Genomic DNA, 130,516 nt, shown 5'->3' with positions numbered 1-130,516 from the left:
GAAAAATACAAAATATCTCTACAAACAATGGCGCGTTGCTGGGAACATACAATGTTGAGACCCTCTATACTAGCATTAAACATACATTGGGGGCTAAATCAATAAACTATTTGGGAGACAATAAACATTTGTATACATTTTTGCTAAAGTTATTGGACTTCAGATTGGCTGAGAATCACTTTAGGTCACTTTAGAATCACACACAGTCTTACTGTGCTTGGTCTGTCTTCTCCCACCTCTCCCCTCCCCCGTTGCACCTCTCCAGTTGCAAGAAGCCATAAGTGGAAGACGTGACAAAATCTACATATTTACTTATGCATACGTTTATTTGGTGTGCATACGTACGAAAATTTATATTTTATGCAAATAAAACAAACATACATCCAACTTTTACATGAGCTCCATATAGCTCTCTTACCTGCAGTTCAAGTTGTAACATACATGTTTTAGGAGCGTTTGATAAGGGTCATAACCCATATTGCATTACTTCTTTTAATCTGGGTACACACAGACAAGCTTGATATGAAATCAGTGGTATTTGAAAATCTTCTATCATTAGAGTGTCATACAACGCTAGCATGTTCATATGTAGGCAAGTTGGAAGTGTGAGAGGCAAAGAGTGACCAAGCCAATCTAAATTTTACAAACAACACAGTAGGTGTGAAATTCCAGGAAAGATTGTTGTGTCAGAAATACCTGTTTGTGGAACAAGGTTCATACACCTAATGTGTTTGTTTATGTTGCAATAAAGCAAGACAAGTTTTAAATAAGGAATGCAGCTTTAACAGCCGGCAGATTTTGTCCTTATATGTGTGACTTGATCACATTGCAAGCAAAAAGGTAAAGCTGAGTACACACTAATGTAATCTCTACTTCAGATACAATGTCTGTAACAATTTCGCCAATGATTGAAAGATGCTGATTCATGCATACACTCCTGCACAATTTACCTTCAGATCTGTCATCTTCATCTCTCATAACCATCTGCTGTAAAGACATTGTTCCATTGTTATAAAAGCAATTGAGAAGATGCAGTGTGTATTAGTAAGATAAAACATGATTGTGGGATCATACACACTTTTGCAATACCTGACGAAATGGTCGTGAGTCGTGTGGTCTGCACAATAATTGCATATTTGTGTAGCCAACTTTAGTCTTTATTATAATATAATGTATTTAAAAGAGAAACTATAGAAACTCCCCATATAAACATGGCAGGATGTACTGAAGATGAAAGAGTCCCACTACAAGTGGAAGACACAACTGGCTCTCAGCTTTAATTCCTCCCAATTGTGTCCCCGTTCCTCTCTCCTTCCATATTGTCTCTTCAGTATGATGCATACAGTGTCGGACTGGGGCATGAAGGGCCCACCAGGGGACTGCAACGCTAGGGGCTCAACAGAGTGGGTGTGGCCAGCCATCATAGAGGCGAGACCAGACACTAGAGGGGGAGTGGTCAGCCCACGAAGGACAGCTAGCACCATAGTGTAGTATATAAAGAATGCAGTGTGTATATAAAGAGTACACAGTCTTGACCTGCCCCTTAGATTGGGCAGAACAGTCACCAAAAATCGGGATTCTCCCACTAGAATCAGAACATTTGACAGACTGTCCTACCTGTTCTTGTCATTTTCACCACCTGTGGCTGCTGGTTTCTTTAGTTGCGGCTTGTCTGGATCATGGAATGTCGGGGGCCCTATTTGGAAAAAAAAATGGGTACATTTAGAAAATGCCAACCAACCCCGGAGTTAAATCCTCCAGCCCCAACATTAAAGTAATAGTATACCTATTTAATAAATAAACCTATTTCCCTCCCTCAAAACAGCCCTAGCAATAGATTAATAGCATTTACGTATAACAAATATACCTATTTCCCGCAACTGTCACTGCCATTAAATAATTCATATTCACTTTTCATAAATAGACCTCATGCTCCACAAACTCAGCCCCACATTCAATTAATAGCCCCCAAACCACCCCATCGTAAATTAATAGTCCCCACTATAAAATTAAATTACCCCACAAACAAAATAGCACCCATTAGTTAGCCACCACCTACCACACACACACATTACATTGCCACAAGCCCGCTGTGCCATCACACACACACATTACTGTGCCCCTTCATCACCATGCTGTGCCTCCTTATGATCACACTGCGCCCTCCATGCTGCTTTTGCCCCCCTCCCCTTTATCTGGCCTCCCTTTATCACAATGTGCCATGCTGCTTTTCCTCCCCTACTTCTCCTGGCCCCCCTTCATCGCCCTGTGCCATGCTGATTTAGCCCCCCTTCACACTCTGCCATGCTGCTTTGGCTCTCCTTCACACTCTGCCATGCTGCTATGGCCCCCCCCCTTCACACTCTGCCATGCTGCTATGGCCCCCCCTTCACACTCTGCCATGCTGCTTTGGCCCCCCTTCACATTCTGCCATGCTATCTTTGCTCCCTCTTCACACTCTGCCATGCTATCTTTGCTCCTATGCTATGCTGCCTATGCTGTCTTTGTTCCCCCTTTTGCTTCCGTTCCTTTACTTACCTTATCTATCGGCTTCTTTCTCTTTTCTTCTCTTCTTCTGTTTTCTTTCTTCTTGTGACTCCTCTTCGCACTGCTCTTCACTGCATGTCAGGCGTGATGATGTCACACCCGACATTTAGTGCAGACGGAGCAGGGAGGAGGGGCGCCAGCACCGTGATCACGTGGGTTTTATTTTGTTTTTTCTAGAGTGTCCCCGGCGGGCCAGTCCGACCATGGATGCATAGATATCATAGAAACAGCATTGTCTTCCAAAAGTGTCAAATATTATAACAACATGTACACTGTATATTAGAACAGCTGTGTATATGGGTTTCATGATGATTTGTATCTAAATGTTTGCTGATGTTTGTGTGAAACAATGAAAAATTGCAACTTTTCATAACAAATGTTAAATTAGACCTCTAGACAAAAAATAAATATCCCCCTAGGAAGTCCCTTAGCTTACAGTCGCTGCTGGAAATGCTGCATTTGTTCTTTGTTTTTGTTTTTTACCCAAAATATAATTTTGCAAGACAAAGTAATGGTACTTGGGCTGTTTCATACTAGTTAATGATTTATCATTCAACATGATTACATTTTTCACAAGCTCAATGCAAAGCAGGATGTTCCCCATGAACCAATCTAAGATCAGGGAAAGGTGCAAGGGGGAGGATTATTACATCTTCATTGGCCTCAGACAATTCCTTAATCACTGTGTCAGATTGTGTTTCATACACCTCCTCCATATAGGTGTGAACAGCAAATTTCATTAGGGTGTGCACCCAGGGAAACCAAGTGAGGGATACTCTGCGTGCCAACTCACTGCCAGAGACCAGTTCATATTATGCCAAACCATAATGCCCCCAGTTCATATTATGTCCCCCAGTTCATATTATCCCACACAGTGTGCCCCCATTGCATATTATTCCAAACAATAGTGCCCCCAGATTATATTATGCCAAACACTGCCCCTAGATCTTATTATGCAAAATAGAAGTGCACCCAATTCATATTATGCTAAACAGAAGTACCCCCAATTCATATACAAGATTGCACCTAGTAGTGCCCCCAATTCATATGCTGCACAGAAGTGTTTTCTAGTTCATTTTATGCCACACAGTAGCGCTACACACACACACACACACACACACACATTATCATTAAACATATATATTACTAAAACATATGTAGGCAGCACTATTTTCCTATGTGAGACTCACCTCTGGGGGTATATTTATCAAGCTGTGGGTTTGAAAAAGTGGAGATGCTGCCTATCGCAACCAATCAGATTCTAGCTATCATTTATTTAGTACATTCTACAAAATGACAGCTAGAATCTGATTGGTTGCTATAGGCAACATCTCCACTTCTTCAAACCCACAGTTTAGTAAATATACCCCCTGGAGTCAGCACACAGAGTCCAGGCGTCTTCATTTCCGCAAAGGAATATGGGAGGAGCTGCTGTGTCTCGACATATGCAGCAGCTCTGTTTCAACCATCTTCGGGCATCTCAGAGAAGCAACTACAGCATGGAAATCGGGCTGTGCATTAGGCTGTGCCTGGGCACACCCAGCACGCCCTGTTTGCATGCCTCCAGTAGAACCTTTTGAAACATACAGTCCATATAATCTTTTTTTCCTCAGTTTCTGAATCTGTTTCTGGATTTTGGGAGTTTTTACCTCCGGCAAAAAAAGGTCGGGAGAAAAAGGGTCTCTAAACCATTGGGTAAGACACCTGGGGGTAAATGTATGAATGTCCGATTTCTGCAAGTTGCCGGAAATCGGCGACTTTGCAGTGAAAATTTAAAGGGGCAATGGCTTGTAAAGGCAAACTTGCCTTTATAAGCCATTGCCGCTTTAAATTTTACCTGCAAAGTCGCTGATTTCCGGCAACTTGCAGAAATCGGACATTCATACATTTACCCCCTGGTATTTTTATAGACAGAGGGCAGAAAAGTCCAGCCAGCCTTTATCTTTCAGCACAGGAGCTGGCATATCTCCACCTTCAGTGAATTGGATTCCCCATAGTTGCACAGCCATTGTGCAAAAGCCTGAGGCTTATAAGTCACAGTAAAGACTTTAGCCCTGGCAATGTTACTGGCTAGAATGAGAGAGGGTCAAAAATTGCAAGAACATAATATATAAATATGGTCATGATCACTCCCAAATATGATTTTTCCATGGTTCCAGCAATTACTGTGTGAGTAAACAAGGGGTTAATGTATGTTGATGTATTCTACAGACACCTGCTTTGTGTCGGCTATCTTGGGTGTTTATTCAGAGATGCTTGAGTGTCACAGATGGCCAGTCAATTATGGCTTATGGCCCAGCCATAGATGATTAAAAGATTGGTAAATTCCTTTGGCTGGAAATGACCATATGAGTGCAGTTATATTACCTGTAGGTGAAGTACATCTGAACAATAGTTTTCATAATCTATATTTGAGAAGACCTCTGTACAAATTTGTAAGCAGTGGAATCACCCACATAACATGTCCCATTGGAAAATATCAGCCCCATAAGGAATATCCAATGAATCTATCTGACTCTATCTATCTATTTCACATGCATGTGTGCAGACAGTCATACATGGGATGTAGTCATTCTGGCGATGGAGAACACTGCGGGTTCCCCTACTATAGTGCCACCAGTCCTGGCTGGCAAAGCTTAGCGCTGGTTCTAGTAAAATCACCACACTTTTTGTGGCTTTTTTAAAATGTATTTATTTACTGAATTGTGCAGGCGGGTCCAACGGCAGCACTAGAGTTCATTTGGTTGGGGGGATGTTAATGTTTGTGTGTTTTTTTTACATATTAACTATTGTGTGCCGGACTCACTGGTTGGAATTTCCCTTTGAATTTCAACATGTCAACAATTTACAGAATGAATGTCAACATGTTGACTGAATGAATCTGACTACAGTCTAACTGTTGACAGATGCACAGTCACCATATAGTCACCCAACCTGTCAAACTTGTTTAATAAACTTATCATCATCTATGTTTTGGAAGAAAGTTAAAATATCTATATAGCTTACTACTTAATGTGTTTTTGAACAAAAGAGTTATAAATAACAGTTATAAAATAGATTAGGATGCCAGCACACCTTCTGCCTTGACATCAAGACAGGAGATATGCTGACATGCTAATTGTTGTGATGTCAGGAAATGGTTTAAAATGTGCTAAAATGATTTTAGAAACTGTCATTTCTCATGGCTTAGTGTTCCTACTGATGAATTGTCCACCCCTTCTGGCCTTCCCCAGGCTGAAGATAATGTGAATATACAATGACCATTTCTATTTTTATACTTGTAATATTTTAAGAAAAGTGTTTTGCATTTGTGTTTTTTGCATGTCAATTTGTTATCACAATTTGTTTTCAATAAGCATTGTGACTCTTTGTCATATTAAAACAGAAATCCCACATAGAATATTTATTTTCTTTAAATAGTGAGTTAAATAGCTTTTAAGAAGGTTTCTGATTTTTTAACTGTTCTGTAATGGTCCAGAGACTGAATAGTCCAGTGGCAAGAAGGAAAGCAGGCCACAAGAAGATTATATAATAAAGAATGGTCAACAGTAGCCGGGTTCGGTACACACTAAAGCAGTAATGCAAAGAGTTTAGGCAGAGGTGTAGTTGAGGACAATCCAAGGTCAGTTCAGGGATAGTAGATGACTGCAGGCAGAATGCAGCAACAAGAACAGGAACTAGATTATTGACATGAGCACAGTAATCTGGTATGGAAGACAGGAACAGGTCAGGCTTTTATAGGAAGTCAAGGGGAGGAGCTAGAACATTAGGAGATCAGTGAAACTGAGCTAGCACGCAGAATAAAGACAAGGAGCTATCCAGCAGCCAGAATAGCTCAGTCAACAGAGCAGCAGTCCACAGAAGCAGAAGACCTGGGTTTGAATCCTGACAGTACTGCTATAAATCACCTCCTTTTCAAAATCTCTTCAGAGGAAAAATAAATATGGCTGCCAGACATAGTCAGTCTGCTACTCAGAAACAGGCTTTTAAGACACTCAACATGTTATATGATGGCACAGTGGGAAAGGATTTTACAGTGAAAACAAAAAGCCTCTCTGCTCACTATACGTCATGTGCCAGTGACTGTGGTTAGCATTACACTGTGTAAAGTTTACAGAATTGTAAATTAGTAATAGTTGTCTGAAGAACCAATCCAAGGAAAAAAGGTAATTACCAAGCTACTTCTTATAGCCTGCCCTAGTGATTTATATTAGAAAACACACCTCATTTTCTCATGGGTATGCTACTTTAAACTCATTTAATAATATGCTGTCTTTGTGTTCTTAAAGAAATCATATGTTAGATAGGCTTGGTTCTATAATGTTACTTTTATGCTGATAGTTGTTTTTGGTTTACAGTTACTATGATTAAATTAGGTTGTGATTCCAGTTTGAGACTAGTCAGGGAGTAATTAAAGACTTCCTAAGAGTGTCAGCTCTTGAACTAAGTCTTACTGGTGGCAGAACTGGAAGTTTAATAGTAAATGTGAGATATAATTTGGATCGATTGGAGTAATTTTTTAGACAGACCAGCAGTATTTGTTTTGTTTAACCCTTTCGCACACCCATGTTGTGCATGCTCAGGTGGATTTGGTTGTGACAAATTGCAATAGAGCGCATCCTGCCTGAGTGGGAGACCAACATATTTCTCATTTTTCTTTTTTAGAAAACCAGCATCCCATTGCATTGATTCATCAGATAAAAGCCCTTGGCAATAAAAGCATCACATGGACTCTGTAGCCACTCCGGACCTATTTGGATAGTCTTCAGATCCTGGGCCTACAGTCTCATCACATTTAAATATATTGTATGTAGAAATGTATAATAAGATATATAGCAACCAATTTTGAGTCTCATGGTTCTGAATATAGTATACTATTAGCCCCCTTGATGATCTAAATTAATGATTGTATCCTCTTGATGACCTGAATTAATAATAGTGCTCCTTGATGATCATAATTAGTAAAAGTGTCCCTTGATCTAAATTCATTAAAGTGCCCTATTGGTGATCTAAATTAAAAAAAAGTGTCCACTTGATGATCATAATTAATAATAGTGCCCCCTTTGAGGGTAATTAATAATAGTGCCTGATTGATAAGTGTAGTTAAGTGCATCTTTGATTATTGTATTTAATAAATGTGCCCCTTTGATGATTGTAATTAATAATAGTGCCCCCTTGATGACTAACTTTAGGGCTTCTTCTTATTCATTCTTTTCTTTTATGTTCTTGCACTGTATGCAGAGGGTCCTGGTTCCCTTAATTCTCGTGGACGTGACATACTAACACTGCAACACTAAGGGAGCCAGTAGCCTCTGCATACATTTGCATTCGGGACCAGGTACCGTCAGGGCTGTTAAGGCAGCTGTAGTTTCTACATTTAACAGTCCCACGGCATCTGTTCTTAGACGGAACTGCCGCAGGACCCACCACTATTCTGGGGACCCTCATGAGACGGGGCTCCTGGACATCTCCTTAATACAGGTTTTTAATTGTTTTTATATTATTGTCTCAACTAGCAGTACACTAAAGAAAATTAAAGTTGGGAAACAAACTAAGCATAAATATGTATACAACTACTAATGATAAAAGGGAATGCATCAAACTTCCATCTACTGCATTCTGCAGACTCTGTAACAAAGAATCCATAAGCAGGAAAGACAGAATCAAGCCTCATATCAGTGAAGAGGTTGTGTTGAAGTAGATGGTTTAATCATTGTTAAGGAATGTGTAGACATCCAACATACTGATTAGTCCCTTCACAGAACCACAGCATGCTACACTGGTCTATTTAATCATGTAACAAAAATGTAAATCCAGCGCTGACAATGCGAGACAAAATATGGGTACATCCTGCTTGCATAAATCCCTATGGATATATATATAATTTCCCTTGCGAGGATACTGGTTTGCTCTACCAGCCGACTGGTCTGTCTGTTCTTCAGCAGTATGTGTCGCCCCTGGCCTTCCCGTTAACTTGATGTGGGCTAAATAAATCACCTAGGGGAAAATAGTGGGTGCAAGGAACACTATGTTTTTTATATATATATATATATATATATATATATATATATATATCACAGCACACAATATATTAGCAAATATGTGACAATACCAGAGGGTTTACGATACTGCAAAGTACACACTCCTATACCTCACCATCATCTTTGTCTCAGTCACTACGATGTGCAATCTTAGTCGATCAGCCACGGTCTTCACCCCTCTAACCACATGGTAGGGACTGAGCTCAGTGCCTCCTGCTTTTGGCAGGTCCACAATGGAAGCACCGTCCATGGAGGTATAATGTCTATACAGGCACTATCCCAATCAGTCTGACAGGTGCAGTGACTCCTAGTCAGCTCTGCCCTGAAGAGAGACACCGCTTTCCACCGACTGTGTCTTTATAAACCCCTTTTACTTTGTCACTCAGCAGGGACTGCCCATGGACCTCCCCACTCCTTAGCTCATTTGCACACACCAGCACTACGCAGGATGCAACTCATTGGGATGCCTGCTACCTGCTGTGATACTGACAACCAGGAGATACCAGACACAAATGTCTTCTGAATAAACAATGTTTTTACTGTTCACATCAGAGATAAACAGCACAACTTTCTGTCAGGATGACACCTGGCGACCTAACTCTGACTAGACAATGGCCACTATCTGGCATCTGTTGCATTACACACATGCACAATACAGTGTTTTTTCCTCCACTCAAGCACTTCAAACCAATCACAGAGGCAACAAATGAATGACACCTCTGTGGTGCACCTTTGTGTGTGTGCTGTAAGTCCGGACCCCGCAGGTTAAGTGTTTAAACACTTAACCTGTTGGGTCCAGACATTGCCACTTTAAATTACCATTGATGTAAGTCGTACTGACGTCAAAATGAATGCCTGAGAGTCCTGTGTGTTTGTAATGACAGCCTGTCAGCATGTCGTTTCCATCGGAGATCTGGAGCTTTGGTGTTCAGGTAAGTCTCATTATATTGTATTCGTTTTTGTCACATTTCAGGGTTTTTTTGTAGGAATAAAGCCTGTTGGAATTTTCATCATGGTAAATAAGTACTCAACCCATGTGATCAGGTTTTAGATGTGATGATTTAGGCTATGTTGCTGCTAATTATCAACTTACCTTTGAATCTATGCAATGTGATAATGCTTATAAAAAATGCAGAGTATTTTTATGTGCCCAGATAGCTTGCGCTGCAGACTGTCAGACTGAGCCAGACAAACAAATGTGTAACATTACTGTAGAAGGCAAATGGGTACAGGCTCTGCTAGATTCTGGTACTATGGATTCTCTTGTTGAAACTGAGTTGGTGAACCCCTTAAAACATCCAGGGAAAACAATTGGAATAACCTGGTGATTCTCGGCCAATGTCAGGCAGAAGATATATACCTTATGATAAATCACCTACGACTATTTATTTTCCCCCATTAGAAATCTATATAATTCGTGGCTTAGACACTATGATACATTTATTCAATTTATTATTTAAAATTTATACGAATACACTATGTGACAACATTTGTTATGCTTACCTTGATAGTTTTATTTCTATTCTCATATGTTAACAAGAATAATATCACAATGAAGGTACTATTTTTTGATTCCACATCGATTTATGTTGGGATCTTAGTGGTTTTTAACTAATTTTGGACTATATAGTTTGTAGGATGGATTTTGTAAATTTTTGAGACTCTACCCAATTTTTCATTTGTTGAATAAACATCTGTGTGAACTGACTAATACCAGCAAATGATTCCTTCAGACTACCATTCTTTAATAATTTCACTCATGAATTTCACACACACACCAATTATTTGTTTGGAATTTTTTTAATCACATGGTTTATCTATTTTTATTCACGTTTATTAATTATCATTTTCAACATACATATCCTTACTAAACTCTTACATATACACCATATGTGAAATATTCTTATTCAATATGTCAATATCTATGCACTGTAAATATCACATGAATTATGTAAGATGGTGTGGAATGTTATAGCACAATTATGTATTCTAGTTTCATACTCACCTGAGATCTGATTGATTTCTCCGCCTCCTTCACTCTCACCTCAATATGGCGGCCCGATTCACGGAACACAATATATGATTTATAATTAATTTAGTTACAACAAGTAATTAAAAATAAGATAATCAAAAATTGATTAAAAATAATAATAAAAGCAAAAATGTAAATTAATAAATAATAAAACATAAAAAATCAAAGCAGAAATAAACTAAAATATAAAAAATAAACAAATAATAAATAAATATCATGAATAGATAAATAACTAAAATTAGCAATATGTATGATATTAAATAATCAAAACATATATAAATAATCAATGAGATAATACTTTTGAATAAATTATATTAAAAACATGTTTAATATGGATGCAGATAACATTTTCTATATGTATTCTTAGTAGATACAATTGATACCAATAACTCAGTTGATACCATACAAGAGAGAATCGGTAAGACAAAATAGTTACTTTCACCTCATGGGGCTATAATTTATAGTATATTTAGCTGTGCATTATAGAACATGTTATAGGATTACTGCTATAATCCTAGTTTATGCGCTATTGAAAATATCATCTAAATATAACCAACATGATAAATCTCCTTGTGTATAACGTGTGATTGGCTGAGCTATGTAGCAGTCGAATCTAAGGACGCTGATTGGCCTCTTGATATATAAAACCAACACCCCAACTATAGCCGAGTAATTTCTCATGACTAAGCCGTCATAGGCGAAACGTACGTCAAACCAGATGTCACGTCATGTGACGTCAGGCCCGAAGTGTAGGGACTGTTCGCGGCAATTAGCCGCTAGTTAGCGTTTTGCTACTAATTTAGAACTTTTATATGTAGCAATGTCTATCTAGTTATATTCTAGATATGAGTGAATGTTGTAGGCAACTTAGTGTGTGTGTCTGATGCTAACTTGGCAGGCAATCTGCAGGACAGTATTCATCCAATACATAGGAAGATGAGATGAAAAAGCACACTAATAATATAGCCATCCAATGTGAACCACTCATGGATCATACAACTAACTAATATACAGCCAATAAGATTTAAATAGCTAATTGGGAATATCTCTTTGATAGTAATGGGGAATACTTAGGAATAAATGGCCCATGTTTACACCTACTAGTGCAACAAAGTTGCTGCTAACAACCTATAAGACCAATTAGTGAAATTAGGTTGCTATTAACAATTTATTTTGTCATAGACCGAACTATGTGGACATAAATATGAATAATATCAATATTAGGCACGGTACCTAATATATAACATGTATATTTGATCTATATATAAGAATACCTATGTAGGACCATAGAATAAAGAATAAATCAGGAATTGATAATTCCAAAATATTCTAATCGGTCCAAATTTTGTGAGTTCTAATATCTGGGGCCAGGGCCGGTGCTAGGGTTCTCAGCGCCCTAGTGGAAAAAACTTGACACAATAAGCCTATGAATTATGCATTTGTAAAGGCAATGGACGGCCCTAACATGTCCCTTCATCAGACATATGTTCCTTCATCACACCACTGCGACCCCCCCACTGCACCCCCCTCTGCATCACACCACTGCACCCCCTCTGCTTCACTTGCAAACTATGGTGTAGAAATTGTACCCCATAGAGTGCAAGTCAAATATAGAGCATGAGGTGCCAATCAAATAGTCGTTTTCTCCACCATAGTTTGAAAATCAAATATAGAGCATGAGGTGGCAAATAGTCATTTTTATACGGTAGAAAAATGACTATTTGGCACCTCATGCTCTATATTTGACTCGCAAAGTATGGGGGAGAAAATGACTATTTTATTGGCACCTTACGCTCTATTTTTGACTTGCAGCAAGTCAAATAGTGCAAAATAATAGTACTTTTTCTCCCAAATATCTTGCAAATGAAATATAGAATATGACGTGGCAATAGTGATTTTTTTTTTTTTTTTTATAAACGTTTTATTTTTGCAAGGTCATGAGAACAGCATAGGACAAATGACAAAGTGCATATTGATAACATAAGTATACAGGAGGAAACAATATCAGCCATCAGCATGAAACATAAGAGGATACTAAGTCAACCAGTCTAACAATTTTAGTAATGACAGATGACCTAAGGTTTTATAGAAAGAGGAAGAAAGAGAGAGAATACATAGAGGAGAAAAGGAAAGAGAAATGAAAGAGGAGAGAAGGGAAGGAGTGAGTGACTAGATCCATTGTTAGTTGGAAAAAGATCCAAGAAGAATGAGGTTTTAAAGCGGAGTTAAATAAAGGGTGGGCATGCCTGGAAGAAGGATAACCATGGGTCCCAAACCCTGGAGAAGGCTCCGGAGGAGTTTCGGATAATACTGGTCATGTATTCCATCCGTTCAATCTGCCAAATTCTGTTGATTATGGACTGCATGGAAGGAGGGGATTGCGAACGCCAGTCTGCCGCTATTTGGCAGGTAGCTGCCGAAACAATATGTCTAATCAATTTGTTCTCATGTCGGGATGCCGAGGAAGCCCCCATAGGGAGAAGAAAATTTTTTGGCTCCAGGGGAATATCCACCAGGAGAATTGAATTAATCAGGCCTCTTATCTGGATCCAGAAGCCTGTCAATTTTGGGCACGACCACCATATGTGGAGAAATGTGCCTTCATGGGAGCACCCTCGCCAGCACCGATCAGATGAATCAGGATGGATTTTGCAAAGACGCGAGGGCATATAGTACCACCGATAAAGCATCTTATAAACATTCTCTTTAATTCTTACGCAGATGGAACTAGAGGCGGCGTTCTCGTAAATTTCAGACCATTCCTCATCCAGTAGCTCTTCTCCAAGGTCCCGTTCCCAGGTTAGTTCATGGGGGGGTCTAAGAGAAGAAGAAGGGGAAGCAAGTTTGTGGTAAAGCATTGATATCAGACCTTTGGTTGAAGATTGGCGTAGACAGAGGGCTTCGAAGGTGGAGAGAGGTCGGGCTACCAGGGGATCTTTAGCAACACTATGGAAATGGCGAAGTTGCAAGAACTGATAAAAGTGCTTTGAGGGAATGTGGATCTGTGATTGAATTTCAGAAAACTGAGGAAAAGTTACTGAGGTGGATAAATGATTGAGGTAGATGACTCCCCGCGAATACCATGGCTGTAATGAGTTATGATGTAGTCCGGGAGGAAATTCCGGAGAGTTGAATAGCGGAACGGCAATAGTGATTTTTATACCATAGAAAAATGACTATTTGTCACGTCATACTCTATATTTCATTTGCAAGGTATTTGGGAGAGAAATTACTATTATTTACCACCTCATGCTGTATCTTTGATTTAAAAACTATGGTGGATACAATGATTATTTTATTGGCACCTCATGCTCTATATTTGACTTGCAGCAAGTTAAATATAGAGCATGAGGTGGCAATAAAATAATTATTTCATCCACCATAGTTTTTAAATCAAAGATACAGCATGGGTAGCCCTTATAGAAAAAAAATAATTATAAAAAATAATAAAAAAACATAAAATAAAAATGGAGATACTCCCTTTTTCTTATTCCTCAAGGCTGGTCAGCAAGTGCAGGAGACCTCTTCAATGGCTGCCCACTGCTCCTCAGCTTCTCACATCAAAGGAGGAGGGTGGAGCACAGCTGTGCATGCTGGGAGGGGAGGGAGGCGTCAGTAAATAACTTTAATCACACTGTCTGTCAGTGACAGACAGTGTGAAACTATTACTGGGAAGGTCACATGATCACTGACATCAGTGATCATGTGACTGCATCGGGAAGCGCTTGCGCATCCATTAATAGAAAGAAGAGGAGGCCACTACAAAAGCTGACTAGATTTTCTTATCTAGTCAGCGGTGTGGGACATAAGTGCAGCGGCGGAGGAGCGCCTGCTGCTGGTTTTTAGTGACCGCCGCCGTCCTCTTCTAAGAAGAGGGCGGCGGCGGCCACTACAAAAGAGCAGCAGGCGCTCCTCCGCCGCTGCACTTATGTCCCACACCGCTGACTAGATAAGAAAATCTAGTCAGCGGCGCCCTGCAGGTCCCGGCGCCCTAGGCAACTGCCTAAGGTTGCCTAATGGGAGCGCCCTGCCTGTCTGGGGCATATACGAATTATTATCAGTCCTACCACACGGTCCATTCTATTATTTGAATCACTTTTCTTTCACCTTATGTCACACTTTGATTTTATATATTTGCCTATTCTTCTCTGGTTGAAAATAATATTTTAATATTATTCAATACATTTTTGTTTTAATATTTTGTGGAAACCCTTTGAGACCTGGAGTGATTTCAACTCTTGTTTCTTCTTCTCTTTGTAAGAAAGATAGTGAAACATTTTGCTTGTGCTTGTTTTTCATTCTAAATCAGCAGGTGAACCAGGAAGAAGATTTTTTGCTTCAAGGGATATAGATATTTAAACAGGTTTAACAAGAAAAAAGTCTGCTCTTTTTTTAAAAAAACAAAACAAAACAAAACTTTTTTAGTTAGGATATTGATTTATTTATATTCACTTTACCTTTCCTTTTGAAACAGTAAAACTTACTAAAAACCATGGACAACAGCAGTGGTAATGTTAAGTGTCAACTACATACAGTCTCAGGGAACACCTCTGAAATGAATTAAAAATAGGTAGTTACCAAACAATCAACTAATATTACATGAACTGTCCATAAATATAACACATACAGTTGGAACATTAGTGTCAGTGGGATCTGATTGAATGTACCAGCACAAGCTCCACTGACAGTAAGTGGAAGCAGAGAAAGATCATAACCTTTCTCATACTAAAACAGGAGCAAGTAAACTGTAGTGTCATTGGGTCTTCTACAGTATAATACTAAACAAAATTTGAAAAGAAAGTCTATAGGGAAAATGTTGTGGCTCCCTCTTCATTCGTGTGTGTAGCTGAGTCATTGTTCAGTAAAGAAAACATTATGGGCCTGATTCATATTTAGATGTCTGTCCGTTTGCTTAGTATTACGCCAATAAACACCACTGCATGTAATTAATGTCCGCACACAACTGACAGTTGCGACTCCCTACGTCTTGAAAGGTAGAATGGGGTAGTGAAGGGGCAGACTAACGTAGGCCATGTACAGTAATGGCGTTGCGACACGGATGTGGCCAATTCAAGTCCTATGTTTCTCGTAGGTGCGCGTGTTTTCACCGTGTCTTTTGCACCCATTACAGGGCAGGTGTAAATGCTGACTAATAGTGATGGCTGACACGGCATAATCTTTGATTTAAAAATTACACATATGTAGCTATCACAGAACAACTATATGCAACTAAGGTAGACTATTGTGAGGGTATAAAATAATTGATAGTTATTAAGATGTACAAATATATGTGAAATGCCTTAAAAACTATACAGGACTACGCTTTGAAGAAAAAAAACAAATGCTTCCTATGGAACAGACAGTAGCAGGATGCCAGACTGAAGGAAACAGCTGGCAGGAAAAGCATGTAATGCTGAACAGAGGATGTGGCCTTATATGTATATTTGCTGAGCTACAGAGATTTCCTTATATGTCATTGTCGTTAACCAGTTAATGCTGGTCACTATGTATAAATAAAGGGTCAGCTTGCATAGACTCCCAGAGCTGATTTTGAAACTGCAACACCTTATTTGTGTTTAATTTCTCCACTTTGCTGTCGACGGCAAAATACCACATAGGTAATCAGGTTATCAGAGATTGATAGTAGGGGCACCAAGCCTTGGTACCCCGACACTATAAAATGCATTGTATGTACAGTACGCTTTGAAATTATCTTATTATACTGTGAAGAGTTGTTATTTTATGATCAAATAAAATCTTTATGCGTTCTGATGTGATCTTTTATTGTACATACGCATGTGCATATACTGCAGTCTGTTCTGTGTGTCTACATACAGAAAGTACTTTTTAGGCAGAGCGTCCTTTCAGATTTAAATTGAAACAAATCTTGAGATCCACTTGCATTAGAATATGGCTCGAACTACGCTCAAGTTGCATGCTATTTTTTAAAAGCACAACTTATGTACAAGTTGCGTTCGGACATGAATCAGACCCTTTGTCTGCATGTATTTTAAATGACTTCACAGCTTCTCAGTAATAACTCTCAGAATTTACGTAGTTTGTGAAAATCCACTTTTTTCATAAATCCGGTATTTGAATACTGCTAGTTCATTAATTAAACAAGATTTCATTCTGCAGGCAACTATTCATTATAATTCAGAACATAATCACTAATTTGTCAAAAAAGGCGGTCTCAAACACACCGTGCACTTGTCATTCAAATCTTTCTAAAGGTAAGGTTTTACACCCTCTTGTGGCCATACAACATATAAATTGTAAAAGCACAGAAGAGCTTTACCTCCATCTTATGTTCAATCAACAAATTCTGAAACTGCGTCATGGACAGTGAAACTGGCTTCCCCGATCACCACTATTCCGACAACTGGGATTTCTACTTAAAAAAAACCCAATTAAAGAAGAAGACGAATGAAATAGAAGCAGACTTACCTGAAAGACGACGAGGGAGATGTCCGATGGCAGTGCAGAGTGACAGGCGGCAATTCTGACTGGAGACCTGTCCGGCACTGCAGTGTGACGTGGGCGCGACTTACTTCAATGGTAATTTAAAGCGGCAATGTCCAGACCCTGCAGACTAACTGCTTAAACACTTATCCTGCGGGGTCCGGACATTGCGATGATGCAAAAATAACCTTTATTGACCTCAGTCACTGTGCATCTTATAGGAGCCACAACATTGATCTGCATCGTAATTTCCTCCCAATTTCTATATTTGGATGGTGCAGATAGCTGACAACTGGTGAAGCCTCTCCACCACCAGCTTTACAAGTGTTTTTACCTCTTGCTGTGTAAAATTGGGCTGCCTCCGCTTAGTTCCTGCAGCGGAGGAGCCAGGGGAGCAACTTGAGGAGACAGCTTAGTACTGAGTGCTGAGATTGCTAGTCGTAAGTTATTGAGAAATGATCTAACAGTTATATCTATCCCATTAAATAACATAGCTTCCAAGCAAATTCATTGGTCGAAGTCCAACACCTGCTAGGTAATAGTCATGTATGTGATTAACTATGTGTTACCTGCCAGGTCGGATCCATATAAAAGTGATGTAGAGGTATGTTTAATTGGGCACTGCTGGTCCATGTTTGGAATAGGATATTTCACTTTGCAAGCTAACATTATCTGGATGTCTCTATGTATGTTTGAGACAGAGATAACATTTCCAAATAAAGTAATGGGTCATATTTTTTTCAATAGAACGCTGACGCATCCACCGTCATGTCCGCCACCACGAGGAGGCGGCCCAGGATGTGAAGGGGAAGGAGGGCACAAGTGTAGCTAACTCACTGTTACTATTTAGCAGTCACCAAGACCAACAGGCAGAGGAGCCACAGGTGCTTGTTGAAGAAAGTAAGTAATGTAGTACACTTTTACAATTTTGTTTTGCCAGCATAAAAGTGTGGGCATCTAAAACAGTTTTTGACATAAAAGTTATATACCCTTCCCCTGGTCAGTTTACAATTTCAGAAGGCATCCTAAGTACCCAATCTTGAACCTGCTCCCCCCACTTCTTGTCTTGTGTGGAGCTGGATGGGACAGCAGGGACTGGCAGAAAAATTGTAGCCTTGGGGTGAAACTCAGCAACCTATTAGGAACATTTCAAATGACAAAAAATGCAGGTAGCCCCTTTGACCCAGGCCAAACTCCCAACACACCCAATATCTATACATATATACATACATGTGCCTTCAAAAATTATATACTTCTGGATACTAGTGTTCAGCATGACATAAACATTTGGACTGATTGTCACTAAACATTCCACTTGTGAACTCTACTGAGCTTGCAAAATGTGTGAACAAAGTACACCCAATAGAGCTAGCATATAACTATATATAAGTAGTAAGAGTGCATGTTCACAAAATTTTATTTCCTTTTTTACAGCTGATGAAGAACTGATGACGCCTCACATAAAAAATAAAAATATAAATCAAGTTCCTTAATATTAAAACATCACACTATACGGTTATGAGTTTCAAATAACTTGAATAAATGTGTTTAAGAAGCAGCTTATCACAGACTGTCACAACCACAGTTCAGGCGAATCTTTGGGGTTGCCTAGCTTAGCACCACCTACAGGGAGGTACGAAGTTTAACAACACGGGAGGTGTTCACCAGTGCCCCCCCAAGGGAATATGAGCTTAGCTGCTCCCGTGCCGCAGGTTGCGGCCCTCGAAATAGGTGCCAGGCAAAACCTAGTGGATAAGTAAAGACCAAGTAACTGCAACAGAAAAGTAACACAATTAGCAGGAACAGAAGTGGTGTCCGGGTATACTGACAGCCAGAGGCCTGAGGTCCGGATAAGCTGGCAGTACCAGTCAGGACTGGTAGAGAAGTATGGAGCGACAGTTGTGAACTAGTGAGTCCCGAAGGTGCTTACGAACACTGTAGTAAATGCTGGAGAATGAAACGAACCAGGACAGGTGTATAATAATTTCCAGGTAGCTGAGCGGTGAGGAGCTGGATCTGCTTGTAGTATGGAGAGCAGTAGTACTTAATAATTCTGTACAAAATTTAGAAGCTCTGCTTTAAGCTGAACAATACCTGCTTCGGCCAAATCAACAACAGTTCTCTGAACCTCTGTCGGTATCTCACTCCGACCCTGCTTCATTTGATTAAACTGCTGTGGTTCAAAGTAGATTAAAACCTGAAAGAGCCTTTTGTGATTTGAAAACCTTCTATCAATACTCTCTACTGCTCAATCAAGTACAACATAGTGGGCCTGACTCATTGAAGCAAAAAAAAAATGAGTAACTTTACACCTTGGCAGAACCATGTTGCATTGGAGGGGGAGTTCAATTTAAAATATGATGGCAGATTTATACTGGGGGTAGGGCATGTCCTATAACAAGGTTCAATTTCATGGTAAAATTAAAGCTACTAAGTATTTGTGTGCTATTTGAAAAAAACTGCCAGTATTTAACTTATGTGCAAAATAATAAACTAATATGCACCCCTTGCATTGTGACATGGTTTTGTCCAGGAGAAAACTTACTCAATATTTTGACTTACTTTCCATAATGAATCAGGCCCAGTAGGTCTGAATTTCAAAACCTTTTAGAGAGTCTTCAATAGGCTTATCTTGAGATAACTCACCAGGCATCCTTTTTTTCATTGGTCTCCTTATTTCTGGTAGACTTTTTTGGATTTCTGCAGTTAAAGAATGCTCTTCAAGAGAACTATTAACTAATTAATTTACTAATTCAATGACTTTTGAAAATGAAGGTCTAAGCTTCTGAAGCAGACCCTTGGCAATGTCAACCATTTGCTATGCCTGTAACATATCCAGTCCACCTGTCTGCAGATAATCTGAAACTGGATTTGCAATTTCAAACATCTGCATGTACATAAATGACACAAGTAGTGTTTCGTATCTTGTCCAGGCATGAAGTAAATACTTTGCCTCACTATTGATTTTACTGTTAAACTGTGGAGACAGTAAAATATTCTCCAAGCAATAAAGCAAGGTGCTGTACAGTTCATTAGATTTGTTAGAAGATTAAATAAAAAATGATATTTAATGCCCTTGGTTTTCTCCACCAGCGTGTGTCACCAATTTTCTTTAGCTAGGAAAGTTTTTCCTGCACTACATGCTGGTTGGAGTTCTGCCCACACAGATGATCTTTTGTAAGACTCCGAAAAAAACCATGTTGTTTTCTCTAAAAACCCAAATAATGACTTTACTAGAGTAACTCCAAGTGTGCACAGAATTAGAGGACTCATTTTTCAGGTAGGACTATACTCCACTGTAGTGCCCACTCATGTTAGCAGCACCATCAACAGAGCAACCAATGATGTGACTTATGCTCAGAGAGAAGCACAACTAGGGAAGCAACTGGGGAAGCTCTATTTTCAGTTCTGAAGGAACAACTTCAAATGTTCTAACATCAACAAGATTGAAGATTCTTTCACAAACCATTCTGTCTTTCGTATACCTTAAAATGATGCTACATTGTTCCACAACACCAATATCCTGTGTACTGTCCATTTCTAGCTTATTTTCGAGATTGCTGCAAAAGGATCTGCAGAATCTTGAAATGAATTGTACACCTCTGTCGGAGATGATCTCAGTGGGCCAACCGTGGATCAGAAAAATATTCTTAATGAAAAGAGTGGCTAGATCAACAGCAGATGGCAATTTCTTGAGAGGGAGGATGGTTGGTTGATCGTTTCTCCAAATGTGCCCATTTGGAGAAACCAAATGGCTTCAATACTATTTGACTATTGTGGAGGTGTAACGAATCACCCTACGAGTTGAGTTATCAGAACCTGTTGTTGACGAGAGCTTCACCTATAGCAAACCCCTTTCCCATAGAACCGGATATGTTCGCCAGTACTCGGTTGTCCCCAGGACTTCTTCTCGAGTAGTGATAACTCAACTCCGGTAATTAGGCACCACAGAGGACTTGACAGTGGGATGCTGAGCAGAGATACTCCTGGACCAGATAAAGCAGGAACACTGAGTAGTAACAGGATGCAGTACCAACCTCCAACAGTATTACAGATTAGCAGTGTGGAGTAGAGGATGTGTACTACCAGCTGAGGCCTGTGTGAGATGGAGCTAGAGAGCAGCACAGAGTCAGGGAAAATGCAGGAGCAAGATGGAGCAGTAATCTGTACTGTGAAACACTGCAGACAGACACAGGTGAGTCTGATTTAGCGAATAGCTGGCACCACAATCCTGCGGCAGGGAGGAGATCTCTCAAACAAAAAGGCAGAGTCAGAATCCAGGCAGAGGTCAGGACCACGAGCAAACAAGCAAGGTCAGTATTCAGGCAGAGGTCAAGGTCACAAGCAAACAAGTAAGGACGGTATCCAGGCAGAGATCACAACGGGTATCAATCAGGAAACTGACAAATCACAGAACCAGCAGCACTGAGAAGCAAGCATGTGAACGCTATAACCGGCAAAGGCAGAGTGAAGCTGACAGGTATTTAAACCAGTAGTAGCCAATCAGGGCAGGTGTCAGATAGAGCTGCAGGTGAGAGGGGTTCAGGTGATCATACACAGTGTCACAGGCACTAGGAGTTGCTACCCGAGTTTCACCAGATGGTACTCTGCTGGAGAAGCGGCATATGGCACGCACCTCAAAGCAGGCAGGTGAATGATTGGAGCGACACAACAGCAGGAGAGTAGAGATAGTCTGAGGCAATCAACGACTTGGAGTTGTAAACTGGAAACTGGAGATAATGTAGACACGAGGAGTGAACGTGGATCGGTGATGATAGGTAGAGGAGGAGTCAGTGGTCTGCGTACAGCAAGTTGTACCACTGCTCTGATGGGAAGAATAGGATTGGTGCAGGTAGGTAGCAGGGTAGTCGGTGGTCTGCGTGCAGCAAGTTGTACCACCGCTATGGTGAGGGAACGGATCCAGGTGTAGGTAGGTAATAGGAAAGTCAGTGGTCTGCGAGTAGCAAGTTGTACCACCGCTGTGATAGGAGGACTTGTCCAGGTGCGGGTAGGTAGCAGGGAAGTCAGTGGTCTGCGTGCAGCAAGTTGTACCACTGCTGTGGAGGGAGTGAGGACTTGTCCAGGTGCAGGAGAGTGAAGTTGAAAGGCAAACTGTGGCTGTATGGGAACAGCGCGAGCAGAGCAATGTCTTTGAAGGCACAATGAATAGTCTGTATATATAGCTGGTGCCTTGCAGTGGGGAGAAGCTGATCACAGCAGTTTATGCACAATGACGCCAAGTAGTAGCGTGAGTAGGTAACGAGCTTGAGTGACAGCTAGTCCTAACTGGAGCAATGCGGAAACACAGTCTATATGGGTACCTGTACCCTGCGCAATAAACAACAATGGATGCAACTGGTATGTGAGTAGAATAGATAATAGTCAATAGTTAGTAACGCATACCCAGTTGTGTAGATCCGGAATCAGCTGGGAGATGAAGCGTTGTAGCGGTATGGGAACCGCCGCTGAGTTGAGCAGGGAAGCAGCGTGGAAGCTGTGACACGATCAGCAGGGTGTCAGCGTTGGAACGGTCAGAGAACCGCTGCTGAGTGGAGCCAGGAGCAGCGTGGAAGCTGTGACACGATCAGCGGGATGATAGTGTTGTAGCGGTGTGGGAACCGCTGCTGAGTTGAACAAGGGAGCAGCGTGGAAGCTGTAGTAAGAACAATCTGCACACAGTTTGGAAACTGTATAACGAGTAAAGCTGGAAGCAGTTTGGGATCTGCACACACCTATAGAAGTTCACTGGGAATGAGACTTCAAGATCAGGCCCCTACCTAGGGTTGCAGGTGCCTCAAATAGGGTGAGGTGATTGATCTGTCAATCACCTCCATGGACAGGTGAAGCTACTAGCGAGACCTGCGCATGCGCAGATGGCAGGATAGCGAGCGGCCACGATTCCACACAGGTGTACGGAGAAAAGATGGAGGACCTCGCACCAGAGTAGAGGCACTCACGGTCCGGTGAGTGACACACAGGCTGAAAACAACACTGCAGAAGCCAAACAGAAAACAGCAGTTACCTGCTGTTCCTAACACAATGTAAATATTACATTCACAACGCACTACCTTAGTGGCTTCATCATGAATCCTTAATCCAGGGGGCATTTAAACAGTTTATCTGATCTCTACACCAGCTTTTCTGCAATTATGCTTCAAGTGTACTAAGAGCTCTGCTAAAAACAAGTTTGTTCTTTTACAAATGAATATATTTAGGGTGTGGTGTCACACCAAGCATGAATCACATTCTCACATAATTTCATAGACATTCGCTCACAAAAGTCAGAATAAACATATAAAATGTACACATGGTGAAAAGAATCTAGTGAGCACCTGTGGCTCGACTCAGAGTGTGCCACAATTTTGCAGGTCAAATGTAAATGTAAAGCCACAAAACTGTGGCCTAACTTATGTATTTTGATTTGCATATTAAAATAAGAGCAACATAAAATAGCATGCAAGTATGCGGTGAACCAAGATATTTCTTTATGCTGGTACAGAAAATTGTAAGCTTGCGAGCAGGGCCTTCTCACCTCTGTGTGTTTTACCCAGTTTGCTTATTAGTTTACTGTTTGTCCCAGCTATGGAATATGTTGGCGCTATATAAATAAATGATGATGATTATGAAGGATAAATAATACCCCCCTCCTCCCCTCCCCCAAGTGTAACTAGCACCAGTGCTTACAGCCTGGCCCGGTTACCACTAATGCATAAACCACATGCGCTCACCTCCACAAAAACGCTATCCAGCACCAGGTTATATCAGGCTGGTCACACTATAATGGAAGCCCGCAGCTTGGGGTCAATGCATTTTGTGGACTTGATCCACTTGGTACAGGGCAGGCAGATTGTTTCCAATGATCAACAAATTGTTTATTCAAATCATTATTTATATTTCACCAGTAGCCATTACAAACCATGGCTTAATATTTTCCTAAAGAGGAAATGTACAGATTAAGTTAGACATACCGGGCCTGATTCATTAAGGAAAGTTAAGCAAAAAATTGAGTAAGTTTTCTTACTCAAGTTTTCTGGACAAAACCATGTTACAATGCAAGGGGTGCATATTAGTTTATTATTGTGCACATAAGTAAAATACTGTCTGTTTTTTCATGTAACACCCAAATACTTGATAGCTTATTTGTACACTGAAATTTAAAGTTGATCTAGGACATTCCCTACTCCAGATATAAATCTGCCATCACATATTAAATTTACCTTCCTCTTCAATGCAACATGGTTTTGCCTTACTTACTTTTGCTTAACTTTCCTTAATGAGGCCCACCATGACTAAGCAAAAGAGATTATGAAGAATTTCATAGAGAGAAGAGAGACTTTCCCCATATTTTGCTATAGAAAGCACACAATTATGCTCACTCTTTAAAAAGGAATTTGCATTTGCCCCCTAAAAACAAACATTTCCCCATCTCTAGTGTTAGGGTTAAAATATTCTTCTGGCATTATTTATGAAGGATCAGTTTTGTAAAATCTGCGATTTTCTGCAATTTTTTCCATGGGATGTAAAACAACAATTTTATTAAAGACAAAACCCGACAATTTGGTCTCCATCATCAGCACGTATCTTTACTCCATAGCTTGGGTAGCCGCAAATTTGACTTTCTTCTTAGAGCAGGGGTAGGGAACCTGTGGCTCTCCAGGTGTTGTGAAACTACAAATCCCAGCATGCCTTGCCACTTCTCTGCTGGTTATCTACTGGCAAAGCATGCTGGGACTTGTAGTTTCACAACACCTGGAGAGCCGCAGGTTGCCTACCCCTGTTCTTAGAGGCATATGTGGATGTGCATCCTAATCTGAATAGCCGCATCTTCAGATGTGCCACACTATATGTGCTCTAAATAAGTTGCTCTTGCATGCCCCGATCCACCTCCCCAGGCGTAGGAGCGCAAGTACTGTAAAACAAAACAGATTTTGTCACCTTACAGGTGGACTTATTCCAAATCAGGCCCCAAGTGCTTTTTCACAGCAGTATCTGCTGACTTGCATCTATTCCAGGGCTTTGTATATCATACAGGCTAACTAGGCGCATACATCGTACAGCACAGGATAATAGCAACTAATAAAAGGTTTTGTGAGGATTTTATTTAATTGTCCTTTTAGTTTCCTTGTTATGCTCCTTTGTCTTTTCCAGTTGCCTATTTTTTCCCAGTAAAACTAAGCCGAGGTGCTGGATGGAGTGTACAGTTAGTAATTTAGGGAGTATTAATTTTGATATTCCAAAATACATTTCTATGTCCATCCAAAAGGTGAAAATCATAAGGTTTTGCAAAGATTAAATCAGAAAGTGAGATAACATCATGGGGTAAATGTATGAAGCTCCGGGTTCTTTAACACCCACGAGTTCGGCGTTTTCAGCGCTTAAATTTAAAGCGGCGCTGCCTTGTAAAGGGAAAGCGCCGCTTTAAATTTAAGCGCTGAAGACTCCGAACTCGCGGGTGTTGAAGAACCCGGAGCTTCATACATTTACCCCCATGTCTTATTTGGATTAAATACAGTCATGGCCAAAAGTTTTGAGAATGACACAAGTATTGGTTTTCACAAACTTTGCTGCTTCAGTGTTTTTGGACCTTTTTGTCAGATGTTGCTATGGTTTACTGAAGTAAAATTACAAGCATTTCATACGTGTCAAAGGCTTTTATTGACAATTACATTAAGTTTATGCAAAGAATCAATATTTGCAGTGTTAACCCTTCTTTTTGAAGACCTTTGCAATTCGCCCTGGCATGCTGTCAATCAACTTCTGGGCCACATACTGACTGATGGCCGCCCATTCTTGCCTAATCAATGCTTGGAGTTTGCCAGAATTTGTGGGTTTTTGTTTGTCCACCCACCTCTGGACGATTAATCACAAGTTCTCAATGGGATTAAGGTCTGCGGAGTTTCCTGGCCATGGACCCAAAATTTTCATGTTTTTATCCCCGAGCCACTTAGTTATCACTTTTGCCTTATGGCAAGGTGCTCCATCATGCTGGAAAAGGCATTGTTCGCCACCAAACTGTTCTTGGATAGTTGGTAGAAGTTGCTCTTGAATGTTTTGGTACCATTCTTTATTCATGGCTATGTTCTTAGGCAAAATTGTGAGTGAGCCCACTCCCTTGGCTGTGAAGCAACCCCACACATGAATGGTTTCAGGATGCTTTACTGTTGGCATGACATATGACTGATGGTAGCACTCAACTTTCCTTCTCCGGACAAGCATTTTTCCAGATGCACCAAACAATCTGAAAGGGGATTAATCAGAGAAAATGACTTTACCCCAGTCCTCAGCAATCCAATGCCTGTACCTTTTGCAGAATATCAGTCTGTCCCTGATGTTTTTCCTAGAGAGAAGTGACTTCTTTGCTAGCCTTCTTGACACTAGGCCATCCTCCAAAAGTCTTCGCCTCACTGTGCATGCAGATGCACTCACACTTCCATTCCTGAGCAAGCTCTGCACTGGTGGTGCCCAGATCCCGCAGCTGAATCAACTTTAGGAGACAGTCCTGGTGCTTGCTGGATGATCTTAGTTGCCCTGAAGCCTTCTTCACAACTATTGAGCCTCTCTCCTTGAAGTTCTTGATGATCCGATAAATGGTTGATTTAGGTGCAATCTTACTAGTAGCAATATCATTGCCTGTGAAGCCCGTTTTTGTCCAAAGCAATGATAACTGCACGTTTTCTTGCAGATAACCATGGTTAACAGAGGAAGAACAGCACCACCCTCCTTTTTTTAACTTAGTCTGTTATTCTAACTCAATCAGCATGACAGAGTAATCTCCAGCCTTGTCCTTGTCAACACTTTCACCTGGGTTAATGAGAGAATCACTGACCTGATGTCAGCTGGTCCTTTTGTGGCAGGGCTGAAATGCAGTGGAAATGTTGTATTTGGGATAAAGTGCATTGTCATGGAAAAGAGGGACTTTGAAACTAATTGCAATTCATCTGATCATTCTTCATGACATTCTGGAGTATATGCAAATTGCCATCATAAAAACTTAGGCAGCAATCTTTGTGAAAAATAATATTTGTGTCATTCTCAAAAGTTTTGGCCATGACTGTACACTGTTTTATCATTTATATTAGTGTAACTAGAAAAAATAGGTATTGTTTCTGTTGTATAGTAGTCTTGTAAAAAGAATAATAAAAAAAAAAACCCTCATTATACAACCTATGACTCTCTGCTGTGGTCAACTGTTGCTAACTGCTCCAGGACTTTGCCCGGGCTGCTCCCCAGCTGTGGAACAATCCTCCACGTTTCATCAGTGTAGCATCTACTCTCAAAGACTTCAAGCGTGCCCTTAAGACTCATTTCTTTATTTAAGTCTACCAGTCCTCCTCCTAACTCCCTTGTCCCGGCTCTCTCCCCCAGTTAGTACCACCCTATTTGTGTCTCCCCCTTTCCTTTAGGATGGAAGCTCTCAGGAGCAGGGCCCTCTTTCCTTGTGTGCTCCTTCTACTATTCCATCTCCCCCTGTAACTCTTGGCCTGCTTCCCTAGCTGTTTTTCTTAAGCTTCGGCCTACTTCTCGCTGATTTCTACCATCACTTTCACGCATTGTCCCAGAAATAATTTGATTTGCTTTACCATGTTACCTGTGTGTGTCTTTTATGTTCTTTCTGTATGATGTTGTGTCTTGAGTCAATGTTTTCTGTATATGTCATGTACGGTGCTTTGTGGTGCCTTATAAAGATAATAATAATAACTTCTAGGGGGTGGAACCAGGTTTTAAAGATTTGTACCTGGATTTCTTTTTTTCCATGCAAATGTCTCTATTTTTCAATACTGACCAGCTGCTCAATACGGTACAATTCCTTTTCTATAGTGTATAATTTCAACTATGATCAGACCATGTCAGTTGGAGAATTCTCTGCATTATATTATACACAACACTCTGCATTCTCCCACATCAACGTGTCAATGCACTTTGTGACTTGAAGGTCAATCAGGTCCTTTTAGACCTGCTGGCAGCAAATCGTAATGAGTATTGGTATAGTCTGACCTCAGTCTGCATTTAATCAGGATCTATCAAATGTTGCTTGACAACGCCTGATCTCCCCATTTACATGGGCATCATCAGACCATTCGGCTCAAGCGCCAACCAGCTGGCATCTCTATACAGTATGGTTTTAAATGGGTTTGAATTATGGCTGTCATTTTAGTTATATAATAAAGATATGTTTTTGTGCATACCCTTAGCTTAGTATAAGTTTACATTCCCAGCACAACCTCTACAGCATCGTAATGATAATAAGTAGGTGAGAGGTTATCCTCTGTATTCCTGAGCTGGCATCCTGCCGCGGTGCATGCTGGGAGGCGAGCAGAGGGGGCGGGGCCTGGCTGTGATTGACATGTTGTTGTGCTCGCAGACCGGTTTGGCCCGGTAAAGAGCTGTTGGAGTTCGCAATGTGGCCCCTAAAATATTGGGTCCAGGGACCCCAATGGGGAAGGGACCGAAGGTAACACGTTTATGTATATAGTGTGAGTGACTGAATGGTGCATGAGGTGCCTGTATAATGTGTTATATAATGACTGCATGGTTGTGGGGGTTTTATTATCTGCATATGAACGTGCTGCAAGTAAAACCTTTCTACAAATGTGTGGAGAGACGTGTGTCACTTGTCATGTCTCCTGACAGCTGTTATTGCAGCCTTATAAGTGTTTATTTAAAGAAACTGGATGTTATTTGTAGCAGTATGTCTGGATGGATGTTTTTTATTGTATGGAAACTTTGGTGTCATAATTAGTCTTTGTATATGTAATATATTTCTATATTTGTTATGCCATGTACCGCCCATTGTGTAGAGGACTGTGTAGAATGTGTGCATTCAGGTGTATTGAGCATTGGATATGATGTAAGGGGCATATGGCTGTTTGTGCCTGCTTTGAACAGTGTAGGTGCACATTTTGGAATATCTGGTTTATTTGCATAGTGTCAGCATGTGTCTCTTTAACATCCTGTATGTAAGTGTGTTACGTTTTTTGTTTTCTGTATTTATGCTTGTTATAGACTTGTTTCTCATTTTCTGTATTTTAGTGTTTGACCATTGATTGTTTTAATGCTGCTTAGCTTTCATATTTTCTGGAGTTAATATACATTTGCTTCTAGCTTGTTTTTTTAATCTTGGTACAATGTATGTAATTGAATCTGACAGTTTTATGTGTGCATGTCCACTTGTGCTATGATTTGGCCCTTCTTTATTAAATACGTTTAACCATCAAAATGTAAGCAAAAGCGCTAGTTAACTGCATATGAAATGCTTTTTTGTTTGACATGTGTCTACTAGTGAGTATAACCCGTATTGTGGTGTTTAAGCCTCTTGTAGCTTGTATTTCCTGTATGTAATGTTTCTTTGTGGTGGTTTTAATATCGTAGATTTATGTAACTGTATTAAGATTTCTGTGTGAAAAATGGGTGTATCTCTATGTAATTTATCTGTGCAAGCGTTTACTTTTGTGTTCAGATTTTTAAAAACGTTTATTGCATGCATTTATGTATTGTTTACACTTATGTAATGATTAACTTGCATTATCATTTCTCTCTACCTTAAAGTCACTCTTGGGATGATGGTTATTGTTAGTTATCATCCAGAAGGGGGAGATTGTGAGCCTCCCATAAAACACCAGGTAAGAAGCAGTTGTTTGCTCTGAGATGTTATGTTCTGCTGGCTTTCCCTTGTGTAGATTGCCAGTTCTTCCCTGTTATCAGTGCACTGTAATGGCAGTCACGCCTGCCCCAGGGTGGAAGCAGATAAGGGAGAGGTGGGGTGTGCAGTTTTTAGGAGCTAAGTGTGTAATTTGTATTTAATGTTGCTTTTTCTCTCTGTCACCCCTTTCTTTTTCTTATTTTATCATTACTTTTCCTTCTAGATCCACCCCCCCTATAACTAATGGCAGGGATGGCAGTGGAGGAAGCCAACACCTCCCTGAGTGGGATCACTCCGCTGCAACAAATTATGGCCTCAGGAACTGGAGCTCTTCTCACCTCACTGTTTGGTATGAGACATTACTGTTACCTGGGGAATGGTGCAGTTGGGAGATGTGATTGTTCAGTATATACAAGCTGCTACATGAGTCATAAGATGACCCAGTGGGAGGCACTAGATCTGAATTAGGCAGTAAATAACAAAGTAAAGCACTTAAAAAGTACTCTACCTATTATATAGTAACATAATAAAGCATTTTATGTGTAGAAATGTATCCAAAGCTATGTTTTAAATAGTTTCAATTAATGACAATATTCACAGTCCATGCAGTGCTGTAAAAATGTGTGAACAAAGTTTTGAACAAGATTTATACAAAATATAAAAGTTACATACCATGGTTTAAATGTGGGTACTGTAAACCATGCATATTTGTTATTAAGTGTTAGTCGTAAACCATGACATTCAAATAGCATCCTTTATTAATTGTAGCACTAGAGACATAATATACCAGTTGGAATGTCCCTGCGGTCTCTTTATGTTAAGTTTATCGTAAATTTGTAAGGCGCCACAGTGCTGAGTCTTGCACCCCGGGCTAACGTTTGCCAGCCAGTCCCTGTTTGACTGATGTAATATTTGGATCGTCCATCTGCATTATCACACTCCAACACAGCTGCGCAGAGTTCCAGGTCATAAATTTGATATGGATGCTCCTAGTTCATTGCCAAGTCACACCTGAAATTGGCATTGAGAAAGACCTAATATTCATATAGCCGCATGGTTTCATACAGCTGAGCTGGTTTGAAGGTGCATCAAGTTGAGCGCTAAATGGCTTCTCTGTATATTTTGGGGAAACCTATTCATATTGCCTCTTAACTTTGTATTTTGGCATTTGATAGTAGTGACTATTTGGTCTCTGAGTGCATATATTAGCGGATTCAATCAGGCGTGGGCTGGCACAGTTCAGCCCGGGGGTCGCACAGGCGGCCGCATCACGTGACAGGCGATGCGGCTACGTCATTGATAACGAGGCAGCATCGCCTGTGATGCAGCCGCCAGTGCGCTGACTCAGCCGCGTCGCTTGCTTTGATGCGGCCGCAGGGAATATGAAAAAAAAACATGCATCAGCGGGGGTGGGGGAGGGGGCGGCCCGAACAGGGGACAGACTGAGCGGCCCGGGGGACCGATGCCCCCCGGCCAGCCCGCCCCTGGATTCAGTTGTCTGCAATGTTCTGAGGAACATCGCGGCCATGCTTTATTACAGTTACTATGGTAAAAGGTAACACAGATTTTTGCTTGCACCTTTCTGGGGCGCGAGCAGAAATCAGCTGTATTTCTGTCAGAAAATATTCTCGCAAAGTGTCTTGCAGCCATTCCCAAGGCACCTCGCACCGATATTTTCTGAATTCCTTCTGCCCCTATAATTATCTATAATATCCGTGTTATTGTATATTGTCCAGAATTAAAAATTTTATACATCTATATGAATGTTTTATTGCATCTGTTGCATTCATGGCATATCTTGTAATATATAAATATTATTTACTAAATACATTTCTATAAAATAGTACACTTGCACTTACTGTATGTCAAGTACAGGTGGGAAAAGGTAGAGTTCCTTTCTGTTACCTGTCTATCCATACTTGTTTCTCATACATTCTCTCATCCTGCAGTGACACCTCTAGATGTTGTGAAGATAAGGCTTCAGTCACAGAAGAAACCATTCTCCAGTGGTAATGTTCTGCTTGCTGTCACCTCACTCCAGTCCTACTAAAGCACCCCCCTCCCCCTGCTGCATTACCTAACTTGAGATATATAAAGTTGAAATAATAATTCTCATAGCAACTTTTAGCCATCATACACTTACATGAAAGTGCTTGGGCTTATGCATTCTACTCACAAAGCTATCATCACACTGCTTGTATGTTGGCACTTATATATGTATGTACTTATCGGATACTAATCGCATACATATTGTGTTCTGATTCCCTATTTTGTTCCTCTTGTGTTGCAGTAATGTCTGTAAAGTCTCTTCCCTGGGCACCCCCCTTGCGCCACCCCAAATGTGAGTACTGAAAACTTGCCCTTCGCTTTGGCTAATATATAAAGTCTTACACACAGACAATAAGATGTTTTGAAACTGCTTTTGGGACATGTCAATTACCCAAGAGAGTGTAATCTGCTTCAATCTTTTCCCATACTGCATGTTCACTTCCAAAATAGATCTAAAAAAAGTCATATGTTCCCATCAATGTATAGACCCTATCATCATAACGGACAGAGATTTTTACCTTTCATCGGTTTAATCGAAGGGTCAGTGTTGCCCCCCATAATTCGCTGACTAAATCAGCATTTGTAAACAGGTGTTTTGAATGGCGCATGTGGCCCCTTTTGAGCTGTTCTATATGACATGATAATTATCCCTCATAACATTATTTTGCTGGACTTGTAGTAGATATTACAAGGTTTTGTGAGCTTTGCATTTATAATTGAGGTTGAAGTGTAGCAAACTGCATTCATTTAAATTCCAAACAGTCATGCAAAATCTAAAACATTAGTACGGGCGATTAACTACAGTGTTGCCCATAATGGGAATTTATTAATTTTTTTTTAATGCCAATTGTGAATGTATAGGGGAAAAAGTAGGGCTTGTTAACCTTGAAAGAAATGCCGAATTTCTTCTAGCAGACTGTACATGGTCCTCATTAAGTTCTAAGTGTTACCCGCTTGCTACATCCCTCTGTGTCATTGGTGTTTGATGTGCTTTCAGTAAACAGTCTGGCCACAAATGCTGGGCCTGCATCTTCCCTCTGTCATCAATGTCTGCACAGCGTGATGGTGTGTAGCTTTACCCATGAATGTGCTGGCCACTTTGCCCTTCCCTTCTACGCTAAAATTGCAGAAAACCTCCTGCCCTTGTGCTATCTTTATTACTTTCCTAACAGTGCTCCTCTTTTATTACTTCCTCTCTTCCCCTAGTCCCCACCTCAGCCTCTTAGTTCCTTCTCTTTAAAACACCCCCAGGGCGCTGTTTCCTGTACTGTAATGGGCTGATGGATCATCTTTACGTGTGTCAACATGCTGCGGCTTGCAGTACCTGGTATCGCTCCCCCACCCACCTCCATGGAACACTGGTGAGTAATTAAATCAGTCAGGCCTGTAGACCTGGTGAAGACAGGAGTAGTGGAGCATAAGGGAGAGGTGATGGAGAACTTCACTGATTATACACACCATAAACTATTACTGCTTCTCCTGCAGGATGCTTTTGTGAAGATCACACGTCATGAGGGATTAACATCGCTTTGGAGTGGCCTCCCCCCTACATTGTGAGTAGTTGGGAAGGATTGGGCATGAGCATTTTAGGTGAACAATATAATAAATAGTCTTTTGGTCCTCTTTGTAACAGAATCTGGTCTGTTACCTAACAACTTCTTTAATTAGTGTAAATTGTATTTGTTGTATTTGTAATAAAGAAAAATGTGTTTGCGCCTGAAAAGCAGTTGTTTGTTAACCTCTTTCTAATGTTTGGTAGTTGGCTTCTTTTTAAATGTCTACTTTGCAAATTTAGCATCTGTGTACAATTGTTTGCTGTACACCATCTGAGAGGTTATCTAACACATTTACTGCAGCATCAATGGATGCCATTGAGATGTCAACAAGTTCAACAGTCTCAGACTGGTAAAAAAAAAAAAAATTGTCTGATAACTAAAACATTTCTTTATTTGGCCATGGACATGTAGAGGTGGCGGCGATCAATAAGCAACATTTTAATTTTTTTTTATATTCTTTTGAGGAAGAGATATAAGAGAGAACTAGACTGTATAGTTGACTCTTATCAAAATTGCATCATTTTCATTTCAAATTGTCTTAACTGAGGCAGGATAGGGGCTTCGGTTGGGTGGTCCAGCACTGCCAAGACCTCCTAATCTCAGAGTATGGTAGCAGTCGTCTCACCCCCTGTCACTTTTATTGATCCACATAGTTTATCTATTGAAAATGAGAGCAGTTTATTGATAGTACAATAATTAATGAACGTTTTAATGTGTAAATGTTTATGTACACATAAATACTGATTATTGGTAACTTAATGTATAGTAAAGGATTGGTGTTCCCTAGTGAATTGAGTCTGCCATAATATGCAATCTTTGCATGCAACACACCCTCTTCACTCATTTATTTTTTTTCTTGTTTGTGTCTAATATTCTGATAATTGGGCGATCTGCCTTTCTGTCCTCCTTACATACTATCTACTAATTTCTTATGGTGTATCTTGGAGATGCTCCCTCCCTAGGTGATGTATCTATATCTCCTCCTACAGGGTGATGGCTGTACCTGCAACCATTATATATTTCACATGTTATGATCAGCTGAGGGATTTTCTGTGTTATGGTCTGGGATACAGTGGCAGTCATATCCCTCTCATTGCTGGAGCACTTGCTCGACGTAAGTTTATTTTTGAAACATGTTCTCTTTTTTGTGTGTTTTATTTTGCCTATATATTTTTTTTTTTCCCTTTAAATTCTCTGTACTTTTTTCTTTTCTCAGTGGGTGCAGTTACAGTCATCAGTCCTCTGGAGTTGATCCGTACTAAATTGCAGTCACGCCAGCTCTCGTACATGGAGTTAGGAGCCTGTCTGCGTTCTGCTGTTTTTCATGATGGATGGTTATCTCTCTGGAAGGGATGGGGACCTACAGTGCTGAGAGACGTCCCGTTTTCAGGTACTGTAACCCATATTGCATGTTGTCTTATAATATCACATGGATTACTATGCTTTTTGGGGGGGAGGGGAAGACTAATTACATAAACCTAAATTGCAGTAATTGGTGGTGGGTTGGTGTGTGCAGTCCCATTGTGTTAAGTTATCCTTCAGACAGATAAGTTCTTGTCCTAATTAGGATAAAGCTAAATTTGTGGGGTATTCCAGATCATGCCTTTTCTTCAAGTAAGTGTTCCTACATTTACATATTTCAGTGCCTCTTGTTACTTGCACATATACCTCTTCTGTGCATCTAGAATTTTACCTATTACCCATTTAATCTGTTCCCTCTTACCCCCTCAACCTTTTATTCCACACAACTCCTTTCCCTTAAAACATTGTCCTGCTACTCTATAATCCCCGTCTCCCTCATATGTCATCCCATTACTCTACACATTCTATTGCCTCTAAAACTTATTGCTCTACTTGACCTCCGTCCCGAGTACGCTGTCCTTACTCCATATGACCCCTCTCCCATAATATGTCCTTCTGTTTCTTGTCTCTTTAGCTTTGTACTGGTTTAATTATGAGCTTGTGAAGATGAAGCTTAGTAAATCCTGGGGGACTTCAGAGTCCCAGTTTCTGATCAGCTTTACATCAGGAGCCATGTCTGGTGCTGTAAGTGCAGATTTGTTTGGCTGTGTGATGTCCTTTGTTCTGTGTCTGTCTCCTGTAACTCCTAGATGTTTCCCAAATCTTCATAATGTCATTTCTCTCTTTTCATTTAATCTCTCTCACCTGATACACACTGTATAACTCTGGTTATTTGTATGATGTAGCTATTCCGATGACTGTAAACTATCTCTCCATCTGCCTGCTGCCATTTCACAATGCACACGGACATACTTTTCTTTTGTTACGTTGTGCTTGTATCTTCCTGTGTCATTTTTTTTCTGCTCTAAACATCAAACTATCTTTGCCATACGAGCATGTACTTTTGTGTTTTATATTCTTAGGTGGCTGCCATTCTCACTCTACCATTTGATGTAGTGAAAACGCATAGACAGATTGAACTTGGAGACTTGGAAATAGGTGAGAAGAGCTAGTTGTGGGAACTTGAGGACTTCATGTCGAAATTCACACCAACACTTTTATCTTGTGTATCGCCCCTGTCACTTTGTAATTGTTATATGTTGTTTTTATTAGGTGATCATTTGATCATGCTGTGTGTTTTGTCTTTATTGACTGTTCCACATTACATTATCTATAATTTTGACCCAGTCAAAAAAGGCATGTGAAAAAAACAAAACATTACAAATTAAATCACTGTGTTGTAATGTTCATTCCATCACAGTCATAAAGTCGTTTTTAAAACTGACAGACACGTGTGATTCAGAACTGTAAGTTTGTGCTGCTCTCATCTAGGTTCAGCAAAACATCAAAGATCTACTACTTGGGTGGCTATGCGGAGGATCCAAGCAGAATCTGGAACTCGTGGTCTCTTTGCAGGTGAAAGGCTTTTTGCCACCTCCTGTCAATCAACCTACTTATCCTCCTCTTCCACATTAATCAAACATTTATTCTCCTTTTATATTTGGCAGGATTCATGCCACGAGTCATCAAGGTTGCTCCAGCCTGTGCCATTATGATCAGCTCTTATGAGTTTGGGAAAAAATTCTTCCAACAGCGGAACCAAGAAAAACTTCAGAATATGTGAAATGCAAGATTTAGAAAAGCAGGACCAAATTCTAGCTCTCAGGTTCTGACATTAAAGTCTGGGATGTAGAGCAGGGTGCAAAAGTTCATGGGGGAACCTATTTTTTTGGCAACAGAATCCTCAGGTTGATTTTTGGGCAACAGTCTGGATCCTCTAAACAGCAATACCAGTGGACCCAGATTTAGAGAACTGGGGTGCTTGGCTCAACTTTTAAGCACTTAATCTAGAAAATGTGAAAACTGACAACCAACGTGCAGTAGGCAAGTAATACAAAGGCACAAGTAATATCTGACCAACAGTGTTAGAGCATATCCACCGTAGAAGCTTTATGTTTGAGAAATGGTGAGTATACATCACTTGTATATGTTCTATTCAGGGAGTAGTGCAGTTTCAAACTTGTTTACAGAGAGCTAAGTGGCACTATGATTAATATATGGAACATTGTGCTTGCTTTTCCATAGAGCCAACTGCTCATTTTTCCTTTTAAATTTGATCTAAAATATAAATGAAACAAAGAAAACACATTTTAGGCAGTCTCTATTGTTATAGTCTGCACTATTGCTGTTCATACAAAGGCTTAGTCAGTGACCTACAGCTAGCTGCCTACTGCACTAATAACAGGCCATAATATACTTAATTAAATGTTCGTTTTCTATGTGCACAACATTTGAATAATACTTTACTTGGCAATGGGAGTATCCTTGTCTAATCTACCATGAAGGCCTTTTAAATTATTTTTTATTAGATACTTTCCTCTTAAAATGTCTTGTGGTCTAGGATATGTTTTTGAACCATCTAGTGTAATCTAGAGTAGTTGGACTTCTAAAAAATAAGTCAACAAGTACAAAACCAAAGATCCGAACGTACTACATACTCCAACAATCAATGCATTCGATCAGTACTGTTCTTATTGTGTAGCCATGGTGATTCAAAAATGTATTCTTATGTTAAAAACATGGGTGAAATTTGGTGCTCACAAACCACGGGAGCTAAATTTGTTGCTGGATCACTCAGAAAACCCAAGACCACCACAATATGGGAAGTTGAGTTGGATGACATTTGACCAAGCCTGGAAAAGGTAGAGGATGTTCTAGTGAACATGGAGGACCAGACACTGACATATTGACTTGTTCTAGAACCAGGAAACTGGAAGGGGCATATAATTAGTAGTCTGTAAAGAGGTGAATCAAAGCAGAGACACCGGACTCTCATTTTAGAAGATGGCTTAAAAGTAGAGACTGAAACACTGGACTTCCAATTTAATAGCTCTATTTGAAACCCTTCTAAATCTAAGCTTGTTTCCCAGGCACCTCCCCATAAGTCTGAACTACCGAGGTAACCTTATACGGTTGCGGAATAACAAGTATGTTCAGATATCCTAGAAGTGCCTATCCTGTTTTTGGTAGCAACTTTTCCTCATCTCTTGCTGACCCTGGCTGAAGGTAGCAAAATGAGGTAATGGACAGGGGCTAAGCTCATACTCTCCATCTCCTCACATCTTTAATAGATATACTTTGAGTTGTTTTTGTTTGTTTGTTTACCCTGTCCCCTGAAACACACCCCCTTCCTTTTTTAGTACTGTACTGGTGCAGTCAAATGTGGATACAATTATATAATTTTCTATTTCTTTATATTATTTAAAGGTGCAGTCTATTTTAGATTCCACTTGTAGTCTTCCTTTCACAGAGCCATAAAAAAATTAAAACTTTAGTTATCATAGATAAATACTATGTTCTTGCCTCTCCAAAGCCAGGGATATTTTTGAGTGTCATCCTTTGCAGACTGGTTGGTGATGGCATTAAGTAAAGGGCAATTTTCACAATCTAGCTAATTCTAAATATTAACTATAACCAACAAACAGGAGCCACTATTAGGCCTGAAAATAAATAACCTGAGTTGTTGGTATTGGTCTGCTCACTTATATGTTTAATAAATAAATCTGCATGTATTGCACTGGTCATTGCTCTTGTGAATAATTTGGCACAAGATGGACCTGAGAATTCCTGACTTATAAAGGGAAAGGCACTGCCATAAATGGGCAGTGAGTCTGGAATTTAGTGAACATGTACCAGTGGTCCTAAATAGATTGCACCTTTAAAATGGGGTGACTTAACCCTTTCACTGCCAATATTGCTGGCATATTTGTCAAAGAAAGGTCTAAACTGCAGAGCAGTTGTTACATGAGAAAGTACTTCACTGTGGCAGTTCCTGAATGCTGCCGTGGAAGGGGGTTCAAGCAGGAGGTAGTATTACCAATGTGTTGCTATCAGACAGCACTTTAAAAAAAAAAAAAAAAAAGGCATTTTATTGAATAGGGGAAGCATGAGTTAGTCTACCCACTGTCTACAATCTGTGTGGACTGGACCAATAGCCTATCGGTTCACAAGAAATAATGACTTCCTAATAAAATGATTGCCTCAATTCAATGTAGGTGATGGGTACCCCACAACATAACCACTTTCCTAATACTTCTAGGGTCTATTTTCTGTTGAGCAGGGATTTTTATGCAATGCTGTAACTAAGTTAGAAATTGCTCCTTTCTGATAAAGTACTAGTAAATCTAGTCCTATGTTGGAATAACTGATCTTGTCTTGCTTTTTAGTAGTTTGAAGAAGTAATTGTACTTTGCCGTGTTCACATGTGAACACATACCATACCACTCCAAATAAACCAAAGGAAGTGCAAGTAAAAAATCTTCATCCACTTGCTGGTAAAAAGCTATAATTAAATACATTTAAATATGTAACTAGTTATGGTAAGATGGGTACTGCACTGGCTTTATTTAGGAGCAAAGTATATTTTAGATGTACAGTCTTTCATCTTGATTAAGTCCAGATCACAGTTGTACATGACCTCTTCTTAGCTGGCACATTAACATGTAAACCTTCTGTTCCACAGGAGTGAGACACAAAGTTGTGTTGGTGTATAGTAATGTTATACACTGATATTAAAATGGGATTTAATGCATGACACACACGTACGTTTGACTTGTTATTCTGGGTGTGAGATACCAGTGGTCGAATGAGACTTTGAGTGCAGCAGACCTTATGATATACCTTGCAGTAGTGTGTACAGAAGCTTGAGTTGGTAATACAAGTGAATGCTGATTTACAGATTGTTCCTTATATTCTCTCAAATGCCTAAAACTGGTGTCACACTGGCTTTTTACAACACTGTATTTTTCTAGCCATAAAAGACTAATATTAGAAGCACTAAATGCAATGTATAAAAGCCTGGGAAAATGATTACTATGATGCACAGAAAGATCTACAGTTGTTAAAGTGTTGCATGCAGTGTTTTAGCAGCTGAAGCACTTCTCTTGTGACCAGTAAACGATGTTTCCCATTCACTATTGCCACAGAAGCTTTAGAATGTGTTTATGGCTGGAAAACTGTGTCAGTTTAAAATTCCCTTTTGGTGGTGGCCCTAGGGATTTGTCAAATGGAGTGGATTATATGATAATGGACAATATGGAAAACATTGTATTTGATACCATTTAACAACACTTTAAAGTACTAGTTTTCTAAACTTGTTTCAAAATAATGTGTACAGTTGAGAAACACCTCCACTACTTCTACACTGTGCGACCATATATGCAGAAAGTACATTGAATTCTGCAAGGCTTTTTTTGTTGTTTTTTTGTTTGGCAAGTGCTTTAAATGCTTAAAAACTCCTGCCTGCAGCTTTTCACAGGAAACCATGTAAACAAGACTCCTATCAACGAAAGAATAGTTTGTTTGAGCTGAAATTTTCCAGCATGGAAACTGCATTTCAAAATGAAGAACGCACAGCACCAAAATTGCTTATTTAGGTGCCTTTCAATGCTGCATATCTTCAGCCAGAATATGAAGAAACTGCTGTTAAGTGGGGAATTCTCATCTGTGCATGTAAAAATTGCACCTTGCACTTCTGTGAAAATATATGAATTGAAATTCTTCATACAGAATTGTATTCGAGAGACAAGCATGTCCTGTGTTTTTTCTGAGAATGTACCTTCAGGCCCACCACCCCAGTCAATGTACTGACCCAACAAACACAGTTTATCAGTTTAATGGACAGAGTTGCACAGCATCCTCTGGAAAAGGCAGTTTGCATGACAACCAGAGTTTAGTACCAGTAGTACGATGCACAACATAGGATGTATTTATTTCTAGACAAAGGAGCCAACTTCTGCCCTCATAGGGTTCATGAGTTGAAGATCTCCAGCATAAGGGGGGCATATTGGGTCAAACCCAGTTTAGAACGCCAATGTTCTGTAAAGGGCTTAGAATTTCAACAAGATACAACTTTTATTATTTATAAGAGTAGATGTCGTTGTTGAGATAGAGTTCTTTCTTTCATCATGTTGTCTTGAATGTTATGATGTACCAAGAACTGGTTACCCTAGAATCTACTCCTCTTCTGTTGGTGGGTGGCTTAGGGGTATGTTCTCCTCCTTTTGTGAATTATGTAATTCAGGTTCATTTTCAGACAATGGTATAATAAGGTTGGGAGGTCCTAGCTGAGGCCATGTCTATTCATTGTAACATATAATGGTATATCGAGTTTGACAGGGCTTAACATCTTGTTGCCGAGATGTAACGCATTGGTGAAGATAAACAGGAAGGACTCAGCTGGGGCTTGTAGCAGGACTTGTCTCGCTGCTATTACTGACAAGGCATTCATTGGATTTTAGGCTTGGCAGAGATTTACAGCTGGGGATAGATGCCAAAGATCCACACAGGCCCAACATGGATGGGGTGGGGTCCTTACCTGAGGGAGAAAGGGATATGTAAAACAAGTCAATTTTTTCTAATTCTTAGCAGCCTTCACTAAATGCCCACTTACCCTATTACTAAAGGCTATGTCTGGCCAGAGTCCATATTGTACAGATTTTGGGACAACCACAGTTGTGCTAATTGGGGGAGGGGTGTGAAGGCTCTGGTATTTTGAGCTTGGGTGGAGAGCTTTAAGGGCTCATTCACACCGAGCAGTTGGTTAATGTGCTATTCAGTCACTGACATCTGAAAACAACTGGATGGTGTCTTATCGGCTTGTTCCCACTGTTGCTATGCAAACTTTTAATACCCCATTACTGCAGCAACCAGTACAATAGCTTGGGGTGGTAAAAACACATAAGAAACAAGATAAATGCATTATTTTTACCCAATTTCGTAACGTACATGAATAGGCTCTAAAGAATATCAAAGTGTTTACTTTTATGTGGAGTTCATGAACAAGGGATAAAATACAAAGTTCTGCTTCCGGTGAGTCAGTCCCTTTAAAATTTCAAAAGCAATCACATGCTAGGCTGGGCCTATTTCAAACAAACAGCAGAGGATGGTGCACTTTGCCTGAGCATTGACAACCTCGCTGTCTGTTTGAATCAGAAAAGAAGTCTTGAGAGGTTGGTCTATTGGAATCGTTGTGGGGTCAACACTACACCGAAGGGAAGTAGAAAGTACCTGCTGTATTTTTTCCTAATGAAACTGGGCTTTGATAGAATTTTTTTACTCCATAAATAAAATCTTGCAAACATTTTTTACTTTAATGTTCCTTCTCTACGGAATGCATTGTTGACAGTGTTTTATGTTTTACCCCAAATCTCTGCATCATTAATAATCACATTCCGACAACCATTATCCATGCCCTATATTCAGTAAAGTCCCCACTAATGCAAGTATTAAAGCCTCCTACTGTCCCACTGCCCAAACTGAATATTGTTCAATCGGAGATCTAACTAAAGACTTATTGCTTTCTTCTCATGCATGTATTATATAATATCACAGCCTTTGCTCCTGAAGTTGAATATTAAGCACAGAAAAAAACAGTAATCAAATGTCAGGATTACTTTACAAATTTGTACTAATGAGGTACTGTTGTCTGCCCTTCATAGGCCCATTTCCCAATATATCCACATTCCTCTAAAGAAAACATACATTCTCACCTGACTTTCACATAAAAAGTCCTGCCAGCAAAGACTGAATCATTGTTTTCTATGTTCATTTTAAAGTAATTTAAAACTGTGGTAAAGCTAATGGCACACGCTGACTTTTTAGACACAAGTCATTTACGTCTGTACTCTACCGTTTAAGGTGTACCCATTGCCTAAACGCTTCCAGTTTGGAGGCTGATCCAGAATGCAGCTGTGATCTCAAAGATGCAGTGTCTCAGTAAGATCAAGGGTTCCTTGGGCATTGATGATAATCTTGCATCATAATTGCTACCTCTGATGTGTACAGGCCATGGACACAATTTCTAAATTGTAAAGCTACTTTATTTTAGTTTTTTGTGTACAAAATCTACTGCATAACCCTTGGTCTACATTGCTACTTTCTGTGAAAAAGTTGAAGTAGTTTTATATAGTAGTAACGGTTTCTTTTAATGGGATTGTCAGCTACCCAGGGAACTTTGCAGTTATTTGAAGAATCTGTTTTGCACAGTGGATGATGGTGCTGAAGGACACAAACCATAACCATAAACTTTTTTTTGGGGGGGGGGGGGGGGGGGCTGAATTTGACTCTCCCTGATTCTACCTCTCCTGTTCAAGACACCAGACGGGGCCTTGATGATATAACTTGCAGCATTAGACTATATCAGATGGGACCTACAGCATCACGACCCCACTGCGCAATGATGCAATCGAGTCATTGCGCAGCAGGGCCTTGGTGACTGAAATTGAATCGTCACCACCTCAGCACTTTCCCCTTTCGAGGGGAAGTCACAAAAGTAGGTAAGTGTGACTCAAACTGTCTACAGCCATCATCAAGAGGACTGAAATACTTGGCTGTGAGCAAAAAAAGAATAAAAAAGTTGCCACACAACTTTTTTTTTTTTTTTTTTTTTCCTTTTAAATAAACATGCCAGGTACAGGCATGGGAAACAAAGCTTAATTTCTCTTTCATCCATCTCGGGGACACTGCTTAACCATGGGGGTTGAGTAGGGAGGGAAGGAGTCTAACACCTAAAGAGTTAACTTTTTTCCTGCTGACAGCATATCCCCCCCACCAATTCCCCACATACCTCAGTTTGAATTGGGTTCCCTAGGAGAAGGGCTGCGCATCAGAAGAGCTCCACATTGAACACTGTTCACTGTTAATAGTTTTTTTTCTTTTCAGAGTTTGTTTTTTTGTTGACCCTGGCTTATGTCTGTATTAATCTCCCTGTGCCGAAGCGTATTGTTGCCCATTCTACCCGTTCGGTTGGGGCGTCTTGGGCGGCACGGAATGGAGCCACGGTGGACCAGCTCTGCAGGGCAGCCACCTGGTCCTCTGTCCATACCTTTACGAAATTCTACAAATTTAATGTATTTGCATCTGGGGACGCCTCCTTTGGCCGTAGTGTTCTACGTGCCAGGAGATCAGAGCGGTCCCACCCATCAGAGGGGCTGCTTTAGCAAGTCCCCATGGTTAAGCAGTGTCCCCCAGATGGATGAAAGAGAAAACAGGATTTATACTTACGATAAATCTCTTTCTCGGAGTCCATCTGGGGGACACTACGGTCCCCCCCTTTTTTTGGTCGTTTTTCTTTTCTCTCCACTCCCCCCTCTGTTGAGTGGTGTATCTTGGTTGATTGGCCTCTCGTCCTAGGGCTTTGGTAATCAAACTGAGGTATGTGGGGAATTGGTGGGGGGGATATGCTGTCAGCAGGAAAAAAGTTAACTCTTTAGGTGTTAGACTCCTTCCCTCCCTACTCAACCCCCATGGTTAAGCAGTGTCCCCCAGATGGACTCAGAGAAAGAGATTTATCGTAAGTATAAATCCTGTTTTCTCTTTCATCCAATCTGGGGCAAACTGCTACCATGTGGTTGTATGAGGGGAGCGTGGAGTTGGCACTAATCAACTTGTTAATTGTAACTTGCTGACAGGGCCCTCTCTGTCACCCCCTGTAGCTCCCCAGTGCAGTTTAAGTGCCCAAAAGAGTTCTGCTCACTTTCTTTAGCTGGAGAAATATTCTTTATTTCAGTTATTTTCCCTTATTTTTATTTATTAGTTGAATACTTAACATAGATTTAGTAGAGGTGCTGCTGGAACACAAGTGTGCTTCTTACAGCGTTTGCTGTGCAATGACTGTCACAGAATGAGAGCCGGCTGACAGCGCTCCTTTCATCAACAGAGGGCTTAGTAAGCCGCCATCATACTAAGCTTATTCTGAGGCCCGGCGCTGCCTTTTCAGGTATAGAGTCCTATGGCGGCTGCCATCTTGAAAAATGGATGGTAACAAGTCCCTCTTCAGAAAGTGGGGGGACCCCTCGCCTTGCACTGCATTATGGTTTCTTCCATTGGTGGTAAGGCATGGTCTGGAAAGACTTAAGAAACTTCCCACTACTTCACAGATGGTGCTTTGCTGACGGACTCGCCTGCCTGCCAGTAATTACCTAGGAAGGCCAAGTACCAGTTTGTTTTAATATACTTCTGCATTAAATTGACAAGAGTATATTGCATTGGCTCATACATGTAGCAGCATGTAACATTGAATACTACGAACATTATACACTGGGTTATAATTTCTCAATATGTATGTGTGTGTGTGTGTATATATATATATATATATATATTACATACACACACACACAAACACACATACTGTATGGACAAAAGTATTCGGCGCTTGACCATTACACCAACAGAGACTGTAAGAACATTGTATTTCAATACATATACTTTAATATGGAATTGGTCCCCCTTTTGCAGCGATAACAGCTTTCACTCTTCTTGGAAGGCTTTCCACAAGATGTTGGGAGTGTTTCTGTGGGAATTTGTGCCCATTCATTATTTAGCATTCATAAGGTCAGGCACTGATGCTGGACGAGAAGGCCTGGCTCACAATCTTCGTTCCAGTTCATCCCAACGGTGTTCGATGGGGTTGAGGTCAGGGCTCTGTGCGGGCCAGTCAAGTTCTTCCACATCAAACTCATCTAACCATGTCTTTGCAGTCCTTGCTTTGTGCACTGGGGCTCAGTCATGTTGAAATAGAAAAGGACCTTCCCCAAACTTTTGCCACAAAGTTGGAAGCATAGCATTGTCCAAAATGACTTCGTATGCTGAAGCATTAAGATTGCCCTTCACTGGAGATAATGAGCATAGCCCAAACCTTGAAAAACAGCCGCATACCATTATCCCTCAACCAAACTTCACAGTTGGCATAATGCAGTCAGGCAGGTAATGTTCTCCCGGCATCCACCAAAGCCAGACTTGCATATCTGACTGCCAAACAGAAGTGTGATTCGTCATTTCACAGGACACGTTTCCACTGCGCCACAGTCCAGTGTTGGTGTGCTTTATACCACTCCATCCGACGCTTGGCTTTGGTCTCGTTGATGTGAAACTTGCATGCAGCTGCTCTGCCATGGAAACCGATTCCATTAAGCTTCCGCCGCACAGTTTTTGTGCGTACATTAATGCCAGTGGCAGTTCCGAACGCTTCAGCTATGGAATCAGCAGAGCGTTGGTGACTTTTACGCACCATGCGCATTAGCAGTCGTTGACCTCATTCTGTGATTTTATGTGGTCTTCCGCTTTGTGGCTCAGTTGCTGTTGTTCCTAAACGCTTCCACTTTCTAATAATATCACTTGACAGTTGATCGTGCAATATCCAACAGGGATGAAATTTCACAAACAGTCTTATTGCATTGGTGGCATCCTATCACAGTACCACGCTTGAAGTCACTGAGCTCTTCAGAACAACCCATTTTTTTTCACAAATGTTTGCAAATGGAAAGTGCATGGCTAAGTGTTTAATTTTATACACCTCTGGCAATGGGTCTGATTGAAATGCCTCAATTCAATAATTAACAGGTGTAGCCAAATACTTTTGTACATATAGTGTATATATTCTCTTATTAATATAGCATTGTAATTGTTCTGATATACTACTGTTGCTTTTTCTGAGACCAGTTATTATTCCTTGTTCACAATTCAGTGTCTTGTGTGACTGGTACTATTCTGCATTATACTGTACTGTGCTTCTACAGAAAATGTCTGATAAAGGGAAAGCACCCAAAGCAAAATACTTTACTTACTCTAAATGCAAGATTAAATTACCAAGCGAACAACAGGACCCGGGGGGGGGGGGGGCTCTGTGTGGAGTGCGAAGCAGGTCCCCAGACTGCCCAGGGCCATGTTAGTACTCTGCCACTAGTGGAGGAGCCAGTGTGGGCAATGTGTTTGGCACAGTCGATGGAGATACTGGTTCAACTTCTCGGCCGTCTGGCAGAGATTGCAGCGCTTGCTTCGGGTGCTCCCCCTACCTCCATGAGTGTCGCACCCCCAGCAGCGATCTGCCAGCTGTGACAGAGTGCAGATTTGGGTCCAGCTTGACCTTCATCCTCTCTCGCTCCCTAAAGCACTCCTTTAGACAAACTTGCCTGGACCACATCTTTGGTCAGAAGCATAGCTAAACTGAACAGGTTTTTGTATTTGAAGGGACCCTCACTGTCCAGAAACAAGGCTACCCATGCTCTTTCAGGCTCTGATTTGAAGGGATCCTCTGAAGAGGAGAGTGAACTTATTGATGAGACAGACTCGCCACAGATCTGGATGACTATTCCAGGAACCAGGGCATTTAGGATCTAGTCTTGGCAGTAAGACAGGCCTTAGACCTCTTGAGCATAGAAGAACCCAGAGTAGTGGACCAACGTCTTTTTAAAAGAATTAAAAGACGCGTGGTCTGCTTCCCTCCTAGAGAATTGAAGGACATTGCGGAGCCTTCCTGGAAACAGATGGACCGCAGCGTTGTAGTATTCACTGTCCTCTATCCTTTACAGGTGGATGATATCGCTTGTTAGGAGCAGGTGCCAAAAGTAGATACACCTGAGGCGAGACTGGCGAGCCACACCACTCTTGTAGTACCAGGTACTGCCACCCTCTAGGACAGCACTGACCGCAAAGTGGAGGCATTTTTAAAATCTATGTGGCAGCAGGAGCCTCCCTCAGACTGATGCTGTCATCACGAGGCGGGACAAACTAGGAGGGCTTCCAGTAATACTGGTGGCTCCCGACTGGCCATGCCAGGTCTGGTAGGCATACATTCTACTTATAGAAGTGGGTCAGAACATTTGGCTACCCCTTCGCAACGACTGCCATCTTCAGGTCCCCTTTCGTCATCAGGACATGCCTCTGCTGGCTTTATTGGCGTGGCTGCTGAAGCCAGCCTCTGGCAGTCTAAGGGCTTTTGCCCCAGGGTTGTGAACACCCTGTTGTGGGCTCGAAAACTGGTTTCAGCTCATATCTATCACAGAACCTGGCGCACCTATATTAAGTGGTGTGAAGGTCGGGCCCGCCACACGGCTGCCTTTCCCCTGCCCCCGACTACTGGCTTTCTCCAAAATTGTCTTGATGCTGGGCTTCGCCTGAGTTCCCTAAAGGTTCAAGTCTCGACCCTCTCCGTCTTCATTCAACTACGGCTGGCAGACATGCAAAACATAAGGACTTTTTTGCAGGGAGTTCTACACATTCAGCCCCCCTATGTTCCACCCACGGCACCCTGGGATCTGAATTTGACTCTCAACAAGCTCCAGAAACCCCCCCCCCTTTGAGCCCTTACTGTCAGCCGACCTAAGGATTTTGATTTGAAAAGTAGCGTTTCTGCTGGCCATTGCTTCGGCACGTAGAGTATCACAGATTGGAGCCCTTTCCTGCAGAGAACCATACCTTATCTTCCATGACGATAGGGCGTATCGTGCCTTCCTTTCAACCGAAGGTGGTTTCAGGATTTCAAATAAACTCAGAAATTGAGGTTCTGGTGCTCCAGGAGGTATCTGCCTCTTCGAGATGCAACCCTGGATATGGTCAGGCCATTAAGTGTATATGTCCAGGGGACTTCCAAGTCTTCATCATGCCGACTCTCTTTTTGTCCCCATAAATGGGGCTGGTCTGCTTCCAAGCAAAGTATTGCCAAGATGGCTTACTTCTACAATCAAGTATGCTTACAGTGTGAACTGGCCTGTGCCCACTTGCATTGCTGCCCACCCCACCCGCTCAGTTGGGTCCTCTTGGGATGCGGGGAAAGAGGCCTCTGCGGACCAGCTCTGCAGGGCGGCCACCTGGTCCTTGGTCCACACCTTTTACCAAATTTACCAATTCAATGTCTTTGCATCTCTGGACACCAACTTTGGCCATAGTGCTTTACGTGCTGCGCTATCAGACCGGTCCCTCCCTTAAGAGGGCTGTTTTTGTACATCCCCATGGTAGCAGTGTCTCCGAGATTGGATGAAAGAGAAAAGAGGATTTTTATACTTATGGTAAATTTGTTTCTCCGATTCCATCTAGGGGACACTGTGTTCCCTCCCTTCTGCTGTTTGGCCTTTGGTTGTTTGTCTCCCCTTCCTTGGGGCTTTATTACAATAGGGAACTACAGTGTGTTGCAGAGGGGAGGGCTCTGTCAGCAAGCTGCCAACTCCATGCTCGCCTCATAAAACCCCATGGTAGCAGTGTCCCCCAGATGGAATCGGAGAAACAGATTTATCGTAAGTATAAAAATTCTCTTTTTACATGCTCTGATCATTGTTTGTGTCAACAGGGTGGCACTTTTAAAACTTAAAAGCTGTATCTGAATATACCCAAACTAACCATCCAGCATAGTGTTATCATCTATTACTGTCACATCTTTATTTTCTAACCGCCACAGTATACCGAGGTGGTCAGGATTGGTGGGAGGTAACCAAATAGCCTTGGAGGGCAGCATCTGTCTTCTCTTTGACAGCCCTGTACTGTAAATTTAATGCATCAGACTCTAATAGAAATGATTGAGCACCCTATGTTGTGTTGAATGGCATGATTATGAGCTATGTACTGCATCCCCTCAGGCTCCACTCAAAATAAATGTTGCTAATATTTAGTGTGATATGAAACACAACACTGCCATGCATTCAATGCTCGCTCGCATCACTAAGTCACTCAAAGAACTCTTTAATAAATTCCTTACCAATAGGACCCCAGGGCTCCCCGTCTTGTTTTTCTTCTCCCCTCTGGGATTCAGAGCTTAGACTGAGCTCAGCAGAGAGATGTTCTGTGCTCATGTAGCTATGTCTGTGGAGACGAAACACTGCTAAAACAATATAAACAACAGGTGTGCAATGCTCTGCAGAGAATAAGACACTGTTCAGGTGTGCTGCATAGTTATCAGTCTAAATGCCAAGTTGTAAAGGGGGTCTTCAGCCTTCAGATAACTCATTTATTGGCTTGTGCATGCCCTCATGCCATTTTTACCTAATGCATAGCTTTATCTTTCTAGCTTTTCTCAGCCACTGTTCATTTCCATTGCACTTGGATACCATACAAACAGAATATTATTTAATGTACAGTGCATTTAAGCTCTGTGATGTATCCCAGGGCAATGCAAATAAACAGCCAATATAAGAAAATCACTGAAAAACAGAAGAAAGCTAGAAATTTTATATATATATATCTAGTAAAGGTTGCAGATGGGCATGTACAAGCTAATAAATGAATCGTCTTAAGTTGTAAAATTCCTGGAATGAGAAATGCTCTGCCCAGCTTTAGCGTTCGGCAATAAGCAGATGCTCTGTTTATGTGACATAGTTAAACGCTGAATGTACAGATGTCATATGGTATGTGCTTGTGTGTGTCTTACCTTCTGTAGAGCGAAGAGTTAACAGATGTCTCATTGTCATTAAGGGTGCCCAGGGAGGGCCACTGGTTTACGAGAGGGGCCCCGATGCTTGAGTTGAATTGTTTGATGGGGGCAGTTTCAGAGGGGAGTAGGCCAGTGCTGGAATTACAGGGAGAGATTGCTCCAGTTATGACATGTCAGGCATGATGGGATTGATAAATGTCCGGTGGGGGCATGGTTAATGAGTTGATGTGAGTGTAGATACTAATAGAGTGATGTGACATAGTTGGATGCATATATGTAAGAAAAATAAAAGCTCCAAAAAGAGACTTGTAAAAGTAGCGTATTAATGCCAATATCTGAAGATGTATACCACTTTGCACCAGTAGCATAAGTGCCAGGTGCATGTCAGGTCTACATCAGATTACAGACACCCAACCAGGTCCTAGGTAAGGGAAAAGTTGTTCTGATAGTGAAAAAGGCATTTGCTATTAGGTTTTGATTTAGGGTAAAAGAAAAACGCTCAACATACACCCATTTGTTTGGCATAACTCCCTAAGTGTTCACATATGAGTGTGAAAAATTATGGAGACCGTTTTCCATACTTAAAAAAGGCACACTTGTACCTGTTTTATAGGACACATTTTTATTCACCTTTTTTGGATAGATCTTGAATGTTAATTTTTCATGACACTCAACGTATTTCCAAATCGCTTGAAATAAAAGTACATATGGATGTAGCTTAATTCTTCAGGTGGTTTAATTCAAGCCTATCTTTTTTCTGATTTTCACTAGTTGCTAAACACGCATTAAAAATGGGACAAATAAGAGTTCAAGGGAACGTTCCATAGTGTTCTAAAATGTTATAACACAGTGTGGTCTACTTCCCATGTAATATTGTGCACTACTAGTACAATAATTGCTGATACAAAAATCCAGAACACATGAAAAGCGCATAGAAAATGTGTTGAATGCATGGCTAAAGCGTTAGTTTTCATGCATGTATACACATTTGCCCAGAGCATGTGGCTTTCTGCAGATGAGAGGAAAGCTTGATTCATGGGATTTTGAGATTAAACACTTTCCTTTTCTTAATTTAAACTATTTTGTTGCTCTCTCCCAGTGGTATGAAGCAGATAAAAGTGTGCATGGCAAAAATACTAGCTCTTTAAGCAGCGTGGAGTGTTTTCAGCATTTTGTAAAACTGGCAAAACATTGGCTGATCTTGCTACATGGAGTTTGTATGTTCTCCCCATGTTTGCGTGTGTTTCCTCCGGGTGCTCCGGTTTTCTCCCACACTCCAAAAACATACTGGTAGGTTAATTGGTTGCTATAAAAAAAATAAAAAAAATTGACCCTTGTCTGTATCTGTCTGTGTGTGTATGTTAGGGAATTTAGACTGTAAGCTCCAATGGGGCAGGGACTGATGTGAATGAGTTCTCTGTACAGCGCTGCGGAATCAGTGGCGCTATATAAATAAATGGTGATGATGTATAAGTCAGTGCAATCAGTTTGGTTAATCTGTGGCCTGGGTTTGTAGTAGATGAGTGTGTTCTGTGGTCAGTGCTTGTAGACGAGTGTGTCTCTTGTGGTAGATAAGTGTCCTATGCAGAAACATCAACCTGACCTATTTCATCCAGATGACATTGATCTGCTCTTGAATGTAGCACTGACTGACTAAATTAACATGGATGCAAAAAATGTTTATATGAGTTGGTTACTGCAGTCAGAAAGTCTGTGCTCAGTTCAGGAGCAGACAAATTATCTTTTTCCTGCATGTGGACAAGCCTTATGACAGATGAATGTGTCTTTCATGGATAGGCCTGGTTGTAGATTGTAGCTTATTTGAATATAGGCTATAGTTTATCTGACTAGTGTGAGGACATTTGTATAAATGGGTGAGTAATTTATGTGTGGCTCAGGTGACTTCTCTCACTCACAGCTGTTCCTGCAGTTCAAGGATAACTCCTTCCAGCTGATGCTTCTCCTGAAGACTCTGTTCTCCATGCTCATTGAGCCTCTGAGTCAGTCTCTTGTTCTCCGTTTCTAGATTCTTTAGCTGAGACTCTCGTAAACGGACCAGCTCCTCTAGATAACCCTGGAAACATACAAGGACAATGTTGTTATGATTGGAAAAAAGCCATTGTACAAGCATGTCCTCAGATTCAGTTACATAATTATTCATCTCAACACTGGAATGCGGGTGGCAGAAATGGCTGCACATTAGATCAGATATGTGTCCTATCTCCCACATAATTATCTTATCAAAAATATAAAACAGTTAAAAATAAAAAAATGTGTGATGGCAGTGGAAAATTACATGGGGGTGGTGCCATCACACCAAGGACAGGGTTGTTGTTGAAAATTTCCTGGAGTGCTATATTAATTCAGTTACTAAACCTAGTGAGTCTGATTTATTAAGGAAAGGAAGTCAAAATAAGGAGTAAGCTTCTGCTGGACAAAACCATGTTACAATGCAAGGGGTGCAAATTAGTTTATTATTTTGCACAGAAGTTAAATACTGGCTGATTTTTCATGTAGCACACAAATATTTGATAGCTTCATATTTTATACTGAAATTCAAAGTTCATCTAGAACATGCCCAACTATAAATTTGTCCACACATTTTAAATTTAGCTCCCTATCCAATGCAACATAGTTTTGCCGAGGTGTAAAGTTTTATTTTTTTGCTTTACTTTCCTTAATGAATCGGGCCCAGTGAGTTCAACTGTCCTTGCTGTTTCTATTTCTATTCCCACTCTGGTGATCTCCACGGCGTCCTTGGAGGCGACAGCTGCTGCCACAACTTCAGCAAACAAGGAGCAAATGTCCTAACGTTCTGGGAGCTGCAGTGAGCATGACGCCAAACAAGCCTCTGAGCTGGCCGATAACCACAAGAGTGCTTATATAGCACAAAGCTAAAGCCCTCTCCATAACCAGAACAGGAAAATGGTTCAGTTAATGTAAGTGGTGAAGAACGTCCATGGTTTCCAACCATCTTGAGATTTCTACCACAACATTTCAGCAGTCATGTCTTCACCCTTTTGCTGTCTCTCCACATTCCACTCATACCAGAGCACCAGTAACTACACAATGCCAGTCGCCAATGGCTGCTTTAATATAGGTGGCTGATAATGCCTCTGCCTTGCAGTGGCCACACTCACTTTTCCCACCATCTAAATAAAATTGTTATTCCGCTACCTGATATATCAATTGTTCCCCATACCTCTAAGTTGTGAGCTTATTTGGGCAGGGCTATCTTTAACTTCTGCTTCAGGTCATTGTGTTTGGATTATGATTCCCTCAATGTACAGCGCTACATAATATGTTGCCACTTTATAAATACAAGATAATAAATAATAATAAGCAAATGACAAAATACATACTTCACTGTTTTATTTCCTTTTCAGTTCATCTAATAATCAGGACAGTAAATTCTTGTTTTGGTATGTTAACTAAATTTGTATAATACATACATTTTGTACTTTTCAATAAAAACACTAAAAAAGTCAATCTGTTTTAATATTGCTTTGTTTTGACTGCTTACTGCAAAAGACATCTTGCAACATTTACAAATTTTTAAATATTTAATGGTTTTCCACCTTTCATCTGAAAATAGGCAAGTCCTAGTTAAATGGATTCTGTTGGTGATTTTAGACTCCGACAGGCCTTCAGACATAGCCATCTGAAGAAACCTAGCCCCTTTTCTTTTACTTTACACTATAACGCTGATTTATGAAAGTGAAAATGTACTATTCTGCAAACAGGGGTGTGTGTAGATTTACTCTCTCCCTTCTCACCAGCTGCTCAAGTGTAAGTGCATGACTGACACAGTGATAGGAGAAAGGACCAAGGAGGAGAATACTTCCACTACTCTTCTCACAATGTCTGTCACTATGCTTTCTTTTGCTGTGAGCCGCTGGTGACAAGAGATTGGACAGAGGCATGCTGGGAGAAAGAGGGCAAGGCGAGAATCTCGTCTCTGCTGCACCTAAGATGGTGCATCTGATACGAAGTTCTTACCTTGCGTTGTGGAAAGAGCCATACGGCCGGCTGAGCAAATACTCTTCTCCTTTATCATGCATATTATTATTTTGCTAAAAGCACCTAGTTTTACAGGGAAATGTATGTATGGTAGAGTCTGCAGAGGTACAAAAGTTTTATACACCCGATGGAAGAAGTTCCTTGCCAAGTTCAGATTAGGGACAGAAGAGCGCCTACTCTTACACCCAGATGTAAAATCACAATTTTGTTCTGTGGGATAAAATATTTGAATAAGATAAAGAGGTGAAGAGGACATCCTTACAGGGGAGTTCTCTGCTTTTTGTCCCAGCGAAAGGGTTACATTGGGTCTCGCACTATGATTTTATACCTCCATGGAAAAAAAACACATTCCTAGGCACATGATTAATGTAATTAAAAACACATGAAAGTGAAACACGCAATAAAAACAGTGCTAGTGTCCTCTAACTTCCATGATTCATTTAAGACATAGCTGAAATGGAGCCGAGAAGTATTTTAGGAGAAACATGGAAAGGTTTAAATGGGGGTAGTCCTAATGCATTAGTAGGTTGGAGTCTGAAGGGACGTTTCATTCTAGCTTTGTGCAGGTTCATTCTCTGAGGCCAATTCCAAGCACTGGAAGGTGACCATGCAGCTTGAAATGTGTAGACTGGACAGTTAGCAGCACTGGCACACAAAGACGAGCAGGCCTGCATTTTTGCAGTTTCTAGATTACCTTTTATGACTTTCTAGCTGTGCAAAGCTCTAGTTTCAGATCTGTTTTATTGCGTTGTTTTTGCTTTTTTATCCATTTCAAAAAACTAAAATGTAATTTAACTTTTCTCACAAATTTTCAAAAGCTCCCAATACTTTTTACACCTAACATTACATATTTGTTTAATGTGTTTGTTAAACAACACCACAACACGATTAATCCAATAGATATATACAATGCCGATTCCCCCTTAACCATCATGGGGCTCACGTAGAGTTGGATGCATTTCCGCCCAAACATATTATGTATGCCAGAGAAAGCATCTTACATGCACGTGTTGGCATCCAGCTGCACAAAGCTAGCATTTACACCAGGGGGTAAATGTATCAAGCTGAGAGTTTTCCGGTGGGTTTGAAAAACCAATCCGATTCTAGCTATCATTTCTTAAGTACATTCTACAAAATGACAACTAGAATCTGATTGGTTGCTTTAGGCAACATCTCCACTTTTCAAACCTGCCAGAAAACTCTCAGCTTGATGCATTTACTCCCAGGTATACGTCAGGCGTAAAAAGTGTGTATACTTACACCACATGATAGCATAGACAGTGTTATTAATAAATGCTTAATTCGCTTGTTCCACATAAAATGTAATTACACTCGAATACTAATGTTATCTGTTGTTTTCCCCCTTTAAAAAAAAAAACACAATGGGAAACTCCTTTCCTGCAGTAGTCCAAACGGAAATGTCAATTGAGTAATGTGATCAAATGGATGTATCTTCATATAGTATAGCCAAAACGTTAGTGATTTAAGTGCCATTGGCTGAAGGGGTCAATACTCAAGCAGTCAATCAAAAGCGGCTAGACAGTGCTGCTGATAGTCATCATCACAACTGCTCATTGTTCAACCAGCCGTCCTGCGTCTGCATCCGGTACTACTAGCAAGTAAGTAAACACGTTTGTACTGTACTAGGCCTACACTTACCCACCCCTCACCTTCTCCATGCATAAAGTGTGGTAACTATAAGCTGTGCTAAAGTCTACATATGGATGTACTGGTGCACTCTGTGGTGAACATGTGCAGTACAGAAAGGTGTATCTTACAGAAAAAAAACAAGTCCCTATGACTATACCTATACTTTTCAATAAGGACCACACTACCCTATATCCACTTTGATTCATAAGTGAATATATTACTTTTTCACAATGGGGACAGTTTTTAAAATGGGTGGCCAGCAAAAAGGTGCTGTAGCCTGTATCAACCAATCAGTGTCTCAGTGAATGCAAATACCCGACTGCCTTGGGAACAGCTCACACTAGTGTTCAGGAATGTTCCCTACATTGCTTTGCAAGTAACGGGTCAAAAAATGAGCCTCCAATGTTCTTATGGAAAGAGTCTCATCTGGAGCTATATTTCCATTAACTAGGGAAATAAAAGGATTAGGTAATCTAGAATGAACAGAACATTCCATTGGTCACCACTAGGAACAGCATTTCCTTATTGATTTGAAATCTAACAAATCAACTTAACTTTCTATTGACCATACAATTATATGGAAAATACTGAACAAAGGTGGCTAATAGGTCTGGATTATAGGAAGTAAACAGGAAAGATTTATTTATAGGCACAAATTGCACCAGTGCTCCTTTACAGAACATGGAGATTGGAAGTATATTGTTCTAAATGATGATTTGAAATGAGAAACGTAGTCCATTAAAAGCTTGGGAGGAACAGTAAGGATAATTGACCCTGCTGTCTCATAAGGCCAGCAATGCTTCAGCGACCAGCCTAGCTGTTACCATGTACTCAGTCACAGAAGTGCTACTACCCATGAGAGGCAACAGGGGCAATCACTACCATGCTAATGGCTTGTGCCATAGAGCTGACAGGGAATGTCAGCTGAGAGTAAGGGATACAAAGGTAAGTGTTTTTCTTCTGAATGCAAACATAGTTGGAAAAAATAAAGCAGCATATTATTTTATGTTGTAATGTACAGTTGTAAGTTTGGCTCATCGATAATTCTGTATGTGTAAGCTTCCACCTACCTTTTGTGCATAGACAATACGGAATTTCTGCTCCATCTTACGCCACTTGCTGTACCAGCTCTCCTCGTCTGTGAGCAGTGGCAAATAGGGGTGCTCAGGTGAGCTGTCCTCGCTGCTGCTGCCACCCACACTCTCTCGGTCCTCCTCCTCACTCAAGTAATCATAACTGGGTAGAGAGGTGTGAGTAAGAGTGAAACCATGAAAATGTTCTGCACACTTCTATGAATTACCATCACCTTTAAATGAACTTTACGCCTAAATATTTGTGTCCCCTCAAATTTTTAGTTGGGAAAAAAATGTTACTTTACTAAGCTGCCATCTGCATACAGTGGAGAGTGCAATTTTGTGGACTGTATCAATGTTCAAGAGAATTTAGCCTGTCAGTTCACTGGGAACGTGCCTCATGGCTCAAAGAAATTGCACCATGCTGCAATGATGGTGCTAGACTACAGTGAATTAATAAAGTGCTTTATTATTGGTTCTGCCCAAAAAAATGTCTGCTCCCACTATGTATGGGATGATTTCACTTTAGAGTTTTGCCCATACTTTCCAACTTTGTGTTGTTGGCATCCGGGAGATCCCAGGGAGGGGGTGTGTTTGGAGGGTGGAAGGGGCAAATCGCATCATTTTGCCCCACCCCCTCTATTAAATCATTTTGTTGTGGGGGCAGGGCCAAAATGACATGATTCACCGCAAATCGCATAATTTTGGCTACCAATGGGCAGGATACGGGAGACTTGCCTGCTCTCCTGGGAGTCCGGGAAACATACCTGGAATTCGTGAGACTCCCGGACATTCCGGAACAGTGGGCAAGTATGGTTTTGCCACTGCTAAGGAACAACCTACACATTCAACTGACTGCAATTAATTTGACCTTTTTTACCTCTGTGTGAACTTCAAGTATGGGGTGTAGTCTATCACTGCTGGGGTCTTCCCATCAATACCCTCCCCTTTCAGGCAAAAGCTGCAAGGAAGAAAAATGTAATGGGAAGACAGGCATGAATCAAAAAGACGGGATCGTTGAGGCAAGTGTGCAGGGATATCAGAGAGCATAAGGTGAAAATACAGGTGGTACCGACTAAGAAGTAAATCTACTGAGAGCTGGCATACAACATACACATTTCACCACACATCACCTCTGCTCGGGTATCAATGACTGTTGTCCAACGCATTTTACTATGTATGGATAATGCTTACCATCACCGACACTTACTCCTTTATATGTTATTCCCTATAGTATATGAATCATAGCAGTGTCTCAAATGCTAAATACTCACTGATTATAAGAACAATATCAAACCAAAGTTAATAAATTGGTAAAGCACTGTAAAGAATATCTGTGTAAAGGGTGCTTAGTAATTATTGTTTGGTATTGATTATGAACACATCTTATAAGAAATAACAAGTTATAAGGTAATTAGGAATCCCCTTGGGAAATCCATAATTAGTATAAATGCTTCCTTTCTGTAATCTAAAGTTCATGTTCACATTACTAAATAAAGCCTTATATTATAATTGAATAGGGGTTAAAATTTAAGTTAATGAGCTTTGAAGTGTGAGGGAAATAGTTGGTTCATATAAACGCTATTTAACTCAGTAGTCTTGTGTTTGGATTCAACTCAGTTGCATTTAGGTGCAAAGCTTTCAGTACAAATACTAGCAAAACAACCAATCAGCAGTTAGCTTTTATTTATCTAGTTCAAGTTAGACAATGAAAGCTACTGTCTTATTGGTAGCCATGGATTAGAGCACTAGGATGCAATGTAGTAAATCAGCCCTAATATAGGTCAATGTTACAGCTGGAACATTCATATGCAAAACTTTAAGATATATACCTGAAAACAAATAAATGGCTGCACGTCACAAAACAGATTACATGAGAGAGTGGATCATAAGAAAAGGGTGGACAGAGGATTAGAGCAGATGAAGGGCAGTGTAAGAGTTCACCTACTGATCTTTACCTGAAGTCAATGGCACTCAATCCTATTAGCATCCCAGTCAGCACAGAGGATTCTTCACGCAGTAATATAGCCCCATCATCATAAAATCTCCTGCAGGAAAGAAGCAATCAGAGAGTGCAGTGAAAATATACAAGTCCTGTTTCGCACCACTGAGAATAACACTCATGCTATTGTGCCTGCTTGCTCACATTCCAATAAGCAATATATTAACACATCTGTAGATTTGTGCAACCATTGAGCATGTGATCTGTAACTAATATAGTGACTATAGTGAACCAGCCTATTACAGGGGTTCTTCATATAAAACAAAAAAAATGTGTATCGCCTGTGGCCTGTACATAATGAAATAATAGTACTTCAGCAACTCCACTCCAGGCATTTGTCTCCCACTGATACTGGTGTGTGCTGAATGTAGTTTAAGCTACAGTGTGACCTGCAGCCTCTCTGTATGACTGTATTATACAAGCTTACTGAGAGACAAGACTTCAAATCATAGTTTTAACTGCAGCAAGCTGATATGACTCCCACTCATCAGTGAGAAACAACGATCAAGAGTGAAAAGTGAGGCTGGATTTTCAATAGACGGCAGTGGTGAGGGGGTGGTGGTGAATAATATTATTTCATAATATTCACAAACATAATTGTGACTAAACAATTATGCATAAGTAATGCTCATATCTGCCCAGTTCTAGTGCAAAAAGATGCCATTTGGCTGTCCAAATTTATGTGCAGTGGAGTAAGGGATTGAATTAATGACAATGAAAGAGATAATGATGCATTAAGGGAAATACTCACCTGGTGGTCCTGGTGTCTCTCAGTGCCGACACTATATATTCTGAGAGCCTCTTCTCCATGAGTGCAAGGCGGAGCCAGGCCCGGCCCTACAACAAAACACAGCACACACAGCACAAAATTAAAATGTCATGTGACTGAATGTTGCATGTTGGTAGAACCAAGATTCCAAAAACTATAAGACATTAGTGAATAGCAGCAAATGAGACTTTGGTACAGTCTATGCCACTGCTGTCTAGCTACCATAATAACTTCAGCCGATGCTGGTAGAAGCCACATCCATGCTTCTTACTTTTATATTGTGCAGCATCATCTATTATCCATTAGACTGGGAGGGCGGCACTGTGTAATGACAACATAGTCCAGCGCCACATTCCCTGCCCACTAACAACATGGAGGAATCTGCCAACCTCCAGTATCTGCCCTACCGCTCTATCAGCAGCAGGGTATGTGCTCAGTGTTTGGGCATTGCAGGGAAAATAAAAAGGCCAAATGACTGGAAATATGTCACTCATAAAATGTTTTAGGCGCCCCCGAAATCCAAAATACCTAATGGTAGCACCGAGTACAGCAATGTAATAAAATAAAAGCATGGTTGACACAACTGCAGACCTTTGCTCTAGCTGTGCTTATGTTCTCCATGTTCTCAATGCTGCTGATACAGTTGTTGGGTACTTTGTTGCAAGCGATGCGAATATAATCCCAGAATCCTCTCTGCCCATCTGTGCTAAACCAGCTTACATGACCTGAGGATATAAGAAAATGTCATCTGGGGAGACTTGATGAGGAATTCAGTGAACAGAAGGAAGAAAAGCATGTAACTGTATCAACATAGCAGCATCTCAAAGAGTTACGTATCCCTCAGAATGTATCACTTGGGTTTCAATAGGTGCTCATGCTGCTGGTTGCCTAGCACATATGTTAAACAGCTGTAGTGTGCGCTTTGTTTCCTCTAGAAGCCAGCCAAAACATTGATAATTAAATCACCTAGTTATATGTAAGGCGTGGAATAAAAAAAATGGGGTTGTAGTCTGGTTTAGCATGCTAAACATCAACCTGTCTACTAACTGCTGTACTCTCTTTTCTTTTCCCCTCTTACCCTTAAAGCGGTGACTCAAGATATGCTCCAAAATTGCAGCAAAGTTCACAAACTCTTCGGAGGAATCATCAATGGGCTCTGCTGTGTACTTCTCCAGGAGTGTCTTCACTGAGAACCTGGAGGAAGGGGTGTACAATAGTAGGGCAGTATGAATATATTAAATACAGAATACAGGTCAGAATTTCTATAAGTCCGTGATACAGCAGAGTTGTAGGTTATGTTGAACCAATAATTAATAACAAATTTTAATTTAACCAGCCTTTTAGACCTGGAGCTGTACCACATGATATAGGGTAAACAATCATTGTCTGGGAAAAAGCACAAAACAACTCCAAGGGCTTAAAGTAGATCAATCACATATACAGAGTGAAGACCATTTTGTGAGTAAAAAAATATTCAGCCTATAAATTCAGTAAGAGCAAGTGACATCACCGAGCCATGAGGCACAAAACACTTTCATTCCTAATGAATTGATTTGCTGTATTCTTAGAGAAAATTGGCACAATTGGTATACTATATATCTGTTCAGAGCACTTGCGGTTATATTATTCAATTTGTATTTGTGATGTCACTTTCTCTTATCAGATTTCAGGGTTCCTATAGAGAGCAATCCACTATTTGCTTCAGAAAGTTTAGATACCCAATTATACAGCACAGTTGTAAGAATTGCTTAACAAAGTTTTAATTGAAGGTATAAAAAACTGCCTTTTATTGGCTTTTTAAAGCTAGAGTTGTAGTATATGATGTAGGTTATAACCAATCACCTATATACATAGGAGGCAGACATTTTGTGAGTAAAAACGATATTCAAGCTTATAAAGTCAGTAATAATTAGTGACATTACTGAGGCATGAGGCACAACATTTTTTCATGCCTCAGTGAAGACATTCGTTCTGATTGAATTGATAGGCTGTAATAGGCTGTGATAGGTTCAACCTATAAAATGGCTGCCTCCACTGTTTGTGAATAAATGGAACATTTTAAGAGAACACTCAAGAAACAGTGACATCATTAGTGAAAACACGGTGGCCCTTCATTACAAATCAGTTTGATGTAAGATAGCTAATATTAAATATTCCTCTCAGTACATACTCAGTACATACCTAGTTGTATACTATATATTTATTCACACAGCCTGTGGTGATGACATTCAGTTTCTAGCTGTGATTTCACTTCCTGTTATCACATTAGTAATATTCCCATAGAGAGCAATTCTTCTTCTCCCCCATTAAAAAAAATGTCTTGTGGGAAAATTGAGTTCCCAGACATACAATGTACACAGCTGTCTTATTTCAATATAAACCCAGGCTTAAACTCTCCTCATGTCATCATTAACATCTCCTTAACAGCAATTCTTTCACCTCCATAACCCAACAACCACTCTCAATAATTCCTCTTCTGCAGCCAGCAGTCACTGGCCAGTGTTCTATGCATTCATTACACTTACAAAAGCCTGTACAGTCCTCCCACCTCCTCAATTCATAAATTGTTCCCTCTGCTAGCAATGTTGCCCCTTCCTCTTCCCAGTATATAATTCTTATTTTGCATCAATATGTTCTTTTTTTAAAAGAAAACCCCCAAGCCATCATGTATCCCTCCTTTCAAAGCAACAGCGCCCCCATGAGTCCCCTCCCACCTCTAACCTGCACACAGTGAGCAGATTTTTCCTCTCCACAGCAATGTTCCTTGAAGAAGCCTTCTTAGATGGCAAGCCTAAAGCCATGGCCGACTGAATGAAGCTTGGTTCCATGCACAGCTGAAGAACCACACTCCCTATACCCACAAAGGACTGCTCCCGTCCACCAGCAGGCCTGCAGGCTTCCCTTACCGGCCCGGACCCCTCCCCACCTCCTCCTGCAGGCCTGTGGCTCTCTTCCCCCCTCCTATGTGATAACAGGATGGATGAACGAGAGCAGAGGAGGGATGGGGAGAGGCTGCTCTCCGTGGTGCTGAAGCCCAGACTCTGCCAGTGATGTCACTCAGCCTGTGAGAGAGCATGGGAAGAGAACTTGGGGGAGGAGGGAGGTTGGCTGCTCAGGTTAGTGTTGGAATCAAGTGATAGAAATAAAGGGGGGGTGGGGATACAAGAAACCTTACAATAGATTCAGGATTCAAGTACTGTGGCCTGAATGATGCATATTATATTTAGATAGGCTTAGCCAATAGAATATATCCTGAACGTTCTCTATACCAGAGACTGTTATTTGCAAACATATGTTTATAGTGCAGAAACCACTGTATACAATTATACGTATTGGATAACATATATGCATAATGTATATTTTATCTACGTATTTATGCTAAAATTAAGTATTGATAGTGATGAAAAATTGTAGTTATGTTTAATGGACTTATTTATATAAAATAGTACATGTTTTTATGTTGTTTTATAAATTTTAATAAATGTGATTGTTAAACAACCTTGGGAATAGATTTAGTATTTTTTCTTGCAATTTTGTGAGGTCCCATCATTTTATTTAATACAATCTACTTAGTATATCACTGGTTAAAGTGATGGACATACACTCTGCACTTCCCCTCCTTTACTTTGGTTTTATATAAATTATTTAGAGATCTCTGAATTAAAATGAGGCCTTAAAGAAAGGTCATTTGGAATAATAAGAGAAGTTATGGTAAGAGGATATATGGAGTAACAGGAGGGGGTTCTGTGGAGCATCAACATACCTCCCAACTGTACCTATGTAGGCGGGACAGTGCCAATTTGAGGGCTTTGTCCCATCATCCCGATTGTGGCAAATTGGCGCGCAGCTGGGTAATTTAGGTAGAATGTCCATTCACTGCTGTTTTGGTAAACGGGTGCAACATGCAGCATTGAATGGGTGTTAGGAGGGAAGGGGTAGGAGGTAAGAGTCAGCAAAGTGCTTTAAAAGTTATAGACACACCCCAGTGTGTGAGGCCACACCCTCATCATGATGTAGCCATGCCCCCTGTCCATATTTTTGGCATTCCAAAGTAGGGAGGTATGTAAGAAGAGGAGTAGTAGGGAGGGGTTTTATGGAGTAACAGGAGAAATTATAGGAAGAGGTAATATAGCATAACATGGGGAGTCAGAGAGAAAGGTTATCTGGAGTAATAGGAGAAGTTATAGGGAGAGGTTATATGGAGTAATGGGAGGAGTTATAGGGAGAGGTTATATGGAGTAATATGAGGAGTAATAGGGAGAGGTTATATGGAGTTATAGGAGGAGTTATAGGGAGAGGTTATATAGAGTAATAGGAGGAGATATAGGGAGAGGTTATATGGAGTAATAGGAGGAGTTATAGGGAGAGGTTATATGGCATAAAAGGAGGAGTTATAGGGAGAGGTTATATGGAGCAATAGGAGGAGATATAGGGAGAGGTTATATGGAGTAATAGGAGGAGTTATAGGGAGAGGTTATATGGAGTAATAGGAGGAGTTATAGGGAGAGGTTATATGGAGTAACAGGAGGAGCTATAGAAAGCAGTTATATGGAGTAATAGGAGGCGTTATAGGAAGCGGTTATATGGAGTAATAGGAGGCGTTATAGGAAGAGGTTATATGGAGCAATAGGAGGAGCTATAGGAAGAGATTAAAAGGATTAATAGGAGTTATAGGGAGATGATATATGAACTAATGGGAGGAGTTATAGGGAGAGGTTATATGGAATAATGAGGAGTAATAAGGAGAGGTTATATGGAGTAACAGGAGGAGATATAGGGAGAGGTTATATGGAGCAATAGGAGATATAGGGAGAGGTTATATGGTGTAATAGGAGGAGTTATAGGGAGAGGTTATATGGAGTAATAGGAGGAGTTATAGGGAGAGGTTATATGGAGTAATAGGAGGAGTTATAAGGAGAGGTTATATAGAGTAATGAGGAGTTATAAGGAGAGGTTATATAGAGTAATGAGGAGTTATAAGCAGAGGTTATATAGAGTAATGAGGAGTTATAAAGAGAGGTTATATGGAGCAATAGGAGGAGATATAGGGAGAGGTTATATGTATTAATAGGAGGAGTTATAGGGAGAGGTTATATGGAGTAATAGAAGAACTATAGGGAGAGGTTATATGGAGTAATAGAAGGAGCTATAGGGAGAGGTTATATGGAGTAATGGGAGGAGTTATAGGGAGAGGTTATATGGAGTAGAGGAGGAGTTATAGAGAGAGGTTATATGGAGTAATTGAGGAGTTATAGGGAGAGGTTATATGGAGTAATAGGAGGAGTTATAGAGAGAGTTTATATGAAGTAATAGGAGGAGATATAGGGAGAGGTTATATGGAGTAATAGGAGGAGTTATAGAGAGAGTTTATATGAAGTAATAGGAGGAGATATAGGGAGAGGTTATATGGAATAGTGGGAGAGATTATAAGGAAAGGTCAAATGGTTAATTACATATGTATTCACCTGCATTCATTTTGTGGAATTGAGAGAAATAATCTTTAAAAGTATTAGAATTAAATAGTTTAAATGTCTCTTTAATCCATTCCTGTAATATAAACATTGATTTACAGATACAAGCAGGTGCCCTAGGTAAAGTACAAAATTGTGTTTTCAATTCTAAATGTCCTTAAAACAATTACATACAGATTCAAGACTATGGCAACACCATGCATGAGTATTATATGCAAGTAGACAAATGTATTAAAGACAGTATATTAATCTTAAAGGTATAATGTATAGTGCTTGATGGCTATAAAGTAAGTATATTGATTTTGTTATGTTTCTGTATTATGCTTTTATACAATAAAATCAACATTCTGCTCACGTACAAAATGAACTACTGGTATTTTTCAAACACAAAGATTACATGGACTTATTGGAAGAGGTTATATGGAGTTATAGGTGATGCTGAAAGTAGTGGTTACATGCAATGATAGGTGGAGCTATAGAAAGAGGTCACATGGAAATCACAAGATGAGATACAGGAAAAATATTATGGAGTAATAATAAGGGTAAGAGACGAGATTATATGGAGTAATTAGAGGAGTTATAGGGAGAGGCTTTATGGAGTAATAAAATAAGTTATAATACAAAATGACATGGTGTAAGTGAAGTTATAGGTACATAATATATGGAGTAATAAGTGGAGTTATATGGACATGTTTTATAATGTATTAGGAAGTGCTGCAGAGAAAGGTTATATAAAGTTATATGAAGATGTATGGCAATATTGAAGAAATTAAAAGTATCAATATAATACACATTTAACATGGAATAAAAGACAGTTGAACAAGTTGATAGTCACGTAGTACAACTTGTTTTGCTAATAAGTTTGCAGCAGGGAGCTCAAGGAGGGAACACCCTTTAGCCAGCTGGATGACATTGATAACATTCACAGCAGAAGGTTATGTGTATCCAATCAGAGTCCCTGTGCAGGACTCAAACTAGTCAGTCACATTGTACATCTGGATTGAGTTGGACTGTTATTGTTATACAACCATGGTGTGACCTTTATATTATAGAACAATGCATCAAACATCCTCTTTGTCACTGCTATGGCCAAGGAAGGGACCACTGCAGACGGCATTGCACTTAAAAGTGTTTGTAAGTTTAAATTGGGTGTTTTCATTATAGTTCTCAATGAAGATAGCCAATAAGTTCTACTTAAGTGACTTTGTTTGTAAAATGTTGTGTAGCTAAATATTCACTAACCAACTAGACCTCCACACTACTCACTCACTCCTTATAAAAGTAAAAACATTGAGAACGAAGATAACTTAATGAAAAGGAAAGCAGCTGATTACACCCACATGCAAATCAAACAGGCAAATTCACATTGCAGGATGAGATATATAAGTGAGTTTGATGGGGGAAATATTGTGCATTCAGAGGCGAGGTGCTGCATAGACCCCCTCAATGACCGCAGAGGAGGAGGACCTCTGGCACCGGCCTTTTGCACCTACCAGTCACACTTTATATGGCAAAATGCATTTCTCGTTTTTGGCAAATTGATAGGTTGTATATTGGTTATAGAGTGGTTTATACACTAGCAAAATATTACGCAGCACTCTACAGAGAATGTTTATTCATTAACATCAGCCACTGCCCCAGTGGCATTTACATTCTATTTTCCCTACCTCAGGAACACAAATACATGCACACTTAGGGTATAATCAGGGCCATCTTTTCCATTGGGCATGATGGGCAGGTGCCCGGGGGCCCCACAGGCAAGGGGGCCCCATAGGCAGGGCTCTTAAGTAAAATAAATAATCCTGCAAAAAAAAAATAATCCTGCAAATATCTCTCTCTCGATCGATTATACATATATATAATCACACATATATAGAGATAGGGGCCCCTCTGCACTGCTTTGCCCGGGGACCCATAATGTTGTTAAGATGGCCCTGGGTATAATGAGGCACCATGACTCATTGCTGCTAGTGAATTATTTGTCTGCCTTCCTATGAATATTGATTTAGCCCACAAAATGGATACACTTTAAAGGCTCTTGTGTGACATAATTAAGCTATTTCTATGCAGAATGATGAAAAGCCTGTTGGGAGGAGTGTCACATACTGGAGAGGGGAAAATAAAAACCTTAGTCACCAACATTACTCGGTTCTCTAGTGTTAGTATCAGACACAAGCAGCTAGCAATAATAGCATCACACACAAGGAGAGGAGGAGCTAAAGAAGGTGGTTATAACTTTTTCCACAACGTCAGCACGCACTTAATGAAGACAAAATAAGAATTTATTTCCTTAATAATTTAACTTGCTATGTTAATCAGAGGGGTGCTTAGATTTTTCAGGCAGGGAATTAGCGAAATCTGTGTTTCCTGGTGCCTTGTTTGGTTTGTTCCGTTGTCTAAAGAAGCAACAGTCAAAAACGCTGTTCCTGTAAGGAATTACTTGCAGGGAAGTAGATTTTATTTGCAGGTTTTCAAGACTGCTTACATCTCTTCCTAAATCTAGTACAAATTTAAATGCTAATATATTTTTTGCTTTCATAGTATATATTGATAAATACAATATCGCAAATGTTCTACTTACCCTTTGGGTTGAAAGATTCTTGGCCCATCCCTCTATAGTCAGATTTGTCTTAAGAATTCAATCTACCATGTTAAAGTCTAATATAAGTTAATGACTTGCAGGCATTTAGAATCTAAAGGGTAACTCCAGGCAGATGTTAAATTTAATGCTTAACTGCCCTCTCCCAAATAGTTTGGTACATACTCAGATCCACCAGTGCATGTAACAGTTGTTTCTCCAGACAGGTCAGCATGGTGAATTTTAATTTTGATTGAAGTCCCTGGTATAGAGTCTTGAAAGTTCTGTTATTTGGAGGTGAGGGAGTTTAGCATAAAAAGTGTAGAGTTCCTCTTTAAGTAACAACACAGTAGATTAAAGGGATTGCCCACCTTCCTGTTACTTTATCAGCTTGTCTTGTGCTAGGATACAATACAGCTATGCTGCTCTCTCAGCATTTCATACAGTTGTATCCAGAGAGCTAATTGTGTCTATATCAATGGATACAAAAAAGAACAACTCTGTCTGATAATACAGAGACAGAAGTTAGAAAGGAAAGGCAATGCTTTTAGCAAAGGTTGCAGAATGTCATATTCAAGCAAATAAAGTCATATGAATGTTGACAAGTCCTTTGATGTGCATTTACACTGTCAGGCACCATTAAATGATACCTCTGTTATTGCCAAAATGTCAGCTCTATGCAGCATGGTGGCTTAGTGGTTAGCACTTCTGCCTTACAGCACTGGGGTCATGAGTTTGATTCCCGACCATGGCCTTACCTGTGAGGAGTTTGTATGTTCACCCTGTGTTTGCGTGGGTTTCCTCCGGGTGCTCCGGTTTCCTCCCACACGCCAAAAACATACTGGTAGGTTAATTGGCTGTTAACAAAATTGACCCTAGTCTGTCTCTGTCTGTGTGTGCGCTAGTGAATTTAGACTGTAAGCCCCAATGGGGCAGGGACTGATGTGAATGAGTTCTCTGTACAGCGCTGCGGAATTAGTGGCGCTATATAAATAGATGATGATAATTTCTCAACAGTGGTTATAAAAAATCAAGTACACAATCGATGTTGAATATCTATAACCTGATATTTCTCAGGACTGGTGTTTTTCTCAATAAAGGTGCAGTTTAATGTATATTTCTCTGAATTCAATAATTATATCAATGTTAGGGATATGGATGAAGTTGCTGCATCAGTGAATTGATCATATGCAAAAATGTACCAGTAATTAATGAGCACAGTTATTTGCAGACATTTTAACGGCCAGAAACAAGGAGCGTAACCAAAACCAAAACAACACTGGAGATGAATCAGTGGCCTGCAGAGCTTACAATCTGCGTGGAAGGGGGATGTTGGACAGACACTAGAGGATGCTGGTGAGTGGATATGCAAAGCAAAGAATATTTCTAATTAGGTATAATAATATAAGCCTTGATTCAACTAGGGAACAGTGTGTAACTCTTGAGGAAGAAGCAAGCTCATAGTTTAAGACAAAAGCCAGAGTTAGTTAGCCTTGTGCACACAGACAGGTATTATCTACTGATGCTACATTACAAGAGGACTGGTGTGTATATGTCACAAATGGATTTGTCTTTTTATTTTTTTTGTATCCACAAAGTTATGCAAAAGGCCCGAGTTATGCAATGATGCATATGTGTGCAGCAGTTCTTTTTCTCATATGGATCAAGGATTCTTATTACACTAGTATAGTTCTTTTGTACACTGGAATAAATGGGATCAAACTGTACGTGTACACATAGCCTAATTAGGTTTATGAACTATGACTTGAAAACACAGAAAAGAATAAAGCTTATTTCAAATTGCTTCTTTCAATATAACTGTCTGGGAACTTTGCTGACAAACAGTTGATGGTCATTTGACCTGTTTGGGGGGCAGGGGGCATATGCCCCCCGAGCCAGACCCATAGTGGGCTACTTTGGGCTGGGTCACTGGGCCACTTGCATTTTTTTTCCTTTAAAATGTTCCCAATAGGCTGCTGAGTCTTGCCCCCAGTGCTAAAATTTGCCAGCCCTCCCCTGGTGGCCTAGCTGTTGGTGATTACTGCTCTTACATCCCACAATTGTGAAGTAGGGAAGGAAAACATGAGTAGAGGCACATATATCATGAGTAGAGGTATAAATCTCTAGCTGTAGAAAATTGTGTATTATTGGATTTCAAAGAAAAATGGGTCTTTCTAGATAGAACACACACACTCCCCCATGTAACTACTCATCTGCTTTAAATAGCATTGTTTGCACATAAAATGTTGTCAGATATTTTTTTGGCTTTCTCAGTAATCATTAACTCACTGGAGCACTTTTTTAGACACACAATGAAGACATCCATGTTTGCGGGCTGAACTAATATTAGAATCAAACTAAACACACCGGTTAGGCACTCTGGACCTGATTCATATTCGGACACAAGTCCATTTATCTGCCGTATCTTGCGTGAAATGCCTCTGCGCATGCTCAAAAATGGGCATTACGCTAATGAATGCAACTTCATGTAATTCATGTCCAAACGCATATGACACTTATGACTGCCTATGACTTGAAGGACGGAATGGGGGTGCGAATGGTCAAAAAACAGTAGATTTACAAAACTGCGGGTTTGGAAAAGTGGAGATGTTGCCTATAGCAACCAATCAGATTCTAGCTTTCATTTATTTAGTGCATTCTACAAAATGACAGCTAGAATCTGATTGGTTGCTACAGGCAACATCTCCACTTTTTCAAACCCGCAGTTTAGTAACTATACCCCATTGTGTGTTTCTCACAAGTACGCTTGTTTCAGCAGGTATAAGTGCTGATTGATAACGAAGACTGGCACAGCATAGTCTTTTGAAAAGTACACGTATATACAGAACCTGTGTATGAAGCAAGTTAGACCATAAAAACATTAGTTTAAAAAATATATATTTTTAAACCAACCATAATCTTATTAATGATTCTTTTTTTTTCTTTTAAATGCAAGTTGCGTGCATGTTTCATCTGAACATGAATCAGGCCCTCTGTAGTCCTAGTGAACTGATAGGCTGCATCCTCTTAAATACTGGTTTAACCCACAAAATGGGAGCAGAGCAATCTCATTCTGTTAATAAAGGGCATATTTATAGCCAAACAGCCTATTTTGGTTGCTTAAAAATATGTGGTGCATACATTTACTGGTGCATTTAACTTTTTCTTTTTATCATCAATAATGTTTATTGAAATGTTTTTACAAATACATTGGGTACAAAAAATAATGATGGGATCAAACAAGAGAGGGAACACAGGGGAATGCAGGAGGAGGGGGCGAGTAGTTGTTTAATGGGGTACTGCAGCATAGAAATATCCGTAATTTACAAAAATGAGAAAAACAGGATGTAGCAAAAAGAGAAAAAACATTTAAAATGGTTTTTGAGTATATTATGCTCTGATTGTTATGAATTTAGTGATAGATTAGAGTTGGGGAGTGGTATTACTATGGTACCCAGGCCCCATGCCACTGAACTGCAGAGAATTCAGCATAGAAATGCAGGACAGGAGGTGATTCCATTAGACCACTGTTAGGCTAATACTGTGATATGGTTTACAATGCAGACTGTGAAGTTGCAAATAGAATGGAGTAAAGCCATCTAGTGGCACAGCTAACAAGTAATGCAACCTGAAAGTTGCTGATTCCTAGATGTTTGTTATAGAACTGAAATTATTATTCTATTAAATGAGCCAGATCAAAATCAAATATTTTTTTGATTGAAAAAGTAGCTTTATTTGTATAAAGTACAAATAACACACGATACATTACATTCAAGTGTATGCAGTACACCGTAAAACATAATCATTCATACAGTTTAGTACAATACAAGGCATAAAGTACAAGATATGACATCCTACACTATACATCAAGTACTGTACTAGCCATACAAACTTAAACGACATAACATTTAAAAAAAAACAATGGATGTGAGGGGACGGTAGGAGAGAGGGGTAAGGTGGGGAAGTCACGAGTCTGAAGCTTTATTGAGACAGACACAAATATGGGCAGGGTGCATAAATAAGGCATGACATTCAATAACACTTCAAACAGTGATAGGGGAATGGGTTGGAGTGGGTAAGGGAGGGGAAGCACAAGCCAAAGGTTTTAATGATGAAATACACATACAGGAAGGAGAAGAGGGAGACACAATCAATCATCTTCCTCTTTCACAGTCCTGAATGGTCATCTTCTCCCGCTTCAAAATGAGGCGATTCCTGACATGCCACATAGCGTCCTTAAAACAGTTCATAAGGCGCCAAGCCTCCTGGATTGCCCCAATGGTGTGGGTCCCAGGAAATAATCCATAAAATACTGAATGGTATGAAAGGCAAGTCTTTGGTACACTGTCCTTAAGATCATGGTCCAAGGCATCCAACAGTGCCTGTGCAGTGGGGCAGTCCCAAAAAAATGCTGAGCTGTTTCCCTTCTGGTGATACAAAAGGGGCAGTGGACATATCTGCAAGGTTCCGTGAGTGCATGAATGTCTTGAGAGGCAGACCGCCCTGGATAGTCATCCATGCAATGTCTTTATGTCTATTAGTCAGCCTCTTAGAGGCCACATTCTCCCACACGTGTTTGGCTGTAGCAACAGGGAGCCCTGGAACAGACTCCATAATGTCTTTTGCTCTGAGGAGCTTGTGGACAGTTTTTGGCTTTCACAAGTCTGGTTTAAGTCTCTCCAGATGGTGCTCCCTCACAAATTGTCCAACATCCAGGTAAAACCAAGGTGTAGTCCAGTTGTAAGGAAAGGAGCTGTCCCACTTGTCCCAACCAAAGGTCCTCCAAAGAGGCAGGAGGAAAAAGCGAGACATGGACTTTCCAGCAGAGCAAATGTTCTTTTCAATGAGGGTTCTGTGGATGCGGTTACAAATGAAGAAGACTCGCAGCATTGTGGGGATATCTGGGATCCCTTTCCCACCTTTGAGGGGCTTCTTGTACATAACTGACCACTTCACTCTGGCCATTTTGGAGCCCCAGATGAAGTGGAAGACTGTCCTCATGATGGTCTTGCAGACGGCAGTAAGAGGTGGCCAAGCTTGGGCCATGTACTGCAGAACGGGAAGGATCTCGTTGCGCAGTACCAGTGCTTTCCCTTCGATGGTGAGCTCTCTGAGGCTCCACAGGCCAATCTTTTGCCTGACAGTCGCCAGTCTTTCTTCCCAACACTTCAGAGCTACCTCGTCTCCACCAAACCAAACTCCAAGAATTTTTATGAAGTCCGACTTGAATGTGAAGGGGAATGCAACCGGGGATGGCAGGTGCCACTGTCCGAAGAGCATCGCCTCTGACTTACCCCAGTTGACCTTTGCCCCTGATGCTCGGCCGAAGTTTTCGCAGGTCTGCACGAGTGCTGTCACCGCACGCTGGTCAGCGCAGAAGACAGTGACTTTGTCCATGTACAGTGAACACTTGGCCTCTAGTCGGTCTGGTCCCGGTGTGGTGATGCGTCTTATCTCTGAATTCCGACTGATGCACATTGCGAAGTGCTCTATACAATGAACAAAAACAAGAGGTGAAAGAGGGCAGCCTTGTCTGACCCCAGACATGACTGAAAAGGGGTCAGTCTTCCAGCCGTTCACCAACACTGAGCTGTAAATGTCAAAGTACATCAGGTTATCATAAGAATAAAACATATCACCCAATCTAAACCTGCACAAAACCCTACACATAAAATCATGAGAAACACGATCAAAGGCCTTCTCCTGATCAAGACTGACCAGGGCCACATGTGCGTGGCAATCTTTGATGTAATGGACAATGTTCCTCAGTAGCGCAAGGCTTTCTGCAATCCTGCGAACAGGAATGCCACAAGTCTGATCCGGATGAACAATCTGCCCAATGACAACCTTTAGCCCGTTGGCTAGTACCTTGGCGAGGATCTTGTAGTCCACGTTCAGGAGAGAGATGGGCCGCCAATTTTTAAGGTCACATCTCTTCCCCCTTGCGCTTATACAGGATCGTGATCAGTCCCTCTCTCAGAATAAGAGGCATTCTGCCCTCCACCACCATCTCCTCGTACAGCTCTAGCAGGTCCGGGTCAATGAGGTACGACAGCGCTACATAGAGCTCCCCTGGGAGACCGTCACTGCCCTGGTCCTACCCAGCCTAAAGGTTCTAGCGGCAGAGTGTAGCTCCCCCAACGTCAGGGGGTCGTCCATGGCTTCATTACCTGCAGGATCAATAGTGTTTGTGATAATTGACAGGAATGTTTCAGCCGCATCTGTGTCGATTGTCTTGGGGGAGTAGAGGTTGCTGTAGTAGTCTGTGATGACTTTCATGACGCCCTCTTTCCCCTTTCCGGGAATGCCGGGCTCATCCCACAGCTCATTCAGGGGCATGTGGCCGGAGTGGAGTTTTCTGAAAAAGAAAGAGTTACATTTCTCACTCTTCTCCAGGTTCTCCACCTTGGAACGGAAGACGATGTGCCTGGACTCCTCCTCAAAGTGCCTTTTCATGCCCCCTTGGCCTCCACCAGATCATCCTTCACATCCCAGCCGCAAAGTTGGAGATCCAACAGGGACTGCAGCTGACGCTGCAGCCTCCTGAAGTTTCTCTTCCTCTTACACGCCTGTTGTCTTCCCTTATCCTGAAAGAAACTGCAAATTTTGACCTTGACATATTCCCACCAGTTAGACATACAATCAAAATACAGTTTGTCGTTTTTCCAAGTGATGTAGGCATCCCTCAGCTCCTCCAACACCACTTCCCTCTCCAGCAGAGCACATTTCAATTTCCAGGAGTCTGGGCCGGGAGAAAAACCGTGGCCCAGATCCTCCTCAAAAAGAATGGCCCTGTGGTCCGAGAAGAAGCAGGGAACCATGACATGCCTGTTCTGCCTTATTGCTCTCGACGTAAACACAAAGTCAATACGGGAACGCACTGAGCCATCGGGGTGGCTCCAAGTATAATTTACAGACCCAGCTCCCACTGCACTCCGCAAGGATGCTTCAGCTACCATCTCCTGCAGCAACCTAGAAGAAACATCAAGTTTAGCAGTGCTGTTAGTACCCCGTCCGCCTAACTCTATAGGACCGTTAAAATCCCCGCTCATCACTATCGCCCTGGTGGTCACGAGCTGGACCTGCAGGGTCTGGAAAAGCTCCAAATGCTCATTCTTACTAGGGGATGCATACACACAGATTAGCCTGATAGGCTCAACCGCCCAAGAGCCGTCTACGATAAGCAATCTGACGCAGACAAACTCCTGAACGGAATCCATTCCCCTGATAAGTATGGCGACCCCCGCAGAATTACAGTAGCATAGGAGGGGGTTAGTGCTACTACACTAACCCCCTCCAACCCTCTCCCCTCTCTCCCCTCTCTCTAAGGGGAGAGAGGGGAGAGGGTTGCAATGAATGGAGGAGTGAAGGTGGGAAGAGGATGGGAGCGGGTTTGGGAGTTGTGACAGCAGGAAGGGAGGCAGAAACTGTCACAAGGGGAGGAAGGAGCGGGGAGGGAGGTGGGAAGAGAAGGGGTGGAATGCTTCTTACCCACTTGTGGCTGCGGTAGGGGCTTCCTCTGGGCTGTCTTGGACTGGAGGCCAGGGGCAGGTCCACTTTCCAGCAGTCCTTTCCTGGCTGCTGCAGCATAGGTTGTAGCCCTCTGGAGGCATTCCTTGTAGATGTGGCTGGCCAGGCTGCAGAGGTTGCAGGATGTCTTTCTTGGGCAGTTCTTGGTCTCGTGCCCTGCCACTCTGAAGTTCCTGCAGGCTGAGACTTTGCAGCTTCTCGATATGTGGTCAGCTTCCCCACACTTCTTGCAGTTCCTTGGCTGATCAGCATAGTGGAGAAGGCCGGCAGAGCCGCCCAGGGCAAAGCATGCTGGCAGATGCTGGAGACCATCTGTTGCTGTCATTTTTCCTCAGCCTGATAATGATGGACCACTTGCCTGTCCAGAAACCGTTGGCATCCAGGATCTTGGAGGGGTCCTTGACCATGGAGCAGAAGTGGTTCAGGAAGGTAGTGATATCCTTGCCAGGGGTGTAAGGATTCCTCATGGAGACTGTCACTCTTCTTTCCTCTCTCTGGATGGGGCAGTTCCCCACAAAGCGAGAAAATGGAGATTCCGGTCTTGCTGACTTCACCGCCTCCCAGTATCTCTTGCAGATGGCTATGGAGGCGAAGGTGATGTAGAAGATCCCCTTCAGGTAGTTATGCACGCTGAGGGTTTCAGCCTTGAAGAATCTCTGATCGAGGATCATTTTCTTGCTAAATGTCTCAGCCGTGATGCCTGGGACCCTTCCATCAACCTCCTTCAGCTTCAGGGCGATGGTTTGCCTCATCCAGGGATCCAGGGTGGGAGTTCTCTGGGGTGCATTCTGGCTGGGCTTCCCTTGCCCAGAAGCAGCTGGGGAGGTGGAGACAGAGGTTTCAGCCTTAGGGAGAGGCTTTTGTGCGGGGGTCTTTTATCTGTTCTTCTTAGGGACAGGAGCAGGGGTGGAGACAGAAGCTGCAACAGCTGAAGCCATCTTCCTGGCACCTCTTTCTGGCCAAGAAGTGTGCCCCACACATTATATATAGCAATAAACCCATACACATTATACCATTCTGTGCCACGACACATTGGTTATACCATGACAGTTGTCCCCATACATATATTTTACCATTAGTACCCCATCTTCTGGCATGACCACCTGCCAGCTAGAACAATGTATTTGATCTAACTACATTTTCTAACTAACACACAGAGCAGATGTGGCTCCCAGCAGAGGTGGAACTAGAGAGCTGTGGGCCCCGGTGCAGGGAAGCAGAGAGGAGGGAACCGGGGCCCACAGCTCACTAGTTCCCCATGCAACGGGCCCAATTATCAGCATAGGCCCTGGTGCACTGCACCTGCTGCACCAATGGAAGTTCCACCACTGTCCCCCAGATGTCTTGACTTCTGAGTGCCATTTACAAAGTGGCAGCCAGGCCCCTCATACCCAAAGTTGCCTAGTGGGTCCTGGTTATTAATGAACTGCCAACTATATTCCAGAGTATTGTATGACTGAGAAGGTTACAGATAATTACACACATACAAAGATACATTTTACAGCCTAATGAAAGCTTACAATTAAGAAAGTATTAAACTATTCATCATTATAACTCAAAATAGCTATAATACTTGTATTTTGCCAGAATTCTGTCGGCCTATTTAGCCTTGTTTTTTTTTTTTTAGTTTTATCATCACCTTGACCACAGCCAAGAGATCATGGCATTTATGCCACATCCGGAATATTTTTGGGGACAATTCATGAAATAATGAGATTAAGCATGTGCTTTATAATATATAATGCAATATGATGTTTAAGAAAAAAAATAAAAAGCTTGTGAGACTATCTAGAAAGTGTTTCAGCTCTGTATAATTCTAGAAGGTCCCTCTGTGGGGCGTAGAGACAGAACATGCACACAGGTGATCAAAGACAATGCAGAAATCTATAATTCATGGGCAAGTTTAGAAGAAACAGATCCTAAATGTTGAAGGTTCAGCTCTGTTTCATTGCAGTTTTGTGAAGATGGTATGTATACAGGGTACAGGAACGTGTAGCAAAGAAGAGACAAGATAAAGAAAAATATTTTTTTTAAAATGTAATCTTGTAGTGGAAAGGTACATTTTAAAGCAGCAATATAGATTTTATAAAGGTGTAAATAGAGATTAGAGAGGAGATGGAATTACATTGAAATAAGGGAAATTGAGAAGGTGGGACATGTTTTTTATAAATATATGACAGATTTATAGCAACCATAAAATGGTTCACTATTTAATGTGATGCTTCATGAATTTTGTTTTTGACAAATTGTTTAGCTTGTTCATCTTTACGAGTGTGATATTTTGAATTAGGCAGTGAGTTTTCAGCCATCTCACTAACTCTCTATGGCAAACCTTCTCACATCCAAATTACGTATTTCCTTGACAATTATCCATCTTAGTGTTGACCTCTTTAATGGGGTGGTAGACAACAAATGGTAAGCTTAGGGTGATGCATAGGGTGCAGAGGAGGAGGGGCAGAGAGGTGGAGGTTTGAGGGAACTGTGTGCATAGAGAGATAAGGTTCTTTTTGGCAATGGGAGGTACTAAGTGACTTTTGTGACTCAGGGTTTTGGAACTAACAGTTGGTCCCAGGAGAGCGAGATCCGAAGCGGGACAGGGACCTAACGAAGGCTTGTTGGTCATCCAGGTAGGTTCCAATGGGGAAAAGGGCCATGAAGAAATACAGAATTAGAAATTACAGTCCTACTATAGCAAATGTATAGGCATATAGTTTATTATTCATGATATCTAAAATAGTGGATGACTGCGACAAAATGTGCACCAATTTCAACTTTGCCAATGAAAATCTAATTGCACTAGTAAAATCTGTTTATTAGCAGCTGAATACAATGTAGAAGAATGTATATGTACACTACTGGACTTGCTATTATTTGTATTTTCTTTAATAAGTCCATAGATATTTGTATCCATTTTGCTCTATTTTGTAATAACTGTCATATTTCCACTACAGCGGTGCATGCAGAATTATGTCTGACCTTTTTTTTTTAATACTGAACACTTTTTGGTTTGGGTGCCCAAATGCACTATTGTAGTTATGGTATCAAAATCATATGTCTAGAATATTTAAGATTTTTATGGATTTTTTTATTAATGGAATCTCATAATTATTACAAAATATAAAAGTTATTTGGTCTGGATCATAAAAATCGTTTCAAAAGTCAAAGAGTGGACAAATTATAATATATATATATATATATATATATATATATATATATATATATATATAGTGTGAAAGAAAAAAAGGGCGCTTCTTTAAATTAATGAAATGTGTACAAATGTATAAAATCATTTGAAACGGCAGCCAAGGACAAATAGGACCAATGTGCAAGTGCAAATAAAAGAAAAATGTTGTCCGGCGCCCAGAAACAAACAGAATTTAAAAATCACTGTGTCAGCATAAACATAAAGGAGAATTTTGTACACAATATATATATATATATATATATATATATGTGTGTGTACGTTAAAAAAGTAAAGAAAAATTCTTATTACTGCTCAATCCCAACAACTTGCATTGCATTACATAAATGTATTAACATTTGTGGGCAAAATTTTTGCTTTGTATGCAGCAAGTAAAAAATATTTACCTAGATAAACATAAAGCAAACATTTGTCCATTAAATAGATCAAATATTCTCTCTGGTAGAGGTGTAATAATGACTCTTATTTTGCATTTATTCACCATTGCTCCAGGAATACTATTGCATGATTTTGCATTAATCCATATGTTGCAGCTATATTACTAAAATATCTTTAAAAGGGTGATGAAATTATATTTATTATTGATGACATAAGATAAAAGATATATCAGTGAGAGAATTTGCCGCTCTAATTCAAAAAATGCATCTCTCGTACATTGGTCACCTTCCACCACCCAACTTTTCTCCACCCAAATGTGCTAACTTTACAAATTGTGCACAGTCATTGCTTAGTGTCTGCACGTCAGGTTTGCAGTACAAGTTCTGTGGAAGTATGATAGCAACTAGGACCTGGGCTATGGCCAATGCAATATGTTTCATCTGTATTTGTAGAGATGTGGCAGAATTTGCATTTTTTAAAGTGACAATGTACAGAAAGTGATTTGCTTTAAAATATTATATGCTTTGTACAACTAATTGCTTAGTGATACAAGAGTATGCCCAAGTCTAAGATTGTTAGAAAAAGGATGTTACTTACTGTTAAACCAATGGTGGCCACACATGGGCAAATCTGCTAGTCCCAACCATTTGGTCCTATTGCTGAATGAATAGATTCCTGGCCAGTTTGGCCACACGTTGAGGGTCAAATTGCACAGGTTTGGTTGTCTGTTTATCAGGCCTATTGACATATTTTGATTAGGTTAGCAGTTAGTTTTCGACTAACCCAGCAATATCGGGGCAATTTGGTTAAAAATGATTACATTGCCTGATTGGATCACTCCATTTTATTGTCAGCTTGGGTTGTCAACCTTTTCCATGGAATTTATTTTAATGGGACTCATCACTACTCTGCTTTCTCTTAGTTCAATGAAACAGGTGCTGCTATAACATAAGCTTGTCTCTTTAGCTTTTCTGCGTATGACACTTATCTCACTGTCATTAAATACGATTTCTGCTCAGTCGGTTGTTGCATTAATAATATTAGTCCTTCTCAAAACAATCAACAGGTGTTATATACTGGTCAGGGTTGCCAAACCTTAGAAATTTTGTTCACTGACAATTCTTTAAAAGTTTAGGGAACATTCAATTGCCAACGACGCGATGCGCAGGCATCAAGGAGATGTCTGGCTGCGCACATTGGCGGCTATTGCGGTAGGAATCAATGCTCATTTTTCTTTGCACCTCTATGGAGTGTGAGGAAAAATGAGCAGAGTCTCAAACCCTAACATCGGCGCAATGTGTTTCTACGGATGTTCCGAAAGACAGCTTGCGTCAATCTGAATCTCCTCCTTAGTGTTAATTTTTTTACTGGCCTTTTCTGTACTTTATTAAAAGGGAAAATAGCATAGGAAAATGGGATCCTGGCACTGATAAAAGGAGGTTCAGAACCATATTCAGACCCAAAATAATGGTGGTGTGAATGGTATGCAGAATTTACTGCCGGCTGGTAAACATGATACTGTTTAAATTGATTAAATTACTCTGATAGCTGTGTATTAATTAGGCATTTTCTGTTGGGAGCACTAGAAGAGATTGAGACAGGGACCTGAGCCACAATTTTACTTTTTGAGTAGTGTTCTTTATAAGTTGATGTCTATGACTGTCTGTTACATAACATATTGTTCTACAATATGACACGTTATTTTAAATAAATTTTCAGAATGCAGTCATATAACTGAAGCTGATTGGTGAAGATTGTTTTGAGCATTGCTAGTGCTGGGTGTGGTGTGGGATTCCCTCGCAGAGTAGGGAGTTCCCTGCAACTGCAAGGTCTTATCAAACAAAAACACAGAGTGGTCTGGGAAAGAGAGATCCAATAAAGATACGGTAGCTATTAGTACAGTGAGACAACTATATAAACTCAAAAGCAAGTTTTGATCTCTTTATGATCTGGGGGTAAATGTATCAAGCTGAGAGTTTTCCGGCGGGTTTGAAAAGTGGAGATGTTGCCTATAGCAACCAATCAGATTCTAGCTATCATTTTGTAGAATGTACTACATAAATGATAGCTAGAATCTGATTGGTTTTTCAAACCCGCCGGAAAACTCTCAGCTTGATACATTTACCCCCCGGTGTGTTATACAAGAAAATAGAATACAGGAAAGCACAAAGTATATTAAAAGCAAGGGCTTCCACATGGAATTAGGTCATGCAGTCAGGACTTTAATTTATGCTAACTGTTAGCATGTCTTCAAAAAAAAACAAAAAAACGTCAGTGACATTAAAGGGTGGCTAATCCTGGGTACTCCTCCCTCTAACGTCTTATCTCTGGAATATGGTTAAATATGTATTCTACTGGGGAGGTTTGCACTGTAAATCTGCTGTTCAGTGCAATCTTGCACAGTAGGGTTTATTTCTACATGGTAATTTCCAGGGTACACAGTAATGATGTGACGCATTTGCCATAGGAACGGAAATAAAAGCAAAACTAAAAGGGCAATGACTGGCACATTAATTTACAGAGGGACCACAGCTGGGATGCAGTATACAAACTCCTTATTTCTGCTGCTTTTTAGGCAGAGCAAGAAGTTCAGTTGTGCAGCATATGTACTGTATTCATACGATCATGCTAATCAGTGACTCAACACATATACCAGAATAATACATAATCACCAGTATATGTAGTACATTAGTGGTGTTAAAAACCTTTAATACTTGTGTCCACCAAATTCAGATTCCTGGTAGTTCTAGAACTAGAGAATTACTGGTAATTGATTAAGGCAACTGTTTTAAGTTCTAGTTAAATATGTTTGAGACATATATGTGACAATATGTAACATACTGTAGCCTAACAGTTTAAATAACAGTCTGGAAGCCAAGTGGCAGAGTGCTTACAGACACTTATGTTGGACCAATAGCTTATGCTTCTCCCTTGACCATGTCATTCCATTTTCCTCTCTGCACAGGTTTCACTCATTGTGTTATGTTCAAGTTGGGCTCTGGAGCAGTCAGGGAAATAACCAGTTGAAAATGACATCTAAAGAGTCTGTGAGTGAAACCAGTCCCAGACATACATGGGCGTTGTTTCTTCCCTCACCTTTCATTAAAGAAAAACTGTATAACGAACATAAAATACACAGGCAGAATAAAGAACAAGAACAGATGCCCTTGTGCAATACCACTATCCTTATTTTATGCAAATTCTGCTATGCCCAAGAATACCTTAGGAAAATTCAAGGGGAACTTAAGACTGTAAAATATAACTCATATTTGGCACTGGTAAAAAAGTGTATACAAAAAGAGATGGGAAGGAATAATAAACCAATAAACTGAATTTTTCATATATGAAATCATGATGGTAAAATATATTATTTAGTGTTATTCTGACTGTTCACCTCCCCACCCCTTTACAAACAACTGAAGCTACTCCCACATTTTTATGACAGTGTCCTAATGGGATCTGATGTAAGTCACACAGCTGTGTCTGCAGGCATTTACCTTGCTGTGAGATCAGTGGATTGGCCAAGTTTATGAATCAACTTATCTAAACAATGCATTTTTACAGAACAGGTCAGCCCCTATCTGTCTGCTTACTTAGAGAAGCACATTTCTTTAAGCAGATTTTTATAAGGCGAAACAAAAGGTCTGAAACACTGTACATAGAGAAGACGGTAAAACAGGACATTACAATAATGGCAAAAAACAGTGCACTACAAAATAGGCAAAACATAAAAGACATAACAAACGAATAGCCAAAACCATCAGGAAATTAAGTATTCAGCAGGGAAAAGTCCTTTAGGATGACTAGAGGAGGGAAAACAATTAGTACAATCACAGGAGTGTGGGTGCAGCAAGCAGGATCAGAGCCACTGGCTGAGGATAGATGGGAAGACACAGGTGAGATGATGGCAGGGGCTGGCTGGGCTGTGGGGCAGGAAGGCATCTGCCCCCCGGACCAGTCCCATAGTGGGCTGCCTTGGACTGGGTCACTGGGCCGCCTGCTTTTTCTTTCCTTTAAAATGTTCCTACTAGGCTGCTGAGTTGAGTTTTACCCCTGGGCTAAAATGATGAAGGACACAATGGAAGAGGGCCCTGCTTACAATCTAAATAGGAGAGGTAGAAAAACAAAATGACACAGAAGGAATAATGCAGTGTGAAGAGGGGAGTAAGGGTGGGTTAGGAGGAGAGCTGGAAGGCTTTGAGGAAGAAATGGCTTTTGAGAACATGTTTGGAGGCTTAGACGGATGTGACGCCATTCATCTCCCATGGACCTCTCCCTATTATATTCTGCTCAACAAGTCATAGCCTTTGATATCTTGAAGGTTTTTGTAAATACAAGTATTGTGGGTAAAATGTATGGATATAAGAACAAGAGACCCATGATTTTACTGATGACATTCTCGCTTTGAATGATTTACTTGACTATGGTAGTCTTGAAATCTCCATGGACACTTGATAAAAAAAAAGTCAATGCTAACTTCTGTCCTATTGGCCCAAGCCTTGATCTAAGCCTAATGCATAATTCCTAACAGACTCAGCTTCCCATCTCAAATACTAAAATTGTATGACACTTTCACACAGAGTAATCTATACCACTGGAGAAAATAAATAATAAAGAACACATACTTTTCATTTGGGTTCCATTTACAAGCTACTCTTGAGGCAAAGGGAGCAACTAATATGATGTTTGTCCTTCGCTTACAAATTCTTAATACATTTTAATACATTACTGTATAACTTCCAACTCTCCAGTTAAGTAGGAAGAGAACCACAACCACCGGCAAATACAAATATTATAGATGAATAGGCACTAACTTTAACATGGGATTATTCTTACTCTCATACACGTATTTCTACCGTTTCCTTTTCAAGCTCAACTACGATAAAGATTTGGAAGCAACCATGGATATTGGAAGTTTTGGAGACCCGGATACAACCATAGGTAGCGATGACCGTAAGTAACAGGGCTATTTGGCATAACAAACTTTCCAAAAGTAATAAAACATACCAAAAATATAAAAAAATAATGATATATATATATATAGTGAGAGAGAGAGAGAGATTCCATATAAAAATTGAATGTAATCCTATATAGCTATAGCTATGACGGTCTTTTTTTAGGGGGGGGGGGTCTTTTTATTCTTATTTCCTAACAATGGATAGTATACATGTCAAATCAGGATTTGAGCATTTTAAATAATTAACACGAAAATATTTGTGTATGACAAACTGTGTGTATACATATATATATATATATATATATATATATATATATATATATATATATATATATATATATATAATTTCATATTGCCTCAAAGTATTGAATTATTTATAAGGTAGTGTAACCAGATATGGATCAATAGCCAGATCCTTCAATTGTAGGGTGGGGATGCAGGTGGAGATAATTACATGTGCTTTACACTAAGTGCATCTATACACATAATAAGTAACACTGTATTGGAACACAGCATTGGCCAGTTATAATGCTATTTAACTACTATCTCTGAATGTATATCATCATATGCATAATATGATCAGACACTGCAACTATAATATTTTTAAAACTGAGTTGTGCTGGCCAGGTATTGTGGATGAATTTTCCCATAATCAATCATCATGCACCCAATGTGCGCATGGTGATTTGTCCATCCTACCCTCCTCCATTATTTTGCTGAGGGAAAAATGGTGGACTAGGTAGTAACAAAGAAAATTTACAAAAAAACCCTTAATTAAATATGGAAGATTTCCATTACACATCAGTTCCAGAACTGCTGTTGTTCTACTGTCCGATTATAGTAAGATGTATATCAAACAGAACATGGAGCCAACGTGCTTTTTATTGCATGTCCAGTGGATGTCTTAACGATACGACAGTTGCAATGAGCAGCGCGGTCGGTCATCCACATTGTCATTCTCTTCTCAGAATGAGTTTAAAACTTTGTAATTAAGTGGTTTGTTGGATGGTGATAGCTTCATATGGAAGGGGCATATCTGTTATTGGTTCTGCACATCAGGACATAATACGGCATAGTCTTTGCTTTGTGCAGGCCTAAGCCATCAGGTGGAGAAGAGGAGGTCCAAACTGTACAAATTTTTTAGGTGAGTTTCATGTGAAATCATGTCTGCTTGCCCTGGTTACCATATGTTATTAGATTGGAAATGGTCTCTGACGGCCCAGGGTACCATTTGTTCCTCATCTGGAAACCATGTCTACCTGCCCTGCTACCATGTTTCCCTAGTCTGGAAACCATTTCTGGCTGCACTGGCTACCATGTCCCCCCCTTCTAGAAACAATGTCTGCCTGTCCTGCTACCATGTTTCCTTAGTCTGAAAACTATGTCTGGCTGCACTGGTTACCATACCCACCCCCCTTCTGGAAACAATGTCTACCTGTCCTGCTATCATGTTTCCCTAGTCTCATAACCATATCTGGCTGCACTGGTTACTATGTCCCTCCCCCCTTCTGGAAACAATGTCTGCCTGCCATGCTACCATGTTTCCTTAGTCTGAAAACCATGTCTGGCTGCACTGGTTACCATGTCCTTCCTCCCCTTCTGGAAACAATGTCTACCTGTCCTGCTACCTTATCTCCCTAGTCTGGAAACCACCCTTCTCTCCTCCAACCATGTCTCCATTGTCATGACTGTCTGAACTTTTAAGTCACCCATACATGAGCAGTTGCAAGTATATTGCTGTTTAATTTAGCCACAAGTGACCAAATAGAAAAGATCTAGATGCTAGGTAATCACGCAATTTGATCACTCATGGCCAAGTGGTAGCAGGTGGCTGACAAGATTCTTCTTTCAATTGGAATTAATTGTCCTTGGCCTGTATAGGCAGCTTTCACTTTCTGAAGATCAAAAAGACATGCATTTCTGTCTTGTTTACTATGGTAAAGTGAGATCATCTGACCTCATAACCATATAGCTACAAGATTGGTGCTTTGTTCCTATGGAATTGGGATTTGCAAAATATGTGGTTCATGTCCGTGATGATGGCATCTAATAACTAAATACCATAGAAAAAAAACAATAGAAATAAAACTTTTCAAGTGCTAGTTGTTCTTCTGTAAGGTTGGCTGAATGTAGAATCGATCAATGTTGGTCATTTGTGGCTCTTTACAAGGGTTGCAGCTTTTGCTGTAAACCCCTCTCTTTTTCATTAAATGGGGAAGATGTATTTTGAGGTCCTTTTTTTTAAAAAAAAAACAAAAAACGATACTACAATCTTCCGCTCTCCTCCTGCGAGTCTGTTTTTCAGACAGTCAACTTATTGGGGGATCCACGGATCATATAATCTGGAAAGGAGGAGGCGGATGGAAGACGGAGGGCAGGGCGGACGATACCATGAAAACAGAAGTAGGTGGCTACAGACATTCTGTCCTATTTCCATGGTACAAGTGGCTTTCTACGGACTTATAGGGGATTGTATATGTTTGGGAATTGTAGTTGGACAATAACTGGTGAACTATAACTTCATTTAGGGTTTGTAAGCTCAGATGCTGCTTGCTATGTGCTCACTGTACTTTCCTGCTGATCATTGATCCCTCACATTCAGTACACACTGACAGACCAGCAATGCAGCTTGGCAGACCAGGATCAAATCTTGTGTCAGTGTTTATTACCAGCACTGTCATCACTATTTGAAACGTAATTTAAGCTGCAGTAAAAACAGGTCAGGTGGAACATGCAGTGGGCACATAATCATCGCTTCTATGTATGTACCGTGAATAATAATTTAGGTCAGTGCTGTCAAGTATGTTAATAAACAAACCCATTTTAGGTTGTAAATGCGGCTTAAATATTTTTTTTTAAAATGCTGCATCTGTCCCCCTGTTCTGCCTTATGTGATAACCTGAGTGCAAAATGTAATTATTTACCTTAAGGAAGAGCACCAGCAAGGCTTTGAGTAGAGTCATACAAGCATCTTTAAACGCCCCATTTTCCACTTAGAAAAACATAGCATTTGCAGCCCAAGTACGGACATGGTATAATCAACAGAAACTGCAGCTCTGCTGTCATATAACATTACTTTGGGACTCATCAATAAACCCCTTTCTCCAGCAATACTGCTGATTTTTTTTTTTTTATTGCAGCTTATCAGTAAGGGTTAACTTATCAATTCGCCAGGCCAGTCTCTACTGATAGGCTGTCTGCATGTCTGCTTGCAAAACTACTAGCTACAGCTACACAAACATATACACAGATACTGCCATGCATTCTGTTTTGACAGAACAGACATACATGAATGTGAACATGCTGTATGGTGAATGTCATAAGTGATTCACTAACATTTTTTTAAAGGTGCAAATCAACCAATCGTTAATTAGCTTTAATTCGTTCAGCACAAGTTGGACATGAAAGCAAATGATTGACTGTTATGGATTTATTGCAAATTTGAACAATGTTAGTATATATAGCACTCATGAAAAGCAACCCACGTTTTCCCTGTTTGATATATTTATCTGTACAAGTACAGGGGCGCACGCAGGATTGTCAGGGGGGGGTTCCCCCATACCAAAAAAAAAAAAAAACACGCGAGAGAGCTGCTGCACATGCGCAGCGGCTCCGTTTCAGCAGCACTGTACTATACAACAGCCGCGGCGCTGTCAAAGAAGCGTCCGCCACGGTGCTGTATACAATACAGCACCGCTGCGGACACTTCTTTGACAGCGCCGCGGCTGCTGTATAGTACAGTGCCGCTATGGTGGGCACTTAGCAGAGGGGCGGGGGGGTTTCTGGAGATCCAGAAACCCCCCCTGCGTGCGCCACTGAAGTACTAAAAACACTAATTTTAAGGTGTTTATCCCAACTCATATTGGTGGCTGCTACAGATCTCATTGTGCTAAAATCATCTTGAAAGTGCCCTGAGAATGTCCTGTGCCTGATATTATCTGAGGACCTCTGGCTAATCAAAGATTACCTGGATATTGTCAGCATTTATCACATTTCTAACCTTATCCATAGCATATGCACTAAAATATTAGCTATAACTAGTTGTAACTCACCATACATCACTCTGACCTGCACCAGTCTTGGATTCACCTGAGTTTATCATAGTAATCCCAAAAGCACGATCTGGTGTTAGTGCAGGCCCTCAGGCCACGTTTCCATACCACTTGTGTATAGTATATTTCATTTATCTTTCTCTAGGTGGTAGAGAAGTTACCAAAAACTTGACAAACAGGGTTCAATGAAAATACATATATATAGCCCTCTTAGTTTTCTTCATACATCTAAGAAGTGCTATTACTTTCTAGTGTCAATTTGTGAAAATAAATCAGATGTGCTGTTAAAATACATTTATCTTAGTGATCCCTACACCAAATGCATAGTGCTATTCATACTGGCAACGATTACAAATCCAATGTTCTCACAGTTTTGCTAGGGGATGTTTGTAACCTCTGCACTTGTGAAGAGTAAATATGCTTTGGCGTAGGGATCGATGACCCCCGAATATTGTAGTAGTGCTATTATCACTGCTGTGTTTAATTTAAAATGGGATGCTGAAAAAAAATGTATGAAACATGTTAAAGGGCTCCTCTAGGGGCATACTCTCTGGCACTAGCTATGCACCCACGTAACTTTCAGACTGAGCTGCTGTCATTTAATTAGCCCGATATCTAAGTTGGTTACACTCAGGCCACTTGACATGAGATAATTGGGGGATATTTAACAAAGCCCCTGTTCCAGGACAAAAGTGCCAAAAATTCTGCACAAAAAAAAGTTAATTATTCATAACTGAAAATGCACTATTTGACCTGTTTTTGCAAGTGTTGAGATTTTCTTGAATTCTGTCTCTCAAAGGGGGTATAGCTTCATAGTGCCCAATCTTACGACATATTTACCAATAAGGCAACATTACTGAGTTTCGCATTATAGTGCTGATATAGGGCATGTGCTAAAAGGTCTTTAAACAAAATGATAGAAGGTCTTTATCAGTTCCTGAAATATAGAGAAGATCAACACTTCCCTTTGTTGGAATCAACACTGCACAGAAATCTCAACTTAAATATTGTGTATAATATACTTGAACTTTGTTATGTATTTAATTATACAATCCTATAGAATTTTGATTTTTCTTGTATTTTGTATTGATGATCCTCTTTTTAGTTTGTGCTAAGCTTGAACAACAATAATAACAGTGACACCTATAAGGAGTAAAATGGCCAACTAGCAATAAAAATTCTGTGTCAGGGAATCACCATACCAAACCAATGTTGATAAGAGACTCTTACCGTACATTACTATGGAACAAATGTCAAAGTTCACTATTTTATTTCACACAACATACTGCATTTTTATTTTGCATCCTAAAAATATCAGACATTAACATTTTTGGGAGTGCCCAATAAGAGAGAGCCTGGTTAGCCTGCAGTACTGAGATTATCTATACACTACATCCAGCATGTTTTCCAATTTATATACTGTATATGTATACACAAAGCATGTTTACACAGAGGACATACGCTATAATCCAGGGAATTTATAACCTGTCCTCAGCATCAGTTTACAGGTCAAGTGTAATGAATACCAAAGAGAGGTCCCAGGTGAACTAATCACTTATTCATTCATTCATTCCCCTATTCTCTCATCAGGGGCTCAACCTAGTACACCCATATAATATGTCCTGTTATTGTGTCCAGGTGACAGGTATGATATACAACTATTGTAATCAGGTGTATGCTACTCTGAGGCAGCAGGATTTGGAGGCAACAAAATCTAGGAAACTAATTTAAAAAATGCTAGTCTAGTCGCTTATGTCTAAATTAGAAGTGTTACTTGTCCATTAAGCATTGGTTAAATAATCTAGTGTCAAGTTGTATAAATATACTGCACTTGCCAAAACAAGACATACAATACTGCTACAATACTGAATATAACTCGTCTACCTCTATTTTAGCGGAGTGCATGGCACAATTATTTTATTCTTTTATATGGCTAGACTGCAGGCAGCTCTTTTTTTCTTCTGCTTATTTTGCTGGTATAGGGTTACTAAACCAGTCATGTAAATTCAGACACCTATGTAATAATCAGCTGTAATGCAATGACTTCACATGGATACTGCATGTCTGCAGTTTTTACTACACAGCTATGATTTGCCATGTAAATGCAAACACCTACATATTACATAAACTGCATGACTGCACTCAGGCCGTTCATGAGAAATGTTAGGACCCAATACACATGAAGGGCACCCTCCTTCCTTTCCTCCACACACCATTTTTCCTCAGCCTGCTATTTAGCTCCTCCCCTAACTCCACCTCATCAATTATTATGTAAATGCAGGAAATTTAACTGGAATAAAGTTTGTTAGCATAACATGAACAAAAGATTTGGGGTCTGATTATTATTATTATGTAGCAATAAGGCTCATTTTTTAATTGCTGCTTATCAATAAAATATTGCAGGGGCAGCTGAGCGATACTCAGCTGTCTTGGCAATACTGGCCCAGAGCTGTAAGGGTTAACTGACCATTAAGCTAAGCAAATCTGGGGCCGCTATGCGTATATGTGACCTGTTTCATGCATGTGCAGTGCAGTTGAAAGCACAGACTTGCGTTATTGCCGGCCATAGGGCTTTTTTGCCCTATGATAAATATATCCCTTGAAGATTTATTTGTTTACATAAGGCTTCAAACTTCCTATAGCACATACTCATATATACACATTAAACGCTATGTACCTTCATTCTACTACTATTCATTTAGTGCTGGTGGTTGTAATCTCCATCTGTTCTCCCCCCGCCCTCCTATACTTTTCTCTCCTCACTCCTTCCACCCTCCAGTTCTCTCTCCCCCACTCCTTGCACTCCCCCCTGTTCTCTCTCCCATAATCCTTCCACCCCCCAATTCTCTCTCAAACCCCTTCCACCCTCCAGGTGTTCTCTCCCTCACTTCTTCCACCCTCCAGTTCTCTCTGCCTTACTCCTTCCACCCTCCAGTTCTCTCTCCACCACTCCATGCACACTCCAGTTCTCTCTGCCCCACTCCTTTCACCCTCCAGTTCTCTCTGCCCCACTCCTTCCACCCTCCAGTTCTCTCCACCCCCACTCCTTCCACCCTCCAGTTCTCTCCACCCCGACTCCTTTCACCCTCCACTTCTCTCCACCCCCACTCCTTCCACCCACCACTTCTCTCCACCCCCACTCCTTCCACCCACCAGTTCTCTCTCCCCCACTCCTTCCACACTCCAGTTCTCTCTCCCCCACTCCTTACACACTCCAGTTCTCTCTCCCCCACTCCTTCCACACTCCAGTTCTTTCTGCCCCACTCCTTCCACCCTCCACTTCTCTCCACCCCCACTCCTTCCACCCGCCAGTTCTCTCTCCCCCACTCCTTCCACACTCCAGTTCTCTCTCCCCCACTCCTTCCACACTCCAGTTCTCTCTGCCTTACTCCTTTCACCCTCCAGTTCTCTCTGCCCCACTCCTTCCACCCTCCAGTTCTCTCTGCCCCACTCCTTCCACCCTCCACTTCTCTCCACCCCCACTCCTTCCACCCTCCAGTTCTCTCTGCCCCACTCCTTCCACCCTCCAGTTCTCTCTGCCCCACTCCTTCCACCCTCCAGTTCTCTCTGCCCCACTCCTTCCACACTCCAGTTCTCTCCACCCCCACTCCTTCCACCCTCCACTTCTCTCCACCCCCACTCCTTCCACCCACCAGTTCTCTCTCCCCCACTCCTTCCACACTCCAGTTCTCTCTCCCCCACTCCTTCCACACTCCAGTTCTCTCTGCCTTACTCCTTCCACCCTCCAGTTCTCTCTGCCCCACTCCTTCCACCCTCCACTTCTCTCCACCCCCACTCCTTCCACCCTCCACTTCTCTCCACCCCCACTCCTTCCACCCGCCAGTTCTCTCTCCCCCACTCCTTCCACACTCCAGTTCTCTCCCCCCCACTCCTTCCACACTCCAGTACTCTCTGCCCCACTCCTTTCACCCTCCAGTTCTCTCTGCCCCACTCCTTCCACCCTCCAGTTCTCTCTCCCCCACTCCTTGCACCCCCCCCAGTTCTCTCTCCCATACTCCTTCCACCCTCCAATTCTCTCTCCACCACTCCATGCACACTCCAGTACTCTCTGCCCCACTCCTTCCACCCTCCAGTACTCTCTGCCCCACTCCTTCCACCCTCCAGTTCTCTCTGCCCCACTCCTTCCACCCTCCAGTTCTCTCTGCCCCACTCCTTCCACCCTTCAGTTCTCTCCACCCCCACTCCTTTCACCCTCCAGTTCTCTCCACCCCCACTCCTTTCACCCTCCAGTTCTCTCCACCCCCACTCCTTTCACCCTCCAGTTCTCTCCACCCCCACTCCTTCCACACTCCAGTTCTCTCTCCCCCACTCCTTCCACACTCCAGTTCTCTCTCCCCCACTCCTTCCACACTCCAGTTATCTCCACCCCCACTCCTTCCACACTCCAGTTCTCTCCACCCCCACTCCTTCCACACTCCAGTTCTCTCCACCCCCACTCCTTCCACACTCCAGTTCTCTCCACCCCCATTCCTTTCACACTCCAGTTCTCTCCACCCCCACTCCTTCCACACGCCAGTTCTCTCCACCCCCCACTCCTTCCACACTCCAGTTCTCTCCACCCCCCACTCCTTCCACACTCCAGTTCTCTCCACCCCCATTCCTTCCACACTCCAGTTCTCTCCACCCCCACTCCTTCCACACGCCAGTTCTCTCCACCCCCCACTCCTTCCACACTCCAGTTCTCTCCACCCCCCACTCCTTCCACACTTCAGTTCTCTCCACCCCCACTTCTTCCACACTCCAGTTCTCTCCACCCCCCACTCCTTCCACACTCCAGTTCTCTCCACCCCCACTCCTTTCACCCTCCAGTTCTCTCCACCCCCACTCCTTTCACCCTCCAGTTCTCTCCACCCCCACTCCTTCCACACTCCAGTTCTCTCTCCCCCACTCCTTCCACACTCCAGTTCTCTCTCCCCCACTCCTTCCACACTCCAGTTATCTCCACCCCCACTCCTTCCACACTCCAGTTCTCTCCACCCCCACTCCTTCCACACTCCAGTTCTCTCCACCCCCACTCCTTCCACACTCCAGTTCTCTCCACCCCCATTCCTTTCACACTCCAGTTCTCTCCACCCCCACTCCTTCCACACGCCAGTTCTCTCCACCCCCCACTCCTTCCACACTCCAGTTCTCTCCACCCCCCACTCCTTCCACACTCCAGTTCTCTCCACCCCCATTCCTTCCACACTCCAGTTCTCTCCACCCCCACTCCTTCCACACGCCAGTTCTCTCCACCCCCCACTCCTTCCACACTCCAGTTCTCTCCACCCCCCACTCCTTCCACACTTCAGTTCTCTCCACCCCCACTTCTTCCACACTCCAGTTCTCTCCACCCCCCACTCCTTCCACACTCCAGTTCTCTCCACCCACACTCCTTCCACTCTCTAGTTCTCTCTCCCCCACTTCTTCCACCCTCCAGTTCTCTCTCCCCCACTCCTTCCAACCTCCCGTTCTCTCTCCCCAATTCCTTCCACCCTCCAGTTGTTCTCTCCCCCACTTTTTGCACCTTTCAGTTGTTCTCTTCCCCGCTTCTTGCAATCTCCAGTTCTCTCTCCCCCAAGTGGTTCTATCTACCTCCTCTTCCAGATTTCTCTCCCCATTCCTCACTTTTCCAGTTCATCCCACATCTCCAGTTTTCTCTCACCTATTCCGTCCACCTTCCAGTTCTCTCAGGTAGTTTTTTTTTTTTTTACCTCCCCTGCATTTCTCTCTACCATCTCCTTTTTTTTTTTTAACCACCTGCAGCTGTCTCTACCCCTCCCAACCCCTGCAGTTCTCTCTACCCTCCCAACCCCATGCAGTTCTCTACCTCCTTCCTAACCACCTGCAGTTTTTTCTACCCCCCTCCTTACCCCTGCACTTCTCTCTACCACCTCCTTTTTTTCTTTTTACTACCTGCAGGTGTCTCTACCCCTCCTAACCCCATGCAGTTCTCTCTACCCCCCTCACCCTACAGTTCTCTACCCCCTTCCAAACCACCTGCAGTTTTTCTACCCCCTCCTTTCCCCATGCAGTCCTCATTTGCCTTCGCTAGAGACTCCTGTCTGAGCAGCATTGCGGCATCATTAAATCACATCATGACTGCGACTCTGAAGAAAAATGTAAAAAAAAAAAGCCACAACCCTGTGTAATACTGCAGTAATAAAAATAACAATAACAACTTACTGTAATTCTTATTATTGTGCTATTTCTATAATAATAGTATATAGCATATCCCTAGGATGGATGGAGTTAAAGCCATGGGCCCCAGTACAGCTCTGAGCCTGGGCACAAATTATAATCACTGGTCAATGCCCCATACCAATGTACGCCCTGTCCCCCCACCTGATGGTAACTATAACTGCACTACAATATGTTACAAACCTGAATAGTAAAAACCACCATTATTTACTGTAGTACAGTGGCTAGCATTGCTGACTTTCAGCGCTGGCGCCATGGGTTCTATTTGTGGTAGGCAGAATGTATAAAAACCTTTCTTCTACTGAGATACAAGCTAAATTATTCCATCAGTTATGATTGTGACACGTGAATTTTTACAGGTTTCATACTTTAGAGCAGTGATGGACAACATCTCAGAGTCATCCCCTCCACTCAAATCTCCCTCACTGTCAATAACACCACAATTTCCTCAGTCTCCCAAGCTTGCTGCCGTGGTGTAACACTAAATTCCGCCCTCTGCTTTATTCCTCTCTCCCAGATCCTGTCACAAGCAACAATTGCGATAGAGGGCAATGGAAGGACCCACCAGCTGTAGAATGTACAACCCTTCCTAACAAACCTTCTACAGCTGGCGGGTTCTTCCATTGCCCCCTTAACAGCACAAATGTAACTGTCGCACTTGAAAGTGACATAAATCTCTGTGCCGGTATCTTCACCTATGGCAATTGTTGCTTGTCAGTCTGAATTTCCTGTATGTCGCAAATGACAGCAGTCGTGATTACCATGTTGGGGTAAGTCTTGTCAGAATTACCTTCTTCGCACTGTCGTACCCCTGGCCAGACTCACTCAGCCTTCAAATCTTTAGATGCTTTCTGAAAACATATCTCTTTATTAGAACTTACCCTACTCCCACCTATACTACCCACACCAATGCACCATAACAACTGTCCCAATCTGAGCCACACTCATTCCTCTAGTTTCAGCTGTGCCCTCTTCCAATTAGAATGTAAGCTCTCTTATAAGCAGGATCTTCTATAACCTTTGTTTTCATGTCTGCATTTATTTTGTCAACCTTGCATGTCCTTGTTTTATGCATGTTTTGTTATCCCCACTATCCAGCGGTGAGAAACACTGTGGCACTTTACAAATGATACAATGGTTATAATAATGTCTTGCTGGTCCTTTTCCCTGCTTTATGCCCCACCGAGCTTCACCTATCCCCAGCTTTTAAAAAAATAAGTGAATGGCGAGGCTGAAGTGTGTTTTAGGGAAAGTGGGAGGTCTTAGAGGCATTTTGGGCTAAATGGGGTTCTAATGGCATCTGGGGGTGTTTTGAGTGAGTGTGTAGTTTGAGCGGTATGTGGAGGCTATGGAAAGGGAATGTGGTGTCTCTTTCTTTCATTAAAATGTATCATTTAAACGTATTACTTAGATTAAGGGTATTGTGTGGCCCTCTTGAAGGGTGGCACAAACAAGGCTTTTGCCTTACGCCAAGACAGACGTGGTGTAGAACAGTCACAAGGTCCTAGTCAGAGGACATTTATAAAAACTGCCAATGCGTTTTGTTTAATATAAATATAGGGTTTTTTTGGTCCATTAGTTTTGTCCATTAAAGTACAATATGGTTAATGTTGTGTTTAGCCAAAGTCCATTTGCTAAAGTCAAAATTCATTGTTTGCAAGTAGTGCTTCCAGAGCAGATGACTTGTTTTACACATGTTGCATAGCTTCAGAACATCATGCATGGGTTAAGCAGGTATGCATGTGAGTGTTTTGCAGTGCAGCAATCTCATATTTATCAGTCTAATCTATTTTATCCAGTTCTTAAGTAAATAAGCGGTAAGATCACATAACTTCATTCCAGCCTCCTCTGGAATGCTGTTCTATGTAGGCACTACTCCTGAAAACCAATTAATCACAGGTTTAATTCCTTATCAGCAGAGGAGGGCATGTTTTTGATAGTGGAAGGGTTAAACTTATCCACTTTACCATAAGTGTTTACAGTCAGCATGGCTGAATTGCTGAGTAATTTAGTATAAACAAAGGCTGGATGAGTGACACCATAACTTGGTTATTGGGACAACTGTGAATCAGGAGGCGATTGGCCAACGCTGGGGAGAAGAGGGGGTGTTATGACATAAAGGACATGAAGTGTCACCCTGTCTTCTTCGCCCCATCTCCTCTGAGTACATTGGACAGGTGAGATAGATGTGTCTATTTTCCAACATATTGTCCACTTTCTTCATTTTTAAATATTTTCTCAAACTTAAATTTGGAGTATCTTTACTTTTTATGTTTGCTAATTTTCCTTCCACTATATTAGTCTCTCTGTGTCCAATTTGATGTTTTGCTCATAGGGCAAGGTCAAACCATTATGGTCTGTACAGGGAATCTTGTGACAAAAACAGTGGGCGACGTAAACCAACTCTACACAATTTAATGTATCTGATGATCAATTTCAGTCATGTCTTTCACAACCTCTTTTCCATAATATCAATGCCCTACACTTTTGGGGCCTGATTCGTTATGTAAAAAAATTGAGTAAGTAGTCTCCTGGACAAAACCATGTTACAATGCAAGGGGTGCAAATTAGTTTTCTGTTTTGCACATAAGTTAAATACTGTCTGTTTTTTCATGTAGCACACAAATATCGACTTTAAATTCCAGTGTACAAATAAGCTATCAAGTATTTGTGTGCTACATGAAAAAACAGAAAGTATTTTACTTACGTGCAAAATAGAAAACTAGTTTGCACCCCTTGCATTGTACCATGGTTATGTCCAGGAGACTACTTACTCAATTATTTTACTTAACTTACCTTAATGAATCAGGCCCTTGGTTCTCATCTTACCTCACATTCTCTATCTACACTTTTACAAACATTATTCCATATATTCCAAGATGCGTACATAACAACTACTAATTATATATATATATATATATATATATATATATATATATATATGTGTGTGTGTGTGTGTGTGTATACTGGATTTCTTTTATTTAAGGAAAGGTCCAGCATTTCGGGTTTACCTGAGATTTTGCATTAATTTATATTCTGCTGAGTAAAATTAGTTCTTAGTGTTGTAATAATAGAAAACTAAAAGTATAGCTATAATCATGTCTGTTATGCTCGTGTACAGCATTACCATAGGCAGGTGCCTTGTCTGTCCAGTTGGTAAATGCAGCCGTAGTGCAAACAAAAATCTTTCATTTTCATTACTTGTCTACTTAAATAAAATAATTGTTATCCATAATGTTTTACCAGTTCAAATAATAAGAAATGTGCCAATGATTTATTTGGGGCTGAGTACTTTTGTGTATATTTATGCATAAATTACTAGCTGAACTAAATATCATGCTATGTAAAATATAACAAAGTAACCTGAGTAGTTTATACCTTCCTCATCCATTCTTATACCCTCTTTTCTAGACAGTGGAAGTTAGCGCAGTAAATGCAAAAGAGGAACAAAGTATTAAAAAAATCTGTGTATTTTTATGTGTTGCTAAAGTACATTCTGTAACTTTATCAAATACTGACCTATAGCAATGAACTAAATACAAACAGCTTGGAGATGCAATAAATAAATCACAGGTTTATTGGAGCCATGTTTCTCAATCCGTGGTATGTGTACATTCAGGTGTGTGACTAGGTATGTGTGGGCCCCATAGCAATACTTTACAAGGGCTCCCATGTACTGCCCAATGGTGAAAAACTCACATATACACATACTTTGGTGCTTCAAAATTAAAGCCAGGCCCCCCTCAGTAATGTGCGCCCATAGCAGCTGCAACCCACTGCGGGTACAGCCAGCTTACACTGCCAGAATATGACAGTACCTTGTATATGGATCCAGCTACATTGTAATCCCCACTTCAACTATAGTTGTAGAATCAAGTGAAATATCTGTCATCCTTGGTGATTTGTGTCTATATTAGGGTTAGTCAAACAATGACTCTCCAAAGGATGGCAATTCATGCTGAGACCTGTAGTTCCACCACAGCTGCAGAGCCACTGATATACGAATTAGATGTAGATGAGATATTGTTCGAAGGTGCTCAGCAAAATGATCATATCTCTACACCCTTTCAGAGGTGACCTCCAGGATATGAAACAGATAGTAATCTGCAGTTGCTTATTAAAATATCTCAATCTGCTTCTAACTTGGTTGCATCTTGATCTTATGACCTGATCTAAGGATGTCTAAAAATATTTTTGGGTTGTTTTTCTCATTAGAAAGTTTTATGTACTTATTGATAGTAATAACAAGTATTATGACCGTATTTACAGTGTTTTCATTATACACCGTAAATAGAGCATGATAGTGGACAGAGTTGGGCAATTGGTGGCTTGCCATTTGTTGTTGAATATACAGCACCTGGCAGAGCATTCTGGGAGTTGTAGTTTAGCAATTATTTCATGCCCACAATTTGACATGTATCTGTATGCTATTTATCTGTTTTACTTAGTCATTTCTCATTCCATGTAATGGTGTATTTTGAACGCTATATTTAGTATACAACATTTATTTTACCCATACCACACAGTTAGGAATATATATTGTCTAACATCAGATAGGTAGGTATTCTTAAATATAACTATTGTACAAGCCTAATTATGCATGATATCTCCATTTATATGTATCATCATCGCATCATCTATTTATTATGTGTCTCTTGTAGATCAATTCCACGAACCTGCCTCCACAGATTTCCCGCCTTTGGTTCTAACCCTTATCCCACCCAGTGGAGGAGCGGACGAGGTGAGACCATTAGTAAAAGGCGCACCCATTATTGTTGGTGCCTATTAATCAGTGTATATGCCTCTAACACAGTGTTTTGCATGTTATGTCAGTGTATTTAATTGGATACAGTTATATGTTACAAATGTTCACTCTTTGTGAAAAAGGTCTAGTCCATCATGTTGACAACTTAACTTTCACCTCATGCTCTTATTTTAAATATTTTTTATTGACCCCTTTTTTCTACTCTTATTAGTATTTGATATTCCTGCACTCTTGATTTCTTTTCTGGTAGAATGTTCTGTTGGGAGTCTGTGTACTATCCTGTCTCCAGAGTCCCTCACTGCCTGCCTTTCCTTGTTTTCTTCACTGTTCTTTTCCCCTTGTAATGTTTGTGGTGTTACTCTTGGCTTTCTCTCCCTTACTGCTGTCTTTCTCTCTCATCTTCTGAGTCCTCCGCCACCTTCATGTAGGGTGTGTGCAGCAATGGCAGTTTGTGTTTATAGATAAAACATTTCCCTGCAGAGTCACTCAACTCCTGCAGTTAAGTAACCAGAACCAGCTGCCTGACCTATGCGGGCACCAGGGAATGTATGATCATAAGGTTTAATTCTGCTCAGAGTATGTACTAAGGAAGCGTACTTTTCTGCCTATAAAATTGCGTCCAGGTGTGTGTGCATGTCTATGTATTTATAACTTAAATATGTTATTTTATATACATGCACAGTATATGTCCATTATAGAAATGCAATATTGCACCTTTTTTATATATTATGTATTGTTAATCTCCTGCTTATCCAGGGTGTTCTTAGTCTTGTGTGTGTGTGTGTGTGTGTGTGTGTGTGTGTGTGTGTGTGTGTTAGAACAACCTGTAGCCAAACAAATCACAAGATAATCACAGCTTAAGGAGATGCGCCGATCTTGTGGGAGTCAGTGACTTATTAATGTGCATGAAATTTTGATTGAGGACAGAGCTACATACCTCCTGACATTTGAAAATCCGTCATCGGGACAAGGAACATGGCCATGTCATGACTGGATAGTGGCCATGTCACGTTGAGAGGCCTGCTCCATACTGTCCTCCCCTTCAAAACATCCTCATTGCCGTGCACACCAGTGTACATGGCACCGTTCAGCGCTGGTCTGTCATGCAGAGCAACAGTAAATTAGACAGACATCCCCAATTTCCCACCCACGGGACAGAACTGTCCTGATCAGGATGGCGAGACAGAGCTCTTAAATCGGAATTGTCCACCCTAAATCGGGATGGTTGAGAGGTATGGGGCTGCACGTGATAGAGGCAGAGTCAACAGATTGGCGAGGTAATTTAGGAAGCGCAAAATGGTAAAGGCTGATGAGAGGAGCTGGATGGATCTAAAGCATTGCTCCTTGCTAAGTCTGGAGTAGAAGCACAGAGGCAAACACTGATCAGGACAGGTTTGCAGCTTTAATTTTGTAGAGAGATTATTAAAATGAGATACGGGGGTGTATTGGGCACATTTTTGGGTTGTTCCTTATTTTGTGGAAGAGCACCCAGCCGTTTACGCTGCACAAGAATTTGCACCAGCTCACAGCTGTAGGAGATTGGGTCTCGTCCTATACTTATAACAGGATGCAGTTAGCTTCTTTCCACTGCACTTCCGCAAATATATAAGCATATTTCATCATCATCATCATTTATTTATATAGGGCCACTAATTCCGCAGCGCTGCACAGAGAACTCACTCACATCAGTCCCTGCCCCACTGGAGCTTACAGTCTAAATTCCCTAACACACACACACACACACAGAGACTAGGTAGGGTCAATTTGATAGCAGCCAGTATGTTTTTGGAATGTGGGAGGAAACCGGAGCACCCGGAGGAAACCCATGCAAACACAGGGAGAACATACAAACTCCTCACAGATAAGGCCATGGTCGGGAATTGAACTCATGACCCCAGTTCTGTGAGGCAGCAGTGCTAACCACTGAGCCACCGTGCTGCCCAAGCAATGCAGAGAAAGCTATACAAACACACATGTAGTAAAGACAGTCCCCACGTCTCCTCAGTCTTATGATTATCATAAATGAGGCTAAACAGCAGGCAGTAGTTTGGGAGAAAAATTGAGAAGTTTAATTCCATGAAAGGGGTGGTTCTAAGGTCGATCATAAATGGCACTAACATGGTGCTAGCCCAATTATAAAGCTCCTATATTTCCAAATTACCCAAGCTGTTTCCATTGTAATTTGGAATTACTATTTTGTATGGACTTTTACAGCAATTAGCTTAAATTAACTGAGCAAACCCCATATCACATTAATGTCTCTGTCGTGTATTTCAAAATTGTGGAAGTCAGTCCCATTACATATGCTGCTAGCAGTGTGTCATTTTGCTCCTACATGTGACTATCCAATAGCCTGTTACTTGTCAGGTCACTATGTTCCCCAATGGAAAGGATTCTGCAATACAGCACTGAGTTAACCTGTTCCTAACCTGAGACCAGCATTATCCTAGATTTTACTGGTGTACGAACAGTCAGATTTTCAGGTTTAGCCAGAATGTCTTTGCAGACTCATACTGCCCCTTCCTCCTCCCTTTTCCACCAACACTGAACTGCTGAATTAAAAGACCAATGCAGCATATATTTTGTCTGCAAGTTTCTCCATGTACACAATGGAGAACTTCCAGGGGGCTTATCTGCCTCATTTTCTCTGCATCCAGAGCCTCAGAGTTTATGGGTAAGGTGTGTGTGTGTGTGTGTGTGTGTGTGTGTGTTGGAAAGGGGGGGGGGGGGTAATGAATGGAATGCTGAAGTGTGTGTAGTGTTTGCTGTAATTAAGTCTATATAGCTGATTAGTGTTTATATACACACACTTTATATGTGCATAAAGGATGTTTATAGTGTTTATATATATTGTCTATATACAGATATAAAAGCTCTGTGTGCAGTGTATATATAGTAAAGGCTCACTAAACTGTTCCTTGTCGTTTATATTTGCACATAAATTCAAACGTAATCATCATTATGGTTTTCCAGCGTGGATAAATGGATACAGTTATGTATTTTCAATAGTTAGTATTACCCACCTTTTCAATCTTGTGTCTTTCCATACTCATACTGTAAATTTAAATTTATTTTGTTTCAGTGTTGGAAGTGTACTGGTATACGGTGGTATGTCATGCCGCCACTTCTCCTACTGCCTTCATTGTAAAACTATCAAATTATATTCACTTACATTTTTCATACCGCCATTTCTAAATTTTCACTTCCACCACTGTCAATCATAATATATTTTTGCAGTTACTTTTTTTCACTTTTTTCTGTATCGCCCTTCTTTTTAAACTAAATTTGTCATCTACACACAGAGGAGACAGTCATATTACTGACAGGAATGCAACTTATCAATTACTAGGAATTGGTAACATTGCTACGGCACTTAATCTTAGTGATTTCACTGGTATCTAGTGAATTGGTTGCATTCAAAATAGCAAACGTCACTATGTATAGGGGCAGAGTGCTCTTTAACTTCCTTTGCTGCGTCCTTACCCAATCCATGAATCCCCCATCTACTTTGCTCCATTAACCATTATCAATCCATGAATCCTCCATCTACTTTGCCTCATTAACCATTATCAATCCATGAATCTCCCATCTACTTTGCTCCATTAACCATTATCAATCCATGAATCCCCCATCTACTTTGCTCCATTAACCATTATCAATCCATGAATCCCCCATCTACTTTGCTCAATTAACCATTATCAATCCATGAATCCCCCATCTACTTTGCTCCATTAAGCATTATCAATCCATGAATCCCCCATTTACTTTGCTCCATTAACCATTATCAATCCATGAATCCCCCATCTACTTTGCTCCATTAACCATTATCAATCCATGAATCCCCCATCTACTTTGCTCCATTAACCATTATCAATCCATGAATCCCCTATCTACTTTGCTCCATTAACCATTATCAATCCATGAATCCCCCATTTACTTTGCTCCATTAACCATTATCAATCCATGAACCCCCCCATCTAGTTTGCTCCATTAACCATTATCAATCCATGAACCCCCCATCTAGTTTGCTCCATTAAGCATTATCAATCCATGAATCCCCATCTACTTTGCTCCATTAACCATTATCAATCCATGTATCCCCCATCTACTCCATTACCCATTATATCCCTGTCTATTTTAGAACACTTTCACTCCATCTACTCTGTTCACCTTCTCCTCCCTTTTTATCAGGCCTACGTGGAGCTGCAGGAGTTAGCCATGGACACTAACAAAGAAATGCATTGGGTGGAAGTAGCCCACTGGTTGAAGTCCGAAGAAGATTACCAGAATGATCTCCAGCAGTGGAGTAACCCTCATCTCTCCTATCTCACTTTCCGCAGCCTCCAGAAACTGCCTTTGGCCTTGAAAAATGGTGAGAGTAGTGACACAATAACACAACTTTGAAAGTAAATTGATGCCATCTCTCTCATAAGTGATGCTTTATCTCCAGGGACGGTCATTCTTGACCTAGCAGAAAAAACTCTCCCTGGAATCTGCTGCCAAGTCATTGACCAACTGATTTATGACCAACATCTAAAGCCTGATCATAGAGAGGAGGTACTACGAGCACTTCTACTGCGCCACAGGTAAGATTTGTACCTGATTAAATTGCCAGGTGGCTGTACGTAACAGGCACAGCAACAGGCTGAATTAAGTGTCTAAAATACACCTGCATGTATAAATAAATAAAATATCCCTCCTGAATTCCGAAATATTCATTATGTGTTCTGTGTAAAGTAATGTATTTCTAGTGCATTTTGATAGCAAATCAACCAAATTCAAATAGTTAGTGTCATAACCCTAGAAAGGAATATTGTCTGTCCAAAAAACACATCCAACAATAACTCGCACAATAACAATGACTTCAAGCAGTGGAGAGAAATAGGCCACAGACTTTTATTTAAAATCTCTGATTTTACCAATTTAATGAGAGAGACAAACCCACTGCCCCACAGACCATGTATTTCATGTCGGATAATCCGCAAATCTTGGTGTCACATTATCAACTGGCCCTCTGAGGTTTCCTATCCCAGTAACAAAACAAATCTGGATATAATAACTCAAAATCATTTGATTTGAACCCCACCAGGACTCTCACCTAGTCAATCCCTTTAATATATATGTTACCAACCAGATCCATCTCAACTGGGGCGTAACTACATAAGCCCCTGTTCTCAACCGCACACAGGCTGTGACAAACAAGTCATAATTATTTAGTTATTTAAAGTAATATAACTTGTCAATTTTATATATTTTATTTTTTTAGATATTCACAGTATGACATTTATTTATTTCCTCTATTAAATTTTTTTATATTTTATAAATCCTTTGCCATCTTTTTTTTTTATATAATAAATATTAATGCTTAACAGATCATGATGCATAGCATGCGAACAAACATTCTAATTACCACGCAACCCCTTATATCTAACCCTCCACCCATGCCGGGCATGTGCTGCTCAGAGGGACATAACTATAATGGATGTAGAGTGTGCAGGGCACACGGACCCATGAGTCAAGGGGGTCCGACGCCCAGCACCCAGAGCATTGGCAGTGATGGGCCTTCCTAACTACGGGGATTTCTCACAGTTTCTTGAAGCCTTAATAATATGTTAATCGCAGTGGTTCCCAAACTGTGTGCCCAGGCTCCCTGGGGTGCCTCAGCAATCTCACAGGAATGCCTCAGCCAGAGCCTGTGGTAAGCAGGGCGGGGGATTATTTGGTAATTATTTTGGCTTAGGGGTGCCTTGAAAAACATTATGGAGACCTAAGGGTGCCTTGAACTGAGAAAGTTTGGGATTCACTGTGTTAATGGCTTTGTACTAAATTCATGTTATTACTGTCTTCGAGCATCACATACATTCTTTTATTACAAGCAACTCTTTAAAGTAGTTTTTATTTTGTTGAATATCAAGAAGGTAATTTCCATCATTGTTACATTTTAAATCATAGCTATTAAAATAATGCTATTTTATTAAAAATTACTAAAACTAGGTGTCATCTTGTTACTTGCTCAGTAATTTAAAAGTATACAATTTTAATTTTTTTTTATATTTTTTAAGGCATCCTATATTCTTGTAACTTAATGTAATATGGCATATTAAGTGTTGAACCCTATATTACACTGTGGTTATTCACAAGTACAAGAGTATAGATGTGCCATTATCCATAGCAACACATTATACATTTACATTCATAGGCCCTCATTACAAAGCAGCCTGGATATGCACTGCAAATCATAGTATTGCTTCATCACACCTAGATGGTCCGTCCAACGCACTTCAACATGCATAGAAGTGATTCTCGGGGGTACATTTATCAAGCTGCGTGTTTGAAAATGTAAGGATGTTGTCTATAGCAACCAGTCAGATTCTAGCTGTCATTTTTTAGAATGTTCTGAATAAATGATAACTAGAATCTGATTGGTTGCTATAGGCAACATGTCCACTTTTTCAAACCCGCAGCTTGATAAATTGACTGCTAGGTGTGTGGGGAGGTGGAAACTTCTTTTTAGGTGCACTGTACAAAAGTGCGCTACATCAAAGTCCACTTTAGTACCATCCCATTAATTGAAATAAACATATCCCTTTTTTACCTAACAGTTCTTAGTTTATCCTCATTTATTCTTTAAATGGATCAGGAGAGTAAGAGGACATCGGGCTGTCTTTATTACTCACCATTTTCATTAGGATGTTTTCTACAATTCTTTTTTTTTTTTAATTGACCACTTTAATTAAATCACTATTTTGCAACTTTTTGCTTAATCACTAAATTCACTATTTGCAAAGTCACATTTATTTTCGCACCTTAAGACATTTTAATAGCATTTGCAATTTACCCTTTAAATAGTCTTATTAAATCTCCCTGCAAATGGATATTAAAAGTCACACAGGCTTTCATTTGGCTTTCGGCATTTATATGTCACAGATATCTAATATAGCGTGCAATAAGAGGTACATACATGCCAACCGACTTCTCAGCGCACAGAAGTGACTCACTGTCCAGATTCAATAGTGAACTGTAAAATAGACATCACACATGAGCGAAGGAATGAAGCATTGGTCGGCTGGATTTGTAAGCCCAAAAAATCTTGAACCTAACTATCACTATATATATATATATATATATATATATATATATATATATATATATATATATATATATATATAAAGAGAGAGAGAGAGAGATAGATATAGATATAATAGGAAAAAACTGCACTCACATCTTCAACTAAACCCTCTTTGGGGTGCTGTTAACTGTTTTATATGTATATATGTATATATATATATATATATATATATATATATATATATATATATATATATATATATATAACTTTTTCCGGGCTGCACCCACTCTATGGATTTCTCTCCCTCGCACAATAAGACTCTCCTCTAGTCTACAAGCGTTCTCTAAAAACCCACCTCTTCAAACAAGCTTATAATATTCCTCAACCACCCTCTTAACCTCACTACATTTCCCTATTACCACCTGTTATACAACTACCCCTTGACCAACATTGTTGTGTGACAGGATCATTTAGCTTATTAGTCACTTTTACCTTTGCAGTCTTGCTGGGCCGACTGCAAATGTAGACTTAACCTCATGTGTCTAACTCCCAATGTCCAATAGATTGTAAGCTTGCGAGCAGGGCTTTCTCACCTCTTTGTCTGTTTTACCCAGTTTGTTTATTAGTTTACTATGTTTGTCCCCAATTGTAAAGCGCTATATGAATAAATGATGATGATGATATATATATAACTGTTAATAGTATATAACAGTATATAAGTAACAATCACAAAATAATAAATGTGTACCATTATCCAAAGATTAAAGAATAACACACATCAATATATGTAAAATTAGTCACTCCAGATTATGTAGTACAAATATCCAAAAGTAAATAAAGTACATTGCCGTGGAGTTCATAGATTGAGAAATATGGTTGATGGTACTAGAGAGAGTTTATACAGTGTTCTAGGTTTTTAATTAGAGTTTTGGGAGTGGAGAGAAATTTATATATGACATTAAAATTAAATTAAGATAAAAGTAGTACAATTTATATTAAACATTAATGGTAATAACTAGCGAATCGCCAAACCTCATTTACCAAAAATGTACAAATAAAAAAGGGGGCTTAAAAGAGGAATTCTCATATGCATAGAAAAATGCATTTCATATTCAACTAGGAGTGGATGTGAATAGACAAGACACTGCAGGATGCATCCAATACTTAATGGAAACATAGAGTGCTAAACGAATATACAGAAAAAATTCAAGTATTCAGTAATGTAACCTGTTAACAATATAGAGTCTGATTCACTAAGGGAAGTTAAACAAAAAATTGTGTAAGTTTTCTTACTCAAGTTTTCTGGACAAAACCATGTTGCAATGCAAGGGGTGCAAATGAGTTTATTATTTTGCATATTAGGACAATACTGGCTGTTTTTTTCATGTAGCATATAAATATTTGATGGCTTATTTGTACACACTGAAATTTAAAGTTGATATAGGACTTGCCCTACCCCAAATGTAAATCTGTCATCACATTTTAAATTTACGTCCCCCTCCAATGCCACATGGTTTTGTCTTACTTGCTTACTTTTGCTTAACTTTCCTTAATGAATCCGGCCCATAGTCATTAAAGACCAAATACATTTATAATGATGGTATTAATGCCTACTGTAAATAAAATGCATTTTCACTTTTTGCTCCTGATTGCAAACACATGTTCTAGCATTGCATACACAGCCGTCATCACTATCAGTCGACACTTACACCTGCTCTGTGGCTGGTACAAGTGATAAAACAGAAAGACACGTACCTTTGAGATGCCCAAAGCTTGAATATGGAAGCTATGGCGTGCGCTTGAGCTTAGCATGCTGTTACTGTACAATGACTACATGCCTATGTCCAGTAGCCTCCCCCTTGCACCCATGAAATTGTAGGTTATTGTACGGGTCCTTTGCGCTCATAGATGACTTGGATATTGCTGTGTTCACTGGCGTATATTCCAGTTCTGGGCATACGCAGAATGATTTTACACACAATACGCCACTTATCGGCATTTACATTCCGTAGTGAATCAGGCCCCTTGTGTTTATGGTCTAGTGACTCCTTAATAATCTCTATACTGATTAAGATATGTCAGGGCACAGGTATCAAATGTTATTTTGTTTGGACTACCAGGCTGCGAGTATCTAACCATACTCCATTCCTACTATTAGGATGATTTGTGTTTGTATCTGTTATGTACAAATCATGTCTTAGTGAACTGGCTGATCAGAGTGCAGTAAACATACTAAGGAATACACAAGTTTGAAAAAAGTTTTTGTTACTTACAGTCATCCCAATGAGGGGGACCCTGAGAGTGGACAGCCTCTGTTACATCAGGTAGAGATGAAAACAATTCAGCAAAAGGTAAGATGCAAAGATTTAGGAAAACATTACAATGAATAGAAAATGTGCTGTGTTTTCTAAATACATTGTAAATGTACTTGCCACCTATGTACAGCGGAGGCAGCCATCTTGTGGGCTGAACCAACATTCGTAAGAGGTCACTGTGAACTTTGTGCCTCATGTCACTGGTTCCTACTGATTTAATTAGCTTCATTCTCAGAAATATTGATTTAATCCATCACTGTTATGAGCACATATTTTAAAGGTAAAAATAATAACTTCTAGTACGGACATATTTTAATTTTATTTTTGTATATATTAATACTTCACAACTTCTCTACCCTCAACCGTCCTGGCAACGCAAGTCTTCTCTACCTGCCACCAATCATTATATGTCGCCACACCCTTGAAGCACCTGGCCAGAGATGCTGTATTGCATTATCTGATCTAGTGGCATTCCATATCTGCTTGTACCATTTGTTACACTCAAGCAGAGTGTGTTTGTAATATATTCTACCGTGTACTCATGCCTCTTCTTGCAAGGAGTGGGTTTAAATATCGGTGAATGCATAACAGTTAAAGTTTGTGTTTATGGTTATGGGTTACATGTGGTTTTTACATAATGGTCTTGTCAAACCTATCAGGCACCCCTAAAAGGGAATTTGGAAGAGCGCGTACCAGATAATACAGAAGCCTCTTTGGTGCTAGTGGGTAAGTACATTATCTAACATCTCTCTGAATTATTATTATTATTATTATTATTATTATTATTATTATTATTGTTATTATTATTATGTATTATTATGCTTATTATTATTGCATATTCATAGGAATAGATAGATAGATAGGTTTCTATCTATATATCTATCTATGCTACTAACTCATTTAAACATTTTATGCTGTTCACACTTATCTTCAAGTCATTATATTGTCCCTACTTTTAAGCATTCTATTTAAGCATTGTATTTAAGCATTCTATCTCAACAATGGAAGTTGTGGTTTTCTATCTCTTCTGCATTCTTCTGTTAACTTTTAAATCCTTTTTTCCTCTTTTCTTACCACTTTCCATGTTCTAGGTGTCATTCATTCTCCATGATTTCCCTTATTTTACCCTTATCCTTGACCTTTCTTTGCCCATGTTTGTCAGCCCATTTTCTCCCTCATCATCTGCCATCTCCCTAGGCTGTTCTGATTTTCTGGAGACCTCAACACTTGCTTTTGTACGACTGAAAGAAGCAGTTCCCCTTGAGTCAGTCCTGGAGGTTAATCTGCCCATCAGGTTCCTCTTCATTCTCCTCGGCCCTAAAGATGCCTCCACCAGCTTCCGTGAAGTGGGGAGGGCTGTATCCAGCATGATGGCTGAAAGAGTGAGTAGATTTATAAAGCAAACCTAACACCTTAATCTACCATGTACTGCTATAGAGGGAATCTAATTATATAATATATATATCCTTGTCCATTCTTTCTGCAAAATCTACATTTCATAAAACTATTATTGCTCCTCCAACTAGAGTTTTATTACAGATAATGAGCCTGATCCAAATCGGAACGTAACTTGTACACAAGTTGCAGTTTATAAAAGGGCACAGCATAGTTCTGACCGTATTCAAATCCAAGCAGATCACAATTGAATTAATTTTGACTCTTGGTGTAAGTACGCTTTGCATAAATGTTACTTGCTGTATGTTAACAGACAGAAGAGTGCAGTATACGAACAAGCGTATTTGCAATATAAGGTCACACCAGAACGCATACAAAACAATGTATATTATAAAATAAATTAACAACTCTAAACTGTATGAACATGAATAAAAAAATTTTTTTTTACATTAAACATGAATCGGGCCCAATCTCTATAAAAAAAAAATAACACACAAATTTCTGTAATTCTGTAGAACCTATATATAATGGGTATTTATTTTCTATTTAAACAGACCAATTTCCCATGTCAGATAACTTTAATCTAACGGTTTCTATGTTTGCATTTTTCACTACATACATTGCTCTATTTGTCTGCCTTCCCTATCTGCTTTATATAATCTGCACTCTCACCTGCTATCACATTCTAATGGGTGAGTAATTGGCATGAGCAAAGGGTAATATATAATTTCTTATTTGTCTTTGGATATAACACTGATCCTGATCTGCTATGTTCTCTCTCTTACTAAAAGTAGTAATAAACTATTTACATTGTAATTAGAATTAAAATGTAAATAGTAACTATTTACTATTTACATTGTAATTATAATTACAATGTAAATAGTAATTATAATTAATTATATCTATTTCTTTAAGTTTTTTCTTGCACTTTCTTAGGTCTTCCGTTCTGAAATGTACACAGCTGGTGCACGCCAGGATATCTTGCAATCTGTAGATGACTTCTTGGACTATTGCATAGTTCTTCCTCCCTGTGACACTACCAATGAGCAGTTACTAAAGGAACTGCTACCGGTCCAACAGAACCTGCTCAGGAAGAGATATCGGGAAGTGAAAGTGGTGCCTGGTGGGCACAAAGGTAAATGGCACACTGTGCAATGACATTAGAGGACCCTATAAAGAAAATATAAAATCAATGTATCTATCTTAGCATACTCCGCAGTAGTTTCATAGCTTGCCTGTCTCTGATGTAACTGTTCGTCTGTTCCATAGATGAAAAACAGAAAGAAGAGCCTGCAGAAGACCCCTTGCAAAGAACAGGCAAGCCATTTGGTGGTCTTGTACGTGATATCAAAAGACGATACCCTAAGTATCTCAGTGATATTCGAGATGCACTTAACCCACAGTGCCTGGCTGCTGTCATCTTCATCTACTTTGCTGCACTCTCACCTGCTATCACATTTGGAGGTCTAATGGGTGAGTGTCTGGCATCAGCAGCTGGCTATCACATCTGTATGAATGAGCATTACTAATCAACCAATAAAAAGTAGATTATCAAGGTATATAGCTGCTTCATATCAGTCTACAGTGTGGCTTGTTGCTTGATTATACCAGGGGTATTGTAGCTGGAGCGTCTACACAGAAACCCAAAGACTGAAAGTGGCCCAGCAGATTTAATCACTTTAAATAATTCAGAATTGAATTGCTATTTTCCTGTGACCATGTCAAGGGCCTATCCCTGTTTCAACCTAACCATTAATCTGAACAATTTAAGCAGTGTTGCTTACATTACCAGTCTACTACATGCCTTTGGCATGTAGTAGACCGGTAATATAAATTACCAGTATTATAATTTGAAATTTGGCCCAGTGCTAGATTATAATAGTGCTGGATAGCGCTTTCAGCTACGTATGAAGTAGTAAATAAAATAATATTAATAATGTATTGTTATCTATGTAAACAATAGCAAACTTTGGGGCCCTCCCAAACCTTGTTCTTCCAATGATCGTTACTCTCATTACATCTCTACAGATATACAGTATTAGCATTATCAGGAACTCTATTACAGGAGCGTACATTAGTAAAATCACAGAGAACCATTGATCACTATGTATGCTGAGATCACTGTACAGAAAATAATTTACTGGCTTTAGAAATTACAAATGGCAACACAACAACTCTCTGTCATTATACATCTCTCTGCTCAGCTCAGAAGACAAGCAACTGGATGGGTGTCCCTGAGCTCATGGTGTCCACCGCCCTCCAAGGTATACTCTTCTGCCTCCTGGGCGCCCAGCCCCTCCTCATTCTTGGTTTCTCTGGACCTCTCCTGGTCTTTGAAGAGGCTTTTTATAATGTAAGTCACACTCCACATCCACACTTCATGTCCAGGAATGTATGAGTTTATTTATGTAGACCTATTCTTAGGTCCGGATTTACTGTGCCCTATCCACTAACCATACCTCTTTTGCACATAACATTCTATAGCTTTGCTGATATTGTTACAAAGCAGATTATAGTGACATTATCCCCTCTTTACCATATGTGCTGTGAAGGCAACATACCGCTTCTTCTGCCGCTAGACACAGTGCCTAATACTAACTCTAAAATTGTCAACAATTAGAGGTTGGCAAGATAGGAGGACAGAAATCAGAATTTACTGACTTTGTATTTGCTAATCGGATCACATTTACGCCGCTAGATGTGTAGTCAACGCACTTCCCCTCCCTTCCCCACAACCTGGTACTATCACACCCTTCAGACACTGACACTAGAATGGATGCGCATAATTGGCTAGTGCATATTGTCCTTCCTTCTGGATCAGTGAATGAGGGGATCATTGGTGGGGGTACTGAGGAACAGGAGAGTTATGCTGGGAGCCAACTATATGGGAAAGTGACATCCGAAAGCTTGAGGAAAAGAAATCTTGCTTGTGTGACGCCATATAGAAAAACCAGAATGGAAATGGAATGCATATTTTAAAAGAAAGTGTTCATTTTTAATGGAGTTAATGAATTGTTGTATTTTGATAACTGTTCAAAATCCACATTTGTCTGCAATTGTGTTTCCAGTAGTACCCCAACCACAACACACAGCAGAATTAATTAATTGTCTTAGCTCTATTCATAGACTTTAAAATGTGAATTTACAAATACGGCATGGAGTGGAATTCTGCAAAATATCAAAGCAAAAGCAGAATAGCGAACATTGTATTGCTGGATTTTCACACCTTTGTTCAAGGAACTAGATGACCATGAAATCTCACCACAATTTTGCTAAGAGGAGAGAATACAACAACAGAAGTGCTGACAGCCACTTATCATGACTTTGCTTTCTCTTTCAGTTCTGCGAAGGCCAAGGTTTTGAGTACATTGTGGGTCGTGTGTGGATTGGATTCTGGCTAATCCTGATTGTAATCATTGTGGTGGCCTGCGACGGCAGCTTTCTGGTCCGCTTCATATCCAGATTCACGCAGGAGATCTTCTCTATCCTAATCTCTCTCATTTTCATCTATGAAACATTTGCCAACCTGGTGAAGGTGAGTATGTAAGGTTGGATGGTGACAGAAAGGTAGATAGAATCCATCCCATAGAAGGGACCAGCCTGTCAATAAATCTCGGCCAGAGGAGTGAGATTTTCTGGGCAGCTGGAACCCCTCAATTCCAGTTCCAGCATTCCTGCTAATTTATAAGACTTATAAATGGCTTCTAATAGACACATAATTATCTACAGTAAGCATGGCCGGTGCAAGGTCGGTAGGCGCCCTAGGCAAGCTTTCAATATTTGACTTGCTGCAAGTCAAAAATAGAGCATTATGTGCAATAAAATAATTATTTTATCCACCATAGTTTTTAAATCTAAGATAGAGCATAAAGTGCAAAATAATAATCAAATCCCACCCCCAACATTTTTTTTGCCTCCACACTTTATGGATTGGCCTTTGGGTACCCCTTTTTTAAAAAAAAAAGATTAATAATACCAAAAAAATAAAAATTATATATACTCACAGTTTTTGAGGCTGGTCAGCAGATGCAGGCAGGCTCTTCTTTAATGGCTGCCCACTGCTCCTCGGCTTCATTACAACAAAGGAGAGGGGTGGAGCAGCCGAGCAGAGCAGTGCATGCTGGGAAGGGAGGGGGGCGTTGGGTAGGAACTTTATTCACACTGTCTGTCACTGACAGACAGTGTGAAACTGCACACAGGCGTCGCCGGGTAGAGACTGCCACATGATCACTGACTGAGGTCAGTGATCATGTGTGAGAATGAAGAGGACGGTGGACAGTAAAAAAAAACAGCGGCGGCTCTCCCAAGATTTTAAAATCTAGTCAGCGGCGCCCTGCAGGTCCCGGCGCCCTAGGCAACTGCCTAAGGTTGCCTAATAGGAGCGCCGGGCCTGACAGTAAGGTTGCATTATTACACATATCAATTGGCTCAAATTTTTTTTTGTTTTAATATTCTTCCCAACTTTCCCGATTTGGACATCAGGACATTTAAGCAACAGCCTGATCAGCCAGGATCACACACAGATCCATCTAACCACATCTCCAATTATAAAGCCCCTCCCATAAATCAGTAAGTCCTGCCCCTTTTTCTGTCAGCAATTTAGACTGTCCCACTAAAATTAGATTATTGGGGGGTATGGTTGTAATATTTTATTGCCTCAACCTCTACTTGTCCTTAACCTCCTCACAAGGATTCTCACTTATCCCACCAGTTCTAAGATTGTATGATATGAACTGAAAGCCCATAGATATAATAAAATGAAACACTAATTGGGAAGATCTTTGAACATAAACATTAGAGACCTAGCAGAAACAAATGTAGACCTATGTAACTTATTATGTGCTATTTACATTTTCTTCCCAGATTTTCAAGGCACATCCTCTACAGGGTCATTATAATGAATCAACTGTGCATAATGCTGACTACCCACAGCCAAACACAGCTCTTCTCTCTCTTGTACTGATGTGTGGAGCCTTTTTCATTGCCTACTTTCTGCGTCAGTTCAAGAACAGCAGCTTCTTTCCTGGGAAGGTGAGGATGTCCCTTGTTGTTTTGTATAAAAGAAAGTAAGAATAGGTACTGTCACGACTGAGTATAGCGTACCTGCTGTCGTTGGCACTAAAAAGGGGTCACAGGCAAACGACAATAATCAGGAGGCAGGCAAAAGGTCAGGAGATAGGTAATCACAGGAATACACTGGAAACGCTGGAGGACAGGAGGACCTGAAACTCTGGCACAGGAGGTGGGATCCAAAGAGGCTTAAATAGTGCTGCTAGCCAATAGCCTCAGCACCTGTAGTGCTGTCATAGTCCTAGCGCCGTAGCGCTTGTCATACATTAGCGCCGTAGCGCTACCTACATGCAGCGTCCCGTTGCCTGGCAACGGGAACGCTTTCTAACCTGTAGCCGGGCGGCCGAGCGGAGGCGGAAGTGCCGCTTCTGGTTGCTAGGCAACCAGACGCGCTATGGGGAAGGACAGGCGGCCGCCGAGCGGCGCCTGACAGGTACACTAACTTTGCAATATATGTATCTCCTACGATCATAGTTATGATATAGTCAGTGCTTAAAAAATACCTAAAATATGCATTTTGTTTCATTTTTTGACAGGTAACATAGGGTTTCATTTAGCTTTGCTGACATTTCAACTGACCATTTACCATTGCCAGTCACCCCTACTATTCGTCATGTCCTGTGTCATAGCAGGGGGCTATAGCCAGTGGACTGAGAGTCTCCGCAGCACAGTTGTCAGAGCACATATCAATAGCAATTTATGACTGGCAATGCTAAATTCAGAACACATGGTCAGATCTGTAATTTCAAATAAGAAAAGTCCATATCAAACCAATTTCTTTTCTCATTTTATATGGGCAAGTCCCTGTGCATTTGCATACTTAAGAAAATGAAGTACACATATTACATCAAGCAGAAAGGTCTATAGATAAAGTATTGTCCCAAATAATCAATATTTCATACTAATGTTTCATGTCCACATGTTGGTAATTTTTTACTCTACTGATTGCATGTATGCATGTATGATTCTGTGATGTTCAATAGGAAATGTTCTGTATAAGAATTTCTGGCTATTACTGAATAGACTTCATAACCAAGTGTAAAGATCCCAACTAGTAGCATATTCATTGTCTTTCTGAGTGACTTTAGAGGGAGTGAGGCTGAGGCAGGTCTGATCTCACAAAAACCGCCATGAGTACAGAGCACCTTTGTTTATTTTACCTGGAGACCAATTCTGATTGGGGCTATGAACCATATTTCTACATCCTCCTGCTACAGATAGCAAACTACATACATTTTTTCTATTTCTGTATTTATCCTTTTTTATTTTTAAAGAAACTGAGTGCATAATGTTAATACTGTATATCATAATAATATTAATAGTATTATTATTATTATTATTATTATTTGCTTTTTGTATACCTTAAACATAGTGGCTATTTTGCCATATTAAACTTTATTTTATAGTGTTCCGTCTTTCTGTTCTTAAAAAATTCATATGCCATATGGTTTGGTTAATAAAAACTCTAATTGATTTAAGTTTTGATTGTAGTTTGAGACAGGTCAGGGAGTATCTGAAGGCTTCCTCTAGGACAGGGGTAGGCAACCTGCGGCTCTCCAGGTGTTGTGAAACTACAAGTCCCAGCATGCTTTGCCAGTAGATAACCAGCAGATAGGTGGCAAGGCATGTTGGGATTTGTAGTTTCACAACACCTGGAGAGCCACAGGTTGCCTACCCCTGCTCTAGGAGTTCTGCTCTTGAGTCAAATCTTGGTGGTGGCAGACTTTTTTAATTAAAATGGAGCATGTGATTAAAAAGGAGATTGTAGTAATTGCTAGACAGAACAGATAGGTTTGCTTTGATCAACCCTTTGTCACACATATCATGCAGGCTCAGGTAATTGCTGTTTGGTGACAAATTGGTGGCAGCATTGGGATCACCTTGTATTTTTTAATAAATATGAGTTATAAACCTGTTGAAGTGCATGTCCTGTGTGCCAACACTTTGTTCCCTGTATACAATGGGTTCTTCACTGACATGTATGGCAGGGCAGTACAATGTAGTTTATGGACTATAATAAGGCAGGATTAATATATAGCACACATATGTGTATAATATATGCATACTATGCTTATTTTCAAAACATGACATAGTATTTGGGAAGACGAGTGTAATGATACCGATAAATATCCTGTGATGTTAATTTTGAGGTTGTTTGACACCCCAGCAATCCTGTTTGCAGTAATTTGGATGGACGATGGATCAAAATTTGTAAATCATGCCAAAATTCAGTTTGTGACTCACAATTTCCTTCAATTTGCTCTGATTTACCCTGCACACCATCTACCAGCTATCTATTGGAGGGGGTTTCTTACAAGTTAAAATGTAGGTTTTTATAGTGTTTCTTTTAATTAGCATTTAATATTTTTGCATTTAGAGAAGTATATTAATTTGTTTTTCTTTGATTTTTTTTTTTCAATAAGTTGTGTAATTAATCTGTTAGTTTGCCCATATTCCTAGATATTTTTAGTTTAAAGTTAACTTCAATTTTTATTTTTATTAAACTGCATTTTTTTAAGAATGATGCTACCTTTCATGGAGACCATGGATGGCCCCATAGCCACCTTCTACTGACATTAGTACAGTATGTGCTGTTGTGCTACCTGAGGCTGCTTTTGAGCAGTGAAAGGGCTCAGGTTTAGGTGATCAATGTTGGCAGACCTGTCAGGTAGTATCAGTTTGATGGATGAGCAGGCAGTTCCATGACCTCCTTGTGAGTCTGAGACAGTGTGGAGACCAGTTCACGTGATGTTGCAAGCATTGTCTGTGGATGTGTTGGGGACAACCGATCCAATCCATGTATCACTGGACATTGGAGGTAGTGCCCAGCTACAGATAGATGCCTCTGCATGATCTCCATAGACCCTTTGTTTGCCTTCTAGGATTCATCCAGTGTCTCTGCTTGAAAAGGGAAAGCTGTGTGCCCCTAACAGTAGTGCACGCAGCATTGCCCGTGTATATAATGGGGATAGAAAGAGAGCAGCCAAGTACTGTCTAAAATGATAGCCACGCCCCCATGCATGCTGGCCACACCCACTGGTGGTGTGGCATGGAAATCCCTCTCTGCAAATCCTGCGTTTGCCACTGCCCGTGCACATTTCAGCAGAAATCAGTGCTAGCAATGTGTGTGTTGTTTGGATGCGTTGGTAAATAGACCGGTGTAGTGTGTTGTAGTTCTGTGGAGAGGTAGCTACAGAGACCTATCTAATTTCATGCAAGAATCTCTGTACAATGAGGTTAAGCACTTGAGAGTTATTAAATGTAACATTTTCAATATCTAGTTGTCTGTAAGACAACCAGTACCCAATCTCATTCTTAATGCAAGCAATGATTTTGTTAGCTGTTTGTCTCTCCAGACTGAATAAATGTAATGACAATGACGACGAAAACATCTATTGGCCATATGCACTTGACCACCTATTTGCTGTGGCATGAAACTGAGTACAAACAGAATTATAGAGTGAATGTTCTTTTTGGTAATAATATTGGATTATAAAGGGGGTACAGCTTTAAATATATAATAGCAACTAGGTACTTGCTGACAAGAGGCAGCAACTAGCAGCTTCCTACCTGTATTGCTGCTCCTCCATGTTAGTAATACACTGCGACTGTGTCGCTGGGCTATGACATCACAGCCAAGCACCACACTCCCAGCCTTGGAGAAGGGCAGAGGAGCGGGTTGTGCCTTGGTCAACCATGGTACTTCTACCAGCCCTAGAGCACTTTCTGGTATTGTGTAATTAGTTTCACTTTTCCTCATGTTCTCCTTTACGCTTGTCTCTCTGCCATATTAAAAACCATCCCAGGATGTCTAATGCTGGGGCATATTGAAGATTGGATGGGGATCCTGCTCTTAGTATTATTTTTTTCCCCCACAATACACTGTGTGAAGCATTTTGACTCATTCAAAGTCAAGATCCAATCTTCCCCAGAGAAATATCAGTGCAAGTGGACCGCTGAAAATGAAATCTCATTTTAGGGGGTATATTTACTAAACTGCGGGTTTGAAAAAGTGGAGATGTTGCCTATAGCAACCAATCAGATGCTAGTTATTTATTCAGTACATTCCACAAAATGACAGCTAGAATCTGATTGGTTGCTATAGGCAACATCTCAACTTTCCAAACCCGCAGTTTAGTAAATATACCCCCTGGACTGCTCCATGAAATGAGATGTTCTATTGCATTTCTTCTGTACTTTAGCAGCAACAGCTCCACGTCACTCAATATCTCCCCTCTGCTCATGCAAACTTCTTCTCAACCAAAAATGCTGCCATATTGCTCTACAAACCTATGCTCCCCAATGGAAATTTAGACACTTTTGTGTAAATTCAGGCACACAGTGGGTAATAAAAAGTTATATGTGCAGTGCAGAGCAGTCCTTTTTGCCTTGGGTAAATAACTATGTTGCAACAATGACACCACATTCATTTAGAGTTAAGAGCAATTCCGTATAAAGCACCTGGACAAACCATTTTGCAAATTTTTATTTTTGCATACAGCGAAAATACTGACACTTTTTGCATGTAGCACACAATCACTGGGCAGCTTTATTGTAACACTACAATTTAGAGTTTAACTTGGACACGCCCCCTGCCAACTCTAAATCTACCTGTACATTTTAATTTTCTCCCCCTCTGCAGCATAACATGGTTTTGTCAAGGTACAAATTGTACCTACTAACTGGACTCATAACTGTAAATGAGGCACTACGCAAAAGTAAAAAAAATGTTTTGCTTTCTAAAAAAAAAATACAGCGGTAGAGATAGCAAACAACATCGGTATTTGAACAGCTGTATGGGTAAGTACTAAATGGTGGGTTTTAGCTTTATTATAGCACTGAACTAAATAAAACGTGGGTGAAAATATGCCCAATTTGTACAATGAAAAGACCCTAAACATATTTATTGGACTCCAATAGGGATAACTGAAGATGTAAAATTAAGGCAAACTAGGCAATGTTGATCTGTAGCAAGAAGTAAATATGAAGATTAGGCAGAGGCCAGGCTACTGAAAAAGAAGTCCCAATCATAAATATGAACACGCACAGATGGTTTTTCTATAGTACAATCCAGGAAGAATGAGTACCAGAAAAATGTAAACTACGTTTATAAGGCTATAGACCTGTTACATTTGAAAGTGCTTGCTGATTGACTTCTCTACCTTCCATACACTATGATTGGCAAATCTGGATGGATTTGCAGATTAATTCACAAGTGACTGAGATTCTCCTAAATTTCAAAATCCGTCTAATCGATTCACCCATCTCTAGCTCATTTATCTCATTTATCCATCTTTATTTCTTCAATTTTGTTTTCAGCTCCGTCGTATCATTGGAGACTTTGGTGTACCCATAGCCATCCTCTTAATGGTGACAGCTGATTTCTTCATTAAGGATACTTTCACAAAGGTGTGCACATTATCTTTTAATATAACCAAAATATATTGGAATTTATATGTACACAGTGAGTAAACATAATCTATTAATTTGCAGAAACTTGCCCTTCCCAAAGGCCTGAGTGTCTCACGACCAGCTGACAGAGGCTGGTTCATCTCACCAATGGGGCTAAATGTCGAAGTCAACCCTTTCCCTATCTGGATGATGTTCGCATCTGTGGTACCTGCATTGCTGGTTTTCATCCTCATCTTTATGGAATCTCAGATTACCACGTAAGAAAAAAGCATGTTCTGCAACCTGTTCTAGTGAAATGTACTGCACAACTTTCTAGGTTAAGGTGTGAAATGCTGTGCATTCTGCAATGTTCCACTAATCAATTATAATACCACAGACTCTACATACAGCTCACCGTCTGGTGTTCTTGCTGTAGAGTCAGAACTTGGGGCTCACAAAAACCATTCTGCAAGTCCAGTGTTTCTGCCACCCTATATAAAAATATTACAATATTTAAAGAAGATACAGTGTACGTCCGTTGTACTGTGCTTGCCCTTTACCAGCTGCACTTTGCATGAAGGTACAAATTAGTTCAATACTAAGTCAATAACACAACTTATCTCCTGCAAACATAATACATGTTTGCTTGAAGAACATGATATAGGTTTGATCTGCTTAGCAATAAACATATACTGCATAAGTTATTCCGATCTCCAGATCTAGTATACATGTATTTTACATAGATGCTGTTATCTCTTTGCCCCACAGGCTGATTGTCAGTAAACCAGAGAGGAAAGCAGTGAAGGGCTCTGGATTTCACTTGGATCTTCTGCTGATAGTGGGCATGGGTGGCGTGTGTGCCCTCTTTGGATTGCCCTGGCTCAGCGCCACTACAGTGCGTACTGTCAGCCATGCCAATGCACTAACCGTCATGTCCAAGGGAGATAAACCTCAAATAGAACGTGTCATTGAGCAAAGGATTAGTGGGCTGTTGGTGGCTCTCCTTGTGGGTAAGTTTGACCAAAGTTTATTTACGTGTACAGATTTACTCTGAAGCAGAGACATCAACTTATTAAATTCTTGTGCAGCGGACCCAAATATTAAGCTTCACCTTAACTAAGGTCAGAGCCTTCATCATATGGCGATGAAGTGGTCAATTCAGTCTTTGAAAAAAAAATAGCAGATTTATTAATAATAAAAAGTAATTAAACGGTATAGCAAACACGATTGTTGCCAGACAGGAGCAGTGGCGCACGCAGAAGGGGTTTCTGAGTCTCCAGAAACGTCCCCCCTGCGCTAACTAAGTGGCCGCTATAGCTGCACTGTCCTATACAGCAGCCGCGGCGCTGTCAAAGAAGTGTCCGTGGCGGTGCTGTAGTGTATACAGCACCGCCGCGGACGCTTCTTAGACAGCGCTGCGGCTTCTGTATAGGACAGCACTGAAGAAACGCTCTCGCAGGGGGTGTTTTTTTTGGGGGGGTTGGGGGGGAAACCCCCCCCCACGACAATCCTCCGTTTGCCCCTGAGGAGGACCCTTAGTCCAGGAAGAAACTGCTATGTTTTTGCATGGTGCTCTCTGAAAAGGGCTTCTCATGGCTGGATTGACATCCTTAGAACACACAGGCACACAACTTATCAATTGGCTTCAAAAATTATTTGGTTCCTAAACTAAATGCAGTAACTTCCAAGCTATGTATTTTGTGATTTCTAGACTTTTAGCAGTGTGTGTAGTAAACTTAGATTTGTTCATTTTAACGCAAAATCTACAGCAGTTTGTGTGCCCTCGAAAGCATAATTTTATTTAAAAGATGGAAGTATCTTTGGTGATTAGATTTGTTTGCAGGTTCATTCATATTAAAGTAAAACACACACTCTGCACTAATAGCGAAAGTCTAGTGTATGTCCATGTATTCTGCACCCTCCTCTTAATCTTATAAATCACATTCTGCCTACAGCTTAAGTGTGACTTCTTGTTTTAACACCTCACAACCTCTAAAACCTTCTTTAACTCCAGTCTTGGTTGGTATACCTTTATGTATTTGAACGGCCTTTAATTGTAATTGCATAGTTGGAATATACCTCACTACTTATTAAATGACTGCAAATAGATACCTTGAGTGCAGTATGCATACAGAAAATATATAAAAAGGTAAAAAAAAGGGGTACCAATAAAATGAGCCTACAGGAAATAGTCTATTATATTTGTGTACTATTTGCCTAATGAATTGCGAGAGCTGTCTTTCATATAGTGTCTCATGAGTAAATTTGTCTTACAGTGAGTTAAGCCAGTGTTTAATACGTAAATATTTATTTCCCTGCAGGTCTCTCAATATTAATGGAGCCAGTTCTCTCCCTCATCCCACTGGCTGTTTTGTTTGGCATTTTCCTGTACATGGGTGTGACCTCTCTCAATGGAATACAGCTGTATGATCGGATCCTACTGACATTGAAACCACCTAAATATCATCCAAAGGAGTCCTATGTGACACGGGTGAGAGACATGAGAAGAAGAATGTAAAAGCTATAGAGAGAAATGCTGCAGAGGGAGACAAGATAGTGATGATAGGAGGATATAGTAAATGTAAAGCAGATTGTGAGGGGGACAAGGGTGAAGGTAGAAAGAAGCACCGCAGTGAGGACAGTCATGATCATGGACAGTGGCAGTGGTAAAGGTAGAAAAAAAGTGAAAATGTAATCATTATGAAGGAAGGAAATATTAAAGGTATGATGGGAGACAATGCTAATGGTAAAGATATTGTGATGTTGACTTCAAAATACAATGAAGGAAAAAATACTGATAGAAGATAATAATGGTAATACAATGGCTACAATACCAGTACAAGACAATAAAGGTAAGGAAAAGGGTGATGATGAAAGTAGAAGACTATGGAGTTGAAAAGGATAACAATGATAGGAGAAAATATCAAAGTGAAGAATGAAGACAATAGGAAACAATGGTAAAGAGAAGGGTTGGGAGACACCAGTAAAATAGGCAGAAGGATTACGATGGTAGGAAACGCTGGATAAAGGATTAAAGGTAAAGATAAGGGTGAAGGATAGGAGGTAACATTAAAGATAGAGAGCGGCGTAGCACTGATAAAACAGGATCCCTATCAGAGATGGTGGTAACGGGAGAGGAGATGATGACCATAATAAGTGGCTATGGTGGAGGGGAAAGCTATAATATTTGAGGAATCTACGCCAAAGGCTGCAGAAGAGATTTAAGTGATAAAAGGAATTGATGCTACTGCCAGTTAGTAGACTGGTGATAGAACTCATTTACTACAGTTGCATTAGGTGTAGCAAAAGCACTCAACCATAGCAGCCAACCTGATAATTGCTTCCATTGTGTAACTTGCACTAGACAGATTAAAGATAATTGCCGATTGGTTGCTGTGGTTCAGTGAAGTTTATTGCAGTTTTAGGAAATGATCCCTTTAGTGTTGCTGATGTAGTAACATTGAAGATAACTATTGAACGTTGTCTGTACTTTTTCTCCTAGGTTAAGACCTGGCGTATGCATATGTTCACACTGGTGGAGGTGATCTGCCTTGCAGTGTTGTTTGCAGTGATGTTCACTCCTGCTTCACTGGCCCTGCCCTTCATCCTTATCCTCACTGTGCCAGTCCGCAGGTTCATCCTCACTCGTATATTTTCCAGTCTGGAGCTCAAGTGTGTAAGTATTTAAGAATCCTCCACAAGTTGGGGTGTCTTGCTGTATTGCAGGAAATGCGGTGCATAAAAATATACTGAATAAATTACAATTGGAGGCAGGGCTGTAAGTAGGGTTGTGTGAGAGAGGCGACTGCCCAAGACGCAACGCTGAAGGGGGAAGAATTATTATTCTATATTAATTATATTAATAATAAGTTTATGAATATTTTAGGTTTATTTGGTTAAAAATGAGGGCTAAGGGGCAGCAGTTTTCCTTCTTGCTTAGGTGCTAAAATTTAGATTACGGCTCTGATTGGAGGAGCACCTTTGGGATGTAGGTGTGGTAACTTAGGGTGCAGTGCAAACAGATGAGACCATCTCTTACACAAATAAACATTTTATTTACACTCCTCTCCACTCCAGTACTATACTTTAGTGAAAATAACACTAAAATAAATATGTGCATCTCCTGTCTCACTCCAGCACAGTTAATCAGCCCTCCTCTACGGGGGGTTTACCCTTTGGACTATAACACATGCTCACTGTGCTCTCTCTGCCCCTCCTGGGAATCTCACACTCACTTGAATTTGTGTAGGCTCTGACACCCTCCCTGTCCAGTGCAGTTTTGCTTGGTAGATCTGACACTCTCATTAGATCTGACACTCTCACTCGTGTTCTCTTGCAGCCTCTTCACTCACCCCTTGGGCATAGCACCCTCTCTGGTGCCCTCTCTGCCCCTCTGGGTCACATTAAATATTGCTACACTACATCCTGCAGCAACCCTCTCCATAGGGTCTTTTTACATGCTCTAAACATGGGGACTCTATATGGCATATCCTTAATGCTGCCACTATTAATTTGCTCCACACTGCTTTGGCAGCTATTCTTCTTCTTTATTCTTTATATATATGTATATATATATGTATGTGTGTATATATATATATATATATATATATATATATATATGCCCGTGCCCATGCTCTGAGGTGGTTTCTCCATTAAATATGTCCTATTTCACTCATATTCTCTCAGTTATGATGTAATTTGCCTGGGACGCAGAACATCCTCCCTTCTGTCCGGGTTCCCCGGCTGTCACACTCTCCCCACAGAGGTTCTGATCAGCTCCTACCCACCTGATGTTACTTAGTCACTCTTCCTGGTGTGTCTCTTCTGGGTCCTAGTGCTGGAGCCACATACACTCAGTCACTGGAAGCTGTGAACATCGACTGAGGGGGTGTTACACAAGATTTTAGGGTACTGACCCATTCTTTATGCAATGATCTATTTAGCAGTTAGTCAATAAGATATCCACCCAGACCCTTTTGTAGAAAAAAAAATTGGGATAATGTCTGAGACAATGACGCTGCTAGTGTAATGGTAATGTATGTGTGGCACTGGTGGTTATAATATGATTATATCTAGAAATGGGAGGAGGGGACTTCTGCTATAGAGAAATTACTAAACATTCATTATCTTTGAGGTTTTGGAACTATTGCACATCACCACACATCGCCAGCACTTTCTCATGATTTACTATCCTGTGGCTTGGAGCAGACTGCCTAGGAATCCCAGAAGAAAAGCATCCAATTTTAATCCTCTATATTGCAAAAGCCTATTTCTACTCAGCATCCTGCCTGTCCTCTAGTGTGGGTTCAAACTAACATTAATGCCCCAGCAGTGAGAGCCAGGTACCTCTGGCTGGTGGATACCAGGGTAATAGTAATCCAATAAATAGTGCCCCCTTTACTAAGAATAAAGTGTGTAGTGCCCTGGTTTCTATATTTAATGTACATTTGCTCATACCCCTCCTCCGCTCCCCCCGGTGGACCTGCTGCATAGTTATTAGGCTCCCGGGTGTCGGATATCCATTTATTCATGTTGATAATGGGGATAGGAAGTAGAGCATTCTGTGTTGAAATAAGTGTTTTTAGATATAGGGCTAGATTTACTAAGCTGTGGGTTTGAAAAAGTGGGGATGTTGCCTATAGCAACCAATCAGATTATAGCTGTCATTTTGTAGAAGGTACTAAATAAATGAAAGCTAGAATCTGATTGGTTGCCATAGGCAACATCCACACTTTTTCAAACCCGCAGTTTAGTAAATCTAGCCCATAGTGTCTTACTCTGGCATTAGTAAATGGTTCTCTATGTGCATACTTAGTCTCACTATCTTTCAGTTGGATGGAGATAATGCCTCTGTGAACCTGGAAGAAGAAGTGGGTCAAGATGTGTACAACGAAGTATCGATGCCTGTTTAAATTGCCATTTTCTCTAACCATGTGGATAGCCAAACTTAATGCTGCCACCCAAATAGGGTGCTTAAACAGTAGAAACAAAAAAAGCAAAAACAAAATGTATTATGCTAAAAGACCATTTTAAGTCTGTAAAATCCATGTTATCATAAGGCACATATTGTGAAACCGTGATGGGTTTTCATTACCTATGCAAACTTAGTTTTTTGAATTTTAAAATATTTTTTTTATACATTTTTTTATTATTTGCTGTGTGCTATCAGTGCTACCTTTCTAGCAATATTATCCAGAAAAAGGTAAAAAAAAAATCAACCCTAAACCTGTATTTACACATTCGACATTAGGTTATATTTTTTGTAGGTCTATCATTATGAAGACTTTTTATTAACTTAAATTATCCAATAATTTTACCTTTTAGCTTAAACCTTGTTATTTCTGCATACTTAATGCTAATGTGTTTTTTGCATTTAAAAATGAAAAAAAATCTGTAAATATGCATAAAATGAATATATTTAGATAGAAAGAAATAATATATTTACAACATAGTCTAAAGGAATTTGAAATAATATATATATGCAGTATATATATATGTATGTGTATATATATATATATATATATATATATATATAGCTATCATGTTTAGTAGATTTTATAAGTGACTGCATTTTTTACTCTATGTAGCAGATTTAACTGCTTTCAAATCTTTTAAATATTGGAAAATCAAAAAGTTTTAAGGAATGTATTGTTTGAATAAATATAATGACTTTTGTATTATTTTTTTAATTGTTATCTTTTCTTTTCACAAAAAAAATATTTTAGCGGCATTGTAATGCTTTGTTAAACTAGATGTTTCAATATCTGATAATAGAGTATTTTATATAAAGAATAAAAGACCTTTTAAAATGTGTATGCTCTATTTTTAAAATGTAATAAAAACAGAAAGCAGCATTTACATTTATTTACAATGTTATATATTATTGAAAGTATAGAAACTACAGCCTTGCAACATTGTCATTATTTGACTGCATAAAACGTAATATAGTGACAATAAGGAGCAATAGTGTGGATATAATATAATAATAATATAGCACATGCTGGTACTTTTGTGGAACAAACCAAGACATGCCCTGGCAGCCAATGACCGCTGGAATATGCAGTTCCACAATAGTATATTAAAGACGAAAACCACACACCCAAACCACTCATTTACATTTTATTTCACTGCTCTGATTAATAAAATTGCTCTGATTGGCTGAGTATTGACCCTTTCAGGTCATTTGAGTTAATTTTTCTCATGGCAGTTCTGCTAGGACCAATAAATATAATTTATAACCTTTCAGCGCTGGGTATCATGGCTACTTTTTGTAGAAGATCTGCACTCCTCAAATAGAAAAAGCAAAAGAATAAAATAGATACAACAGCACACAAGAAACACCTTGTAGAAAAATTTAAGAAAAGATCTGTGGATAAATTAAAATAAAAACAATTTAATATATTATAAACTCACAATATACATGAATCAACATACTACTTGAGCTCTTAAGTAGTCAATCAACCAAATATTCAAACAGCAATATATACCTATAGCAAATTAATAATCATAAGAAACACATAAAACTGCTTTTGTTTGATTTCTTAATTTTTCTACTAGGTGATTCTTGTGTGCTGTTGTATCTATATTATTCTTCTGCTCGGAGCAAGTTGTATACATCTGCTATGGTTATTGTTTTTTTATTTTTTTCCATATGTACCATTTCAGGAAGATAGTTTAGGATTATGATTCCTAAACTAACAGTTCCAGCAATATAGAAATGAAGTAAAGATGTGATTACTGGTTTGATATATGAGCCAATATTAAATAAATAAAGAAACAGAAATCAGATTTCTGAGAGTATTAAAGGAAAAACACACAATTTTCCACTTTTATATTAATCTACACTATAGGAATGGAGAAAGTCCGTGCATCTGACTAATAGTATTGTCTTTATCAATAAATGCATACAGAGATAAAAAAGAATTAATGAACAATACACTCATTTGTAAGTGAGAACACAGCAGATAAAACAATTCCAGTGTGTTCCAGAATTTACGGTATATCTCTTACTTGTCTTTCACAAAAGTTACATTTTTGTTGAACAATAAGGACTATATAAGTATGAACAAGCGTTAACTATGCAAAACATCAGTTTAACCCCCACCCCCTATCATTTTTAACAGCACAATACAACATAACATTTTTTAATATTTGCTATTTGAAATAATATGTTTAAGGTAGTTTATTTTGGAACATATAAATAAAAAAAAAATTATTTTATGTACTAATCCCCATGTAGTGCCCCTTATACAGATTATTTTTTTTTAATTGAAGCCTGAGGTGCGTTTTCCAATCACCAAGTGCAGTGCAGTGACTGTGCTGGGATCTTGGATTTTTGGACTCTTCCCTAAAGGTAAAGGGCTCCATTTCTCGCCATCCCCCAGAGCCATAAGACCTCTTATAGGGGTAAGGGTGTTCAGGCCCTCCTGAAGACTTCCGCAACCTCTGGAGCCATATGGCCCCTTAGGAGGCCAACCTCCATCACAATGCTCAGGAGTTCCTGGTGAAGACCAGGTCCTGTTAAACTTGGCGCCTTGGTTTTGGGTAGCTCAAACTTGTGCTGGTCCAGGATTTCTATCCTAGTGTTTCCTGATACATTTCACTGTACTTGCTCTTGTGACATCTGACACATTACCTGGCTGAGGAATACCTTTCAGATTTGAATACAGAACTTTGTGAGTCTGGGAGTTGTCTCCAAATAACGGCCTTGACTTAACGATCCCTAGACGTGCACCAGAGTAAGCACAGCAACATTTCCTACAAGGAGTTATAGGGAGAGTTATACTCTGTATATTCAGTATCACCCAGCTGGAATGTTTATACAAATAGTCTGAGGATCACAGACCAGTTAGACAGGCATTGTTTATGCCTACAATAATGGTGGTCAATTCTGTTTTATATATTCATAGAAGAAACCTAATATATCAAAGCACAACCTTTTATAATCTATATATGAATAGATCTCTGTAGATATTTGTAATGAGTGGAACCAGGACATGACGTGTCAAGGATAGACACCAGCCTAATCTGGAAAATAGAAATATATGTATCATATCACTTCCTTGTTCCTCCACTGCACCATTTCCCCTTTAGAATGAAAGCTCTCACAACCAGGGCCCTCCTTCCTTGTTTTCTCCCAAATTTTCTACCTTTCTCCCACTCCCATGACTTCTTTGTGATTGTCCTCTGTAAATTATACTTGCATTGTGCTACTCTTCTTGCATTACTATTTGATAACTTTGTAATTGACTTGTAACTCTACTTGTATTTATGTTGTAGTATTATGTCATAGTTTTATGTAAGTTGTGTTTGTACTACCACTGTGAATTTCACTGCAGAACTTTGTGGCACTCTATAAATAAATTATATTATTAATAAACTCCTATTCCATTTATTGGACTTATTATTAGATGTTTGTTATGTTCACGAGAAGAGATATCCCAGTTATGGAATTCTTTAATTTCAGAAGTATGTTTGTGCCAGGCAATAAAATCGTAAAACAGATAGCACATTATTTTTTTCAATGAGGAGGATAGGAAAGGAAGTGGGCAAGAGCAAGAGAAACTAATGTCAAAATACTAAAATGATGTTAAAAAGTATCAGTTTTTGAAGATCATTCTGCTAATGACAAGCTGACCACATACTAGCCTTCCAACAGTTTATAGGAAATGTATTTCTATTTGTTTTTATTCCTGTTTATTTTAAGAAACTGTATTTTCATTTGTATATCTGCGCGTCAATTTGTTATCCTTTTTATATAATAAGCATTGTGACTTTCTTTGTCATATTAAACTCCATTAAATAACATTCTGTCTGTGCGTTATTAATGGATTCACACATAAGATCAGCTTAGTTGTTATAACACTACATTTAAGGCAGATACTCGTTTGGTTTAAAATAACTGATTAAATTCGTTTGAGATTGTATTTTGAGGTAAGTCATGGAGTAACTGAAGACTTCTTTATAGTTTACTAAACGTCAGAAAAACAAACAGGTTTATTTCCAAATGTGGCACTATTGGAGTTTTCACATTAACTGTATTATTTACATTAAACTTTATTAATTTAGTTCACTTATTAATTTCATTAGTTCACATTGTCAAAGTCTTGTTTTTTCATCAAAATATTATTAAAGTCCAATAAATAGAAATCGTTTTGACAGTTTGAAATTGCTTGACCGCTGTATGCCTCTGGCTTTCCATTTTGTGAATCTCTTGGGAGGTATATATTCCCTCTTATTATTTTTCTATCTCAGTTTATTGATATATTGGAAAATATTATTTTCTGCTGTAAGGAACTTCATTTATGTTTCTTGTTTATATATGTTATATACCGCCACCTTCAAAATGATGCCAATATTAATATCCTTAGTGGCACGATTGTCATGTATTCCATAAATATTATACCACCCTAATTAGGGAATTTTCTCTTTCATAAATTTACAGAGAGGGAGTAGAAGTGTTAACTAATTTTATTTATATATATATATATATATATATATATATATATATATATATATATATATATCTCACTGGTAAAGTGTCAGGACAGTCCTTAGTAGTACAGGCAACCAATCAGGACAATGCAGGTAACACACCTGCAGTGCAGCTCAGTCTAATAGAAGGCAGAGCTCGCAAGCACA

General features: G+C 40.3%; 3 protein-coding genes across 11 annotated transcripts; 2 read left to right on the top strand and 1 right to left on the bottom strand.

The window, feature by feature from the left end:
- Window positions 1-28,376: 28,376 nt before the first annotated feature.
- On the top strand, window positions 28,377-39,382 carry SLC25A39 (solute carrier family 25 member 39). Of its 2 annotated transcripts, XM_075177288.1 has the most exons (13): window positions 28,377-28,534; window positions 29,629-29,702; window positions 29,946-30,071; window positions 31,672-31,731; window positions 32,013-32,063; window positions 33,023-33,132; window positions 33,257-33,324; window positions 34,317-34,441; window positions 34,544-34,717; window positions 35,264-35,373; window positions 35,712-35,787; window positions 36,121-36,204; window positions 36,297-39,382. In XM_075177288.1, the coding sequence occupies exons 3-13, from the start codon at window positions 29,966-29,968 to the stop codon at window positions 36,410-36,412; spliced, it is 1,080 nt and encodes a 359-aa protein (XP_075033389.1). In that variant the 5' UTR covers window positions 28,377-28,534; window positions 29,629-29,702; window positions 29,946-29,965; the 3' UTR covers window positions 36,413-39,382. The 2 variants fall into 2 exon arrangements, with proteins under 2 accessions (XP_075033389.1, XP_075033391.1); XM_075177290.1 differs by lacking the exon at window positions 32,013-32,063.
- A 1,064-nt stretch (window positions 39,383-40,446) lies between these two features.
- RUNDC3A (RUN domain containing 3A) lies at window positions 40,447-113,482 on the bottom strand. Of its 5 annotated transcripts, XM_075177284.1 has the most exons (12): window positions 113,419-113,476; window positions 105,597-105,653; window positions 60,580-60,695; window positions 60,093-60,226; window positions 59,484-59,569; window positions 58,689-58,778; window positions 57,611-57,691; window positions 56,728-56,893; window positions 51,904-52,061; window positions 49,985-50,122; window positions 49,316-49,419; window positions 40,447-41,164 (listed from the first exon to the last, which is right to left on the bottom strand). In XM_075177284.1, coding segments are annotated over exons 2-12 (1,218 nt in total). In that variant the 5' UTR covers window positions 105,599-105,653; window positions 113,419-113,476; the 3' UTR covers window positions 40,447-41,021. The 5 variants fall into 5 exon arrangements, with proteins under 5 accessions (XP_075033385.1, XP_075033388.1, XP_075033384.1 ...); XM_075177287.1 differs by lacking the exon at window positions 105,597-105,653 and having other exon boundaries at window positions 113,419-113,482; XM_075177283.1 differs by lacking the exons at window positions 105,597-105,653; window positions 113,419-113,476 and adding an exon at window positions 62,223-62,603.
- SLC4A1 (solute carrier family 4 member 1 (Diego blood group)) lies at window positions 77,583-125,853 on the top strand. 4 transcript variants are annotated; one of them, XM_075177279.1, is made up of 22 exons: window positions 77,583-77,707; window positions 81,626-81,707; window positions 83,532-83,613; window positions 84,710-84,761; window positions 85,923-86,020; window positions 98,532-98,611; window positions 102,827-103,007; window positions 103,086-103,221; window positions 107,980-108,055; window positions 108,679-108,745; window positions 109,217-109,401; window positions 110,351-110,549; window positions 110,684-110,887; window positions 111,619-111,767; window positions 112,755-112,949; window positions 114,278-114,445; window positions 119,804-119,893; window positions 119,978-120,153; window positions 120,644-120,885; window positions 122,197-122,366; window positions 123,378-123,551; window positions 125,707-125,853. In XM_075177279.1, exons 2-22 carry the CDS (start codon window positions 81,690-81,692, stop codon window positions 125,785-125,787), a joined length of 2,823 nt encoding a protein of 940 aa, XP_075033380.1. In that variant the 5' UTR covers window positions 77,583-77,707; window positions 81,626-81,689; the 3' UTR covers window positions 125,788-125,853. The 4 variants fall into 4 exon arrangements, with proteins under 4 accessions (XP_075033380.1, XP_075033382.1, XP_075033381.1 ...); XM_075177280.1 differs by lacking the exon at window positions 81,626-81,707 and having other exon boundaries at window positions 77,612-77,707; XM_075177281.1 differs by lacking the exons at window positions 84,710-84,761; window positions 85,923-86,020.
- The last annotated feature ends 4,663 nt before the right edge of the window (window positions 125,854-130,516 follow it).

The sequence above is a fragment of the Mixophyes fleayi genome, chromosome 6 (genome assembly GCF_038048845.1).
Source record: "Mixophyes fleayi isolate aMixFle1 chromosome 6, aMixFle1.hap1, whole genome shotgun sequence".
Lineage (NCBI taxonomy): Eukaryota > Metazoa > Chordata > Amphibia > Anura > Limnodynastidae > Mixophyes > Mixophyes fleayi.
Note: the sequence above shows the minus strand (reverse complement) of the source record. Positions and strands in the feature narration are given on the sequence as shown.

Coding starts and splice junctions, on each gene's coding strand:
- SLC25A39 (XM_075177288.1), top strand. CDS start 29,966: ATGGCAGGGATGGCAGTGGAGGAAGCCAACACCTCCCTGAGTGGGATC. Junction 30,072..31,671: donor TCTTCTCACCTCACTGTTTG/GTATGAGACATT, acceptor CTCATCCTGCAG/TGACACCTCTAGATGTTGTG. Junction 36,205..36,296: donor AACTCGTGGTCTCTTTGCAG/GTGAAAGGCTTT, acceptor TATATTTGGCAG/GATTCATGCCACGAGTCATC.
- RUNDC3A (XM_075177283.1), bottom strand. CDS start 62,329: ATGGAACCAAGCTTCATTCAGTCGGCCATGGCTTTAGGCTTGCCATCT. Junction 58,779..59,483: donor AGAGACACCAGGACCACCAG/GTGAGTATTTCC, acceptor TCTTTCCTGCAG/GAGATTTTATGATGATGGGG. Junction 57,692..58,688: donor TTGAGTGCCATTGACTTCAG/GTAAAGATCAGT, acceptor TCTTCCTTGCAG/CTTTTGCCTGAAAGGGGAGG.
- SLC4A1 (XM_075177279.1), top strand. Junction 103,222..107,979: donor GCACTTCTACTGCGCCACAG/GTAAGATTTGTA, acceptor TGTTACTTACAG/TCATCCCAATGAGGGGGACC. Junction 120,886..122,196: donor GTTGGTGGCTCTCCTTGTGG/GTAAGTTTGACC, acceptor ATTTCCCTGCAG/GTCTCTCAATATTAATGGAG.